The sequence below is a fragment of the Phalacrocorax aristotelis genome, chromosome 1 (assembly GCF_949628215.1).
Source record: "Phalacrocorax aristotelis chromosome 1, bGulAri2.1, whole genome shotgun sequence".
In the NCBI taxonomy this organism is placed as follows: Eukaryota; Metazoa; Chordata; class Aves; order Suliformes; family Phalacrocoracidae; genus Phalacrocorax; species Phalacrocorax aristotelis.
Genome location: NC_134276.1, coordinates 32,506,970 through 32,618,003, shown reverse-complemented (window position 1 = coordinate 32,618,003; position 111,034 = coordinate 32,506,970). Strand labels below are relative to the sequence as shown.

Sequence of the window (111,034 nt, the reverse complement as noted above, 5' to 3'; positions counted from 1 at the left end):
CAGAGCTTTGGATCCTATGTCCACATTTTCCTGCACTTGGACTTTTCTGTCTTCAAAATCTGGTTGAGGAAGATTTAGGAGATATTCATTGAGGATTTTCCAGCTCTCAGAGGTGGAACACATCTTCCTGAGTTAGCCAGCCGTGCCTCTTGAGACATGGGGTGAAGCAGGTCTGGGGCATCTCAGTTTAAAGAAGGTATCTAAAATGGGTTAGATGACTCACCACCTAAAAGTACCAAATCACCTCCACTGACCTGCAGCTCTCACAGATGTAGCACCACGCTCCTCCGTAACCAGGTGAGATAAATCCCAAGCCCAGCAAGCTGGGCATTGCCACACAAGCAGCATCTCCAGTACGTGGCATCCTGCAACCCCAGAGAAGCCCCTGCACATCCCACCTGGACAGTGGGTACCATGGCAGGGGCTGCTTCAGTGAGGACCTTCTTGCCACTGGCACTGCTTGGCCAGCACTGCAGGAAGGCCAGCCCTGGTTGTGACCGAGGGGAGTAGTCTCTGCAAGGGGTTCTGCTTGCTGTAGGGGTACGTGCACAGCCCACGCTGCTCTCCCCGGCCATGGCATCCCCCTGGCCTGGCCCTAGTGAAGGCTCCAGAGCCCAGGTGACCCCAAATTAGTCTGGGTACACACCATTGCAAGAGCCTCTGTGTCACCTCTGGTCCCCGATCCTGCTCTGGGCAGCGGAGCTCCACATTGCGAGGCATACCACTCACCAACACAGACATGGGCTGGTGATGGTTGGACAAGCACCAACTAGATCTAAATTTCAGACCCCTTTTCTAAATTTCTAAACCATTTTCATGAGAATTTCTGGGACAGAGCCCAGCAGTAGCCTCCCACATAGTCCTGGTGAGCCCAGGGGCCACACCATTATCTGAAGGTTTCACCAGCTCCTGCCATCTAAAGGCTTGCAGATCCCACTGATGACCACTTGCCAGGTGGGACACGTAGCCTTTTTGAATCTGTTTTTAGTCACTTGAAAAGCTTGGCTGCCAATGCCAGTGTTGCTGAGGGATTGCTGCGAAGTTCAATTAGCTAATGGCACAGAGATTCAGAAAGCAACGTGGATGGGAGGCAGTACTCAGTGCCAAGTCCTGTTAAAATTATTACCATGTCCCAGTGTATCACCAGAGGCATCCATCCCTCATGAGCTGCACCTGGTAACAGTTTGCCTGGACCATGTCCTTTCATGTCTGTGTGAGCACCAAAGGCATCCTAGCAGCCAGTGGCATTTTTCAACCCACAGGTAGCTAAGGTTGAGCTCACCTAGGTCAGAGATGGTGCAGGGACACCTCTGCCCAGAAAGTGTGCACAAAAAGGGATGTCCAACAACAAGAGCCTCACCTGGAGCATCAAATTCTCTTCCCGTGTTCACACATGGTTCTCCCATGACATTGGTGGCATCTGTAGACAGGTATCTGATGGCAGAATTTCACTCTTAGACCATTTATTACGCCTTCAGGATCTTCTCAGGAAGAAAAAACAGAGGTGGCTAGTCCTCCCTGAAATGAATTTTTGGGCTGTCCTTCAGCTTAGTTTACCCTTGCAATTATGCTGATGCCAGCAGAGATGAAGCAGACCGATGCCTGCCACCACCAGCTGGCCAGCGCAGTGAAGGCCACCCAGCTCCCTCGAGGCTAGGTCCTGCAGTGATGGACTAGTGTGTCATGAGCTAGAGATTGTCTATGATGTCCAGGACCCACATCACATCTGTCTTGCCTTGTCTAATATGGCAAATGGTGAGAAACACTGTGGAGGGCTGTCAAAGTATGGCCTCTCTTTACCTCCTCTTTGTATCACAGGTGGACAAGTGATGCTGTGTTGTGCTTCAGATGTGGTTGGAGTCATGGACAGGGCAGAGGATGTTGGTAGATCAGTGGAGAGGGGCTGAGGGAGAGAGAGAGGCAGGAGGTGAGAGCTAAAGGTCCAGAACATGTGCCTATAAATAATCCACCTTCTTTGTGTGGTAGAAGGATATATATCTGGAGTTATTAACCTTAGTTATAAACCCTTAATTCACTATTTCCCTGGAGCAAGATGGCACAACTCCCCTTCGTGCTGGCGGGCATGTCACCCCACTGGGTCCCTCTGGGCAGGTGGTTTCTCACCGGTACAGGTTTTCAACAGTGCTTGACATAAATTTAAAATATGCAGCACTGGAAATGACAATAACCAAATAAATACTTGCAGCCACATCGCACTCTTGGCTTCCCTGGGGTGAGCAGTTTTAATACTGCCAGTGTTGCCTCTGTTTTGGGGCACAGCCACAGGACAGACCTTATTGCTTTTCTTCCTGCCTTCGTAAATTTAACTAAATTAATTTGATTTATATAGCCAATAAACAGGCGCTTCTGCCCCCTGTTCTCAGAGACAATTGTCAAATGGACTGTTCTTGCAGCCACCTCTCTGCCAATAACAACAGCATCTTTTAGTTGAAAATAATCATTTAAAGGGGAAACTGTCCTAATTGGCTAATGTCTTAATTCTGGGTCTGTTTTCCAGAGAATAACTAATGTTTTTCATAACAAGATCAGTTATCGTCTCTGGGGATACAGCCACCTTCTTCCTGGAATGCTTTTCATGCCGGAGGATGCGTGTTGAAACCGAGAGCAATATTGTTGGCGAAAATCCCAGCTGACGCTACATGTTTCTGACTGTGATACAGCTAACTCCCGAGAGGCGAGTAGAGCCTGACCTCAGGGCAGCCAGTAGAGATCAAGGCTGCAAGCTTCCAGCCTGGGATTTAGCTCAGCCACTTTACACTGAAGGAAAAACTCCCAGAGCCTTCTCTCCAAGAAGATTTTCCCGGCAAAGCAACTGTTTTGAGTTAAGCGTCTCGATGTGAAAACATCCCTCTGCTGGCAGTAATAGCTGAGGGAGAGTTCCCAGTGCGACTTGTGCCTAATAGCACTGGGACTAAAACTGCATGCGTTGCTAATCACGGCACATCAAAGAGTCAGGCAGTAATTTAAGGCTTGATTTCTTTTTTTGGGGGAGACAGTGTTTCAATTTCTGTTTGGTATTCCTTAACAAAAAAAAATCTAACCCTTCAATAAAACTGAGCATCCAGATAGCTCAACAGAAAACCTAAGAAGAGGTTATCAAGACCATCCCGACTATATCTTGACCCATTACTAGAAAATAAACAACTCCTGCAGATCTTTTGCCAGCAATTAGCTAGCAGGCAGCAAACTGCTCCTCCCCAAGTCCTTCCACCACTGCCACCTACCCACCGAACTATTGTCTTCAATCAAGGAAAGCCCCACAGAGCAGATGAGCCTTGACCTCTGGCCTCGAGGCCATCGTGCTTCGGCTCAAGGCGGGGCGGGGGGTCTCAAGGGGCTTCCTTCCAGAACACACTCTGGTTTACATTTTAAATGGCAATTTATAAAACCATGATACAGCTAACACTGAAAACCTAACTTGTTTGAAAGCAATCCCTGCCACGCAGCATGACAACGGCATGCCTCGGGGTTTGCCTTGGTGTGTTTTTTTTTAATGTAAAGATATCAAATGATTAGCTCACTCTCCCGGTGTTATTTCACCTCTCTGTATGAAGCAAGACCATCAGAGACACTTTTCTTAATTACTCAGCAATCCCACTGGGATTCATTTATCTCCAGGGTTAAAATATGCCAGGCATTTAAAGTGCAAACCGAATGATTGTATTAAAAGTTTGCCAGAAGGACTATCAGCATTTTATGTGTGTAACATCCCTGGTTGAAAGATTCCAAAAGCTAGCTGTGATATATTCCACTTAATTATTTCTTTCGATGGTTTTATAAATGTGCTCTCTATGATCTACAAGCAGTGTACATCTCGATTATATATGACATGTTTGTTTTTAACTAAAAGCAAATCAATAAAGAGATTCCACTTTTTATTTAATGTTGCTATTGGATGGCTGCTCACAATAAAAAAACCCACAAATATTAGTTGAATCATAAGAATCCAAACAGGCTACTTAACAAAGCATAAAAAATAGATGTCAGCCTTTGTTTTGGAATTAGGTTATAAACCATGCCCCTGCATCTGAAATGCAAAGCAGCAGAGCTAGAGGATAAGGCACGAAGCAGCACCTTTGCCCCTCCGCCTGCCAATGCGGTGGCTTTTAATCGAAGCTGGAGAGAAGCCATCCTGCCTTGGAGAACACCTGCCACCTGCCCTGGCCCCACAGCCCATCGCAAGAAGGAGGAGCTCTGACAAATTGCAGTCCCAAAGTCCAGATCAGGATATTTTTTTGCATTTTTTTGGATCCAAACCTAATTCAGCCGCTGATCCAGTGTGCAGCCTGGGGGTTGCCACCTTGTCTGCATTTCTGCTGTGCCTGCTGAGGGTGAGATGCTCCAATGCACAAGCACAAGTTGGAAAAAGTCATCGTGGAGGACTTGACCCCTCTAGTGCTCTTGGGTGCTAAATCCATTTCCGTCTAGCAAATAAATAAATGCACATTTTGGTTCTTCTGAAACACCGCTGGAGGATCCTCGGCCACCCTGTGTCTCTTGCCCCTTTGATGCCTGAACCTGTATGGGCCTGGAGCCCCTCAGCAGGAGGGCAGAGGTGCCAGGCAGCATGCACGGCGGCAACCAGGACATGGGGCATGTCCCTTTAGCGAGAGTGGGTGCAGAGAGGGTCTGGGTGCTCCAGGGTGAGGCAGGGTGGGGAACATCCATGGCACCCCAGTCTCAGCTGTAGGGGCACTCACAGCCCCTTGGGGAGTCCAGTCTTTCCCAACCCATGTGTTTTCCTGACATGTTTTTTGCTCTCGCAGCCCCATTTACCTCCTGCCACCAGCCCTGGAGTGGTGATTTCTTGCCTCCCATGGAATGTCTGGAAGTGGCCACATTCATGGATGAGATGGCTTCTCTACCTCAAAGGTCAGGGCAAGAAGAGTGGTGGAGGAGGCAAACAGCACCCAGATGAACTCACACTTAGCAGTTATTGCTAGTATTAGTGGTTTTCATGATGAGAAAGGTGAGCAAAGAAAAGGATTTAAATGGTGTTTGCTTCTTGTACATCTGATTTTTCCATCATTTGCAGATCCCTTCAATTAATTCCTCCTGGAGAAGAGAAAGCCCTTCTAGATCGTTTTCCAAAGCTTTGTAATTAATGTAAGCAGAGCCCTGAGGGGCGTTCGATTTGTGTTAGAGTGTCAGTCTCATTTATGGTTAATTTGGGACGGATCCACTCCACTTTGCTTTGCTGGACTGTAGCACCCAGTCAGATCTGTTTATGAGATGCACTTTATTACCAGCAGAGGTACCCTCAGGGCACTACATCAATTTACAAGTACTTAGTCGCTGCTTTCTCTTAACCCTCTGACTGCCAGCTTATTTGCATTTTGTAAGTTAAATAAACAGCATTCAGTGGCTGACTGGGGCAAATAGCAACTCCTTTAGCTAGTGGATCCTAATTAACAAGATAGGAGTAAGGCAGCCACCCATATCCTAGTAATACTGTCATTGCACCATAATATTTCAGCTGAGGATCCCTGGGATCTTTACGTGACAATGCAGGGGACAAAAAGGGCATGGGAGTGAGTTGGTAGTGAGTATGAGAGCCTCCCTCTGCAGATGGACACGGGGGTTGAATGACATATCACTGCCTGCACAAAAAGTCTGGGCAATGCTTGGAAGAGAGCTTGAAAGAAAGACCATGTGTCCCAGATTTCAGAGCTCTGCTCCCCTTTCTGTCTCCAGCCTTCCCCTACTTTCTAGAGTCAGAAATAAATCAGGAACTGTTCAGGTGGTTTCACCCTGACACCGAAGAACCACGAGATCCTGCTGGTCTCTAGGACGTTTAAACGATGCTGTGAGCCTTCTGCGGGGGCCGAGCTGGGAAGTGCTGACCCTTCGACCACGGCACTGTCCCTGTCGGTGGCAGAGAGGGAGAGGGACTTTTGGGGGAAAGAAGGCAAAATAAACAGAAATAGAAACAGTGTAAAAAAGGAGCTCAGGCTCATGTGTGACTTGATCTGCTAGAGTGGAGAACAAAATTGTCCCTAATGTTTTCCATTGAAAAACAACCTTTCCATTCAATAAACATTTTCAAGAACATGCTACTTTCAATGACTTTTCATGATCGGAAAAGTTTTAATTGCCAAGCAACTCCCAAATGTTTCCATTTCTCAAACTCTGGGTTTCTCATGGAGAAACTTGAAAAAACACCAGCACAGACAACAGAAATCCCTAATTCCAGGGGGCAAAAAATCTCCATGAGCTCTGGCTGCAGTCTAGAAACAACCCTGCAGATAGTACCCAGAAACAATTTCTCGTCCTACTTGCTCACTTCACCGGCAAGGCAAACTTTCCCCTTGATTAGGACTGAAGAGCAGGCCTCCTCCTACATCACGAGAGGGAGTAACAGTTATGCCACAAAGCACGGGGCAGAGGTGATGACTCGCTGTCCTATGTCAAGGTCAGTCTTCTTCTAGACCACAGAAAATAAAATGAGAGGAAAGAAACGGACCCCCATTGTAGCAGCTTTTGAGCCATTTTTCTGCTCCAATCACACTTCAATGAAAGTTGGGCGGGAAAAGCCCAGAAGAGAGGGCCAGTAGAACAGGGATCTGTAAGAAATGATAACAGAGAGAGTGTGTCAAGAGGGTTTAAATGGACAGCTTACATCAGATGGAGGAGTAAATGCGGTTAACACAAAGCATTTTAAAGCCGATGGTAAGTGACAGCTACGTTCCTTTGCGCCTTATTATTAAATCGCATTGGATTAATCTGGCATTAAGTGGTATTTCTGTCTCTCTTCCCTGTCACACAGATGCATCACTCCTGTGAAGCGCTGGCTGTGGTATGTTTCACATGAGCTTCAACCAGCAGTGTGGGATCAGCCTCCGTTTGCAGAGGTTAGAAGTGGATTCCTCTTCCCTACTGCTCTCATAGACTGGTTTTCTAGATACTACATGGGAAAAACAAGTTTGCAAAACTGAGGCATTGACTGTTCAGATTCAGCTTGGCTGGTTCTGTCCTTCCTAACCAAAATCTGGCTATCTTGGGGAAATTTTCTCCTTGTGAAGTGTATTGTCACAGGACAAAACTGTGATGTTCCACCTTGGAGAAGACAGTAATGAAGAGGTGATCCTCCAGAACACATTTTCTCAGGTGCTCTGGGATGTCTTGGGAAATAAGGAGTGATGGGCCTCAGCTACACACAGAAACAAACAGATCCTTTACAAATGTCCGCTTTTATTACAGCCACGCTGAAGAGTGAAAGGAGCAGCCCTGAGAGCTGCGTTGCTCCTGTGAAAGTGGCTCTAGGCCTGTAAATGAAGTCATGGGTTCTCTGCAAGATCTTCCACCGATCTCTCAGGTCATTTGGACAACTTTCAATTATTATCTGCTGGACCTCAAAGCTCAACTAAAAAGAAAAAAAAACCACAAACCAAAAACAACAACAAAAAAAAGAAAGTTGAAGTAGCAGCGATTCCTGGCAATTCTCCTGAGCTTTCTGGTATGGTCCTAGTAACATGTGTCGGGAAGCAGAGAATGACTGCATAAAGCTTTTGGCATTGATTGAATATATAGATTGGTGATGTCTCAACTTCTGTTTTAATCTTTCCATTACCTGTGGTATTTTTTACAGGGAAAGCCTTATTATTTAGAAAACAATTTCTATCAGCCTTCAAATAGATGAGAAGCTGCAGCATCTTAATGGAAGGTAAATTACTGGTGCTTTCACAGCCAGAGCCTCTCCTTGGTCTGATGGAAAGGTTAACCATTTAGCACCTCCTCAGTCTGAACACGGTTTTCCATCTGAATGAGAATTTGGCAGAATTTGTCACAGCGTATTCGCATTTTCTGTGAGGGATAGCTACTCCGTGCCAAAGAGGGCTAAATTTTTAGCAGTGGGGAAATCCCCTATGGGGAGAGCATCTAGCAGGGGAACAACTTGCAGGGACAAGTGCATCGCCGATGCAGCACTGATGACCCCCGTCACTGGCCCTGGCTGCCAGATGGGGGCTTCTGGCCACCAGGGTAATTCAGGTGATCTGTCCCCACTTCCCTCCCCTGAAGCAAATGAGCAATTTCACTTGAGCACCAAAATCGGATTCCAGCCGAGGTGTCTAGGTGGGGAAGGCAATTGCTTTAATCCATTAAGCTACTTTAGCTCCCCATCTTTATCTGAAACTCACAGACGGAAAGTGTCACTGGGAACTTGATGGACTTAACTACTTAGTGCAATCAGCATTCCCCGGTGCAAATTGGGGTTTCTTGGTTACCTTGCTTAAAAGGGAAACAGACAAAAAGAAAAGGCTCTATTACAACCTCAGATGCCCCATTTTGGAACCAAATCCTCACCAGACAATCTGTGCCAGCCAAAAAGCATCTCGGAAGAGGATGGGGACAGGAGTGTTGTGGGGTGTTTGATCTGAAAATGGCTGCAAGCCTAAAAGCCTGTCTGTTTCAAAAAGCCAAGCAAATCTAACACAAATGCTAAAAAGCATGGAGCCGGTTAAATCAGTCAGACTGCCAGCAGACACTGGTGTGACATGTTGATTTTCCTGTCTCTCCCTGTTATTTGGTAAACCACAGAGGTTTCCTACACCTCCACACTGAATCCAGCTGTCACAGATCCATAATTTAAGGTGTGTACCAGCATCACAGCATTTGGATGACTGCGAGTGGCACGATGGATAATGAAAGTCATTTTTTGCATTGGGCTTTTAAAGCCCCCCCCCGGCTATTACTGTGCTTAAATTTTTGACAAGGGGGAACACTAAAACCCACATCCAGCTCTGCCAGTGGGTGGGCAGCAGACAAGAGGCTCAGGCAGCCCCCCTCGATCCCCCATCCCTGTACTGCCTCAGCTCCAAATTTCCACATGAAAGTCACAGAAGGACTAGGGAAAATTTGGGAAAAGAGGTGGAGCTGGCACCGAACATGGGGGCAGCTCCCCAGGCTCTCAGGTGAAACTGCTGCAGCAGCGGGACCCTGTCCCCAGGCCCAAGCCTTGGGATTCCTCATCCCCACCCCAGACCCGTTCTCAAAGGCATCTTGAAACCTTGACCAGGTGTCCCAAAGCCCTCATATCCCACGCCCACCACACCAGCCAGCTTGACACAAAACCTAAAATGCTTCATTACCCTTCACGAGGTTATTAAAGGCAATGAAGTGGGGGACTCTGGGAGGTGAAGACTACTTCCAGTGTCACTAAATCAGGGAGGGGTGTAGCAGCTGAATAACATCCCCTCTTAAAAGGCTTTGAAAGTCAAAGGCAGGGGCACAGGGAAGATTTATTGTTATATTGGCCTTTATAATCCGCTAAGGCATTTTCTTCCAAAAGGGGTCCCTTCCATGTTTTGCTCTGACGCCCTGACCAGATGGCAGGGTGCGCAGTGTGCCCCCTTCGTTCCCTGGATCAGGAGATGACTGACCTTCAGTAGCTTCACCCCGCCTGTGTTTACACCAGGGAACAACGTTCTGCCCCTCTGTCTGCCGAGTCCATCTCGCAGCAGTGGTCATTACCCAGAGTTTCCCTTCATCCACCCCTCCTGACTTCTTTTTCCTTGCACACTCCACCCTGGGTTGGTTGGTTGGTTGGTTTTTTCTTACTATTTTCGTCCCTCTCTTTCTTTTTCCCCTGCAAGTCACCAATTTCTGGACATTCTGGCCCTTCTCTCACCTTAGGGTCAGGGCTTTGTTCTTCCCCTGGGCGAAATCACCAGCCTAGGACTTAGCAGGCTGGCAGAAGAAACAGACCAGCATTGCCCCGGGGGAGAGATCAGAGCCTCTTGCAGAACAATTTCCTCCTCATTTATATAGCCCTGCGTCCAGCTCCAGGCCTGAGGACAGCACAGCTTTCCCTGTGTTTCTCTCATCACCCGCAAAGAAGGTCTCCAACCATTTCCTGACCCCATGGCTGTTACATTTGTCCCAGCAAAACTGAGAAGCACCATGATTTAGAGGGTTTTTATCCCACACCCCAGCCTCTGTTCCCCACACCCAGGCCAATGCTGGCTGATGGTTAATGGTAATAGCCACATGGATGAGAACCAGGAGTAAACTGAAGGCCCCCTTGAAAACGGGGGAAACAGATGTTCGGAAGGCTCACGCTCCTCATTGTTAAATTCAGAATGTAAATGCCTGCTAATTCCTCATTTTATTGCCCAGCCTCACGCTCAATGTCAGAGAGAACAATCCTGGAGGGATGCTCCATACAACAGCTCTGAAGGTCACAGCAGTGGTGGAAATGTACCTAAACAGGAGAGGGGAAAGGGGGCAGGGGCCGCTGTTGCAGCCCCTGGGCTGTGGTTGGGAAAAAAAGGGTCTCCTGAGCAACTGTGAGAAAATGAAATATCAGGGTCTGACAGCAGAGAGGGGAAGGGGGAGCCCTGTCCCGGACAAACAGGATTACTGGAGTTGAAGATTGTCCTTAGCTGGGTTCCTGACCACTTTTGGTGGTCAGATTTTTCTCACTAGAAAGCCACAACAATTTTTTGCTTGGGAAGAATCTTGTGAAAGACAATTCCCCGAAACCAACACGACTTTGCTGGGAGCTGGGTCTGTTCTGGAGAGCAAATGATTTTTCTTTGTATAGAGGGGAGATTTTTACGACCTGTTGAACAGAGATTTAACAATATCTGTTCTGCCATTTTCTCACTCTCTTGTTTCTTTTTTCAGACCTTTATTCATACTATTTCCCCCTGCCTTTCCATTTCAGCTTTCCTCCCCTCTCTTCCCAAGCACTGTCACTGTTCAGCACCAGATGACAGTGCTCAGGACCACAGATGTGGTGGTGAGCTGGGGGGGATGGGGTTTTGCAGTCTCTGACCTTGTCACTTAGACCTCTCTACTGAAGCTCACACTCCCTCGGGATCTAACTCCTTCTGTACAGAAAAGATCCTGCAAGAAGAGCATTCATAAGGAGGTTTTACTGAGGACAACACATGAACAAGTGAGTGGTGTTGCATCTAGGAGGTTTCTGCACTTACTGCAGCAGCTCAGCTGGCCTCCGCTGCAGCAAGAGTGACCTGGCATTGCTCATGGAAGAAGGCGTAATGGAAAGCAAGAGCCTAGAAGACACAGAACGTGCAATGGGTCCTCCAGCCCTCAGGATGGAGGAGTGGTTTACTGGACGTTGATGCACAGCAGGGAGGACTGCTGATAATATTAAAGCTGGATTTACAATGCAACGGCTTAACTAGTGAGCTGAATTTCCATGTAAATGGATTTTTATGAATGCATGTATGGAAAAACAGCAGCATGGATGAATGGAGTGGAGCTGAGGCAGGCAGGTGCATCCAGCATGAGCAATTTACTGTGTTAGCTGGGAGACCAGTGGAAACTCCCCTCATGTTCTCTTAACGTCTAGAGTTTCGCTTAATAAGCAGAGAAAACATACATATTCTAACCTCCAACTGTGCATATGAAGTATAGGTCAAATATGTATTTGAAGACAGCATGACCACAGTGGTATTCCACGGGCATCTGAGTAATAAAAAGGCACCTAAAAGTTTTCCACTTAGCAGGCCCCTGTGTATCATCACGGACACTTGTCTGCACTTGGAATGTGACAGTTTAATAACTACGAAGCAACTGGAAATAATAATAGAGAAGACGGTGGACTAGAGCAATATTAATTATCTGTAACAAATACATCAAGCCAACATGCTGTTGTACACGTAAGATTGACTTCAGCTAGTACATTAAAAGGTCAGCATGAAACGAGGGGTTGGAAAACATCTCTGATTTGTGGACATATGCTGTAGACAGTCAGGAGTGAGGGATTCTAGCCCTCATCCCAATGTTTATAAAAGCACAGGGGTATGTTATTCTAATCAATTCCTTCCCATTTATGAATTCCAACTCATACTTGCCAAACACAAATAGCATGCACATGTACAAAGACTATTTTTGATTAGCAGCTAAGACCTGTTCCTGAAAAGGCCACAGGCACAGAGGGACTCTGCAGCTGTGCCTACAACCACAATAGCATCTTGGCTGGGAACAAACCTCCATTATCCTTGAGGAATAAAAAATGCACAGTAATCAGGCAAGGGAGATATCCAAAGTACAGTTAATTTTGGTGAAGCATATTGATCATTTTGCAGCAGTAATGAAGTGAGGCAATATTTAGAGGTCTTCAAGGGTATGCTAATGAAGAAAGTTTTGCCTTGGTGCTTCAGTGTGATGCATTAGAGACAACATGGACAACACAGAGAAACCAGTCAACAGACCACTAAGCGATGATCTGTACTGTGACCACATCCCCTAAGTGCAAGACTCTCATCAATATTCAAGTGTGCGTAGCAAAAGACCATAAATTAAATCTGTAAGATGCCAAAGGCTAGTCACACAGGAGTCAGGCAAACAAGGACTTCACCTCATCTAAACGCACCAGGCTTTTGGTGAGAGGAGGGGTTGCATTATATTAATCCTGAAGCCAGCAAGAATTCAGACAAGATAAAACCCTAACATCAAAAATATGGGTATGCATGAATGCATTTTTGTCATATTGCTACTTTCATGTCATAAATGCTTTGCCTAGTCTTTTTGAGATTGTTTCATAAAAAATAAATGTAATCACACATTGAGTATAATATTTGGATCATGGGATGCAGGCATACACAGCGTCAGCACCTCCGAGTTGGGTGTAAGGATGGAAGTTGGTCTCATGAGGGACAGGGACTGGCGTGGAAGTGACTGTAGTGACAGACCAATATCCCTTCTGAATTACTAACACCAGACATTCAAGGACAAATTATTCCTTTCCAAACTTTCTTTTTACAGAATCTTTCTCTTCTCCCAAAAGACAAACCATGTATGTTACAAGGGAGTTGAAGACTGTAGGCAACTTCTCGTGCAGGGAATTATAATGCCTTTCAAAATGAAGCTTTAATATTAAGTATGGGCAGCTTTCTTCATGGGTAAGACTTGAGCGCTCACCACTAAAAATGCCATGAAGCACAAGGGCAATCTGGTCACTGCCTTTTACTGTTGCATCAAATCGTATCAAGCAGAAGGTTTATTCAGCTCATTAATATGAAGAGATTTTTGATCTTGTTTGTCTTTTTAGGATAAGCAGATGACATTAGACTTTGCTTCAGATTCTACCGTCTCAATCAGCGTAACCTGCATACTACAGATAAGTGTGACAAGTTTAATTTATACCGCAACAGAACAGTGATGAAAAACACTGAATCTAAATAAGATTCTTGATACAGCTTTCTTACCAGAAGAGGGGAGAGCACGGTAATTCATACACATGTGTACGCTCACTCATACACATACAGCCACTGAATCTTATGACATTATTAATGAAGATGTTTGGCTTTGTTATTTTTAATGCCTAAAATATCTTCTTTGTTGGATGGCTAACTTTAATGTCATATTGGTCTCAGATTTCCCCCTGAGGGAACTTGCAATCTGTATTAACAACCCAATTCAACAGAGAGGCCCATTTAACACTCTTATTAGCTCAGCACAAAGATTAATTAAGCAATAATCTCTTCCAAACAGCTCCTCATCAGTGGTTAATAACATGTTTGTTAGTTAACTTCCTAAGGCTAGATCTGTGATGGGGAATGTTCTAGTGAGCTGGTTAACTGTTTTAGCAATTGTTAAAGGCTTTATTGCCGATATAAATTGTACTTCATGATTTGTAACAGAAGCAGTGGTCATAAAGAGTTATCCACAAAAAAGCAGATCTAACAACGTAGATCGAAAGCCGGTCATTTAACCAGTGGGGGTCTAAGACTCAATTAGAAAGAAGGCCTGCTGAAGATAACTATATCTCTACAGTGGTCTTTGCGATATTCTTCACAATGTATTTTCAAATGCGCCTTAGACTTCTGTTGGCTTTTAGAATGTTTTTATTTACAACAGCTTTCTATTGCTGTCTCACAACCTTTCCACGATTCCTTTTCCAGCAAGGCATCGCAGAGCTGCCAGCCCATAAACAGCAGGAATTAATTTTTGTAAGGATGGAAAGAAACTTTCCCAGCTCTTGATCAGTAGCGTGTGATGAATCGCAAAGCTACCCAAGTCTTGCAGAAGGGAGAGGAAAAAAACCACAACGATTCAATTTAATTTAGGGTTACATTGATTTCTCCTCCATCCCTTTATGGGACAGTGACAGCATTTATCAAATTGAAGTATGTTACTATGTCTCCAGATAAAATATCTCTTTTGGACCTGCAGACCTTCTGCTTTCATGCCCCGACTAAAAACAATTACCTCATGTAAATCCTCCTAAAGATGCATATTTCAAAGGGTCAGGACACCTCTGCCCACGGGCTCTGCTTGAGGTGTGATCAGCCGCAGGGCAGTGGCCAACACGTTGATACTCCTCACCGGAGCCGCCGCTTCTCCCGCACACGGCCGGGAGCAGCAGGCTGCGCCCACGGACCCTTCCATGGCACCGAGGCCACCGTGGAGGCACCCAGCTGTGGACATGCTTCTGCATGACGGCAGAAACTCTGCTGCCTGTGTTAATGCAAGTCTAAGGCTGCTCACTCTTTTCCCTGTCCTGTGGCCAGACCAGACAAATTATCCCCTGGAAACTGTGGCAAAAACATATATATGTATTTCAGTAACAATCAGGGACAAAAGCCAAGGAAACTCCTGCTCTTCACCTAATATTCCTTTTTTGAAACACAAATCAATACAACAGTGATAAAGTACTTTTAGAGTAACACAAAATATTTCTAGAGAAAAAAGAACCAACCCACCTGATAAATCCTCCTCTGCTGTTCTCGGGTGAAGAGCTGAAAACCAATTTCTATGGTTCAGAAGTAAGCAGGGAAGGAAAACATCTTGCCAGATATTAGATTTATTGCTTTGGTAGTATATCAATTTAATAATGTCATTCCCTTCACATGTCACATTGGTTTATACAGGTGAAAATTAGAGTTGAATCTTCCATACATAAATGTGATCTTTCCTTTCTATCCAGATGTGCATGGCTGAGCTGAGACTGGAACTGATACGTGGCAGTTGCCAGAAAAAAAGCGCCTGACTCTCAAATTCCCTGTCCAGGTGCCTTATTTATTAACTGCCCAGTATATTTTATTATAGGTTCCAGCAATTTAATGCAAAATCAGGCCATTTTATGCTGTTATGGTATTTGAGCAGTATTAACTTGCTTTTCCTAAAACAGTGCTGAAGTGGGACCCTAATTTGAGCATTTGCTTATGAAAGAACCTTGTGGTTATGCAGCACTCCTGTGATGACATTTCCACGTAGATGGTGATGCTGTCATTCTTGCGTTCCAGGAAAGGCTCGTGCGCCCATCCAGACATGTACAATGAATGGAACAGCGCTGTTTTTCACAGGTTTAGAAGCGCTTTTAAAAGCGGTATTTATCAGTCTTGGTTTTTTTAAGCTTCAGATCTGCTAAGATTCCATGCTTCCACCTGGGTCAGAGGATGCCGTGATTTACACTAAGCTGCCATCAGACAGCACTCCCCATTTTTTATGTATAGTTATGGATGCGGCATTAGCTAGATCAAACAACAAGATAGCATCGTGCATCACACACCGCACACACTTCGGAGTCTACTGATGAATAGGCGAGGCCATCTTTATAATTTGTGCACCAAGAAAGAAAAAAAAAAAGTGGGTTAGATTATAGCAATAAAAATGGAAATTAGAGGGATGAATACAGCAAATAGATTATGCTATCATTCCAGAGCAGACAGCGGAGAAGTCACCGTTGCCCATTTATATTTTGACAGTTCATACATCAGATGAGATTTGCAAAGAGGGGTACCACCACTTAGAGGAAGTGGAGAACAGAATAGTTGCTGCTAAGTGTGAATTTAACAGTGCATTTATTATTTGGGCAACTTGCTTTTGGATAGGCTGGCAAGAAAGCCTTTTACATAAATAAAAATAAAATTCAGATTGTGCACAAAAAATGCAGCAGTCAGGCATGTTATCTGTCAATTTATCTCTCTCTTACAGTGGTCCTAACCAGACACCTCAAAGGAAAATCCAAAAGCCATCAGACAGGGTCTCCTAATTTCTGCCAGAGTTAGACAGAGGCTGATGTAGCCTTCTCAGCAGGTCTTAAAGTCTCCAAGAGGTGAGCAGTTTAAGCCCACACATGACACCCTGCAAGATTCAGACATACCTGGGATGGTTTGTAAGCATGGGAACGCAATTGTCCAACGCTGAATGATTGTGTGACCGAACCTGGCCTGTCCCTGCCTGAATTCTCCCCCTGCAAATCCCCTGTGTGATTTGGCAGCCGGTCAGAGGCTTTTCACAACTGGCAGCCATCCCATTTCAGGAGCTGGGACAGCTTGCTCACGCAGAAACTGCTGGTAGCAGGCGCTCGCAGTGCCCAAGAGCCTTCCCCATTGTGTATAAATTCATATAATATCAGCTGTTATAGATGCAGTCTTGGTTTACCTCCCAGGAACAACTGTATATACTCGCAGCATGCTTAATACTTCTGGAAATCGTGCTAAATTTTAGCTTCTGCAATGTTCTACAGCTTGACCTCTAAGCCTTATTAGGCACTCTGAGGAGAACAAGAATTTCTGTTTTGTTACTCAATTCTGCCACTCTTTAATTTTACTGAATTATGACTGAGCTCTGTCATAAGGAGCAGGAAATGTGTATCTTCCATCCTCCTTTTTTTGGACCACTGTTTCATATATTTTAATCATAACTACTATTATTCCTTTCCTTTCTAAGGACACGGACCCAAGAATTTTAATAACTTGGATATAAGATCTTCCATGCCTTCCCCAACTCCTCACCTGTTTTGCAATAAACTTTCTTGCATTAGGAGCCTACTCGTAGTGCAGTTCCTACCTTTGCATATGTAATCTTTTCCGGGTACACTTCTGGTTTTGGCTTTATGCACATATCTTTACATCAGATTGAAGTTTTCTGTGAACTTCTGGCATTGATATTGCTAACTTACGGCACTGTAAGGTATAGAAGTTGATTAAATTTTCTCCTTCAGTGATGTGTCAATTTGCACATCTTGATGCTGACTTGCAGAAGGACTTGAAATGAGCTAAATGAATGAGCCACATGGCAGCAAATGCATCTCCTTGGGTTTTTCTCCAGTTTTAACTGTGATTTGCAAATTTTCTCATCTTCCTTCTCAGTCAACGCCTTTCTAAATCACAAATGCACAGGGAGGTCACCCACCGCGAGCTGTTTGTGATGAGATGTGATTATTTAATCCTCTGTTTTACCTTCTGTGTCCCAGCTAATTTTTAATTCATGTCATTTCTTTATCCTTCACTTGCTACAGCTAAATTATTTCTAGTAACCTTGTGCGAGACATTTCAGAAGCCCTGTGAAACCTCTTGCTAACACGTTTTCTGTGAGCGTGTAAGACAGACACAGGAATGATGTCTAAGATAGAGGCAACTGCAGGTTCCACGCTGACACCAAGCACCGTTTGCAACTCAGAGAGAAGATAAATCTTGTGTACACCTGTTCAGGTCCTTAGATGGTTTCCAGTCTCCATCTTACAGGTACCTATGGGCATCTTAGGCTCACATGTTCTTCTGCTGACCTTCTTAAGCTTTTTCTAACTTTCCCAGTTTTTAGGAGACAGCAATCATGATCCATGCTTCTCCTCGCTTTCAGGACTCCCTGTGTCTGTAGGCTGAATCCAAATTCTGTGAGCATAGGGGAGCAGACTGGGAGGGACCAGGTGACAATTCACAGGTCCTAGAGAAAGTAGTAAAACCACTCCTTTCCCTGCTGGAAACACCCACCTGGAGCCACGTCAGGACTACACAGTCTGTTTATACAGTTCTTTCACCAGTGCGTCCTGTGCTCACTTAGCACACCTAGATATTTCAGTCTCCATCATTCTGACGAGTGAGCTCCTGGCTCATATACAAGTGAAGTCTCACTCCCAGGCTGACAACAACAACTTAGGCTACTCAATTCTGTCCCATTTCTACTACTCTCTTCCTCAAGTACTTTCCACACAGTGCCCCAAGCACCCCTCATACGCATAACAGAATCAAACAGCAAATTTAATCATGAAGTAGATGGAAAAGAACATTTTCCATTGCCCCCAAAGCTGCAAGCTTTCTTGAAAATCCCCACCCACTACCCGTTACTTCAACCATCCCCCGTTTAGGAACTGAACGTTTGCAACAAACACAACCCCTTCACACATGAACAAACACTTACAGCCTGGCAGTGCAGCGCTTTGTAACTCAGCAGTTTGTTCTAGCACACCTTCTGACACTTCTCTTTAAAGAAAATACCTCGACTTCATTACCAAGGAAAAAGCAAGCCTGTGGTAGGTGTATCCCTGACAGTGAAAGCTGGTGTCAAGAAATAAAACTTCCCCAGAATGCACTTATCTTCCCTCTTTCATCTATTGATCCCTACTGATAGGGCAGAGGCTATGAAACTGGCTGTTCTTCATAAAAGCCTGTCTTCTTTCAAAAAACTTCAGCTATTTGCCTTTGGAATGCTCTTTTAGCACTTCTCTCCTGCACATTTGGAATCCCTTTATTGATTTGGATGGGACAGATTTCCAAATTCTTAAGAGGTCAGTTAGGTTTAAGAAACCCCTTGCACCTTGATGCCTGGCCACTCTGCTTTACTTCCGAGTGTGGGGCTTAGTTCAGAGCTTTTCATTATTATTTCAGCAGTACATTTGCCATTCCCAAGCTGTCTCCTGACACTACATTTAAAAAAAAAATTTCCTCTCCCGCACTGCCCACAAAACCTTACCTACTATATAGCCTGTGTGCCAAGACCAAGCATTTGATAACATCTCCTTGGATTTCCCCTTTGCATTATGGTGAAGACCTGTACAGTAAAAACAACTGTTTGTACAAAGACCCTTTGAAAAGCAGACTTTGACCGTTACTACAGAACAAAGGAGATTCCTGAACTCTTTAAGCTGGTAGCAACCGTTTGAATCGCACATATATCACGTGCCCTGCCTCATATGGGCAGAGCGGCTCCAGCTAGCCCAGTCTCTGCTGAAGGACATCCCTAGAGCAGAAAAGGGAGAACTCAACTGCATCAAGGCAATTAATAAAATTTTACTAAATTAAGGCCTTTTTATCTGAACTCTAACACTGTCTTTTTCAGTACACTGTGCAGATGGCCCACTGTCAAAATCTGTACCTCACTCCACTAGCTGGAGCGGTAATAGCCTGGAAGTACTGTTTGAGATAATGAACGTGACAATATCCCAAGATACAGGTCATAGCCCCGTTTGTGTCTTGAGGCTCTAAAAATCTGCTCTGTCTGCGAATCTGTTACGGCTGCAAGAGCTGGGCATATCGTTTCACCTGGGTGAAAGCTTGCCTCATCCCACCCGCACAGGCGGCGGCAGCTTGTTCTGCGGCTCCGCGTTCCAAGGCCGCACCCGGGGGGGTGCTTAAACCTAATTTATCATCCAACTAGGCACAGCATGGGCTTAGCAGCAGAAAGGACTGACATCTCTAGTACAGGGACCTCTTTAAAGTTGCTGCCACAGATTAAAAGGAGAAACTGAGTAGCAATAGAGGCTTCTCCACATTTTCAGACTTGGAGCTCGAGCACACAAGGGCGTCTGAGGCACACATTCAGCTCTGGCCTCACACTGCTGCCTGAAACGTTACAGGCTCCTGCGCACCACTGCTGGAGCCTTGCAAGACGAGAACTGGACTAAAATTTTTCCATCTACTCTTTTTCCACACAAAAATCAAGCTAGGAGAGAAATGGGGAGAAAAGGAGAGATAGGTTAAAAGGGCTGGCAGACTGTATTAGAAAAGTGATTACCAACACAGGGAAGGGGGTGGAAGGTCCTAAAGCAAGTTCTCTGATTCAGACAAGTTTCACACCTTTTTTTTCCGAAATTGGTATGTGGGCAAATCTCTTTACAATAACTTTAGGAAAAAATTAGCTGGATACAGCTTTGTAGCTTACATTCCCTGTCAGAGGGAACGCCTGCAAACTAACACTATGTTATGTTAAACTGATGGAGACCAAACACACTCATACACGGGAACCTCACACTTGCTGGGCGCTGACTGCGCAGTGACTCCTGCCAGGTAGAGAAGAATTGCTTGAAAAATCTTAGTGCTTCCCACAGAAACAAGCATGTTTCCTGCCAGTACCATAATGTACTTCCGCACTCATAACCACTACAAAACAAATCAAACCAAAGGTGCATCAGAGACAGTTTCAGCACCTTTTTTTGTACATTTCCAACAAATGATGGTACAGGTCAGCACTGGCTTTGACCTTCAATGGGACAACAGCACTTCGAGATATTCATAGTAGCCCATCAAGCCTATTTTATTTTGCATTTTCTAGGGTAATGGTAAATATTCTTCTGCAAACTAAGTGCATATATATACCTTGACTGTTCTACAGGAAGAGTGTTTAAAGTAAGCACAGTGTAATTAAATGCCACACAGTGAATCTATTTTGTGTACTGCAGTCTTAGACAAGGCTGTTTCCAGCTATCAAACATTTTTATGTCTTTTAGAGACGCAGATTAAAATTGGCTTTAACATAATTGGAAGCAATGATCTAATACTTTCAGCCTAAAGACAGCATTATTGTAGCTATAAAATAGGTGAGAACGCATTTAAATGCTGAGCAGAATGGGTTTGTTAACTCTTGCTCAGGTTAAAGTACTAGTGTGTTTAAAAGACACACTATTTTTTTAATAGGCATATATAAAATCACCAATGACATTAAAAATAACAGTCACCAAGCCCCTTAAAAGTGTTCAACAACTGAAAAACTTAGGAAGATGAAGTTTTGCCTGGATCACATAGTTTAATAAGAACCAAACAAATGGTAGAAATTTCTCATGTCATTTATATTTGATACAAGTACATACACACTGGTGCGTGGGCACTTACAAAAATATAAATAAAACCCCCTCACATTTTCTTTTAACAACAATTCTTTAAACGTAGTATAAGAACATGTTACTGAATGCTTATGTACTAGGCGTTATAGGAAAGCATTATAGTAAGAAAGCTTTGTATTTGAACTGAATTGCTATTCATATTTAGGCCTTGAAGCCCAAAACAACTGTCGGTAATCCCATGAGATGTGAGACAGGCCTGCTGTTAAATGGCACAGTCAACATCCCACCACAGTGTGGTGGTTTCAAGCAGGGAAAAAGGATAAGAAACCAATATAAACCAACTCTCAAAAAATTTAGTGTTTTTAACTTGTTTTCAACTTGAATGAGAACAATGAAAACAAGCTGCTTTGCAGCAACCCAGCATCAAGGTTAAGCCATGGATTTCCCTCCCACTCTCTGTGAGCAGAATTCAAAGCCACAGTTCAGGTTTAAACCAAGGAAAAGTAGAGAGGTATATACAGAGACTTAGTCTGCAGTCTTGGAATTCTCAGTTTCACATGGCAGCCTCCACAAACTACCTAAACATACCTGACTGGTATAATCCAAAGATCCCACACAAGATATTAACTTCTCAAACTGAAAACAATTGAGTCCAGGCTTGACAAGTCCCTAATCACACCCCTGAAATCTGTAACACCCAGGAAAACATCACTGCTCCCTGCCTTTACTGCTAACATCTGGAATCCCCAGAAACTCATCAAGTGTTAAATACCCTCAGGTTGCTGCATGGGATTGATCTGCCCTGATAATTAACAGAATGTAAGATATATGCGCTAGTCCTCCTTTGGAAGCAGCAGGTATTTCCAGAATGCTGTTAGTCTCATAAATATAGGCATCTAAAACTGTCACAAATCACTTCCTGGAAGTTTTTTTTTTTTTTTAACTACTTTTCATCAACAAGAAGAGAAGCCTTAAGAGACTAGCCTAGATTTTTGCGTCCAGAAATTATCAAAGGAAACCTACGCTAAAGATGGAGAAAAGCTAAGAGTTTCATCCAAATCCAGATCCACACCAGAGGCTGCTGTGATAAGGAAGGGATTTGGAAAGTGGAGGTACACAGACTCCCAGGAAGCAAGTTATTTAAGAAATTCCAGACGTGCATTGAGGGACCAGGGTGGTAGTGGAAAACCCATTTATAATGAGGAAAAAGATACGCAGACAGTTTTCTTCAGTTTAATATCAGGTGGTGTTATAACCTGCTAAAACCAGACATCTACACATTATTACACTTGATGAACCATAGAACAGGTTTATGTTACAGTGTAAGATTCAATATTACAAAACTTGCAGAAAACTTCACATGGAAGTCTTTATTTTTTACCCCTTTTATTCACATCTAAACCCCGTAATTCTTATCTGTGTACAGATGGATTATTTTCTTCCATCTTCTAGAGCTGCCTGCCAACCAACCAGTTCTAAACATCAATACCAACACTGGCAGTGGGAAATCAACTAGAAAATGCCACCGTGCTCATTTGCTCAAGATACACACACTTCTTGCTGTACAGCCGGTTGTGGAATTTTACTATCCTCTGTCTTTTCCTGCCCAGGAACTTGGCACACAGTCTTTCGTTTGAATAACCGGAGGCTCAACCGTAACAAGTCACTGTCCATTGCTGCAGAATTTGTGTAAGTTTGTTTTGTTGCACCCTGTTGAAATTAAAAATTAAAAATAAAAAGAACTGATAACAGTGGCTTTTAACATGCAAGCTGAGAAATTAACCTCAAGTGCTCTCAGTAATTAGAGGTTTAATCATACATATTCACTACAAAAGACTTTGTGAATTAACGATTTTTCTATCAACATGCAAGATCAGAAAACCTACTGCAGTGGAAAAAATAGCTAAGATATTTTTTCTTGCAATTTTAACTTGGGAGAACAGAATCTTATAATTCTTATAAAAGTACATGGAATCAAGAAGGACAATTATTCAACAATTGTCTTTGAAATTGTATTTTAACCAATTATTTTTATTACGTATTCTCTAAATATAGAAAATGCATCTCCGGAATTTAAACTCCAAAAGAAGAAACAGCACCTACCTCTAGCCTCACTCTTGAATTAATCTCTCATCCTAAGTAAAAAATAAACGCGCTACAACCTCTTTCAATTAAAGTCTGTTCTCCGTTATTTAAAGGACTACGTCTACTCCTGAACAAACAGAAAAATTATCTCCCTTTGCATAGCGGAATCTGTATTTCCATATTTTGACCAAGCACTGTAAATGAACTACTTGCCTTTTCATTCTTCATTAGCTGCTTACGAATTGCAGAATCCCTTCGAAAGCATAGCGCTTTACAGCAAGGACCCAGATTACTGAGAAGACCCGCCCTCTCTTCTTTTCGTAGAAGCGCAGCCATGTTCAAGGCCCCCAGTTCATGTTCAAAAAGGTTTTCTGCATCTAGACAGAATTGATATTTGCAGAGATCAACATATACATGGTATTTTTGAACAGCAATAGACAGTAATATGTCATTCCTTAAAGTTCTGCTATTTGTATTTCTGCCTTCTAAACAATATCAAGGTTTGGAAAAAAAGGATATTGTCGTTTATAAAAAAGCCATGAATAAAACCTTCATCATTTAAAGGGAAGGGCAGGTACCCTTGTATGTAGCTTCAGCACTAGAAAGCAATATCGAGTCAGCAATCGGAGGCCTAAAAATCAAGTGACAGCTCTGGGACAGAAGAGGGGGTATCATTTATGGTCAGACATGTGTGTTGAAAGGTGTCTACTGCTAGCATCAGAAAGTGGTCTAAGTTGCACTTCTCTGCAAGACATCAGATAACTGTACCAGTGTCAACACAGGGTTTGTGTGGCTGTGCAGAAGTGAAATATGACTACATAGAATAATTCTTTTATCCGTGGTGGATGAACCTGGAGAACAAGTCAACAGATGCTAATGAACTATCCCCTCCTACCGGCTCATCTGAAGCATTTGTTAATAGTAGTTAAAGAAGCAGGACTAGTCCTTTAATACTTTTATCTGAAGAAAAAGTGTGCATCTAGAACAGGTTAACCACTTTAACGAAAGACGGGTCCTGAGGCAAGTCTTGTTCTGCAACAAGTCGATTTCTACAAAATGCAGACAAAGACAAAAAGAGTGCACATGGCTGGACTGCAGCTCGTTGATTTATAACCCTTACCAATAAATAGGAAGATGATGATATACTTGGGAAAAAAAAAAGAAAGGTATGTAGCTAAGTCCAGTCCAGCCACCTCTATATAGTAAAACATTTGGTGTTTAGCAGAGCATCTAACACCTAATGAGGGACACCTGGGGGAACCTGGGGAAAATTTAGCAGCTAAAAGTAGACTGCTACAGCAGTTTGGCAGAATGCACGCAGAAGAGAACAAAGATGCATTTTTAAACTACTGAGAGAATTTGGACAAAGCTGAGTAAGACTAGTTTTTAAACAAGGTGAAAAGAAACAAAAAAGTTACATGTAATCAAAGGCTTGTTAAAGAGAACTGCACTGAAATCATCAAGACAACCTCAACGGACAATCAACAACACAAATAAGTGATAAGATACAAAAAGGCCACTTCAGAGGTAACACTCACAGCTTGCAGACTCTGCCTACATGCCAGATGCTGAGTATATGTGGCAACTAAGCATGTCCATGTCCTTAGAGGAAACAATCGTAACAGAAGGTAAGTCAGCTACGATTTGAATTCCATCACATACTACAGATTTTTGTTTCCAAATGAATTAAAAAAAAAATCCCTGAAACAAACTATTGTTTCCTTTTTTCCTGCATTTCGGTGTATTACCAGAAACTTCTCACGTACAGTAAAAACAGAGAAGGGAAAACCGAACTCAGGAATAAATCAGGGAAACAAATTATACCACCATGAACAAGTCCAATGTGAAATCACCACATTTTCACTGTCACGCACACTGAATATCTAGCTCAAATTCATTCCCTTTTCAGGGCACCACATCTGAACCTCGGTTTAGAACGTGTGCGCTGTGGCTGTGTAGTCACTACACAAGGAACCTTCACATAGCAGATAACAGGGGAAATGCATGCACTTAAAAGCCTACTGACAGTTCCACATGTAGCGACTTCGATGTGTGAGAGACTGCACACACCAAAGCGTAACCAGTGGGGGCACTTCATTGCCCCTTCCGCTCCAGAGCAAAGTTCTGCTGAATCTGAGTACGCTTAAGACAGCCCAGAGGCCGTGCTGGAGAGCCTCCAGTTGTCACTATGGACTTTCTGTTTATTTCCAGAGAAGCATGCAAGGACTGCTGAGGTTATTTCAGGTATCATTTGAAACAGCCAGCTGGAATGGTTCTGCACTACAGTTCTTGCTGCAAGGAATCCCTGGTAAGAAGTATTGAAGTATACAGCAAAACTAAAGCTTACAGGGAGAGAGACATAGTTCACACCTTTACTATATCAGACAGTTTGCAGACCCAGGAAGACTCAATACTGTGTCAATTACATCGGTTATGCGAATTCTTAAGCATAGAGCTGAGATTTTCCTTCAAATTATACTATCTATGATGCATTAAAAATGTTTGCCTTTAACTTTAAAAAAAAAAGTAGAAGCAGTAGCAACAGCCCACAATTAATAGTTACAATTTAAATGACTCAAGCAAGCAGTGACATTCACGGAGATATGTCAGACAACTGCGTAAAGAATAATGTTACAAAGAATTAAGTAGTATTGTTTCAAATTAAGAACTAGAATTTACAGGGTTAAAAGGAAAAAAAAAATCAGAAAAGTCAGCTATTCCCTAAAACATGGCCCTCGCAGATACTATTATTTATAAGCCATAATTGTCTCACATTTAGATCCTGAAATAATTTCCACAGAGATCTTACAGAAAGCAAATGTTTCATAGCCCTAAAAAAAAAACCATCTACCATGCAAGTTGTAGCAAGCAGCTCAACTGGCTCCTGGGATACCAAAGAGAAAGATCAGTTTCTCTCTCATGCAAAACCCCTGCTTACACTACAGAATTGTAGTAAACAGCACTGATATAGTTTGTGCCCACCCCATCTACCATGCATGTCTTATGCCACACACTTTGTCCAAATGCCAGACCTGTGTATTATTTCTCACTTCTAGCAGAGACCTAATACACAAATTTCACTTAGCTCCTTCATTCTGACCCAAAAACTCCTATCTATGCAGTCTGGAGAGGATCCTCAGAAGAAAAATAAGAGGACATGCAGAGGACCTTCAGAGAAAACAGGAAATCTTATTTCTTTCTCATAACATTACTGCTAAGTCACTGAAGAAGATATTTAGGTCTCCAAAAAAAACTGCTGACACACTTTAGGCCAGGAAACCATGGATGGTCTCACAGAAAGAATATTCCACTAGGATGAAAAATTTTGTTTAGGCTATTATTCAAGACTTCCTCACCACTGCTGGAATTAACACACTAATTTCATTGACAGGCAGCTGTACTATATTCCTGTAATTTTCACATAATACTCATTATACACTTTCTATGGTCTTGAAACCTAAAACAATAAACTAATGCACATTTCATAAGGACTTTCACTAAGTACAGAAGACAGTTTAATCCCTGCAGAAACAATTACCTTTAGGTTTTTCTAACGTTCTCTGGCAAGTCTCTTTAATTTTGGTGAAGAGCTCTGGTCCTGCCAATCGCTTGGAAATGCCAACTCTCAGCATAACAGCACCTGGTGTGAATTTTAAGAGCGCAGCCCCAGGCTCCCGTGGTTCTTTTGGCTGCTTTGGCATAAGACTGGACCAATCTACATCTATAACATCCACAGGATCTGCAAAAACATTGACAGAGAATGAGTTATCACATCATCATCCCTCACCACAGTTGATTAATTTCACATGCTGTGTACATACCCATCTCCTAAAAGCAATATATATTAGATGAACATTGTTCTGCAGTTCTGCAACCCAGATCTTTGGATACTTCAGGTAAGAACGTCAGAACTGATTGGTTTTAAAAAGAAGCATACAAATATAAAGCTTCTTGGACTGAAAAACGCACCCCTAATACTCTGCTTCATTTTTATTGTAACCCCTCTGTGGAAGGCTGCTCAGACCCTGCTTAGCCGGCAGATTTGGACACATGCTTAGGCATTCATAAAAGTCACAGTACAACCAACATGCTATGAGAGATCCAAACTAAATGCTTAAGAAGTTGTATTTCAACTCTGGATGCCGGATTTTTTTTCCAAAGGAGATATACACTATTTATTGGATAACCATACAACTGTGTTTGTCTAGTATGTTTATCACAGAAAATATGAACACTGAACATAAAGCCCCCACGACCCAACCGAACTTATGACAAGCAGATTTCATGCTTCCTAACACATTTGGAAACATTTAAGCTAATAGGATGAATGAAAACTTGTTTATAAAAACAAAAAGCTTATCCTTCCAATTATACAAAGCAAGATAAATACTATTTCACAATACAGCTCCCGGTACTCTTTACTTACCTCTATACTTCTCAGGCTTACCTGGCTATTAAAGAACAAATGAGAAATATTGAAGAGCATACAAACTGCATTCCTAATTCAGAAACACTGTCAACATCACAGTAGCATTATACACAAACTGATCTAATCTTTATATTCAAATAATCATAAAGGGGTTTTGCTATACTTTTACCAGGCATCTTCTCATCCTCCTGTTGATCCTCCCGCTTTTCAGCATCACCTGCCAGAATTTCATCCAGTTCATCATCACTGATTGGCTCGTATTCTCCAGCACCAGACCCCAGTGACTGTACATCATCAATCTTTGCTTCATCTTCTCCTCCTACAGAGACAGATACATGCTGTAGCTTTAAAGCAATCATTCTTGTTTTCTAAACATGCTTTAAGCAGCCTGAAAACAAAGAGGTTCAGCAAACTAAACTCTTAGTTTTTGGGGATGAGTATATTCAACATGAAAACATGAAAACTCATGGAAACAGAGAAGTTATTTCACCTATACACAGTGTGACAGTTTGAATTTGCATATCTTGGTCAATTTTTCGATGCAGTATTAGTCAAACTGCACATAGAAGGCCATATTCAGAAGAAACATTTTGATTATCTGATATATAGTTAATAATACAAATCTAAGCTAGCACCACAAAGTCTTTCAGATGCTTGTGCACATGAATCCTTAAGACTCATAAACGCAGAACACTTAAACGCTTCATTTTGCAGTTCATTACAGGAGCACCTGAAGGTATTCTCTCACCTCCAGGACTGAAATATATCTCTCTCTATATATATATATGTATATTATTCAAGCATCCAAAAACCCTACTGCTCTAAACCCAGGCTTTCTTTGGGTTCTCCACCATAGCACTTGCAACGAGCCATGCCATACAAACTAGACAGGATTACAGGGGTCCTCCTCCAGGATTGACTACTTTAGAGTCTTCCAGCTCCCTTATCCAGAAGGGAAACTGCCTCCGATTTTTTTTTTTATGCTTGCCTTTCTAAAAGCTACAGAGAGGGAAGAAAAAAACCAATTACCTCAACTAACCCAGACGATCTAACTAACTAACCTAATCTAATCAAAATGACTAACAATCAGCACAGAAAAAGCAAGGAAAAGACATACTAGCAGACCACCTGACAGTGCTTTGGAGGAAGCATATAGAATTCTTGGGCATTATTTAAGCTCACTCCTAGAGCAAACCCATTAAGGTTCAAGATATTACAGTAACGTTGCAATTATAACCTCACAGATTTTGTTAGACAATATACGACAGTAATTTGTCCAAGCAAATACCAGACACCTCCTTAACATCATTGGATTTGGAAATTGTATTTAGTTATCTAAAGTTTTTCCTTCTTGAAAGGAAAATAAGGTGCTCTGTAGTAGATTTCAGTTTGTGTTTTAGGATTTTAAATATTAACTGCCTGTATGATCCATCTGCCTCCACACGGATCTACCAGATACAGTAGCTCACCACAACTACGTCCTTGGACAGCACAGGTGAACCATTAAAAAAATTACTGTATGAAGCAATTAAAAATAATAATGCACAGTTCTCAATACATGATTGAAAAAGTTTACTTTCTCAATTTTGAAATTCAAATCAAAGATTGATAATTTCTAGGTTATAATCCCATTACTACCTTTACTGGTTTTTTTTTTCAGAAATGTACTTTTGTATTTAATTCTGCACTGAAAACACAACTGACACTAGTCAGCTAAAAGGAGCAATGTAAAGAGGAATAATGAAGTAATGAACATGAAATACACTAAACCTTAGAAAATCATAAACATGCTATATATAGTATGCTTTAATAACACGAAATTCCATCTAATATTTTACAGAAGACATTTGTTTTTCTAAAAAATACTAAATATAGTATAACTTCCTACAGATGGTAATTTTCGTCGAATTCAGAACATAACCTTTGAAAAATACACAAAAGAATACCTATTAGAACACCTACAAGAAGCCTGCTGAAAGCCTAGACATAAGAACACATTTAACATCCACACCTGTTTAGTTACAGGTGCCCTAATGGACACAGATAACGTACCTAGGAGTAGCCTTCCACCAAGTCTTTTCTGAAGTTACCACATCGTGCTCTCAGATTTACTGCATCATTCCTTCCTGTAGCTTAAAAATCACTGAATTCTGTCCATCACAGCAATACAGAGCAGACTTTCCCATGCTCACTCCAAACACTATCTTTAAGAAATGCTTCCACTCCACAGGTAATCTCCTTAAATGGAATTTTCTCAATTGTACTAGACAAGCCTAATGACTACTTTGCAATTAATCAGGTTAGGAGATATAGTAAGTAATAAATATTCCTCATCACCCTCTCCAGACATTTGGTTTAACGGCCTAAATTAACCATGAACACTAGAGATAATTCTTAAGAATGCAAATATGGTCAGACAATGTCCTGTCATCTTGTGTAAAACTAGGAAAGCTTAAATGGTTCCCTCTTTCTGCTTCTGAAGACTATGGACTTCAAGCCTTACCATCCCAAACATCCCAAAATTCCAAATCCTACACCACCTTTTTCCTCTCAACAGACTTTAGAGCAGAAAACTCCTGCAATCACAAAAAAGAACCCCAACTTACTGAACATAACCATAACGTACACCAGTTACTCTGGATTTAGACTCTTGCTTCTTTTACGTTGTCGATATAGGTTATAAGGACTTCCCAGACTCCCTATCCATGCAAAGTTCAAGCTGTCTAATCCATGTGACAAACTTTTAAGGGTCACACTTTGTCAGTGTTTGCCCTTATTTATTTATTAATCCTAAGCAAGTTTTCCCCCATACCATTCAGGCCAGCTAACTGAAGCCACAGGTTACACCAGGAAAGCCATTTTTGTACTGTTGCGCCAAGCCATACATATGTTTCACCTGCTAATCAATCATTTCAATGATAATTGGGCTCTGCATAAAAAAAACCCCCAAAGTACAGTTCCAAGTCAACCCTCATTTTTCTCACTCGTTATCTGTCTCTTCCAAACTAAGAAACAGATCTTATAATGATATAACAAGGCAATCAAATGTTGGTGTTATTCCTTAGCAAACTACCTATTCAGAAACATAACAACTTGGCAAAATTATACTTCAGATCGTTTATGTTTCTTTGCCTCAGGACTTCTTTAGAAATTAACAAATAACACTAACATTAACACCAAGATGATGCTCATCAGAATTCTCTCTTATTGAGTCTGCTTCCACAACAGAGAAGCTGGAACCAATATGCCTTTCAGTAGAAAATTATTCTAATGTAGTTTGGTTCAGCACTATAGTAAAAGGGAAAGGATAAAATATTTGACAGTCTGGGTTCTTTCCCAGAATATCTCACCTTCTAAACTCTCTACTTTTTCAGTCTCATTTCCATCTTCAAAACCTTGTAAAGGTCCTAAATCTTTGTCTGTTTTTTCCTTCTCTGAAGCCACTGAATCCCGACAAACACCATCAAATTCCTTTTCATGATCTCTGTCCAGTTTCGTTTCACTGTGTTTTGTTGATTCCTTCTGAGAGGAGATGTCTAGAGTTCTGTCTCTTTCTCTTTCAGCAGTATCAGGTAGTTGTCTGTCTCTCTCTCTGTCCAGCTCCCGTCTTTTCTCCCTCTCCCTCTCTCGTTCTCTGAGTCTCTCTCGTTCCCTGCTCCTCGGCCAGTCTTTGTCAACATCTCGGTCCCAGTCCCTCTGTCTTCCCTCTCTCCTGTCTCTCTCTCGTTCTCGATCATGTTCATGTCGATCTCGCTCCTGAAGCCTCTCCCTGCTATCGAAGGATCCAGATCTGGAATGGACCTGACGATCCGATTCAGGAGAACTTCTTCTTGAACTGTGGCTTCTTGAATCTTGACGATCTGAATAAAATATTTTAAATGTACGCATGACTACAGCACATAACTGTAATACCACTTTAGTAAACCAAAGCTTTTTAAAGATTCAGGTATGAAAATGTACTTCTCAAAAGCATAATTTCCAAATTAGTAATGCCTTCAGACTGCTGATAGATTTAACCTTACTTAAAAAGATAAAGTATTTCTCCCACTCCCAAAAAAGATTCTTAGTGGCTCCTTTCTACTATGACAGAAGCCAAACTGAAGGTACATAATTTTAACTCAGGAATTTAGGCAAGGATGGGGGGACAATCATCTCAAAATTCAAAATTTTCAAAACATGCCTTCTAAAAGCTAGGAATGCCTTGGCTAACAAATGATAAATTCAGAAAAAAATAATTTCAGGCATGTAACCATGAGGAGAACAGAGAGCCGAAGTGCTTTAGGAGGAAGATATTTTCCTACTGATGCTGTTTAAATTTTAAAACATTTTACCCTTTTTTTAACAGGAGCTACACAAATAAAACAAGTCAATTGTGATTATTTGGATTTGCAACGAAGATGACTTCCATATGCGTTAAAAGTATGCCTAACAGGATCCATAACAGATTTACCTCAGTGAAAATAGCTCCTGAGATGATGATGGATCTCTCTCCCAGAGAGAAGAGACATTTTCATTTTGCATAGGTTTCAGAATTTCCATATCAAAATGAATGTTAATAATGAATCTAAGAACATTATTTAGATGATAAAATTACCTCAATGTTCTGTTAGCACAAGCAATCTCTCTTTCTACGAGTTTTTTTTTTTTTGTCATACAAATTACTTTATTCCCCAGGCAGCATGAACTGCATCTGACTGAATGTTTTGGTGTCAACAAAGTGGTAGTCCTGCCCACTGAGGATGAGCTTTTCAAATATGGTAACACTTGCAGGAATTGCTTAATTCACTCCAGTTTTGCAGAGGATGGCAAGGAGCACCTCACTCTCCCTTCACACTAATTACAAATGAAAAGAGTATACAGCCGTGCAAGAATGATCTGGGATTTGTACCTTCGCACTTTTATACAGCATGATAGGTCAGTCTCACTGAAATCTATGTTATTACCTGAAGACGTGCTTCGACTGGGTTCTCCTCGTTTCAACTGATCAATTCTGGACTTCCGTTCCCCAGTGATTTCTAAGCTTTTCTTCTCTCTGTCCCTGTCCCTATCCCTGTCTCTAGAGCTACTGTGCAGGATCCTCTTCCGTCCAGTCTGGTCATCTCCGCTGCGATGAGCGGACTCATTGGAAGGGGATCTAAGTCTGCTTGAAGCATGGCTCCGATTGCTACCAAGGCTGCTGCTGCGCTTCTGATCCACAGGTTTACGGTGGGGTCCATCGTCTATAGTAACATGAGGGGCTTCCACCTTTTCACCCCTTGTCCTGTGACTTTTTCTATGGGAGTCCTCAGTGCTTCTTTCTGGAACAACAATGTCACCACGTTCAGGAACATCTTCATCTGACCAGTCACTAAATGTTGTCTCTTCTCTTTTCTGGGGGACTTCTGCCACAGCTTTCTCAGGTGGTGCTTCAACCAATTCTTCTTTTGTTACAGGGGGGGTTCTTGGGCCTTTCTTCTTTTTATGATGTGGAACAATTTCTTCATCAGAAACTTCAGAATCACCCTTGGACCTCTTTCGCTTTTTCTCTACGTTTTTCTTTTTTTGACCTTTCTTGGGTGAAAAGACCTGGCTTTCCTCAGCTGTTGATTCATTAGCATACCTTTCCACCCCACTGTCATCATCTTTCTTCTTCTTTGTGGCCTTTTTCTGTACTTTAGACTTCTTCTTGCTGTCGTCATGCATTCTATCCGAAGCATCTCTTTCTTCAGAGGGACGGTGTCCAAGATTTTCCTGAACCCTGGACCGGGAACTTTCCGAAGCATCCGGTTGCTCTCTTTGCTTATCTGCTGAAGAAACCCTCTCTTTAAACTCTGGTTCTTCATAACGCCGGGAGCTTTCCTTTCTGTCTGATTTTCGCTCCTCATCTTTCCAGCGACTCTGCCGCTCTTCTGCAACATGAGAAGGGCTCAGTGACCGGGATTCCTGTGGCCGCACAACCTGGCTCAGAAGTCTGTGCTTTTCATCTACAAAATGGGAAAAAGGACGTAGGTGTATTGTTTAGGAAGGAGAACAGGTGAACACTTGGTATCTTGTGCATGCCCAAAAGTGTCAATCAAAACAAATAATCCATTATTTCAGCTACGATTCTTAGGTTTGTCTGCTGATGCAGCAGCAACAGACTATCTCCATTTTGGTGAACATGCGTTTTTAACAACAGAGGTGGAAGCCACTATCAGCTGGCAGATGTAACATATAGTGACAAAATGAAGACAAAGACATATATATTAACAAAAACAGTGTTGCTCATAAAAATAAGGGGAGGAGGACCCTTATAAAAGACTGCCCTATGTTTTTTCCATTTAAGATTGCAAGATATTTTCCATAGGCAGAGGGCAAGCTGGATCCTGCTACAGAGATAGCCAACTCCTACTTACTTTTATCATCTCCACTATTGTAAGCATCACTATCAGGAGAGTGCTCACGGCGACGTTTGGGTGACTGACGAGGACTTGGACTGCTTTCATTTCTGTGGCGCTTCCTGCAGAACAAACACATACAGTCAAATTTCTTCAGGATTCTTTCAAGAAACAATTGATAATTGAGTTTATCATCAATACAATCCCTGAAGGTTAAGCACTTCATAGAGAAGACAACACACCTAAGGATGCCAGGAAGTTTTGTAGTTTTCTTAAGTTGCTATTCCAAAACTTCAAGTACAGTCAGTTTTCTGATCATACTCTAAGAGACCTTAAACTAAAACTTTAACACTTAAAACAACTATCTTTTTAGCAAGAAGTTACAAAAGACTATTAAGATGAATTTTTTCCTGTGGCAATGATCCTCGCAGTGTGTTTACCCCAGCTGGCAACTAAGCCTCCATCTACATGCTTGCTCACTTTGCCCCCAGTGGGATGGGGAAGAACCCATACTAGATGATTTATAGGAATCCACAATTCTCTCACACAAAACCTATTAATCACTTCCAACTGAATCAGCCATTCAGGCAACATTGTTTTTGCTATTATTGATGGAACAATGAGAATTTTATCGTACTAAATGAAAAAAGAAAAAGAATCAGTGCTACACACTTAAAGGAAGTACCACACGCTTACTTGGGATATTGCCCACGCCTTCACTGGTAGCCTTCTGGTATTGAAAATTTAGTAGTGCAAAGTGTAATGGATGTTCCATAGAAATTTAATGAGCAAAGTCAAGAACCCTGACTTCATTAGCTGCTGTCTGACTTTCCAGGCTTCAAAATATATCACAGTCTGCTATTATGCTTCAAGAATGCCTGCATTATTAAAAGCAAGGCCACACAAGTATACTTAGAAAGGAAAATTATATGGTCTGACTTCACTGTTAGTTCCCAAGTAGTTCCACGATTCTGCACTAACAAAGCATCAGGTTAACTTCACTAGCACAGTACTGACTTTGGGGCCACCAGTATGTGCCACACAGATGCAGGGGAGACGAGGCTCAAGACCAGACCTCTGCATGAACAGGATATCTTCCTCCTTATGATACTCCCCTGCTTACTAACTTACTGAAATCAACAGTAAGAGACTGCCTTTTCTCCCTCTTTTTTTATTTTTTTAACTGAAGTAACATTCAGATCAACTCACTTAGATTTTCTTTCCTCGTGGACATCTCTTGAACTTCTTTCTTCTCGGATATCTTCTCTCTTATCCCTACGGTCTTCCCTTCCTTTTTCTTTGTCATCCCAGTCTCTCTGGCGGTCTCTCTCTTTATCCCTGTCCCGACCTCTCTCTCTTTCTCGTTCCCGCTCTCGCTCCCTTTCACGCTCTCGCTCCCTTTCTCTCTCCTCCCGCTCTCGCTCTCGCTCCTTCTCCCTCTCCCTCTCCCGTTCCCTTTCCCTGTCATGGTCCCTGTCTCGGTCACGGTCGCGGTCCCTGTCTTTGTCCCGCTCTCTCTCCCTCTCCCGTTCTCGAGCACGATCTCGTTCCAACTCTCTTTCCTTCTCCCTTTCTCTTTCCCGGTCTCGCTCTCTTTCCCTCTCTCGGTCCCTCTCCCTTTCTCGCTCTCTCTCCCGGGCCCTTTCATCTCTCCTATCATCAGACCGATCTACCCTTCGCTCTTCTCTTCTTTCATCCCGCTCAAGGTCATCACTTCGTCCTTGATGTCGTACTGGTGAGCTTGCTCTCTGATCTGTGAAGAAAGGCAGGTTTGATTACCAAGTGCTGAAGGGACAGACGCCGCTTCCACTACACAAAACTGAAGAGCTTTTGTTTTGATGATCTAGATATTGGTTTGCATTAAATGAAAAGAGACTCCCTGCAGAAACTTGGAAATTCTCTTTGGGGAGAGAAAAAGACAAAAAGCCGTACTAATTTTGAAAGAATTTTTCAATATTTAGGGAGTGGGCTTTCCTTTTTTTAGCAAAAGTTACTACAAAACCTCTATTTTTATCTGATTTTTCTGAACAGCTTCAAAAGATAATTACACACCTCATGGCTTAGCTATTACTATTGCATTACTCAGTGATTCAAAACGTGGTATAAGGTCTTGAAAAGCTCTGACATACATATGAAAACAAAATGTTAAGACTTCTGTATAAAATTTGACTTCCTAGAACTGCTGAAAGTCATGGGCTTTACAAGAACTTACAGTATTTGTAACACATAGTAAAAGTTACTGCAAAATACTAGGCTGAAGTCACAGAACAAGAGATCCCTGCACAGAAATACACAACCAAATCCATGGGAAAGGGAGGGGCAAAGTTGCAACACAGGAAGCAGAACTGCTGGAAGTTTCCATATATATTCACTACAGAGCCATACAGTTTTAGAAGCTGAGTTTTAAAATATTCAGATAGTGGATTAGAGTAATGTAGGAAACTAAATTTATGTAGAAAATGACTGATCCAGAAGGACAGTGAAACCTGATTTATCTAATAGTATTTACTCTTCATAGACTTAGCTGCATTTTGTTAGCTGTATTTTGGATGTTTAAGTATTTCTATAAATTTTGACCACTTTGTAACAATTTATATGCTGATGTTAGTAGTAGTTGAATCACAACAAATCAATAAAACTTTTTCCACAATATATATTGAAAGCACTATACAAAAGAGCAAAAAATGGCACAAACAGAGGTTGGTATTTTTCGGTTCATTACTCTGGGTCTGAGAGTGCACTTTGCTGTAAATTGAGACAATGTCCACCAGGGGTGAACAGGCAGAGTTTGAACAGGACTAAATCAATAAAACATGCATTTCCATCAGTTTAATCAATTTTCATCTCTGAGTGAATTAGCAATGGCTTAATGCTCCCCTGTTACCAGGTAAAATTAAAAGCAAACTTGAGTGACATTTCTGCCATGGATGTAACACTTTTTTTAAAAAGGTAAATCATCAGTCCGTGCAGTTTGTTCCATGAACAGGTTTCACATTCTTGTAACAGTGCCTATAACATTATAATATGATTTACAGTGCATACTAAGTATTAGATTTTACACAGAAGTTTGTTATGTCAGTTCTGGTGACAAAACATCTACGTGAAACTCTTACATGAATCAAGATACTGGAAGTGTATTAGACAATTAAATATGGATAGTCAGCACTTCTTACATGATTTCATTATTTGGAGTGTCATTCCAGTGGTTGTTTGGAACACCTATGTATTTGCCTTAGTTGAACAAAGACAGCCCGATTTGCAAGCTTACATTTCCAAGTCATACTAAAAAGTTTCCTTATATATCACAGAACTAAGTACCAACCAAAATCTATCTCCATTTTTCTCTGAATGACAAATGTTAAAAACTATGGTCTAATTATGGAAACTATGTCTTGATTTGCAACTCTGAGGAGGATTTACTATTAAGAAAAATTGATCCAAATTTCTAAGGAAGAAAACAACAAATCTTATCTCCATTCAAGCTCTACATTCTTCCTCCCAAAGGGAAACACAACCTATTCAAAGCAGCTTCCCTTCTAGAAATTTATTTTCTTGTGATGACATATTTTTAATTCTATGGGGTTTTTCCTTTTTTTTTTTCCTTAATGATTTCCTTATTAAATTAAGAACTCTGTGTTATATGAAAAGCACAAATTACATTACAATATAGCTAAGATTTACTGGGGGTAGGGAGGTGGAAGAAATGAAAGCCAGTCTGCAAAAGCAAACGCCCAGGACAGCTGACAAGAAAAAGGAAGCCTGGATATAAGGTTTGCTGAAATCCTGCCTTGAAGATCAGACAGAATCTAAAGCAGAACCTGTCGCAAGAACAAGCAATAATAGATACATTTCAATGGACCAAAAAGCACCTCACAAAGAAACATACAAAACACCTCTTGGAAAAACTGAATTTAAACAACGCTAGAATGCATCTGTCACTTCCAAATCAAAACTCAAGAGAGAACTCCCCACACTGTAATTTCATATTTGTTCTTCAGAGCTCCTCATTTAATTTCCATGCTGTTCTTATTTGCCTGGCTCCTGTTCTCTTAATCAGTGAGCAACACAAATATTTCCCAAGTGAAAGCTGGTACTAAGTTCCTTAGAGACAACACAGTACTCTTTCAGGTGCAGAAGTGTGACATCATGCATACTATGTCTAAAAGACCAGTCTTGCATACTCTTTCTAAGATCACTGGTATCTGTACCAACACTTACTAGCCAATTATTATTGACCACAACAAAGCATTCATCAATATTAAATTCCCCAGAAGATAAATTTTTGAAGTAAACAAATTTAAACTGTCACTTGTTTAAGTAGTAAGTTGTCACTAAGTCAGTCAGTCTAGTAGTCAGGCCTTCCCCAAAACACATGTAAATTACAGTGCAAAAGTACTACGTTTCTATACAGACAGAACCAGTAGTGAAATGCAGTGGAGGAGGCGGCGAAGAGGAGGAAAAAGTGTTTTACATCACAGTTGTACAATGAAATCTCTTGTAGAAGTTCAGTTTGTTTGAAGACTACTTGGATGAACAAAAACAGGAGGTGTCAAAATCTAGTCATAAGAAGGGAGTAAGGGCATAGCATTCATGCATACACTGCCAAAGAGAGATCTTATTACAGAAGTTAACTTACATCAAGGATACAATTAGTGTCAGCGTGCCATGTCAAATTAGTTATTTATGAATTGATGTTATGCGTTGGGAACAAGGGAGAAAAAGGAGGGAGATACATACACACACACATATATTTGACTACGTATGTATGAGCAAAAATTATACATTAAAATACCTCTTTCTCTGTTGTCACGCCTGTCCCGTTCACCATGTCTTCTTTCAAAGGAGGAATCCCTTGCTTGCTCTCGACTGTCATAGCGATCCCGATCAGGGTAGCTACTCCTTGATTCCCAGCTGTCATGGTAGTTTCCACTGCTGCTGTGACCATCAACCTGGGATCCTCTAGTCCCCCGACTTCCTAATTGAGATATATCAATATAAAAGATGAGTTTCCACATGTAAGGAAATCCAGTGAGATTCTATAAAGTTTTCATAAACTTGAATTAACTGCCCATGGAAATAGAAATTGTAGCAAACTCTACTTAACCAACAACTCTCAAATTTCACATTTTAATTGGAAAGTTATTATTTTCAAACTGCAAACTCAAGACTTTCTAAATCACCATCCCCTGGTCATAGCATGAGGTCTCCTGATTAGCAATGTAACAGTCCAAGCTTCGGTTCACATTTGTTCTGAGTTAATTCTGAGATATTTCCTGTAAAAATTGTATGGCATCTTCCCAATGAAAACATCACAATAAGCCTGAGAAAGCCAGAATATATTTACTAGGGATGATTAAAAGGCGGTAAGTGCATCAGGCTTTCAAAAACACTGCCAAGGGTTAAAATCCTGCTTTTTTTGGTCAGTCAAGAAGGGCAGGGTAGGGAGTTGATAGAGAGTTTTTGGGTACCTAAGACATGCAGTTGCTTTTGAGAGAAAACAAAAAAAAAATGCTGCTCAGTACTTTGAGACACATCACCTCCTATGGATCTTCCACTACACATCGGTGTCTTACCTGTTTCCCACAGGGAAACCTAGGGTTGTCATGTTACACAATAGAGTGGTGTAAAGGTTAGGGTTGGTTTTAAAACGGGATGGCAGAATACTATGTTTATGCCTCTTTAATGAATGAAGAGCCTAGAATATTTAAGCAACTGTTCTAATTTCACAATAATAGAATTGAACACAGCTTTAAAAGCATGAACTATCTGGCAGCACTTCTTTATCAAATATCAAAGAAGATTGTATGAATGTCAATATCCAATCTCCGATGATAGGGACACTTAGTAGTTTTTTAAATCACACAATACCTTTGTCAGATAATTCTGGACCTCTGCCTCGACTTCTGCCAGTTCTATCACTTCTGCTCTCATTTCTGGAGTCACTTCTGGAGTCATTCCTTGTTTCAGCACGAGAGCTCTCCTCTCTGCCATGGGATCTTCCATAGCTGCGTGAGTCCTCCTGATACTGGTCATCCTTTTTATGAGCATCGCGACTCTCTCTGTCTCTGTAGTCATGGGAATCTCGTGTGGAGCGCGAGTCTCTCTGATCACGACTATCTTTGGTATCTCTGCTATAATCCCTCGTATCTCTGGAGTCTCGGGTGTCTCTGGATTCCCTTGTCTCCCTCCGATCTCTGTTGTCTCTTGTCTCCCTCCGATCTCTTCCATCACGAGACTCTCTGTCATCTCTATGGTCCCTGGAGGTACTTTGCTCCTGATCATAATCACGATCATCTCTTGTTTCTCTTTCTTTTTCCCTTTTCCCTCTAGTTTCTGTAAAGTGTTTAAAAGAGTGTTAAATACCTCGCTTAATCAGAGTGAGCAAAAATTCTGCACACAAGTAACACTAAAATAATAAAGTCAAAATATACTTCTGACATATGCACAGAGAATCAAAATTAATAAGTAAGCAGGAAAAGATCACGTTGGCTAACTGCATACTCAGTAAGCTTTAAACATCTTTTTATTAATTTGAATTTGTACTTCAAAAATATTTACCTGTTCAAAAGGTAATAAGTGTAATAAATTTCAAACATATTAGAAAGCAAGCACACTGCAGTAATTTTAAGGTAGGATTATTTCTCCTTCAATTATAGATTCTTTTTTTTCCTCCACACATACACATTTTCAGGAAATTTGTGCTAGATGTAGACCACTTGCTTTTAAGATTCCAATACCCTGCTAAAGTTTGGTTTTTTTTAGTTACATATTTATAATGTTACTCCTACAGAAAGGTAAGTTTACAGCCAGTCAAAAAAAGCTGACATATGTACTCTTTGTAATCTGTCTCTTGAGAGAAGCAGCATGTTTGCCCATCACAAATTGCTCAACCAGCTTTACAGATTTCCAGAGGGAATGGCTGTTTCATTGCACACGCCTCAGTTAATGTCAATTAGAAAGACAATGCAGCAATCGGTGGGGACTGGGATAGCATTTGGGCACCTCACAGAAAAGGGTAATAGTTACAAGTATCCTGCCATCACTCAGCGCTAGTATATGCCTGATACCAAGAAAATATCACTCACCTACTGACACCACCTTTGCATTACACAAGAAACACCTAGACAGATGCCTACAGCATCTTTACTATTATCTGAGCCTACATAAGCAGCCCTATCAGGAATACTCCATTGCACAGTCCCTGAACACAGCACCACGAGCACAGGAATGATAATACAGCTAGTATTTTCTTCTCCCCCTAGCCATTGGGATTGATGCGGACAATGCATTTGAAATTTGAAAAATCAAGTTTCAAAATGCAATTTGCAAACAAATCAAAATTATTCTGAAGTGCTTTTTTTTTATTCATACCATCCCGCCTTTCGTGGCGCCTATCATGAGACTGCGAAGTCCGATCACGGTCATGTCTTCCCTTTTCTCTTGCAGGAGATCGGTGTCTCGAAGGGCTTCGCTTCCTCTGAGGAGAGGAGGAAGAGTGTGGAGGATAGGGAGAAGATGATCGCCTTGCAGGCGGGGAAGCTGTCCTTTGATAGGATGGAGAAGGAGTTCTTTTACGGTGTGGGGAAGGAGAATGTCTTTGAACAGAGGAGCCTGACTGCGATGAAGAGGAGTGATGTCTGGAGGATATGGGAGAATGATGCTGACCTGATGGGGAAGCAGACCTGCAAGGAGGAGTTAGAACAGGCACACATGTAATAACTTGATTTGAAAAGTTCTTACCATAACCTGCAAAACAGAGTGATTAAAATTGTGCATTCTCTACCCTCTGTCTACTGAAAGTAAGTGCTGCTTCTAAAAAACGTCAAACTAGTCTTCCCTCAAGGGTACCAAGGCTACCCTTTTGAAGTATGCTTATCTTTAAATGGTTATAGTTTATTTAATATCTAAGAACAAGTTGTCCAATCAAAATTATATTACACAGCTACCAGAATGCTTTCCTTGGGGAAGGGAGGGAGGAGTCAGAAAAGCATGATGATCTCCCCCACACCCAAACCAAGAACAATTGTTTTAATATAAAATGCTTTTCAGATTTCATGGTAAATTAGGCAGATAACTTTTACAGTGTTGCCTAAGGGGAATTTTTCTTCTTTTGTTTCCAACAGCATTCAGTTTTTTAGAAAGCAACAGTGTCTCCTTCTTGTGCACTTTTAACTTCTTTATTATAAGCATTGATCTTTAAACAATTGAGGCCTGGATCCTGAAAACCCATATGTGTATCTACTCAGAATTTTAGAAAACGTGAATGTTTACATAAACACTGAAAACTTATCTAATGGAATAAGAAAAAGTATACAAAGTGCCTCTCATCTTCGAAGCCTTTGAGCAAAATAGTGTTTTTTTTTTTTTCCTTATCAGCAAAGCAACTTCCAAGTATCTTTTATCATGACATATGCATTGCCCTTAACTCCCAACTCCCACTTCACAAAATTCCAGAGACTCCACAGAGAAGTGCAGGAGTCAGAAAAATCACACGTGGACAATACGTCTTCAAAAATCCCACTTAATTTTAAGTAATTCAGCTGCTGTTTTTGAATGTCCATACACAGTGTTGGTGACTTCAAATAAACATCCAGGTAACACAGACCAAGCTCTCAGTTTCAGGTGACTCATAAATGAGGGACTACTTTACAAAAGGCAATCGTACCTCCCTACAATCTTCTGCAATAGCCCAGCAGTTGGTAAAGATATACATGCAACACGGCTTTTGCTGAGTATCTTGCAAACTTCATAAGAAATTCTCAGTGAGGTAGCTGATGTCAGTTGGGCTCTGAGGAGAATGAGCTCTGGAATAATTCAGGTTAGCAGGCTTAGAATCTATCATGACATTATTCAAGAGCCAAATGGACAGTTGCCCAGCAGTGGATCTCCTGGCTAAGGCTTCTTAAAGACCTAGACTCTGCAGGTAAAAAGATTCTCCTCATGCCAAGAACGCAGAGCAATGACTCAACTTCAAAGGAGCAAAGCTTTGGGAACGGAATGCAGAGTGAAATCACTGGCAAACTTAGGTAGGAACTCAAGTCTGTAAGGAAGTCCTTTCTGCGTAAAAGACAGCATAGTGGAAATCTACTAATATCAGGACTTCATCCTTCCTTCTGGTCAATGTCAGTGACTCAAGAAAACTGCCTTCAGAGCCCCATGGAGTAGTATGCTGATTACCACAGAACCAATCTCACAAAGACGGTGGTTTTACAGCCAGATTCCATTAGAGAACGAGATATATTCACTAAGGGAAGCATCTTGACTTGATTGCTGAGGCACCTCAGACTTGTCAATCAAGGGAAACCAAACAATGTTTGCAGGACAGGCTGAAACAATACTTGAACTGAGCCACTAAGTATAAGCTTACAGACTCCTTCAGACCAATTAATTGGGTGGTAAAAGATATTTTATTCTAAGGCCCCTAGAACTAGCAGGATGGTATCTTCCCTGAGGCTTCCTGCAAGAAAGGTCTCTGCAATGGTCCTCATATTGTACTGTTTAGCCAATTGTGCTTGCTTTTCAGGAAAGATGTGTAGAGCCAGGATCTGTGTATCACCTTACCCATTTTAGAATGGAGAAACTCTGCTCCTTCCCCATCTCCAAGATGGACGACTTATATTTTTTTACTTTTTAAGAAGGGGGAAGGTGAGGAAGAAAAACGTTCCCAAAGGATCACAAACTGACTAGGTCTCATATCAGACTTCTGAAGTTCCACCTGACGTCAAAACATTTGAGAGGAACTGATGAACAGAAGCCTGCACCATGACCTGTGTTCTTGACATGACAGGTACTCTCAACGTAGTAACTTGGCAAAAAAAAGTCTCAGAGCTCAAGTGTGTGAAGCACACACATACCCACAACAGACACATACAAACAAGTAGTCAAACCAACGGAGGAAGTTTCTAAACTAGAACTATCCATGGAAATAAAACCCATGCAATTGACCTCCCACCTGCGAGAGGGTGAGAAGTTATGTTTGTGAGTGGTTGACTTGGCTGGAGCTCGGGAGGTTTGTCTTCGCCTTGCAGCAGGAGGTGAATACTCCCTGGAAGGGGAAGAATTACTGCCAGAGTGATCTGCAGGACTAGGAGAACGCTTCTGTCTATGGGAGCTTTCAGAGGGGTCCCTGGGAAACATACACAGCAGCTTGTTTAACAGGTATAATACGGCATTAGTACATTTCTAAGAAATTACAAACAACTCCAAGACAGAACCTGTGCTTACAAGATCAAGAACTATCTTACAGAATCATTTGTTCCATCTATAATTTCATATATGAAATTATCTTAAGTTAGCAAAATTCAAGAATGCAAGATATGCACTACATTTCTTACTAATCACTGGACTGTAAAATACAAAACTAGAATATGGTAAAACCGAAAACATATTCTTGTAATTTTACCTAATATTTCATGTGGTGGTGAAACAGAATTCCTATCAGTGGAGAATTATCTTGCTAGCCTATTTAAAAATTTCTGTAACATCAAAACTTTATTTAAGAAGCCCCAAGCTCAAAGACATTTTCAAACAGTAATCACAGCTGCAAATGAATTAAAGACATCTGTCTGAACCTGCCACTATTTCTCTTACTGTACATCATGAAGATTTGACATTATTTCTTAATTTTTATTATTTAGGAAAAAAAAGACAAAAATCCAACATTGAAGTAGTCTGTAAAAGGCTGTAGTCACCACAGCAACACCTCATTATAGCACAATGGTAAGCCACGTACTCCCTTGATCCTTTTAGCACTCCCTATATTGTTCTTTTCTACTGCCTATGACCTCCTTCCAGTAATGGAGGGTCCAAGCATGAGGGAAACAATATATTTTAAAGTAAGAATGATGTAATTTATTTAAGCAATTAAAAATACACAGTTCACTGGTCTTCCACTCCTTAATCTTGCTATGCCAGTTACAAAGTAAACACTTATGAACGTGTACCCTATTTTCATCAAGGGAATACAGGACTTAAAAATGCAGATGTATTTTTCAACTTAAATGGACACCTATGCTTCAGAAAATAACAGGAATAGTCATATTAGTGCACCATTTGAGGTATATGTAGAAGTGAAGTAATTCTAAAATTGCAGTGGTCTGTCTACTTCAGAAACACTTTTAACCTACTGAAAATCAAGGAGAGTTTAAATATGCCACTGCCAATTTAGAAAGATATTGGTCCTCTAAGATTTCAGAAGAGCAGGCAAGCGGACAAGTGAAGAACTTTGATGGAGATTTTGGCAAATTAATTGCTTCATTGGTGAAGGTCCAACTTCCTGAAAAGTAATGAATCTTTCAAAAGGGCATTTTACAAACTTACTAAATTATGTAATTAAAACCTACCAATCAGTTGGTTATAGTCTACCAATCCATCTATATAATGCACTTAAAATATTTAATAAGTACTGAAAAGGTTGTTGCCAAAGCAGGTATAAATCCCTTATTAATCAGTGTTCTATAAAAGAACTTTAAAAGCAAGGTTATTTTAATGTTAAAAGCTAATAATGCAACATAACTTACCTCTGCTTCTCTTTTTTCTCCTTGTGCCTTTCAAAGTCACGCCCTCTCTCTTTCACCTCCCTTGCCTTTTCTTCTGAACGTTCTTTTGCTTTATGTTTTTCTTTGTGTTTTTTCCCCAAGGGAGTTTCCTCTTGTACTGGAGGAGGAGGACTAGGGGTACGAGGACCTTTCTTTTTACTCTGGTTACTTTTAGAACTCCTGGAGATAAATTAACAGAGAGGGGTGTAAATGAAGGACTGGCAACTATTTCAAATAATGATTTCTCAGACGTTGGCATGGAAGTTATAATGTAAAGGGCCTGGAAGCTTTTAGGATAGGATTCACCACCCCATTAGCAAGCGGTATTCAATAACTGTACTGAACTGACAGGTGAATGCAGATGGTAAAAATTCAAACCAAGCCTTTCCATTTATAAGCTTTATTTCTAAAGCAAGTGAACAAAAATAGGAATTGCTCCTGTTCAAACATAACCTGTTTTCAAAGTTAAAATGCCCTTGCATGAACTGCACACATCAGAGGACCAGAATTCTGTAGAGTATCTTGTCTGTTTAGATTCCCATTTCTGCAATGAAATACCCCAATCGCATACACAAAATGACTTGAACAACTCACGTCTTCAATTCAATCCTAACTACCTGACACAGGATAAAGCATCCAAATATTTTTTAACCTGCACATCACAATATGAAATAGCAGATATTCTTCCATACAAACTCCCACCGACATAAACCCTATTAAACTAGGTATCACTGCCTACTGAATGTCAGTAGCATACTAGCCCATGCTGTGCGTTCTCATAGCAGAAACAACATTGTTTTGTCCCTTTTTTAATGGGGATTTTTGCTTGGCAAATACAGATGTGTCTGCTTACATTGCTGCAGTAACTTCTTTCCTATCTAACACCTGCAAACTGTGATTCACAAGGTCCTGCATCCAGCAAGAAGTTTAGACACCGGTTTTGGAGATTGACCTTCTGTGGCAAGGCACTCAGGTTGAACTTCCTGTGATTTTCACAATCCTTACTTTTCTCACTGTCCGCCACATCCCCCACTTCTTTTCCCCTCCTTAATTCTGAGAAATTCCCTGCCTTAAAAGTCAAACAATATTTCCTGAACAGCAATATGTAATACCAACAGAAAGTGCAGTTGGTGATATCATAAACATTTCACTTCAGCCTAGAGGAGTTATTTCACAGGCTGCAGCATCTCAAATAAAACTGCTTCCCACTTTTTAATGGTTTATATCTCATCACATCCCAGAGACTAGACATTCAAAGAGAAAAGACCTGCTTGTAAACCATGAAATTAATCCACCGACAACTACATGCATATAACAATTTTCTGCATAAGGTGATTCACAGTGCACAATTTACAGACCTTCCCTAAAGTTATAAAATCAAAAGTCCTGAAAGCAAGGAAAACTAAAAATATTAATTATGAAAACCCCAGTAATCAAACTCAGCGTAGTTCTCTGTTCTCACTTCCTCGCAAGATGCACCTACATACTGACCTTTGCTGATCCAATAGTGGGGAAGATACAGTAGATGCTTTCTTCTCTTTCTTACTAGCTGAAGAAGATGATTTGGGACTGGATCTTCGTTTTGGAGATTTGCTAGACTTTCTTGGTGATGGCGATGGTGATAATTTAGATCTAACCACCTCTGGAGAAATCTTGAGGAAAGAATATAGTAACCTATAAGCTATTGATCCTCAAAAGCTTACCTGTACACTGATATATGTGTCAAGTATGTAAATTCAGTAAGTCTACATCTGAGATCCTAACCATGTACACATCTACCTCAAATAAACTAGCCACATTGTTTTCAAAGGACACCATAAAGGGAAGACAATAAGAAAAGGGTGGAGGAAGAGAAGATTATATACACTCTGTAATACATTACAAAAACTAGAACTAAAAGTTTAAAATCAGTACGTTCCCAGTTAGCACTCAAGTTTGTCTGAAAAAGAAAGACCTCCTTTCAGGGTTGGTTTTGGTTTTGGTTGGTTGGTTTTTGTTTGTGGGTTTTTTGTGGTGTTTTTTTTTTTTAAAAAAAAGTCTTCCCCAAAATTTCAGGGTTTCTAACACTTACACCTCTGCCTCTGTCACCATACTCTGCCCTGTTACTACAAGACATGTTGGAAAAGGAGCTTGGCAAATGCCTGGTGTTTTCCTCTACATGTCTTCTCTGTTAAAGGTTTCATCAGTTTTACATCATTAAAATGCATTAAATCCTACTCATTTAACAGCTGACTTCCTAAAGCAGAAAAGTTGGTTATGGTGCTGGATGATTGACCAGATACTACAACTAATATCCAAGTCACATACTAAGTTATACAATAGTACATTTGTAGCCCAGGAAGCTCAAGTCTTCCAGTAAACAATTAGGAGCCTATAAAGTAGCTAATGACTTTTTTTTTTAATTTCACATTCATGTAATACAAACCTCTTTTTTAATGACTATTTCTTCTCGTTTCTCCATGTTTTCCTGTTCCAACTTCATGAGTTCTCTCTGAATCTTTTGGCGCTTCATTTCCAAAGACAGCTCATGATCATAATCATAATTAACATCTCCATTATCAGAGTCTTTATTAAAAAAAGTAAATAGATTAGTAAACAATTACATATGAAATAAATTATATTTATTACACTGGATGCCAAGCATAAATATTTCCGTGACTTTTAAGCACTGCATGAATGGATCAATGAATCTAAGCCAAGTTTCTTCTCCAATTATGTGTGTAAACCTGAAATAACACCAGTTAGTTCCATAAAATCTGCAGTTAAATTCTTAAACTTCATTTAAAAAAACACCTCAACTTCTTTCAGAGACTTGCATCAATTAGTAAGCTGAGGTAGCAAGAGAAACCCAGTAAACCATTTAAAAAAATTTAAAACTTTTCTGTCTTCACAAAGACCATAAATATGCAAACCACTACTTAATTGGGAAATCTGACAGGAAAACACATTTAAATAGAGATGAATGACACTACAGGATCTTGTTTAATAGAGTATAATTGATAAATAATTGAAGCAATTAAATAAGTGTAATTACATCTACAAATTAATTTTAAAACCAAAGAAGAGGTCTGTATGACCTCTTTCACTGCGATAAATGTTAACACAGTGATAAATGCATACTTCAGGAGTTTACTTCTCTTTTAAAGCATTATTACTGTTTGGTTTTCACATCAGAAAAGGTGCTATTTCTCTTTTTCATTAAGTCATGGCTGGTTAACATCATAAGCTTCAAGCCTCACAACTGAAATCTTACTGAAAATTAAAGCAGTTTTACTAACTCTGTTTACATTTCTTATTTTGTTTATGGCTTTTTAAGTCTAATGCTCAAAAAGCACTTTAGGAAAATAGCTGTCGGAGAAAAGATGATTTCATTAAGAAGTCATTAGCTTTCACTCCCCTTCCTACACACAGGAACTACACAAAAGGTTTTGCAGTAACTAAACTCAGTTGACAAATTCCCTTCATGTGTCATGAATGCATGGGAACAGTTTATGTAGAGGTGCAGCTCCTAACAGCATAGGTTCTTTCCCAGTCCATCTGTCTGCTTATATAGCACTCACCAGAACTTAACAGACAGTAATTTTACCTCATCCACAAAACTACGATCAACACTATTTTCAAGAAATCGTAATTCTCGAGCTGAAAGCCTCAGTGTCTAATACTTAAGACATTCGTACTATATATTTATATAGAACTTAAGGTTTTTATGTTCCAAACTTTTTGACACAGATTCTATTTCCATGCAAAAATGTCATAGGTCAACGTTGCTTAAATCACACTGAAAACAAAATTTAGAAAGGAGTGAAAATATATTATGGCTACTTTTCTATTCATGTATTGTGCTTAAGTCACAGCAAAACAATATTTGCAACACTTATAGTACATACCATAGAAAAGCTACCTACTTAATGAAATTTACAGAGGAGCTCCATCCCACAAACAACTTGTAGTACGCTTTATTGCAAACACATTCATTATATCTGAATTCACTCAGAATGGATCAGGACTGTGATCTTCTCTTGCAATACTGTAACTACTTCTGAAACACTGACACTTCCAAAACTATATAAACAACACAGTGAAATTATGGCAGCTTCTAGTGAACTGTCAGGTGAACTTGGTCTCTAACAAAAGTGAAACTCAGGAGAGAGAGGAAAAAACACAGACAGTCTTTTCCTCCACTGTCCACAGCTTAAACTATGAGTATTATCAACAAGGACAATGAAACCAGCTTTTAACCATTGGGAAAAAACAGAAAAAAACAAAAAACCCTCACCCAAACAAAAACAACTACAGAAGGTAATGTAAGACTCTTATCACTGTTCGAGTTTTTTAGAATATAAGTAGTTCACCAATTGCTACCTTCAGCTGTCGTTATACTCATCCTAATGGAACCGCTGTCAATAAGACAGTTCACACCTTACAAATTATGTAACAAAAACCTGCTGACTTTTAAACTGAAAGGAGTTATGTTCTCTCCTCAGCCTGACCAGTTTCAAAATTAATTTGGATGTAATTTGGATTCAACTAGTAGTCTAAACGTGAAGGTTCAGCAACGGAGTAGCCTATGACCAAATTCCTTGTTGTCTGAGGAATCAAAAAAGAAAAACAAAGTGAAAAAACTATGTGTCTTTAAAATAAGTTGGTTTTACCATTGTAGCAGTTGCTCTCCTCCTAAAAAAAGAAACATTAATGGCTACTGCACAGAAATACTCTGCTTAGGGACCAAATCTTTAAGCATTCTGTACTTTACGTACAGCCCAGTAATCTTGCAATTCTTCAAGCTGTAGGGAGACCATTAGTTTAATTATACTTACCTTCTCTATTTGTTTCCCAGCCCCCATTTTCCTCTTCACTTTCTGGTGTTCTCTCCTTTGTGATTTTGATATCCTCCTTTTCTCTGTGTCTTCCTCGTGAAGACTCTTTCTAGAAAGGGAAAAATGCTGCATTAGAGTAAACAACTTTATTTTAAAAGAAGCCTGAAGAAGCAGGTATAGTTTACATGGTATTTTGGCTGGTTTTTTTATAGTACAAAAAGCATATTCCCCTTTAGCCTCTTGAATAAATACCTTCTTAAAAAAGCAGAGACTCCACAGGCAACATGTTCTAATGCAATTTCATATAATCAGTATGCAAAGAGCAGATGGGGAAAAGAGAAGAAAGGATTCATAAAGTAAGAATGTTTAAAGGCAGGGCAAGAACTGAGCATGTGTCAGAGAATAAAGTTTAAAACAGGAACCGAAAGAACAGATCAGGTTCTTAAGACCAGAATTTTAATGAACATTTAAAGAGTATAAATGTTAACAGCTTGAGTAAGAGTTCTCAGCTGTAAATATAATATTTATATGCAAGGCGGATGAACCTCAGAAGCTGAACCATTTAACCCTCCAGAGGATAAAGAATGGGTGGGGGATAACAAAATAAAAAAAGAGACCCTTGGCCGGCAGAAGGAATGGGGAAAAACTCTAAAGCAACACATTGGAATCAAGTTTTGTTGATAGCTTTGTATTTGAACTTTCACTGGCCCTGAGTTTTTAGACAAGTCTAACTATTGCAATAACACTAATTTTGCATGTGGCAGATGGTCCTGTGGACACCTATGGAAGCCAGAGACTATTCTTACAGGAGAGAAGATAATTTCAAAAGGCAACTGAACCTGTGCTGCTCTTCTCCCCCTGCTAAATTCCAGTAGTAAAGCTGCATATATGCATCATTGCCTCTGTGGAATTAACATTCTCTAAACGATCTACCTGGGCTCAAGTGGAGTACAGGACAAAGTTTTTTCACTATTTGCGAAAAAAAAGGAACATTCAAGCTCAGAAGTATCTCAGGTTACTTTATTGAGTAGGAAACCAGAAAAAGCAAATAATGAAAGTCTGTCCCATGCCCCTTTTGTTCTCACCTCCCATATTGCCTTCTTTTGTCTTTTGAGGATTCTTCAATGTTGATATGTAGGAGCCTTTGGTTTTATGCCATGAAAGAGAGATGCCTGAAAATTTCACTAGCTATTCTTTACTGGGACTTAGATCTTGACCTAATTTAAATGCTTAACATCACCTTAAAAACACAGTACGGAAATAACATTGTGGACAGTCACTCCCAAGTGAGTAAAATTCAACTATCCCCTTTTATTCACTAACAATGTTAAAATCTTATCTCTAGTTTAATGACAAATTATGACAGAACAAGTACTGCATTCATTTTACGTACTGAACTGAAACAGGTGCTTCAATGCACAGTTATCTTCAAGCCTTTCATCTTAATGCATTCAGTATATCATATTCAAAGCCTTAGAAGGTTTCGAAAAAACACTGACCGGTCGCTACATAACATGAAGGAACTTCACATCAAAGAACTAACTTGTGTCATGTTTATTTTAAAGCAGCTTGTAGAATAAGAAAAAAAAAAGTTATTTTTCTCCATTTCATGACAGGATCTCTAAAATGATGCACAAGATTCCTACCTATCAAGTCATGTTGGCTGCTGACATCAACTGCAGACAAGTCTACATCAACTAAGCCATCATCACAACATGTACTAAAGGCATTTCAGTCTAAGAGCAAGAATTGTACTATGCTCCAAAGTTACTTTAAAAGAAAATTACTCTGAAAATCTGTAACTATCAACCTGCCTCTCCTGCAACCATTCTTTTTTTCCTTAGAGCATCTTAATTTTTCTAGACTGCTGTCCTCAAAGGCTGCATCTGTTCTATTCAACTGTGTACTTCTGCTATATATTGCAACTAATTCCTACAATATAAACCAACAATAAACATAATTTCTTAAATACAAATACTGATTTCTATTAACACAACACTACTTGTTACTAGCAAACTGAAATACACGTTAGGACATTCTCAATATACTGATTTCAAAAAACTTCTCAAAGCCAATTCCCCAAATCACTTGACAGCAGAGAATGTGCAGATAAGGCAGAATGCTTCAAGACCAATTTAATAACCCATGTTAAAAACACTACACAACCTGTATGTATCTCACCTACATCTCCAAACTTACAACCAAACACAAGCATCTTGAAACAGCCTGTATTTTCTCCTTTCAGTGGAGAGATTTGGTAGTGGCACAATCATACTTCTATAGAAGAACTGAGAACAAAAACATCTATGAAAGGATCTTTATTGAATTACTGAATATAGGGGAAGGGAATAGACAATTTTTATGCAAGCATGCTATTTTACAAATCAGGACAACTTGATCCGAGCCCATTCATACACTAAATTACTTCAGTTTAGTTGTCAGGAAAGAGAGGTTCTGGTAACATTGCATCTTGAAAAACAAATAGCTTAGAAATTGAGTATATTTTCCTGGGGCATGCAAATCAAGAATTTAAATTATGACAGTTTAGAGCACATAATTGAATTTTCTCATTTAAAAGTCTTCAACATATTCCTTTTATTGTACTCATTCCATTTACAACGCATTTAATTCCCTCCTACTATGGGGAGTAAATATTTCCTTCATATCCTTACAGACCTTCTTGTACTTTACACAGGCTTTTTTCATCTCTCCCTTGATAAGTCAAGAATAAAATAAGTCAAGTTCCTAAAAGCCAATAGCATGTCTTTGTACTGTACTTCTTGTACTTGAAGATGCTGTATCCACTTCAGCCACACTTGTAAACTATTTCTTTGCAGACTCTGGAAAAATGCCATATACTAGATGAGAAACAACAAAACTTTCATAATATAATTATTTACTGGAAAAAAAAAAGTTGAATGTCCTAAGAGTAAACAACTTAGCAGACTATCTATGCTATTTTCAGGTATGTGCTCACAGTTAAACTTCACATGTGCTGGGATAGATGATAACAGTTTAATGTTGACGTTACGGAGAAATGCTACTTATGAAAGAAAAAAAATACGGCATTATGGCTGAATTCTATGAGATTTTATTTAACTTAATGTCTACTTAAGTTGAAGTTCCACACCCCATAAGATATGATCAGCACCCTACAGCATAAGACTTGACGTCTACTTGAATTAATTTCCCCACTACAGCCAGAAGAGTTTGGGCAAGCACAAAAGGACTCAGCCTGCAAAACATGCTTCTAGCCAAGAAGCATTAACTTTGCCAGCACCGATGGAAAGAATATTTATAAGACTCTTACAACCTACAAATCCTACAAGGCAGAAGCTTCAGTTTCAGCCTTATCAGCACATGTACATGAAGCAGCAATATAAACTAATTCAAAAGCACAGACTCCTTTAAATCTAGAATAAGCTATCATGTATTGCAGCTAGGATCTTTTGGGCAAGCACAGTACTATTTTGCTCTAGGTGTAATACCTTTATAAAGTACTACCACACTACCCAAACACACAATAAAATAAAACTGAAGTTTCCCTGAAATGAACAGGTATTGTTTCCATTTCAGAGATGGAAGACAATGCTGACTTCCATTTCCAGTGAAGATATTCAAAAGCCATGGTGACAAAAAGCACAGATACGAAGCAAGTGACACACATTCCTTACAAAAACCTCTCCTAAATATACATTAAATTCTTCCCACTGTTTCTCCCAAATCACATACACCTCCCAGGTAATACTTTAGGTAATACTTCACGTACTCCAATGTAACTGTCTTCTCATAATACGGAGGAAAATGCAACATAAAAATTTCCAACTAAATACAGTAATGGCAGGAACCTTATCTAATTATTTGTATAATAATTAATACACTAACATACAGTGCTGACAATTCCAAGTACAAATCTGAGAAACACAGAAACAACTGAGTTCAATGTAGTTGACCACGTAACGCAGCATGTCTCTGAAAATAGTACACAGCATGATGAAATAATAAGGGATATAGTCTATAACCTGTCCATATAGAACGTTTCTTCCTAAATACATACAGATTGTACTAGTTATGTTATGTCTCCAAAGAAAAAAAAAATCTCTTCTAAAACCATTTTATACTAGTTATACTGGCTCAACCTTTTGTGAGACCTATTCAGGTTTTTTACTGTTTCTTCTGTCAATCAGGTAGAATTATCATATATAATGTAAAAGCATTTCCCCTTGTCATTTTCATATTCGCCACTCTTTCTACTGGGATAAAGTATGAATATGACGCATCTAATTTACATTCTCTCAACCACACATTATACGCATTCACCACATGTCCTTTCTTCTCTCCAGTCTCTTTCTCACCTCCTTGCCCACTTCACAAAGACCTCTGACTGTATTTTCTTGCATACAGGCATTCACAACCAAACAGCATTTCAAATAAATCTGGACCATTAATTTCTGCAGCATAATATTGATTATTTTCTATTCCATTTTTATATACCTGAGTTTGCTTCTGCAGCTGCGACTGCACTTTGAACAGATGGTTTCATTGAGCTGTCCACAATAACTTCTTTTTCTACTGGATGATTTCCATTTTAAAATATTCTTTCATTATTTTTTTGTTTTAAAAACTCTCTTCATTGTGCATGACCTTTCATTTACCAACACCAAGTTTCATCTGCCATTGTACTGCCAAAAACTATCTTTCTCCAACCCCTATGACGTTCCTCAAACTTCAGTAATCTTGCCTAGTATTTTCATATCTTCTGCGAAGTTTGACATTTTGGATGTCCAACGTTTTTCCCACAGTATTAAAAAGTTATAGCTCTTTAGATGAAGCACCACAGCATCCTCTGTAACCTCATAATTTGAAATTAACCTAAAAAATTTTCCCCTTAGCTGGCTTCTAAATCTGACAATATTATACCTGCTATTCTTGGACTATCTATATGCCTCAAAAGCCTTGCGTCAAAAGAAGCTATTTAAGATTTCATCTGCATCAGACAGTTCTCTCTTAACCACTGCTCTCTGGTAAAGTTTCAGTCTAGTAGACTGGTGAAGCACAAATTTTATCTGTAGGAACAGTGCTGCTCTTTTTATTTTTTTTTTTAAAACACAATTATGAAACTTTTTATGGAACAACCTACTTTTCGTTATTTCAGAACAAAGTTAAGGTTTCTTATCCAGCTCCTCTGTTATCCCAAAAGCTTTAATAAGAGATGGAAACGTCAGATATTAGATCTCCACCATAATAGTAGCTCTAATGATGGAGCAAGATTTTTGTTAGTAGTTCAGTCACTTCAGTCTTCTGTTCTTTTAGATGTTCTGGTTCTCTGCAACACAACTCTTGACACCTGTCCCTCTTCATCTATTTGTCCCAGAATATTTTCTTTGGATGCCTCATATTCTGAGTTGCCTCCACGTAACTAATACAAAAGCTCAGCAGGTTCCTCAGCCGTCTGTTTTATGAGATTGAAGCAGAGTCCTTTTTTCTCTGCAGTGTGCTCATCTTGTAAATAATTCTTTGATACTTTAACAGACCCACTAATTTTCTGATTCCTTTTGAATCCCGCTTCCAGTTCACCTTTACTCGGGGTTTAGTTTTTTAAGAGTATTTTATTATTACATTAATAGAACACTATAAAAAGTAAGGTTAACTAATCAAAAGTAAGAATTACATCAAAATTAGAGTTGTACCAGGAGAGAAGTTACAGTAAATTTTTAATAACGGTTGGAAAAAACACTTTTCCCACCAGCCATGTACTCAATAACTAAACAGTTTATTAAAACTATTAGAAAATAAACACATTTAAGTAGGAGAGTAAAAAGACTGAGAGTTTACACAAATTAACAGCAACTGCAAACATGATTGGAAGGTAAGCCACTCTTAATTTAATGATAGTAGCTGCTGTTCATTTCTTTACACCTGACAAAAATTCATTTTACACAGCAAGTAGGAACAGATCGAGAGGAAAAAGAATGCTGTTAATACCTGCAGAAGCAAAACTGATTTTTCACAAATAAGAACTTTTAATCATTATTCATATGAAGATGGTCTTAAAAAACATGACAAAGGAATACACTGGTGCTACTGTTACACAGGTAGAGGGTCACACTACTAACTCTGCCCCTATTTGTTTGTAACATTAGGAACAGATAATACAATATAAAAATACAGAACTTCTGAAAATATGAGGGGTAGAGGGTTGCAAAAAGATGATTAGAAAATGAGAACGATAATGAATATTTTTTTTTTTTTTTTTTTTTTGCAAAAAGTGAGCAGTTGGGATGGCTGATGAGTATGTGAGGATGGTGGCAAAATGAGCCAGCACAACAGTAACTGCACGGACTCATCAAAAGTAAATTTGGGATGAACAACTGGAGTCAGGATGCATGTAAACAATGGATATGAATAAGTGTTGGGGTAAAAAAGCAGATGATTGGAACAACTGTTAATACACTTTCTTGGTAATAATCAAAGAGTCTGCACTGTTATTAAATACCTGTTTATCAGTATAACATTTTAGTCTGCAGGATTTATAAAATCTTTGGTTCCCAAAAGACCAGGAAGTACTATAAAACCGCAAAATACAATTGGTAAGACACTTCATAATAAAATATGCCACATGCTACGTACAAGATGATTAGTTCATTAAAACATTTGAAATATTACAAGTCACCACGATCAGGTTTCTAGGACACACTGCCCAATTGCTACTGAGGGATTCTGGAGTTCTGCAAACTCCATTCTTACCCTAACAGGAGAGGACGATTCCTCTGTACTTCGCTTCTGTGGTTCTGCCTCAGCGTCTTGACGTTTGTTCTTCATTCTTTCCCGAAGATCTCCAGTAGGTCTTTCTGGTGACCTGTATAATACAGAAACATAATATAACCAGTTCTACAGGACTATTTTTAACAGAATACAATCTGTCTTTTAATTATTTTACTTCTTAGTATATACAGAAAGATCTAAACCTCCCACCCAGAAAAGAAGTGGATGAATAAAAATATACTCCGTTCTAATGGGCTTAAGCATTCTAAAACACCAACTCTTCCAGAACATCAAGGAAGACTTGACTCTAAGAAAAAAAAATTACTTGTACATATATATCGCATGACTCAGTTACTACTCTTGATCAGCTTCAGGTGATCCTATCCAGAACAAATCTTTTGCCGACCATCATGCAAATGTATTTCACAATCGCTCCTACCAAGTGTTTCAAGATATCTTCAGCCTTCTTCATATTCTAAACTGCACCAATTTTAATATATATATTTATAGATATATATATATATAAAAATACAATTAATGCAGAGTCAAACTACTGTAGACTAGCAACAATAAGTCACACAGAAGCACACGTCTGAATATAGATGAAGTCTGCAAGTGGAGATAATGTGACCTATGTGCCATCCTCCCAGGACCCTGGTGAGACTGCCACACAAAAGAACACTGTTGCAAGACCATGCGCCAGAAATTCACTCTTGGAGGCCTCCTCCATCCTCCATCTTGCAGTAACATAATTATTTCATTATTTAATTACAAAATATTGGATGAACTCTACTAGTCATGCAACTTTAAGGTATCTTATCTGTAAAATATTACTCTGATGTGGGAAGGGAGGGGGAACATCCTACACCACAAGACATCTATATAATTTTGTCACCTCTTAGTATGGATTCACAAGTTCATTTATCCCTTATGGGATAAAAGAGAACAATCCTTCCATTCAAACAAGCTCCTAAGCAAAGGGGATGTAGGAGCTGCTTCAAATGATCTTTCAATTCAAGAAAACAATTTTTTTTCTTCATATAAATCTGGCTTGATATTGAGTTTGGTACTTCCATGATCGCTTTAGCCATAACTACAGATTCTTCTGTGAAATGGTTGTATGGAAGTACTGGATCTGTACCTATCAGTTTACCCTAAAGAATCACAAAGAGGTACTGAAGCTGCCTTAGTTGATTAGAAGTTAAATATAACTCTTAATATAATAATTCTATAACCTATAATAATATTCAAATATTATATATAACATCTGACTAGTGAAATTTGAATTTGTTTTGTTTTTTCAGACTGAATTAGTGTTTTCATTTAGAAAGTGTTGTTTCTCCCACCCTTCCTCTGTCACATAATACACAAGGGGTAAACTGTCTTTCACCATTTATGCATACAAAAAATCTAAATTAATACGATTTCATTTTCAACCTGTGCATATTTGAAAAACAGCAACTGGCTTCCACTTCTTTTGTAATGCTATCTATATTTAATTCTTTAAATTGTGTCATAAGGTTAAGTGTCTTAGGATCCAAGAAGAAAAAGACCAGTGATTGCTCTCATTTTTAAAGGCATTTAATTATTCATGAAGTTGTAAATACAGGTGAATCTAGATCAGAGGAAAGGTACAAAACAGTAGTGTGCTGCTTCTTTCAGCACTAAGAAGGATCAAATAATATCCAGCATACAAATATAAACAAGTTACCTTCTTTGCATGCATGACTATATCATCTTGAAAGTGTCCGGATTTAGCAAATTTTATGATTCAAGGGGTTTTTTTTCCCTCCCCCCATCTTAAAAAGGTAATTCCTTTGCATTACCAAAACTCTCTGAAGCATTCTAACCATCAGCTACCTCAACAAATAAACAGCCTTTCAACATTAAAGCGGCAATTCAATGCCTTAATTTTTAACAATATTTCTGCTATGGCACAAAGAATTTGGATTTGTGAAACTGCCAACTAATTTAAAAGGCAAAAAGATTATAGATAATGTACTAGTAACATTATTCCCCAAGAGGAGTAATTTCAGGAAAAACTTTAGTAGCTGAAAGAGAAAGCAGGAGAACTTACACTGAATGCAGCTCATGTACTTTCTAGAGACACATGATATTTTAATACTTTTTTTTTAAGTTATATGCTGGAGTGAAGAAAACATCCAAATCGTTTCACCCTCAACACCTTTTTCAGTATGAGGGAAGAAAACACTTCCTTTGTTAAAACTTTATTCAGAGCTACTTAAGCATTACAAAATTTGTCAAGAAATCACAGACATTAAAAAAAGGTATAGCTTCAGGTCTGGGTTTTGGTGGTGTTTTTTTGGTTGGGGCGGGGGTGGGTGGGGTGTGTCAGGGGCCAGTTCAGCTTTAGGAAAACAATGGAGCAAAGTCATGGTAACCATCCTACCCCTCCTTCCCAAAAAACATTATAACCCCCTAAAACATCTAATAAATGAGATTGAAAATTTGTCTAAATTTGTCAAATTTGGCTTAATGCACAGAAAAATAAGCTGGTCTACTACTAGCTGATTTTTGTTTCAGATGTACCGCAATTTTAATTTTTACACAATGGCTGCTTTTCTACGTAACTTTCCCCCTGCTCCTCCCCCAAAAAGGATGTTTGGTTATTCCAGGTAATGCACACTGCTGAATTTCAACGGGTAACTACAATTTTATCTCTACAGTTTAAGACAATGTGCCTAGACTGCAACTGGTAGAACCTTTCACGCAAAGGCTCCACAGCATTATCTCTGTACACTCAAGAAAAAATTTCTCTTTAATGACTTAATATTTTGTGCAGGCCCATCTTTTAAATAAGGCCTAAAACGCTGAATGTCGTAATTTCAAATCTTAAGCAGTGCAGTTAAGTGATATTAAACAGCATTACTTCCTGCGACAGTTCAGTTCTCCTTATTCAGCAGCTTGGTTAGGAAATACACGTTCATAACAGCCCCTCCATTTGCTTCTGTACCTCTTACAGTGTCAGGGACAACTACCTAGCAACAGGCACACATTGCAACACATCTATCTGAGAATGTCCACGTGTATTGTGTGTGCAGGCACACGTGCATGTACAGGCAGATGACAATTATTAGTGTGTAATGCACATAACTGAACGCTCATGAAACATTGTCCTGTTTTTCAGTTTCCCATACAACAATATATGAACCTTGCAAAATCCATATGCTCTTACCTAATATTACTGCTGGTTTAGTTAGGTTTTTAAATCCTGTGTAATGATCCAAAACAAAGAGGATCAGACAGGCTAAGAAAGGGATGCTACAATGGCACAGATCCTGAAAATAGTTTAAGAGAAGCAGCAGGAAGCTTCCTACAATCTATGAATGGAGGAAGAGAGCAAAATTCCTTGTGGGATAGCATGTTTGCACACAGCTCTTTGACAGAGCACTTCTCCTTACTTCAGATGCCTGGAAGACCGGCAGGTCTATTACTGAATTCTTAATACCCTCATCAAGAAAACTTTATTTGTAAAAACATGCTAGGTTTTATTTTCATAACAGCAAAATTACAATACATGCTATGAGAGGCAGCATTAATGGTGAAATGGAGTTATAATGAAACTAGATTGAAGAATCTTTTCCACACTTTACAGTCAAGTTTTCCTACTGTCTGGTGATGTTCTGAACTATGGGAGGCATTATGGTCAGGTAAAACCATTAACAATGACATTTATTTCAGACAGGTGTGAAACTGAAGGGGCAAGACAGAAAGGTAGCAAGATGTGCTTTGTCCTACTAAACTGCTTGCAAAGCAGGCTAAAGACTTCACTAGCAGGCCTGGCTGAACACATGTAGACACGCTGCCATTACATTGTCCCAGATACTGTAACAAGAGTACTGCTTGAACTGAACTGATGTGGAAGCAGCATTAGCTTGGCTTGCAAGAAGCCAGTAAAACTGCATTCAAAATACTTGAATAACATTTGCAAAAATCTCTGTAATGTTAAATGGCACGAAAATGCCAACATTTTACTATGTACATAAAATAGCTTTTTCTGTGCCTGGCCAAGAGCTACCAGTGGAAACTTCTAAAGACATGCATGGTTTTTTCATTCATCTGTTTTGGTGTGCATGGGTTGGTGAGTAGGTAAGGGCTTCCTCCCCCTTTTTATTTTTAAGAACAGCTTTATTAAATGTTGAATGCATCAGGCAAATAAGCAGCAAGATTTGTTGTTTGCCTTTTTCATATAGTCCTAGTAAAAAAAGTTAGCAATAAAGAGAAGTAAATCAACATTATTCTTAAATGTCAGTGGTGACAGTGAAGCAGAAACACAGCTTTAGTCACTAAAAGAAATGTCACTTTTCTTCAAATGACCAAGCAGAACTACACACTGAGTGTTCCAAACATTGAAAACAATAAGAAAGTGACATACTAGCAGTTTTAAAATTTAATCTCTACCAGTATTTCACTCCTTTTTCCTATTTGGAACATTCAGTACAGAACAGAGTAAGGTTTTTTTTACACACTGAAAGAAACATTAAGCTCAGTGATATATTTTGTATCCCAGCTGCTACCTCCTTAGAAGCAATGGAAGATCAAACAAGCAAAGTCAAGATCATCCTGAGAGTATGACACAGAAATAGGAAAAAGAATCAGAAACAGAACCCTAACTTCATGCCAACCTTCCCGTTCTTGCTTTACTTTTTGATGTTTCAGTATGCCCATCCATAATCTAGAGGTAACATTGACATTACTGTAGCATTATGAAGCACAGTTGTCTAAAATGTGAAGCCTTCATACAAAGAGGCATTATGCTGAAACTATACTCTTCGTCCTTTATAGCAAGATTATTACAAACTTACTGCCACATTTAGCTTCAGTTAAGTAAGGCATTATACCACAAAATGGACAGTTGAAAAAAACAACATTTTAAAATTATGGTAACATGAGAAGATAGATAAAAAAATTATCTTCTGAAGAAGTAAATTTTGGGGTCTTCTCCTACGATACAGGATATTTGTTCTATATCTGACAGAAAAAACCCTATGTTTTGTAAAGAAGTGTTTTCTCAGAACAGGAGAGAAAGGATAGGCACCTTATTCATCAAACAATATAGCTAAGGCAGAAGGGCTGCCAGTATGTGAGTACTGCTGTAAGTAGTTCCAAACCAGCATTTTAGTAAAGGACAGAAAGCATATCAGAAGCTGCAGTGACACTATGCCAAAAAAAAAGTATTAAGGTACTTGAACTTCCCATTTCAAGTAATATAAGTAGTTAATCTGCATCCAACGGACTCCATTAATTTTAAGCTACATAGACACAAAAATCTTGGGAAAACCCACTGCAAGTTGCCAAATTAACCGTTTTGAGCAGCTTCACAATGCAGTTGGTTACTGATAAAACATACCATTAGGCACACCACAGTATTTCACTTAAAAAAAACCCAAAAAACAGAAGACAGTTGCAAAAGCTATTTTCCTACAGCATGTGAAGAATTCAAAGTGAGTTCTTGATTTACCTTCTATAACTGCTGCTATAGCCTTTACCTCGTGGTGAAGGGCCATGTACGAATCTACATGTGTTCCCATAGAGGCAGTTGCCAGTCTTCAGCCAGTTACGGCACTGTGTCTAAGAGACAGACATTACTGGGTGAATTTCACACTCATTGCTGGAAATACCATTGGTGTGAGTGTGGCAGAACAAACAAATGACTCCACATTAACTCCCACTTATCTGTAATTTCTGTCCACCAGTAATATAATTTGAAAAATCAACAACTAGCATCACATCTGGCAGAGAAAAATTTAGGTTGGTGGAAATACTATTAATATGTATAGTACTACTGCTCCTCTCCAGAAGCTGGGACAACACACATTATTTGAAAATTCTAGTATTAGTATGTTGAACATCCATGCGATAAGGAGTTCTTTTCACCTTTAACATCAGTGATATCTGAGTATTTGCTACTTGTGAGCTACTCTTTCCCACCACCTAGATCCTGGAAAAGAATATGCTGGGGTGGGGAGGAAAAGAAGAACACTTTTACAACTCACCTCTGCAGTACTTCCAGTGCTGGGTCCAAGCCTTTCAAACACACTGGGTCTTCGGGATGTGCTATCGGATATGGTCTTGGTATTTTCCACTGTGACCTTCCTTCTAATTTTTGACATTTTGTACTACTTCAACCAAAAAAAAAAGCAAAACTGTAAAATCCTTCAGTTTGGGGCTATTGACACTGAACTCGCACGAATAAAATAGTATTATATACGGTAAGAGTTGCTGCAGAGGTGATGAAGAAAGAAAAAGAAGTCATAAATGAGTGAAATGTATCTAATAACAAGGAATGTCTTTGATTTGAACTTGGCAGCTGAACACCAGTAATGATCATTTTTCATTTTATTTTATGACCTGCTTTGGACTCTTCAGTTTCCCTTTGGGAAAGATCATACGACATGTTATTCATTTAGGTAGCAAACACCACACAGAACAGATGCTTTCCTTCGTCATGTGCGTGAATTCAAGTGACTTCAAGTGAAAAGAACCTTTAACATTACTTCACCAACCTCTCGCAGAAAGGTTCTGACCACTAAAAATGGCTCCAATTTTCAGAAACAAATCTCCAAAAATGAGAGCTCCAGGTTTTTTCCCCACTTTGTTGTGTGTAACAACCTACTGAAAACCACCTTGATATCATCCACAGTCTGTGTTTGTTACTGGTTTGTATTCTACAACTATTTTGAACTGCCAGAGTTTAGAAAAAAAAACAAAAAACCCCACAACAGTGATATGCTTCTTAAGATTCTCAAGAAAACTTTTCATTAAGAAAAACAGATTTCAAAAGAAATACAGCATAAGTTTGACAAATAAGTCACAATTTATCTTACCTGAGAAAGGAAGGACTTACTGAATATAGAAAGAAAACCATATTTAAAAAAAGGAAGATATTTAATGCTAGAGACAGGTTGCAGAAAAAGGGCAAAGTGGGCTCCAAAATCTATGGTCCATTCTTTAAATGCTGCTTGATCTACACAGAAATAAAATCAGTTTGGGAAAATCTGCCAGTTGCTGGACGATTTATATACAGCTTAAACAACTACCTTTGTTGTACTGCAAAGCGCCATCGTTCTGGAGCTCATTAGTCAGTATAACACGATTAGCCAAACACTAATCTCCTACCCTTCTGCTCCTATGCACGTGCTGCTGCCTTTAGGACACACACAGTTAAGCTAATTTCTCATACACAAACAGGTTACGAATGACAAAGAGCTCATCCATACAGTCAGAATAATACAAATTTAAACTAACACCATCAGATTGGATTAATGCAACATTTCACTGATCTGATCAGCAGTATTTTCCATAGCATTCAGATTGTAAGGTTGCATTCTACAGCAAAAAAAAAATTGTAATGGACAAATGTGGACAAATGTACATAAAACGTAATACTGCTGTAACTTATATTTTACCCTTGATACTTTGATAACACCTGGTCTTCTCCCTTGCACCTTGATGAAACTTCATTATCTGAATCCTATGGTTACTTCAATGACAAGTCCTCCCTAGAAGTCTGACACCTGTGCACTTCCTACAAATAAAACTCTGTGCTGAAGCTTTTGCCAAGAACTTTAGCTCCTTTATAAACAACAGAAGAAAGCAAGCTTACACTATGTACTTGAGACACTTCCCAGCTCAGCTCTAGTGACTACTTCTCCAAGTCTTCGATTATCTGAAGAATTTTGTCTCGTAAGTAAGGTTCAGATAACCAAGACGTTAACGAAGTTGCTCAGAGAGGGTAGAAGTTAACCACGTGGTGTATACCAGACATTAAAAACAATGGTTAACATCCATTAGTGGAAGCAGACAGTGAAACAGTAGAATTTGCCAGTAGTAGGAAATTATTTGGGTTAGTAAAAACTGGAGTACAGAGATTTCCAGAAAGATCTAATTGAGTTAGAAAATTGAATAATACAACAGCAGATGAAATGTAAATAAATATAGTGTAATGCACACAAGGAGAATTATTTTATCCAAATACTCTATGAGTTCAAATTAGTCCAGTTGTCTGAGAAAAATAATTAGGAGTCATTGTGGACAGCTCAATGTGCAGCAGTAGTTATAAAGTCTGACAGGATAAATCATTAAAGTTAGAAAGCAAAACAATACCACACCTGACCTAGCTGAGCACCCTTCCATTTCAGGATTATTTCCCACTGTATTTCAGGAAAAAAAAACTCCACTGAATTTGTAAGATTTCATGCAGCTATATCCTTTAATAGAGGATACAAAAATCGACTGACATATGCAAAAGCATTTTAATAAGACGATCATATACCAAATACTGAATTTGGTTTAAGTATTTAGAGTAAAGAGATCCATGTCTGAAATAAAAAGGGTTAGAAGAACGGCACTGGCAATGGCATAGGGAGAGGGTTCAACACATGAAGGACAGATAAAATGAGTGCATCTAATACATAAGTACAGTACACACTGACATGATAGCAGTATACAAATACAGAAAATTTACATTCATTTTGCCTCCTAATTTGAGTGTCCTTTTATCTTCAAGGAAACAGAGGCAAAACATCTTTTTTAAAAGTTAATTTTTACCCAGCAAATAGTACCTTCTTGGAATTAACTTCTCTAGGAAGTTATGATGAATAGGTTTAAAAAGAGAGTTATAAACATGGACAGGATGAAGGGAGTAACATCATCATAACTGAAGAGATAATTTCATTCCAACTACCTACTTCCCTATATTTTTGCCAATGATTTCCTACAAGGAAATGAAGAGAACACCATCCACCCCTGAATCTTCTAAGGTTTGTAAAACCCCCTATTTTAAATAAAATGAGATCTTGGAACATGGAAAAAACCCGTACTATTTCAGGGAGCATTCTGCCAGTTCTATCCTTACATTCTGGCCCATATCCACCAGTTTGTCATTAAGAGCAGGTACTTTATTAACAGAAAACATATTTCATGAGAAATTATTCTAAGCAAACAAAAACTGCACAGCATATTACTTTCTGTATGCACATGCGAGGGTCTCACTCCTGCAACCAGAACCACATGAGATTTCACTGTTAAGTGAATATAGTTGTTACACAAGCTGCAGGGTTAGAGTCCAGACACATTTTTCAGAGGCAAACTGAGAAATTTCCACTCTGTCAAACACTACATTCGAAAGACTGTATCTGAAAATGCAGTCAGTCCCATTTTTGTTCTTCAAAGACCAAGCAGAGACTATTAAAACAATATTGCAGTTGAAACCTCAGATGCATAACGGCAGTTTTACATTACTGACAAGCTTCCTTGCTTATAAACAAGAACTGTGAGGGGAAAAAATTTAAGTGTTTCATTTCCAAATTTTTCAGAATGCATATTAATGGCTAGTTGAGAACAATTTAAGTGGAACATCCCATTAAAATTCCCATAACTTGCTCAATTCTCCCACATTTTCATCTTACATTGCTTTACCCTTGATGATCACAGTCCTGCTATCACTCCCACACTGACGGCCAGGGCAACGATCTTCCTTTCCATCAAATGCCTACGTCTCTGAATTACAACTCCTTATCAAACACTCACATGGATCAGACAGCACTGATTATCAGTGTGGCCTGAGCCTTGAGCGTTCATATTTCAACATTTAAATAATTACTATGTTTCTAAAAAAAGTTTCTAAGCAGAAAATTATGTACTTCTCTATTTTAGGTACATGACATAGCATTGCTAGATCTACTTAGGGGCACTGGAGTGTCTGCAACTTCTGAAACAGCTCACAACCACTATGTGAAATTAACTTTACACTCCTAAAATAAATTCTCTAGCTAAGGTTTTTAACTGTAAAGTATCACTTTTCCATACGTAAGATAGATTTGCAGGAATCTTTAATAATAAATTAGAAATATTTTAACACTACAATAACTTACAGATGCATCTACATTAAATGCAGTAACTTTTCTAGGGTGAGAGACAACCTGCTAATTACATTAATTATACTGCCATTTGAAGTAAAATACATCTCAGAGTGTTACTTCATGACTAAATCTAAAATGTAGACAGACTTAAGTGAGTATACCTAGTGAGCACTAACCAAGTAACTGAAATCAATGAAGCACGATATGATTGATACAATATTTAGTGAAGTCCTGTATTTTTATTCCCAGTACTCCTATGATTTGGTGTCAAGCATACTTAACATTTTTTCTTCAATAGAAGTATGATATTACATAAGCCACAATCAAGAGAAACACATCTGAAACACCCACTTTCCTGTTAGAAAAACCTGATCCAGTCATCTGCAAAAATTAATCCTGCTTCTATAGGAAAACTAGAAACTGAAATGTAACAAAACAAAAGCAAAGTTCGCAAAAAAACTGTAAGGAGATAAAATCTCTTTAAGAAGTCCAAGACATCACTAGTAAAGCATGTCAATGTCTGTGCATGCATACGTGCATACCACACACAGCCTAAGCCTTATGTCACTTAAGAAAATCCTACCTGTGAAGTGATAAATAACACACCTCTTAAAACAACAAACAAAATTTTAATCTTAAAATCCTACAGAAGTGCAGATGCAAACTGATTATAACACTCTAGGATAAATACTTTTTGACAACTAAATAACAGCTTAGAAAGAGGAAAGTGTCAGTGCTTCCCCTCACTTTTCCAAATGAACAGCTTTTACCTGAAAAGGGTTTGTCTCTCTGATTACAATGTTAACACTTCCATGTCACAATACTAATGGAATAGTAATATTTGAAGGAGCTCCGCAGGTTTACTACCTAAAAATAAGGCTAAAAACAGTAAAGTGTGTTGTTAACCAACTTTGGAAAAAATAGTCAAATACTGGCTGCGCATTTTGCGATATCAGTCTAGCACTCTTAATCTCACACAAAGAAGCCTGTTTGACAGAAAGCTTGAAATTATTCCAAGTTTACTTTAACAACTCCATGCTGTTAACCCATCACCATACTAATCTGAACCTAGCCCTATAATTTAACATATACTATTTCTCCATTAGTAGTGATAAGCAGCTGCTAATTATGTTTTTACAAGTATAAAATCATGGTTGGCTTTCTACACGTAAACAATTAAAACACCAGGCCCTAGTATGGCAAAAGAACAGGTACAGTATTCCATATCTTGTCTAACAAGGTCCTCAAACTCAAAGATGTTTCACCAGACTAAGGGACAGTCTATGCAGACCTGTGTGGACAGGTCCAAGCTCACTCAGCCGTCATACTGAGTTTGTCGGACACACGTTATCTCCAATCTGTAAATTGGATCACCACATTAGCATGTCGTCACAGGAGAGCAAACATGCCGACAAGCGGGGTGTATTCCCTCGGGCACGGCCACATAGAGCCAGACTTCTAGGGTTTTCAGATAACCTCAGTTCATGGGCTGAGTCTGTCCACTCCCGTCTGCACAGGGGCACGGTGAGTGTTTCACCCCCACAGCAAGATCCCTTAAGGTCCTGGTGGCTAACCCACTATCTGTCACAATCTGTTCTTCAAACAGGCTTGCAGAAAGTCGACAAGAAATCAATGGTAGAGTGAGAATCCAGCAGAGAAGTCAAAGGTGAGGACCTAAGCAGACCATCGGTAACACTAACCCAACACGCCCAGCCTACAAGTTCTGGAAGCGATGGGAGTTAGCCGTAAAAAATGGTAATGAGTAGATTTGTACGAGCGAAATTAGTGGTTCCTCTAAGCGCGTAAAGCAGAAACTATTTTACTGCCAGAAAGCGTGAGAAGAGCCCCATTTAAGTGGAAAAAAAAAAAAAAACCGCGAAGAGAGAAGATCAGAGTATCAGGGAGGCAGGCTCCAGCGCGGCCAGACTGATGGAGCTGCACCCCGAGCCAAGGGCGGCCCGCCCGCCGCCCCGAGGGCCCCGCCAGCCTCGCCCGGTGCCGGGCTGCCGGTACACGGCCTTTCCCCGCGCCGCAGCTCTCGAGGCCGAGCGCCCCCGGAGAGAGGCGGGGGGGTGAGGGTGGGTACGGGGCTTGGGGGCCCGGCCCACCTCCCCTTCCCTCCCGTCCCACCTCCTCTTCCCTCCCGTTCCGGCCCTCCCCTCCGCGCCCCCAGCCGCACTCACCTGCTCCTTGCGCTGCCGCGCCGCTCCCCGCCGCCTCCTCCGCCGCCGCCCGGGGCGGAGAGGGTGGGAGGGGGCGAGGGGGGAGTCCGTCCTCCCGGGCCTGAGCGCGGAGCGACACGGAGAGGAAGACGAGGAGCGCCACCCGCTCCCGCAGCCCAACAGCGCCCGCCGCTCCCGCCCTGCCCCCGCGCGCCAGGGCCGCTGGGTAACCACCACCACCGCCGCCGCCGCCGCCGCCGCCAGCGCCGCGCGCGCCCTTCCCGGCGGCCCGCGCGCCGCCCGCCGGTGATGACGCCAGTAGGGAGGAGGGCGGTGGCGGCGGGTCGGGCGGAAGCGGGGGCGCCGCCATGTTGGGGGAGGGCGGGGAAGGTGGGCGGGCTGTCGGACTCGCATTCGCCGGCGGCCCTCGGCGTACCGCGGGTGTTTACCGCGGGTGTGCAGGGCTGGGCATATCAGGACTGTGGGGTGATAAATGGTGTGGCTAAGGTGCAGAAAAGGGTCACGGGGTGGTTTGGGTTGGAAGGGACCTTTAGAGGTCATCTAGTCCAACCCCCCTGCAGCGAGCAGGGACATCTTCAACTAGATCAGGATGCTCAGAGCCCCATCCAGCCTGACCTTGATTGTTTCCAGAGATGGGGCATCTACCACCTCTCTGGGCAACCTGTTCCAGTGTTTCACCATCCTCATTTAAAGAAATTCCTTCCTTATATCTACTATGAACCTCCCCTCTTTTGGCTTAAAACTGTTGCCCCATTTTCTGTCACTACAGGCCTTGGTATAAAGTCTTCAGGCCTATGTTGCACTGCACAAATCCTTGGCCACAGGATAAACAACTCTTGCCAGCTAATTGTGGAGGAGGCTGTGGGCAGCTCTGACTCGGTACCAGTGATTGGCCACCTGCACGCCCTTGCCTTTATGTCAACGTGCAGCAGGAAGTCCTCATGTGAACCTCCTCTCTGTTTGACAGTGGAAATGATGAATAGGGCTGTTTTCTTGTAAGGAAATCCTCTAATAGCTGGAATGACTGACATGGGGGAGCCTCCGCTGTGGATGGGGTCTGTGCAGCATGCTGCATGTCAATCAGAGGCCCGTTGGATGCTACATCACCTGGAGTTCCCACCATCCAGAGGGACATAAGATGATTTATGCTATTTTCCCCTTATAGAGTGCACTATTGATAAAGGTCTGGAGACCAAAATTCTGATTATTGTAATGATGTTAGCAGAAACTGAAGCATTAGAGGACAAATTAGTTCTGAAATTATTTCAAGGCTTTGGGAAGCTTGATTATTGCTACCTGTATACCCCTACCACATTCAAGCAGAAATTAAATAGAATGGGGTATCTTGACCCTACAGGAAATGCCTGTGGTTAATGTCAGTAAAGGGCTAAGAAACATAATACTAGCCAAAGATTATGGAAGTCTCAGGTGAAATATTTGAAACTTCCAAAGGGGGGAATTGTTACCTTAAAGGTATATATATTATTCTTGGATGAAATGGAAATAATTTAGAGGTTGTTAGTAGTTAAGAAAGGATCACAGTTAGGAGTGGAAACTAACACCTGAGAATTTTAACGAAGTAGTAAATAACACTTAGGCCAGATAGAAGGGTATTAGCAATGAATGCCTCATTAACAAGAACCTCCTCAAAAGAATACAAATCAGTAAAACTTCAAGAACCTGCTACAAACAAGGTTGTGAAGATAAGGGAAGGCCACAAATCACTCAGCAGTGATAAAGGGAACAACAGCTTGGCCCAGAAGGTGCCGAAGCACGGTAACTGGGGGAAAGGTAATTCCAGCAGGGGTAGATTGTGACCACTGACTCAACTGAGGGATGAAAGGACTACCCCCATCACTCCTCTTCAGCATGCACAGTGAATTAAAATTACACTGTAGCTTTAAATTTAAGTGAAGAAGATACAGACCAATGAAGAAGAGGATGCTCAATCAGGTCAATGATTATGCATTAGGTAGGCTTGATGTGTTAACTTCCATGTATAAATGTCAAAAATGAACTCCAGTAGGTATGCGTGTTAGGTGGAAGGATCCCCTGTGCATCCAGCACTGCAATAAAGAGAATGCCTACTTGTTAATGCTACGTTGGTGTTAAGAGGTTTTATTCCCAATTTTGGTGACACTATATATCTATCTATCTCTCTGTAGTGCACTGAACTACTGTTGTAGGTATAGGTATATAAGTCTGGTTGGAAAAAACTTAAGTATTCTAAAATGAAGTATAGGGGAGCAGCCATCCTTCTTTTTTTTTTTTTGCCTGTATAGAAATAATTTTAATAAAGCAGCAAGCTTTTTTATTGTTATTTGAACTAACTAAGTACAATCATGCTGGAATAAATTATATTCAACGTCACAAATTTTGATGAACATGTTGAGCTATCTCTTTGACAGCAGAAAGTGCTTCTAAGCAAGTTGGTTTAATTTCTTGAGGAGGAAGCAAAAATCCATAGGTTCCTGTGTCCCGAAGCTCAATGGTAAAAGAATATTTAATGCCAAGATCGTAAGCCCAGTCATCTGAACCTCCAGGAGCTAAATCTATGTGAGGAAAGGAAAAATACATAAGTTACCTGAAACCAGAGTCATAGAATCATTAAGGTTGGAAAAGACCCTTAAGATCATCGAGTCCAACCACTAACCTATCACTGCCAAGTCCACCACTAAACCATGTCCTCAACACCACATCTACCCTTCTTTTAAATACCTCCAGGGATGGAGACTCCACCACCTCCCTGGGCAGCCTGTTCCAATGTTTGACAACCCTTTCGGTGAAGAAGTTTTTCCTAATATCCAACCTAAACTTCCCCTGGCACAGCTTGAGGCCATTTCCTCTCATCCTATCGCTTGATTACTAGGGAGAAGAGACCATCCCCCGCCTCGCTACAACCTCCTTTCAGGTAGTTGTAGAGAGTAATAAGGTCTCCTCTCAGCCTCCTCTTCTGCAGACTAAACAACCCCAGCTCCCTCAGCCGCTCCTTACTTCAGCTTTCTGTTCAAAAGCTGTTTTCTGATGCTTGCAAGGATATGCTGTCATGCCATGCCTATTGTTGTAGTAAAGTCATACTTACAAATTGTTTGTGCACCAGCACCAAGTCTGTAAGTTTTCCTTGTTGTTCTCTTTATAGCTTTAGCTGCTTTCTTTGCCAGACTTTCCTGAAATTAAACAAAACATTGTTAGCTTTATAGTCTTGTGATAATAGATAATATGTATGCAGTTAGGATTTACTTACACAGTACTCTGGATCTTTCTTTAGTTAAATACTCTTATAAAAGGCTCTAGAAAACCCACAGAACATGATTACAATTTTCAGCATATGCCCCTGCTATAGATAGCATTTCTGCTGTAGCTAGATAAAAAGCATAGATAGGACCTTACCACCACTTCAGGCAGCAAACTGTTGTGAAACCATTTGTTCCCTCCTATCTCGTATTTTTCCTTTTCCACCACAGTATTTAAGTCACTGTTGATTTATGTAGTATTGACAAAAACAGCAGAAAAATATTTTCATTGAGGGAATTCTACTCTCAAGCTATGAAGACTTAAATGCCTGGAATTAGTGCATCTTTTTCTGCTTTACAGGGCAGGAGTCACAAATGCATTATTACTGTCCACTCACAACTGCATTTTTTTTTCATTGCAGTATATAAACCAGTTTGTTTCAGGAAATTCAACAGTAACCAAGACAGCATAAGAGTATATGTTGTTCGGAGTTAGTTTGTTCTGTATTTACATTACTGGATTTTTTTTCATTTCTTCTTCTGAACATACTGGCACTAGTTACCGATGGAAATGCCATATTGGACTGTGTGGGCTTTGCCTAACAAAGTAGGATGCTTCCAGTGCATTAATCATGTAGTTTTTACAGTCCTCTTATCTATACAGCTTTTATTTTTGAAATAAAATATTTTTTAAAATATGGTTTTAAAAAATAAAATAAGTGGCATGGGAGATGCATGAGGTTGAAAAACAGCAAGAACGACAGCAGTGTGTGCAAATGTCAATCCTGTATCTTTATAAACTCTCCTACTTTCTGTCCTTATGTCATATAGCATACAAAATGACCTGTCTGCCTCAGACATGCGCTGTCTTCCCATATGGCAAATCCCAAAGCCTGCAAACCTGCTTTGTGGTCACCTTTACATGACTTCTGCTTCTCTTTTACAGCTAGGTAGGAGCCCTTGCTGCAAATAAAATAATTTTTTGCCTCAGCACTTGGAGCTTAGGAGACACCAGAAGTGGGCTAGAAAGTGCGGGAAAGGGAATTCCTTGCTTTAGGGAATTTGATGTCTTTGCATTAGAAGAATATGACTCAGCCGTCCACCTACTCTTATGGCTTGATTACTCTGTGTTAGCAAATCCCATTTTATCCTGGATATCCCTTCCAGATCCAGACAAACCCAGACTTTTATGGGAAAAAAGCAGCAGCTACTTTTTGTGTTCTGAACTATGTCTGTCTTCTACGAGAGTTTTTACCATGTGATTTGTTGGCTCAGGAACGTGCATAAGCAGTATATGTTTTCCATCCTACCAGTAGACTATTTTAAGTAAGTATCCCTAGCAAAAACATTAATAAAAATGGCAAGTGTCCACCAGAATACCTCATTGGTTACGTATGTGGGTGGTATTTTTCAGAGTTATACATCCAAGTAATTTCAGCATTTGTGTAAACCGTACAACATGATCAGGGATTTGCACAAATATCTTTTCAAGGTGTCCAAAAAACAGACTCTGCTCTTTTAGCAGCACCTTCAACATGTCAGGGGTTGTTGACGTGTTATCGGTCTGGAACAAATATTTTCATTTTTCCATAGTCTTCAGAAGAAGCTTGCTGACTTACACACTGCTAGACCAGCCCAGACTTCAAGTTCTTAAGAACATCAACAGATATCTCATTTCTTGATCCTCAGAGCACTGTGACTCCTGCATTACAAGCCTAAACAAGCAGGGTAAGATGTTCTGAAATAAATGTGAAACTTCAGGAGATGGGAAGACTTACCAGCTCATCATGGTCTTTGCTTTTGTCCATAGTGTAAGAATATGGAAACAATACCATCTGGGAGTAAGAGTGCATGGTTATGTAGGCTTTAATGATGTCTTTGTGATCTCTGACAAAGCGAGCCACTGCTTTCACTTCAGGCTCAGACTCTGGGTAGGGTCCACAGTATGTCTCCTGACATTCTAAGGGAGATGCTCCTTTCCCTGTAATAAAAAAGCACACAGTGTAACTCCTTAACTTCCCTTCCGCATTTCTGATCGTCTAATGAAAAAGCAGAGTATGATGCTAATACTCAAGAAATCGTGGACTCCACCATGCTATGGAAAGAACTCTTATGCTTGTAGAAACCGGCGTGAGCCCACTAGGATTTCTCACCTACTATACTCTTGAAAAAATTGGAGAAGGTGAAGAAAAAAAAAATTAATCAAAGAATGGATACAAAGTCTTAGAGGAGAGGATGACTATGTTCCATTTAAATTTATCAAGAACAAGATTGTGAGATCCCTTCTTAAAATCTGGAAGTACTGCAGGAAAAAAGCAGTTCTAAGTGATTATTTAATCTCAGAGGAAAGCAAACTGCCAACTGGAAGTTGAAGAAAAACTAATCAAAATGCAGGTTTTTAAGAATGAGGGAGACTAGGCACTGAAACAAGTCACCAATAAGACAACTAGGATTTACCATTTTTGCTATCTTCAGAATAAGACCAAATAACTTTCTGGATGCAGCCGGGATCTTCAGAGTTAAATGTTTTCATGTTTTAATAAATTTTGTAAATTTTTTTCCTCTGCTACTGTCTGTAGTTTAGGTGGACATTTTATCCTTGAATCTTATATAGAAATAAAGCTCACTGAATACTTCAACACCCACAAGACTTTCTTCATCACTGGGCATTGGGACACTTTAACAGATGTCCATCTTCCAGAAATCAATAATGCCAGTTACATCTGCAGAGTAGCAGTCCTGTACAGGCAATGCACGCTATTATCATATGATACAGGAGAGAAGGAAACATCTTCTGGTGCCAGTGGTATCTAGGGAAGATCTATAGCATGCCACAAAGCAGTGGGGACCATGTATAGACCCCCAAAACACTTTAAAAGTTTGGTGTATATATATGTTTTAGTTAATTAAAAGTTGCAAGGCTCCATACAGGTGTACTTGGGTGAAATGTAGTTGTGATAGACAGAAAGACTAGGTGATATGGTGGTACCTGGCTGTTGATATTAAGAATAAACCTGTATTTTCATGCATTCAACTGTTCCACAGATACTGCAAGCCACTTTAAAATATGAGTGGCTGAAAATAAATCCGCAGATGACCTATACCCTTGTATGACACAGCAGAACAAGCATAAATAATATAGTGAAGAGAGCAGGCTGTGGGAAGAAGTGGTGACAGAGACACTGAGTCTGGGAGATACAGACTGAGAGGTCAGAAACAAGGAGTGCTGAGACAGAGAGGGCTGTGATACCTTTATGTTCTGGGATATATGTATAAGCCTTAATGTTTCTGACTCAAGGGGGATTTTGCAGACAGTCCATGAAAATTCATACACATGAAAATACAAAAAATTCCTGGCATCTATATGCAACAATGCAAAAGTGACAAAATGAAAATTTTACACTGTTCTGTTTTGCACAGAAATGAGTACTGTCTAAGGAAAAAGGCAATGAGGAATCTGTTGGCTGGCAATCTTGGATGAATGTTCTGTGTGCTTTCCTAAATTCTTGATCATACTGAGAACAGCCAGCTAAGGAAATGATACGGAAAATGTGGAGAAAAATTGAAGTCTGCGTTCCAATCAGATTTAGTTCCACAGACCAAATTCCAAGTTAGTGCACTGCTTTTAGTGGAGTAGTTTTGCTTTTTATTAGTATAAAAGAAAAGCATAAGGTATCAATGCATTTAGTATATTTTGCTTTTCATAAAAACCATGAGGGCTTTGTTCATAAAGTTCATAAAGTTGTTATCCGAGCTGCTAAAGAGGAAAAACAGATAAACATGGCGTTACATTTCTAATTAAATGCATAGATCTAAAACCTGGAATTTTGCGGTGGCACACAGTGTATTTGCAAGCAAATCTAAAGCCAGTGGAAGCCTGAACATTTGGCACCCCTGACAAGAACTCTTCTCTGGTTAAAAGTATGTGAATAAAGATAAAATTGCAGGTTCCCATGAATTTGTGGTCATTTTGCATGAACACAGTTGTGTTATTGTATTCAACTGACAGAGCTAATAAGAATTACAACAATATTATAAAGTGATAAAACTCCAGCTTGGTTCTTCTGAGGATCCTGTTGAACTCCTGGTGTTTCACACAGCTACAGCAATAATGGAGATTCTGCAGTTAATATATTCTGGATCAAATCTGTTCAACCATTGCTATCAGTTCCTGATGTATCTGAATCAGTATATACAATATTTTTATGCTAACTACAAAAAATAGGATTTTGTTTTTCAGCATTTTACTGACTATGACTACAAAAAGTAGAAACCTAGAGACATCCTTACAATCATCTGTTTAAGTTATTGTAAGCACCTGACTTCGGTGCTTAGATTCATCTGTACAGTTTTTTCTCTCCAATGACCCTGCAAGGTGCTGAGGCTTCTTTCTTCTGTGTTTTCAACCATGTCTAAGAGAGGAGCGTGGCGTGGCTGAAAACACTATGAATACTTCCCTTGTTACTCAAGTAAGATCTGATTTTGCCCCGTAAGGTGGTGTACATCACGTAGAGAGGAAGCACCTTCTAAACTATCTGTATTCTTCTGCTCTTTGTAAAGTACAATCATTCCTCCACTTCAGAAGTTGTTTAACACCAAAAGTGCTTGACAGGTTGAATGCACTACATTATGTTACGTGCACTACATTATCTGTATCACATAGGTTTTTTTTGCTGTTATTCCTTCAGAGTTCTCCAAGTCCTGTTTTTTAGGACATATTCATATTGAATATTTTTTTAAATCTATGTATTTGGTCCCCATCTTCATAGTGTTGTGCCTTACTTTTTTTTTTAAAAAGTATGTTTTTCTCTGTATAATAGCCATGGATGGTAAACAAACATTTTTATTCTCAGTTTAGCAGTGGACTAAAACGACTGAAAGTTGTACAGGATGTTAGTGTCAGTTCTGAGTGAAGCCAGATCTGATCTCTAGGGTAACATTTTAAGATAGATATTCTGCAGACTATTAAAAACCTGTCAAGTGCTGAAGTACCTGTAGGTAAGTAAATGTGGTATAGCCTTGAGAACAAACACTGAGAGCCAAAACGTCTTCATCAGCTAGGGAAGGGCCACCTCTTCCCTCTTTCCCCCTTCCCACCAGCAGCCTGCACCAGGTGTGTCACAGTGACCCTCTCTCTTGTCATTGTACTAGGAAGAGGTTAGTCCCCAGTGTGGCATCTGGGGAGGAAATATCCTGAGTCCAGCAATAAGTGTCCCAAGCTGGGGAAGTGCTCACTGGTTCGTGGCAGATATTCAGCTGCATTTGTCTTTATATCAACTTTGTGAAATGGTAAATGAAAATGTCTTAAAAATAAAGAATTTTAAAGGCTAAAAGTGAGGCAGGGGTACAATAGGAAGGAAATGATGTCATACCACACCACTGTGCATCAAAATTCCTGTTCATGTCAGTACCGATGCACTTGCTGTTACCATGCGATGAGCGGCTCTTTCTCCACAGACGATTCTATGGAAAGAGGCACACAAGCCATGTTCAGGGAAAAAGCTGAGGAAAGCAATCTCACTGGTTAGTTAAATGCGACTTCCCACTTGCGCCTCTACAGGTCATGGGCAAATGAAGAAGCAAAAAACCAAGGAAGATTATAAAACCGCAATCTGATTGCCAGTGAGGCTGGAAAGGAAATATTGGGTAGGATAAGTGGACACATCTCGTCTGATTTCAATGGATTTGGACTGTGGAAGAAGGGGAGAAGACACACAGTTTGGCCAGATGTGTGAGTTCAGCAGTCCAAGCCCAACCTTTCCATACGCATTACTGACAGCATGGGGAAAGTTGGAAATTTGGTGTGCAGCGGTTGAGGTGTATATGCATAGTTATCAAAATATGAGCCAAGCTGGGTTGGAGATTGAGCGAGTAAAAAAGTGGAGGAGATTATTTTTTTTTAAACTTGAGTGAAGGATCTAAAACTCAAAGAACCATCTCAACAGCTTGGAATTTCCAACCAATAAATAAAATCCTGGACAAAAGACACCTGTTGTATCTTCATTTATCTGAAACAAAAAGTACTCAGAGAACGGGGCTACCTTGCAGGAGGAGAGAGTGAGTAATCGGCTGTGCTCTATGTGATGCAGCATGCTATTCAGCTTGTGCTGGACTGTGCCAGTATTTGTAACCTTGCTGCTGAAGGCTGACACAGGCGTTCCATGACATCTGGAAGTACTGAAAGCCCAGGATGAGATTCTGTCATTTATAAATGCATTTCCAGAAGCTTGGAAGACACAAAGGTACTGTGGGTCAAATGCCAATTAATTAGCTGCAGTACTGTGGTTTAAATAGGGCAGAGATGCAGAAATTCCAAGCACAGATAAAGAGTTTGGGGCGTGTGATTCCAGGAAGGAAATGATGCCCTAAGCATGCACACTGATAGATCCAACAAATAGCACATCAGTACATGTCACAGCCTGTCAAAAAAAGCTCTACATACAGAGGGATGGCTCCACGTGTACTCATAGCCATCCACATTCACCACAGGCATGACGTAGAAATCAAAGTGCTCCAGAAGTGTTGTCATGGTCTGATCTCTCTCACGCACATGGATTGCCTATAAAGCACAGGGGAAACTTATTAAAGGCATTCATAATTGTGGTTTTCTTACCTTCCTAGAAAGGCACCTGATGGCACGTGTAAAATAATTGTGCAATTATCAGACCACTCTACCTCCTGGTAGAGGCACATCACATCACAGAAATTGCTATATAGCAAAGTAGCTCTTTGGTTAGAAGTGCCAGGGAGAGGGTAGGAATCGAATGGATACAGTCAATCAGATACAGTGCAGTCCTTTAATATTAATAGGTGGTTATGAGATAGAGTTGATGCCTATTAAAAGGAAAGCTTGAGATTTTGTTGCTTGTATAAGTGATAGGAACCCCCCCTCCCACCCAGCGTACCACAAAAGTAGCATAAAATAAAGCAAGCACAAAAATAACAAGTAACATTTCAAATGGCAGCTGTACATAACATTATTTCTTCTGGTTGCATTGTGAGTTCAATACACTTGTATGCCAAGAGCCAGTAAGATCTACATTGCTAATTTTGCCTCACAGCCTATTTTCAAGGCTTTAGTGATGCCTAACCTGGTTGTTGGTCCACGACACAGGGATAAATTTTAACCTAGATAAGTGGTTTTGTTACTATTAGAATAAACTAAGTCCTCAATAATATCTTTTTTCCTTTATGCCTTACTTAAACCTCCTTCTTTCATTTTAAATCCTTCCTCGTTTTCCTCAGGCAATGTACTTTCTGTGACTAAATGAGAAATGTCAATCTTTCTACAATCTTAATGATAAAATTAAATGGCAAAGAGTGGACCCATTGTAAAGAATGCCTAGGATTTGCTAGAGAGAGCTAGTGATATTAATGTGTGTGTGCAGCTGTGTATTAATGTCAGGTTTTAAAATGTTACTTCATGAAGTGATACAGAAATAAAATTTGAATTTAAAACACGTAAATTAGATCAAGGGGATGGAGAACCTAAATGTTCAGCTTGTTGCTTCTGAAAAACGCTGCAGGGACATGTACTGGCAAAGTGACAGCACAGCTGGTAATTATTTGGAGCAGCATGAAAAGGGCAAATGCATTTCTCTCCAAGGGAATCTCGAAGGCTGGGATTATCAGTGGGTCACAGGGTATGTTCAGCTGTATCTGTCCCTAACGCCTGCAATCTCCTTTCAAATGTTATAGTCACTGAGGTTTTATAGTTGTGACTGAGGACAGAAATAAACACATTTTTGATGATGATGATGATGATTATTATTATCATCATCATCATTATTTAGTTCCATCATGGCCAAACCATAATTCATGTTTCCAGGACTCATCTATGTTGTTTCTCTGGGTGCAGTACTGGTGATTGTGATTGTGATTGTGAAGTCTCAATCCCATCTAATTTATTTTACTGTGAAATTTGCTTTTGTGAAAGAAGGACAATAAATAATATCTCAGGACAGTAACTGAGCAAGCTGGGCACCCTTGTCTGGGCTAGAAAGGTCGTAGGAGCCTTTTCCTGGTCCATACTAGGAACTGGGCTAGCAGCTCAGCATAATGAGTTGAACAGAGATGCCCTAAATTAAAAAAGACCAAGGCAACATATGTTAAGATCCAGGTGTAAACCGTGGATGTTGTATCCTTTAGTGTACCTTTGTTCACTATCCTGACCAGTGTAGATATTAAAAATATTAAAGATCAGATGTGACCATTGGTCTGCAGCTGCACATCAAGGCTGGTTGGACAAAGCCCATGCTACAGTCTCATCCCATCATTAGTTTATTATTTTCCATGAAATGTGTCGTGGTTCAGCCCCAGCTGGCAAGTAAACACCACACAGCCACTTGCTCACTCCCCCCCACCCCTGGGGTTGGGGAAGAGAATCGGAAGAGCAAAAGAACTTGTGGGTTAAGCACAGTTTAATAATTACAATAAAATAATAATTATAATAATGATTATTATAATAATGACAACAACGTTAATATAAAATGGAAGCGGAAGGAAAAAAAAGGGAAAAAAACCCACAGAAACACAAACGATACAGCCGCTCACCACCCGCCGACCGACGCTGCCCGTCCCTGAGCCGCGATTGCTGCCTCCCTCCCCTGGCCAGCTCCTCCCCGTTACCATACTGGGCATGACATTACATGATATGGAATATCCCTTTGGTCAGTTTGAATCCGCTCTCTTAGCTGTGCCCCCTCCCCTCCCGGCTTCTTGTGCACCCAGCAGAGCATGGGAAGCTAGACATGTCCTTGACTAGTACAAGCGCTACCCAGCAACAGCCAACACATCTGTGTGTTATCTCAACATTTTTTTCATGCTATGTTCCAAGCACAGCACTATGCCAGCTAGAGTGAAGAAAATTAACTCTATCCCAGCTAAAACCATGACAGTATCCACCCCTTATTCCATATCATTTACATCATGCTCAGGTCCCATACTATCCAATACAATTTCAATAATCCCTACCCGCCTTCTCATCCTCTAACAGGATATACAGATTTCATTTATCATTCCCCTAGTCTATGGACCACCCCTGTAAAATATCTGTGAAGTGTCCATTGAGTTCATTTAGTCCATGACTTTGGGTTTCATCTATTGTTAGAGTCTTTCAGAGAGGTGCTGTTTGTGGTGTTGGATTGTTGCATGCTGAAGTCAGTCCTCGTTCCATCACTGCTGCACTGTTAGTTCTTGTTCTGTCCGTGGTCATGCAGGTAAAACCATAGGGTGCCCTGTCGTGTGTATCACTTCTCTTGAGCCAAAGGACGCTTACTCCTAATGGCTGAGATACTGGTCTGTACTGGTGGGGAGTAGGACCTATCTTCTTTGAGTTGCTGGACCTCTTGGGATAGTTTCTCAACAGCAGAGACGAGCGAGGAAGAGAGATTTGCTTCATACTCCCGGAGTCTATCAGTCACCTCCGCCACCGTTCGTGTCCTGTCACCTTTCCAGGACATCACTGCCAATGAGTTTGCATATGAGGATGGTGCGCTCCGTACAAACTTCCGCCACATGGGTCGTGTGCACTCGGCTTCATCTGGATCTTTGGATGACCATTGATCGTCCAGGTCACCATAAATCACCTCAAGCACAGCTAATTCCCTTAGATACTGGATGCCTTTCTCCATGGTCATCCATTTTCCTAGGCGAAATACAATATCTTCTTTGAAGGGGTACCTTTCTCTCACTCCGGACAGGAGTCGCCTCCAGAGGCTGAGGGCTTGTGTTCCTTTTCCAATTGTTTTATCAACGCCCCCTTCCCTAGAGAGGGATCCCAGTTGTTTGCCTTCCTTCCCCTCTAATTCCAGGCTACTGGCCCCATTATCCCAGCATCGGAGCAGCCAGGTGATCACATGCTCACCTGAATGACGCCCAAAATCTTTCCGTATATCCTGCAACTCGCTCAAGGATAGGGATCGGGTAGTTTCCATTTCTTGTACACATTCTTCCTCTTCCTCCTGCTCTTCTTGTGATGGCCCTGGTTCCTCATAATCTCTTTCTAAATTAGTTGACTTTCTCTTCAAAGATTTCTTCTCGACTGTAGGGGTGACTGATACTGGCACAGGTTGGTCCTCTGGTTTAGCTGCAGCGCTTGGCACTGGGGTTGGAGTAGCTGCAGTGTCTGTCATGGGGGTTTGAGTGGCCACAGTGCTTGTTGCTTTCCTTGTCTTTGTCTTTTTAGATCCAGAGACCTTCTCTTCCCCTTGGGGGTACTGAATAGTGTTAAATAGGGCTCGATAGGCATGAGCCAGGCCCCAGCACATGGCAGTGATTTGTATCTCTCTGGAATTGCCAGGGTGACAACATACTTCCTCCAAATATTCTACTAACTTTTCAGGATTCTGCACTTGTTCAGGGTGAAGTCCCACATCACAGGGGGTGCCCACCGTCTTAGGCATTTGCCCATACTGTCCCACATACCCTGCCACGCATAGCTATCAAGCCTTGGGGCAGATCTCTGCATTATATTCTTAACTTGCTTATTAACCTTAGACAGAACTGACACCACCTGCCAAAGCAATACCAACAGATGTATCTTGACTACCCAAGGATGTTCAACATACTGAAAAGTTTTTGTAATGAAGGAGAAGACATTATATAAGATGGTAGCTAAGGTGCCATTCTGTATTGCCTCCATAAAAAACCTCTCATAGGAGGAGGTATAATTGCTAATTGTCTCCATGAGGTGGTAGCTGAAATACAGTAACGGCTTCCATGCAAGACCTAAATAACCGATAACGGTCAAGGCCAGTGTTTTAATAACAAATCTCCTAGGCAAAATATCTCTAATCACTGCAGAGCACAGCAAACTGCAAAAACCAACAGCAATTTTTAACATGTACTTTACAATCGGCTTGGTAAAGACTGGACAAACTAATATTGAGAGCAGATGAATCAATGCTGTGACCTGCAACTGTTATTATCTCAAACCCTTCGTGCCCCACATTGGGTGCCAAAACTGACTGTCGTGGTTCAGCCTCAGCTGGCAAGTAAACACCACGCAGCCGCTCGCTCACTCCCCCCCACCCCTGGGGTTGGGGAAGAGAATCGGAAGAGCAAAAGAACTTGTGGGTTGAGATAAGAACAGTTTAATAATTACAATAAAATAATAATTATAATAATGATTATTATAATAATGACAACAACGTTAATATAATAAAATGGAAGCGGAAGGAAAAAAAAAGGTAAAAAAACCCACAGAAACACAAATGATACAGCCGCTCACCACCCGCCGACCGACACTGCCCGTCCCTGAGCCACGATTGCTGCCTCCCTCCCCCGGCCAGCTCCTCCCCGTTACCATACTGGGCATGACGTTACATGTTATGGAATATCCCTTTGGTCAGTTTGAATCCGCTCTCTTAGCTGTGCCCCCTCCCCTCCCGGCTTCTTGTGCACCCAGCAGAGCATGGGAGGCTGGAAATGTCCTTGACTAGTACAAGCGCTACCCAGCAACAGCCAAAACATCTGTGTGTTATCTCAACATTTTTTTCATGCTATGTTCCAAGCACAGCACTATGCCAGCTAGAGTGAAGAAAATTAACTCTATCCCAGCTAAAACCATGACAACTGGTACTATGTCTGTGGATGGCAATTGTTGGCCATGTTCTAGAGGTCTGAAATGAGAGTGTGTCTAGCATGGATGGTACCTTCAGAAGAAGGTGGCTTGGGTGGCCTCATTCAAAGAATGAGGCAGGTCCAGTAAAAAGCAGGAGCACAAATAGAAAATGCAGAGGCAGGAGGCAGAGAAGCAGTGGCAGCAGACACAGCAGCAGGTGACACGTCACAGCAAGTGCTAAGAAGAGATTGCTGGTATGCATGCTGGTGTGGAGCCATGCCATGCCTGGAGCACACAAGCGTGGGGTATCTGTTGCTTTAGGAAGGCATGTAGGGAAAAGCCAAGTGTTGTAGGAGAGCTTGAGCTTGTTCTGGGTGTCCTCTGATCTACTCCAGGCAGTACTAGCTGGAATAATATGGCGTGAGGCACCGTGTATGGCATGACCCAGAGCCAAGATAATTCCTTGTGGCAGTATAGACTTCGCCCTAGTAGATAACCAAATACTTGCTTTTCCTGGCATGCCCTCTCCATCCCCAACTGTTCATAACGGTAAATGTCTGTTGAATTTGCTGCACATACTTTGAAGTTTCTTTCATACTTGAGAATACATCTGAGCTCTTTTGCATTTGATCCATATGACCTTCTCTCTCTCTCACACACCCCTCTGTCTACTGACACACATACATGCACACACACTCACTGCTACATATGCAGCTTAGACGCAAATCTCGTGTTGGTGTTGTGGAAGTAAATGGGTTAAGACTTGATGGACCTTAGGGTACATAGGAGAAGGTAAATGGCATAAAGATTTTTTGAAAATGGTAATAAGATGTGATTATCACTCACATGGCCTATGAACCATAGGCAAAAAGCAGGAGAAATCCATTCTCTGGCGTGGATACCACAGTCAATCCATATGGCATTTTTGGATTTCTGCTGGCTTTTAGAAAGCTGACAAAAGAGAAATTGTATTAAAATGTCACCGTTGTAAAGTGTACCACATAAAAGTAGAAGTGAAAAGGGTAGCCAAGACAGAAGAAGAAGCATCTGTCTTGTAGGGAGAGCTTAGACTGATCCCGGGCCAGGATACTTCTGTCAGTTATGTTCGCATGCAGTCAGAGAGCCACATTCAGACTGCTTGCAGCAAGCTCCTAACATAGACACCAAGACTATACAGCAAGACCTGAGGTCAAGTGGGTAGATCACCAACTATTCAGGGAAACAAACTAGATTGGCTTCATAGTCAACAGAGGAGGGTAACCACCCTGCTGGTATTTCTTGGCCTAGATGTGGTAACTTCTGTGACCCAGCAAGGAACCTAATGTGGTCAAATGCCTTTGCAAAGGTAATGCACCTTTCTAGAAGAACTTAGGAAGCTTCTAAAGAACACAAAAATATGCGTATAAGTATATCTAAAAGAAAGTGTTCTGGCCAAACCCCATCACTTGCTTACATTGGTACTTGGAAAGTTTTTGCAGTAAGTCACAGATGTACCTTCAGAACATAAAGTGGTCGTTTTTCATATGATGATCCAATATATATTTTCTGGAGGAGGTCAGAATGGACTCTCACTACTTCTTCCATCCAACGATATATCTGCAAGAATGGAGTTAGTAAATACTTCTTCCCCCTATTGTTTTCTTTCATCTCTGAAAGTGGTCTAGACTTAAATTCACTCTTCCTCCCAAAACCCTGCCTCTTTTGCTGATGGGAAAGAAAAACTAGCAATTCAGCCCACTTGCCTGACTTTAATTTCTCTTAAAACAAACAGCAAGATACAGTCACAATACAGTCTGAGTATATTACTGAAATTCCTCTTTAGTTCTATTTCGTTAAATTATTATTCATTTCATGTTCTAAATATTTATATGTTGTTTTGTGACTTCATTTTTCTTCTGTATTGACTGCATTTAGATGGCAGATTGAGGCAATACATGAGATTTTTTCTGGTGCTTCTTTCTTTCTCTATGAAGGCATTACAGTAAACACCACTCTCAGTGGTTGAGCAATACAATGGTAATTATTTACCTGTTGATTTCTTTCCCTATCTCCATTCTCAGCCATGAGACAAATTTCCCCCCTTGAATCTACAAAGGATTACAACAAAGAAATCTTACTTCTTTCATCGAATGGTAGTTTTCGTAATATGATGAAGATCTGCGTGGGTTGACTGTATCATTGATAGTCTGTTTTTCAATAAGTCCTTGAACATCTTCCATTAAGACTCTGAATAACAAAAAAAGAGCACAACCTCCTGTTAAATAAATGACAAACAACTTTAAACAACATTCATGACAACAAATAAAAAATACATACCTATGTTGGATGGTCAGTTGCCTTAACTGAGCTTTTATGCTACTTATGCTGGATGCCCTGGCATAGAAATGGACTTCCCTGTCCTTCTTGATGTTTTGAACCTCAACAGGTTGCCAGAGAATGACCTGAAAAGTTTCCAAAATCATTTTTTAATGAGGAAAGAAATATATTCTTTCTAACATTTAATAAGTATTTTGAAAATAATCAAAGCATATGTTTTCAACTTAAGAGACCACTTGTAACAAGCAGTTTAATGTTCCCTGTGTCGTATCATAGCATTCTGCTACTGCTGGAAATGAAACCTGTGTATTTAAGAAATGTTTAGAATGACTTCTGCACATAAATTTGTAAATCAAGAACAGAGACAGGAAAATAACCTTTTCTGAGATAGTATTTCTAGTATAATAGGTATGTTTAGCTGGTTATTATGTTACATGTTTTCAAGTCTGCTGAGAGTTGTTTTCCCTGAGGGTATTTGGAAAATTAATGAAGATCAGACCAGTCTTTGTAGTGATTGTATTCGTTGATGACTTTAGTCAGGGAGGAAATAAATGCCAGAAGGGGTTTGAATATAAGTCAATTTGAAGCAGCAATACAGAGATTAGGAATGGGAGGAAAATAAGAAAATGAGATTCTTCTTGGTAAAATTAAATCTTTTACAATAATAAAATCAGAAGCCAACATATTCCATAAAAGACTGAAACTTTAGAACCAATAATACCAAAAGATCTAGGGGTGAGAGTAAGCAGAAAACTAGGCATGAATTTACAATGTGAAAAAGGTCAACATGGATTGGATGCATTTTTGAAGACATACAGCATGGAGTTGCCAGACAATAGGGTTCGGTTTTTTTCTTTCTGGTGCAGCTGCACTAGGAATGTTATATTCAACTTAGGGAACCATGTTTCCAGGCATGTATCAGCTGCCAGCTGTTTACCTTGCTCATTTCTCAGAGAGAACATGTCTGCAAAATCATACAGAAAACTCACCCATTCTTTTAATTAAGACATTAGAACAATAAATGGTAAAGCATTTGGCCCCTGGATATATTACTGCAATGAGCTATACAAATGGCTGAGCTAGTCCCAGTGTAGCCATCTCAGACACTATTGGCAGGGTAGCAACAGCATCGCATGGCTCAGCATTGTTTGGAAAACCCATCCAAGAAGCAAACTGGATGCTTAGCTCCCCTGCACCAATTTGCCTGCTGCCCTGGCTAGCCTGCTGTCTGCACTTTTGTGCATCAATTCGGATTTAATTCCAATTTGGTGTAGACATTTGTTGAATTGAGAGTAAGGAAAACTAAGGAACTGGATTGACACAGCTGAGGTGTCAGAGGAGCAATGAATGGGGGTAAATGGGAAACTCTGATAATGCACATGATTAGCAAGTTCGCTGACAATACCAAGCTGGGAGGAGTGGCTGATACGCCAGAAGGCTGTGCTGCCATCCAGTGAGACCTGGACAGGCTGGAGAGCTGGGCTGAGGGGAACCTGATGAAGTTTAACAAGAGCAAGTGCAAGGTCCTGCACCTGGGGAGGAACAACCCTATGCACCAGTACAGGTTGGGGGTTGACCTGCTGGAAAGCAGCTCTGCTGAGAAGGATCTGGGAGTGCTGGTGGACAGCAAGCTGACCCTGAGCCAGCAATGTGCCCTTGTGGCCAAGAAGGCCAAGGGTATCCTGGGATGCATTAAAAGGAGTGTGACCGGCAGGTCGAGGGAGTTTATCCTCCCCCTCTACTCTGCCCTGGTGAGACCACATCTGGAGTACTGTGTCCAGTTCTGGACCCCCCAGTTCAAGAAGGATGCAGAACTGCTTGAGCAAGTTCAGCAGAGAGCTACCAAGATGATCAGGGGGCTGGAGCATCTCCCTTATGAGGAAAGGCTGAGAGACTTGGGTTTGTTCAGCCTGGAGAAGAGAAGACTGACTTATAAATATCTGAAGGGTGGGTGTCAAGAGGATGGGGCTGGACTCTTTTCAGTGGTGCCCAACAAGAGGACAAGGGGCAATGGGCACAAGCTGGAACACGGGAATTTCCACCTCAATATGAAGAAAAACTTCTTTCCTGTGAGGGTGCCAGAGCAGTGGAACAGGCTGCCCAGAGAGGTTGTGGAAATGTTCAAAACTCACCTGGATGCGGTCCTGTGCCCCCTGCCCTAGGTGTTCTTGCTCAAGTAGGGGGGTTGGACAAGATGATCTCCAGAGGTCCCTTCCAAACCCTACCATTCTGTGATTCTTGGTCTTTTTACCCATCATCAGCAATGGTCAATACTGCCCCAGGGGCAGCTACAAAAGACTCTGTTGTAGGTGCTCCCGAGTCTGGGACTTCTGATGGATGCTACATGCAATGAGTGTGCTGTAAGGACAAAGCATTTCCTTTGGTTTAGGTTTTTGCTTTCCAACTTTTGCAGGAGTAGCACCTGTAATTAGTTTGATAATTCTTCTTATGAGATGCTAATTTTCAATTGCTTCTTTTTTGCTAGATTGTAACCTTTAAAATTTGTTGGGAGGTACTGTTTGTGTCTTCCCTTTCCCTTTCCCTTTCCCTTTCCCTTTCCCTTTTCCTTTCCTTTCATTCTCACATCATCTTTACATTTTCTTCATATATCTTGCCCAATTTATAGCCATGGAAAAAAAGTGGCCAGTTTGTAGCCCCTGAAAAATTTTCAGTTTGCATGTTCACATGAGTGACTTGGTAGAAACCACCACATGCTCTCTCTGCACTGAATGTACTTCAGTTGTTCTTCATGATTTCTTGGGGCTCCTGTGTACAAGAAAGTGAAGAATGACAGTGGTGAGGAAATGATGGAGGAGGGAGATTTATTTTGGTACAGCAAAGGAGATGGATGTGTGAGTTGACTTGTGGAGGTGGAAAAGAGCAAGGAAGGTAATCAAGGTTTGTGAGAACTGAAGGAAAGGATCAGAAGATGCTAGTAGAGACAGCAGAAGACTAATAAAATTTTGGGGTGGGCATAAAATGAATAGGAGCCAAGAACAACAGAGAAAGACCAGGCATAGGCACCATTAAAAATTTTCAGTCATCTGAGACACATCCTCAATCATCCTGTAAATTATATTGGCCAAGGGAATGCTGGCACCTTTGCTGCAGTGTTGGTTTCAAACTGGGAGGGTATGATTGGGGAAATGCTTTTGAAGAGGAAGAGATGCCTCATTTTAATTACATACTCTGTTCTTTAATGTGCTGGTTTTGGCTGAGAAGGGGTTAATTCTCCTCACTGTGGGGGTCGGCTACCTTTCCAGCTTCCCGCGCTCTGCCGCGTGGCGTGGCAGGGGGGGCTGGGAGGGGCAGGGCCATGGTGGGGGCGGCTGACCCCGACTGGCCAATGGCAGGTTCATTCCATACCATGTGACACCATGGCCGGTATATTGGGGGGGGGCAGTGGCAGCGCGGAGGCGGCGCGGCGTCGGGTCGGCGGGTGGCGCGTGGCGCGTGGCTGCGGCGCGTGCGGTTTGTTTCGGCGGTTCGTTCCCCCTCTCCCCTCCCTTCCCCCCTCCCCCGGGGCTTTGCGCCTCTCGTTGTTCTCCTTTACATTGCATTTCTGTTGTTTTCTTTTAATTTTAATTATTAAACTGTTCTTATCCCAACCCACGAGTGTTACCCTTCTGATTCTCTCCCCCATCTACCAGTGGGGAGCGAGCGAGCGACTGTGTGGGGCTGAGCTGCCGCTAAACCACGACAGTCTTTTTGGCGCCCAACGTGGGGCTCAAGGGTTGGAGATAACAACAGCTGCTGGTCACAGCACCATGTTGTCCTTTTTGCAGTTGGTGTTAAAGATCGGTGTTGGTTTGTTTACTCTGTTGTGTTCTGCTGTGATTAGTAATGTTTTGCCTACAAGATTTGTTATACAAACACTCGTTTTCAGCTTTATCTGGTATTTGGGGTTTTTGCTGAAACCGTTACTGTACTTCGGATACCACCTTGTTGAGGCAATTAGCAATTATACCTCCTCCTCTGAGAGATTTTATATGGAGGAAATACAGAATAATACTGTTGCAACTTTGTTCTATGATGTCTGTGCCTTTGTTACAACAACTTTTTGTATCTTGAACATCCTTGGGTGGTTAAGGTGCACTTATTGTTAGTTTTTGGGCATGTTGTTTTGGTTTTGACTGGGCAACTTAAGAATATCACCCAGAAATCTGCCCCGAGGCTTGATAGTTACGAGTGGCAGGGCATGTGGGATAGCATGGGCAAATCCCTAGGGCAGTGGGCACCCCCGGTGTTTTGGAGTTTCACCCCCGAACAAGTGCAGAATCCTAAAAAACTAGTAGAATATTTGGAGAAAGTATGTTGTTACGCTGGGAACTCCAGAGAGACACAGATAACTGCAACATGCTGGGGCCTGGCCCATGCATACGGAGCCCTGCTCAACAGTATTCAGTGCCCCCAGGGGGAAGAGAATGTCTCTGGATTGAAATGCAAAGTGACTGGCACTGTAGACAATCCAGCCCTGAGGACAGGCACTGCAGCCACTCAAACCCCCACAACAAGTACTGGAGCGGGCTCAGAAAATAAACCCGTACCAGTATCAGTTGCCCCCATACACAAGATGAAATATTGGAAGCGGACATCAACTCGTTTAGAATGAGATGATGAAAGAGCAGGGCCATCACGGGGAAAGGAGGAAGAAGTCATAAATGAAATAGAGACCACCCGATCCCTGTCCTTAAGCGAGTTGCGAGATATGTGAAAAGATTATAGCCGTCGTTCAGGTGAGCACATTGCCACCTGGCTGCTCCATTGCTGGGATAATGGGGCCAGTAGCCTGGAACTAGAGGGGAAGGAAGCCAAACAATTGGGATCCCTCTCTAGGGAAGGGGGCATTGATAAAACAATTGGAAAAGGAACACAAGCCCTCAGCCTCTGGAGGCGACTCCTGTCCGGAGTGAGAGAAAGGTACCCCTTCAAAGAAGATATTGTATTTCACCTAGGAAAATGGATGACCATGGAGAAAGGCATCCAGTATCTAAGGGAATTAGCTGTGCTTGAGGTGATTTATGGTGACCTGGATGATCAATGGTCATCCAAAGATCCAGATGAAGCCGAGTGCACACGACCCATGTGGCGGAAGTTTGTACGGAGCGCACCATCCTCGTATGCAAACTCATTGGCAGTGATGTCCTGGAAAGATGACGAGACACCAGTGCTGGTGGAGGTGATTGATAGACTCCAGGATTATGAAACAAATATCTCCTCCTTGCTCGTCTCTGCTGTTGAGAAACTATCGCAAGAGGTCCAGCAACTCAAAGAAGATCTGTCCTACTCCCCACCTCGACAGAGCAGTGTCTCAGCTGTTAGGAATAAGCGTCCTTTGGCTCAAAGAAGGGGATACACATCACGGGCCGCCCTATGGTTCTACCTGTGTGACCATGGAGAGGACATGATGAGGTGGGATGGCAAGCCTATCTCAACCCTACAGGCACGAGTGCATGAACTGCAAGGAAGAACAGTCACTCAGGGAAGCTCTTCCAGGAAAGCTGCTGTCCCAGTTTCCAGTGAGCAAGTCCCCAGACAGAGGAGTAGAAGTGCTGATTTTATTTCTAAGTGTAATAGAGGGACTCCTGATTCACATTTACAGGAAGTGAGTTGTGACTGCCATGATCAGGACTAGAGGGGCCCTGCCTCCAGCCGGGTGGAGGAAAGGGATAACCGGGCTTACTGGACTGTGTGGATCCGATGGCCTGGCACGTCCGACCCACAGGAGTATAAAGCTTTAGTGGACACCGGCGCACAGTGCACCTTAATGCCATCAAACTATATAGGGGCAGAACCCATCAGCATTGCTGGAGTGACAGGGGGATCCCAAGAGCTAACTGTATTGGAGGCCGAAGTGAGCCTAACTGGCAATGAGTGGCAGAAGCACCCCATTGTGACTGGCCCAGAGGCTCCGTGCATCCTTGGCATAGACTACCTCAGGAGAGGGTATTTCAAGGACCCAAAAGGGTACAAGTGGGCTTTTGGTGTAGCTGCCTTGGAGACGGAGGAAACTAAACAGCTGTCTACCTTGCCCGGTCTCTCGAAGGACCCTTCTGTGGTGGGGTTGCTGAAGGTCGAAGAACAACAGGTGCCAATTGCTACCACAACAGTGCACCGGCGGCAATATCGCACCAACAGAGACTCTCTGATTCCCATCCATAAACTCATTCACCAACTGAGGAGCCAAGGAGTCATCAGTAAGACCCACTCACCCTTTAACAGTCCCATATGGCCAGTCCGGAAGTCTAATGGAGAGTGGAGACTAACAGTAGACTACCGTGGCCTGAATGAAGTCACGCCACTGTTGAGTGCTGCTGTGCCAGACATGCTAGAACTTCAATACGAACTGGAGTCAAAGGCAGCCAAGTGGTATGTCACAGTTGATATTGCTAATGCATTCTTCTCAATCCCTCTGGCAGCAGAGTGCAGGCCACAGTTTGCTTTCACATGGAGGGGCGTCCAGTACACCTGGAATCGACTGCCCCAGGGGTGGAAACACAGTCCTACCATTTGCCATGGACTGATTCAGACTGTACTGGAACAGGGAGAAGCTCCAGAACACCTTCAATACATTGATGACATCATTGTGTGGGGCAACACAGCGGAAGAAGTTTTTGAGAAAGGAGAGAAGATAGTCCAAATCCTTCTGAAAGCTGGTTTTGCCATAAAACAAAGTAAGGTGAAGGGACCCGCACGAGAAATCCAGTTCTTAGGAATCAAATGGCAAGATGGCCGTTGTCAGACTCCAATGGATGTGATCAACAAAATAGCAGCCATGCCTCCACCAACTAGCAAAAAGGAAACACAAGCTTTCTTGGGCGTTGTGGGTTTTTGGAGAATGCATATTCTAAATTACAGTCTGATCGTAAGCCCTCTCTATCAAGTGACCCGGAAAAAGAATGATTTCAAATGGGGCCCTGAGCAATGACAAGCCTTTGAACAGATTAAACGAGAAATAGTCCATGCAGTAGCTCTTGGGCCAGTCCCGCCAGGACAAGATGTAAAAAACGTGCTCTACACTGCAGCCGGGGAGAATGGCTCTACCTGGAGCCTCTGGCAGAAAGCACATGGGGACACCCGAGGTTGACCCCTAGGGTTTTGGAGTCAGGGATACAGAGGGTCCGAAGCCTGCTATACTCCAACTGAAAAAGATATATTGGCAGCATATGAAGGGGTTCGAGGTGCTTCAGAAGTGGTTGGTACTGAGGCACAGTTGCTCCTGGCACCCCGACTGCCAGTGCTGGGCTGGATGTTCAAAGGAAACATCCCCTCTACACACCATGCAACTGATGCTACGTGGAGTAAATGGGTCGCACTGATCACCCAGCGGGCTCGAGTAGGAAACCCCAGTCGCCCAGGAATCTTGGAAGTGATTATGGACTGGCCAGAAGGCAAAGATTTTGGATTATTACCAGAGGAGGAGGTGACACGTGCTGAAGAAGCCCCACTGTATAACAAACTGCCAGAAGATGAGAAGCAATATGCCCTGTTCACTGATGGGTCCTGTCGCCTTGTGGGGAAGCACCGGAGATGGAAGACTGCTGTATGGAGTCCTACACGACAAGTAGCAGAAACTGCTGAAGGAGGAGGTGAATCGAGCCAGTTTGCAGAAGTAAAGGCCATCCAGCTGGCCTTAGACATCGCTGAACGGGAAAAGTGGCCAGTGCTCTATCTTTATACTGACTCCTGGATGGTGGCAAATGCCTTGTGGGGCTGGCTGCAGCAGTGGAAGCAAAGCAACTGGCAGCGCAGAGGCAAACCCATCTGGGCCGTCACTTTGTGGCAAGATATTGCTGCCTGGGTAGAGAAACTGGTTGTAAAGGTACGTCTTGTGGATGCTCACATCCCCAAGAGTCGGGCCACTGAAGAACATTGGAACAACCAGCAGGTAGATCAGGCTGCCAAGATTGAAGTGGCTGAGGTGGATCTGGACTGGCAACATAAGGGTGAACTACTTCTAGCTCGGTGGGCCCATGACACCTCAGACCATCAAGGGAGAGATGCAACATACAGGTGGGCTCGTGATCGAGGGGTGGACTTGACTGACCATGGATATTATTGCACAGGTTATCCATGAATATGAAACATGCACTGCAATCAAGCAAGCGAAGCGGGTAAAGCCTCTCTGGTATGGGATATGGTGACTGAAATATAAATATGGGGAGGCCTGGCAAATTGACTATATCACACTCCCACAAACCCGCCAAGGCAAGCGCCATGTGCTTACAATGGTAGAAACAATGACTGGCTGGCTGGAAACATATCCTGTCCCCCACGCCACTGCCCGGAACACTACCCTGGGTCTCGAAAAACAAGTCCTGTGGCGACATGGCACCCCAGAGAAAATTGAGTCAGACAATGGGACTCATTTCCGAAATAGCCTCATAGACACCTGGGCCAAAGAGCACGGCATTGAGTGGGTGTATCACATCCCCTGTCACGCACCAGCCTCTGGGAAAATTGAACGGTACAATGGACTGTTAAAAACTACACTGAGAGCAATGCGGGGTGGGACATTCAAGCACTGGGATACACATTTAGCAAAAGCCACGTGGTTAGTCAACACGAGGGGATCTGCCAACCGAGCTGGCCCTGCCCAGTCAGAAATCCTACATACTGTGGAAGGGGACAGAGTCCCTGTAGTGCACACAAAAAGTATGCTGGGCAAAACAGTCTGGGTTCTTCCTGCCTCAGGCAAAGGCAAACCCATTCGTGGGATTGCTTTTGCTCGAGGACCGGGGTGCACTTGGTGGGTGATGCGGGAGGATGGAGAAATCCGATGTGTGCCTCAAGGGGATTTGATTTTGGGCGAAAACAGTCAAGGAACTGAATGGCACAATGTGAACTGCTTTATAATATTGTGTGTCACCTCTGTGTTGTATCAATGATATCAGAGTACGAGCCTCCCAACCCATGGAAGATCAACTGTGAAACAAGCCGTGCAGCAGTGATGGAACGATGACTGACTCGGTATGCAGCAACCCAACGCCACACACCATCTCTCCCACCCTGAAAGACTGATACAACAGATGGAGCCCAGAGTCATGACCTGGGTGAACTCAGTGGACATTTTAATGGACATTTTACAGGGAAGGTCCATGAACTAAGGGAATGATGTCTGTGTATTATGTTAAAGGATGGGAAGGGGAGGGGTGGTGGTTGGTATGGTTGTATTGCATCATATGGGACCTGGGCATGGTGTAAATGGTATGGAATAAGGGGTGGAGAATGTGCTGGTTTTGGCTGAGAAGGGGTTAATTCTCCTCACTGTGGGGGTCGGCTACCTTTCCAGCTTCCCGCGCTCTGCCGCGTGGCGGGGGGGGCTGGGAGGGGCAGGGCCATGGTGGGGGCGGCTGACCCCAACTGGCCAATGGCAGGTTCATTCCATACCATGTGACACCATGACCAATATATTGAGGGGGGGCAGTGGCAGCGCGGAGGCGGCGCGGCGTCGGGTCGGCGGGCGGCGAGCGGCTGCGGTGTGTGCGGTTTGTTTCGGCGGTTCGTTCCCCCTCTCCCCTCCCTTCCCCCCTCCCCCGGGGCTTTGCGCCTCTCGTTGTTCTCCTTTACATTGCATTTCTGTTGTTTTCTTTTAATTTTAATTATTAAACTGTTCTTATCCCAACCCACGAGTGTTACCCTTCTGATTCTCTCCCCCATCTACCGGTGGGGGAGTGAGTGAGCGACTGTGTGGGGCTGAGCTGCCGGCTAAACCACGACATTTAAGGAAAGATAGAAATTATAAAAAAATATTGCTTAAGAGATTTTTATCTTCTAAATGCTTTAAGAAAAAATACCACAAAAATCCAGTCCTGAACTTCAAAGCTGTGCAAATCATGTAGGTCAAGATTGCATTGGTCTAAAGTGCTGAGGTTCCCTAGCAAATGTATTTTTACTTACTGTGTGTTGGTGCTTTGCCAATTTTGCAGTGTCTTGCATGAAATCAATTGCAGAAGCCTGAGCTCTGATATAATGCACTACTATACCATTATGAAGGAGAGGGTCTTCTCATGTAAATCAGAAGGTAGCTGAGCAATGAAATCCAAGCATTTTCTGAGTTGCTGTGTTAAGATGAATGAAAGTGGGCTAAATCTTTCTCCGGGGCAGGGGGGAACAGTATTAGTGCACTTTGGGGAAGAATTTGGCCTAGAGACCAGAGAGACAGAGGGATCTGTTTACCTCAGTGGTGTTCAGTAAATCCTGAAGGGCTTCAACCTGTTCATCTGTTTGTGGGAGAGCCCACAAAACTTCATCCCTGAAAAAAAAAGGGTTTTAGGTAAAGCACAGGTACTTGGAACTACTCGAGGTCACACAAAAGTAGAGAAGCAGGCTCGGCCTTTCTTGTCTTCCCTGGCTTGGCCACCATGAACTCAGTAAAGATTCAATAGTGAAGATGCCAAGTCCTGTTCCAGCCTCTGCTTCTGCCAATCAGTAAAATCCCTGAAAGAGGTGGTGCAGGGCTTTGGTAGCCTGGACTCTGAGATCGCTCCTGGGAGATGGCACCAGCACAACAGCAACCAGCTCCAGCTCATCTGGAGTGCAGCAGGACCAGTGGAAAACTAGCCTAGACCAGGATGACAGCTCTTCTGTTCACCCCTGAGTTTCTCAGTCTCAGTCACTGTTCAGCAGAGACGTCAGCCCTCCCAGCTTGGCAAAAGCCAAACATGATGTTTTGTAGATGTACAGAGGCTACTGCCGTCATCATTCCTACTTCAGTCCAGTTTTTCTGAACTCCTTATTTCTGTCCCTCAGCCAGGTATGGTTTTAGTTGGTCTTTATCACTGTCCTCCCCCTCTTTGCCTGGTAACTTATATTCCTCTTCTGCTTGAAACCCACGGTCTGGACACACTGTACATGAGATGGCATTTCCCAGCTACTCCATGCATGACCGCACTATTGGTGACAGAAGTGAAATTCACTTTCTGGAAAGAAAAAATACCACTTTGCATTGTAAATCCAGCCCGGGTCTTCAGTGCCCCGCACACCATGTAGTTCAAAATTGCATTGGAGAGATAATTAAAATAATACGTGTGTGTAGAAGGAGGAGACGCAGGGAAATGGTAGACCCCTATTTCTATTTTCTGGGCTGGTGTGGCTCTTGGCCCTCTAATCGTGTGGAGCTGGTGGCAGCGCATAAACCAGGCACTGGAAGTCCCTGCCAGCCCTGTCTGCAAAGACTGTTCTGAAAAGAAAAGAGGCAGGGCTCTCAAAACTAATGTTTTCAAGCTGCATAACTTGATTGTCCCAACTTGTTTTTGTGACTGATTTCAAGCAGAGACCTGACAGCATCTGCCAACCAGGTGATTCATCTTTTCTACTTTTAGCCAGGCTCCAAGCAATCGCTGTTGTTTCTCATGCAGAACCAACAATATGCCAGCCCTATTTTTGCCTCCACCATCATTTGACAGAGCATCAAAAAGCAGTCAGGGATAGGCAGGGTGGGCAGTTCACTTATTTCTTTAGGCAAGTGCACTCCAAAAGCGTGTGTTTGGGGCTACTTTAAAAGTGAATTTGTCTTCTCATATCTGGGGAAGTCTTTTCACAGGGGAGACCAGAAAAGGGCTGCTGCATCTGGTTTCATCCTATGATTTCCACAGCCTGAGAGTACCATAATGAGGAAGCTGGTATGTACTTGTACCCCAGATATTTCAGCTGAGTGTGGTAAATACTGGACAGGTGGTAGCTAGCAGTGATTCCTCTAGGACCTGAATACCCTGAACAAGCTGATTCAGGTTCTGCCCTTGCTCTTGCAGTCATGTTTAACATGGAGAGTATTAACAGCTGAAACTGTAGTCATTGGGTTTCTCAGTTCATCTGCTTTGATCTGGCATTATACCCTTTCATCTGTCTTCTGCCCCACTCCTCTTAGAAAACACCCAGACAAAATCTCTCGCTGTTTTACACCAGTTTTAGAAACTACCCTCCACCCCCAGCTTCCTTGCCCTGTCTGCTGCCCTCGTGTGGCTGGACATGTTCATCTTGAACATACCTCTTTCACTTTCTGTCCTCATGCCCTGCTTTCCTGGTTGCTCTTTGAGTTTGTCCTTAAGAGGATCCCTCTCATTCCCTCCTCCAACTTTCTGCCAGGGTCCCACTGGACTCTATCACTGTACACCATTTCTTTTTCCTCTCCCTTTTACTTCTGGGTAAAGAGAAGTCCAGCTGCCATCCCCACACTACAATGCTCAGGTCTTATCCTGTAGCTATGACAGAGTGAGTGGGATGCATTACAGTTCATTTTAGACAGTTTTGATATCTTCATCTGAGCTTGTCACTCTCTTAGTAAAGAAATAGGCACTTTCAGGGTCCAGTTAACCTGAGCTACTTTAGATGTGTGTGCTAAACTGGAATGAATTGTAACCTAAATATGCATAATTTTCTCTACTAGCTGTACAGAAAGGTGAAGGGACTAGTTCCCATGCAGATCTGTGTAGAAATCCCATATAGTCAGATGAATCCCATCCAGGGGCCCTGGCCACTATTTCACAGAGCAACATAAATCAGTGCTGGCTCTCTGCAGGCATCTCAGCCTCTTCATCCCTCCTCTCCATTGCATTTCTCAGCCACTAGGAAAGCCATCAGCATTGCATACCACACAGGCCCACAAAAACAAGGCATCAGCATGGATGTGTTTCTTTGTCCTCGTAGCCTGGCTTCATTTAAACCTTGTGTGTTCTTTCTGACTAATATCTCCAGAAGAGAGGCCTCCCTACTTGTCTCTAGCTGAATATCTTACCCTGGCTCTAGCAGGTAGTGTCGCTAGAGGAGTGCTGCCAGCATCTTCTGTTCTCCTGGACCATGTAAGCTGTTCTTCTGCCTGGAGCACAGATGGCTGCCTGTGGGCTCTCTTTTCTCCCACCTTGCTGGTTCTCAAACAGCCATCAGCATCAAACAGCCATCAATATCAAACAGCCTTGTCTTTTCCCTACAAGTGAGCTAAGCGTCTTTCCAGTGTTATCAGCTCTTTCACAAGTCTCGCAATATTCGGTATTTTTCTTAGAAGTACAGATGCAGTAATCACACTACAACCTTGCAAAGGAAAGCTTTAATACATGACCGTTAAATCCTCCAATGCTAGCACTCAAATAAAAGTAAAAAGTCAGATATAATATATCACCTTTAAAATCTCATTATTTTAGCCATTTTCATAACCGGGGCTGGGAGATTTAGACTCATGCTTTCCAGTGGGAAATGCCGTATTCTTCTGTAAGGGTCAGATATTCAGTGTTTTATTTAAACATGAAATAAATGAACCTTCAAGTAGCGCAGAGCAATATTGCTCTACTGAATTCACCTAAAAATGTGTTTAACTGTCCCCCTACTTCAACCCTCATGCCTCTGTAACTATCCACAACAAAATATGATTGCAGTACAAACGGTGATGAAAGATCCTCTTTTTAAGGCATGAACTCAGGAGGTGTTCACCTGTCACAGGTCTGCCCACTGGCTTGTGGTGCAGAGTCGCAGAAGGCTGTGAGACATAATTCACTATTATTTGTGTAGGTATTTCAGTCCTGGGAGCAGGCTGTGTTTAGTCGTGATTCCTATAGGTTATTAATCTTGCTTAATGTCACCACATGAGGGGCTTATCCTTTTAGTTCTACCTATTAAAACATTTCAAGTTTTTAAACCAGCTGTACATGTAGAAAATAAAAGCACTTTGGCTGTCTTCATCTCTGACATATGTTCTCATGTTTTAACAAAGCATTTGGTTTCAGGGCTTTTCTGAAGTTTATCGATAGGTAACAATAAAGCTGCTTCTGAAACATTGTACAAATACCAAATGGTTATTCAAAAATGATTTATGACTGGAAAAAAAGTCATAAAAGTTGCTTTAGAAAGAAAACAGATTGTTAGCACTTTCTGAAATGGTTTCTCTCTCTACCTCAAGAAGTAATTCATTTAAGGTCTTGTTTTAAGGCAAATGAAGCAAATTATTTTTTCCCATTAAGTTTCACAATGCCCTTTATTGGCATTCAAAAGCACTGAATGAACAGAATAGATTTGCACTTAGACCAAAAAGAATAGTTTTAATATGATTAAAAACATAGGATTTATGGATGCAGAGAAGACTTAGAATAATTTCATTTCCTCCACCATCTATATGTTAAATTGAACCACATATCCAATTACAAGAGCAATAAAAAATGTCAACCTTTGCCAAATGTTTTCTTATGTAACTTGGAGTTATTTTGCTTCAATACTTTCCCTGTCCCACTCACCATGCGCTAAGAGCCCCGTAGCACCATCAGATATTTACCTTGGAAGAGTGAAGACATGCTTCTTTTGAATCCAGATAAATAGGGTAAAAAACAGCAGGTAAAACTTCATCTTCACAGCGTCCACAATGAAACCAAATGCAATTGGAAAGCCAAGGGTTCAGGACCCACATTATTGATTTCAAAAATGTTATTTAAAGAGTGGTTAAAATTTAATACTCTCTCTCACCTCAACCCCAGGCTCCTGGTGGCTAAGTCAATATGACAGAGCTCCCTGGGGAGGTCCTGCTCATATTGATGTTGTCCTTCCATGAAAGGATAAGGTACATTTTGGACATTTTCACATTGACAAGTCACTTTGTCATCTCAGCCTTTGTGTCATTTCATTGCAGCTATGAACCACAGACATAAGAAAGAACACCAAAGACAAAATTTTTGTGATCCTCTGAGTTTTAGAGAGGTCCAGCAGTGTGCTCTGCATTCAGCACTCCTATAGCACATCATGGCCAAGCATGAAGCTGGATTAGAGGAAAGGGAGTGAGATTATTAAGTCCAAATAGAAAAATCCTGTGCAGGAAAGCTTCTTTTGCTGGCATTTGCTAGCAGAGAAAACAAGGAGCAAGTGGGATGTGATACTCTTGGTATTGAGGGCCATTTCTCCAGTTCAGAATGGAGCACATCGACTAGGTCTCCATCTTCCACAGCTGGGCTCTACCTCTTTGGTTAACACTCAACCCATCCAAGGATTTCAGACTGCTTCTGTTGCTCCATGCCCTCTTTTCGGTGACCATTCTGACATCCATGTATTTTCCACGTGTCACACTGGGTTAGCTTTTCAAGAAAAAGTACCATGACTCTTCATCTCATTATTATTAATTTTTGCATGCCCCAAGATTTGCCTCCCATATTTCTATCCACAGTTGTCCAGACAGGACATGCTGAAAATCTGAATGAATTTGACGTGTCCAGAATAGATGATCTCCTCATATGTTCTGTGCTTGAACAGTAAATCCAACTTGGCTAGGGTATGGCAGGCTTAGTACATGGTCCAAGTCCTCTTCTTCCACACACCAACATAGCAATTCAAGGCACAGCATTGGTTGGAGAACACCCCAATGGCAGCGTTATGTGGAGGAGAACTTTTCATTTACATCTCCAGCGTGAGACCCACCCTAATGTTAGCTCTTGGCTGAGCATGTCATATAGGCAGAATGAGAAAACCAAACCTGGGGTAGTTTCATCCATACTGTCTCAAATAGAAGGTTTTTCAGGTGACTGGTCCCCAGAAACACAACACAGTTTTGTTCCAGGGGGAAATCATTCCAGAGGAGGACCGAGGAGTGAATCAACATACCTACAATGGGGACTCCAGGGACCAAGACCTGGAAGTGAATAGAGGAACTAAATTATTTGATGCTGTAGGTGTAGCTTAGGGTTATAACTATACAACTAGGTGAAAAATGCCTGGGAGCAAGCCCTGGAGCTAATGTTAGGTAACAGGGACTCAGTTGCATCCACCAACCTCCTCTGAAACAGCTCTGGGGGCATCCGGATCAAAGCCAGTGCTCCAGTTCAGCAGGCAGTTGGGGCTTCAGAGCTCAAATTCAGTCCTGGCTGGTTTTTATTCAGGAGGGCAGACCTACCCTAAGAAGCCAAACAACTAAGTTTTAAGTGGCTGAAGTCAGCAGAGGTGAACCACGCTACCAAGTGAGTACCCCGCTGTTAACGTCTCTGTGAAAATACAGAAACACTGAAAATCCCCAAACTCGAGTTGAGCACAAACTGAACAACAAATGGAAATAAAAAAAAAAAGGCTCATGGGAAGCTACCCACTGACACCTTACCTAGATTTTGTAGTTCCTATTTTATCTTTTCTAGATGCTGTTCAAACAAATGGGAAGTTCTGGTAATGTACAGAGGCAGTTCCTGGCAAGGGCCCTGGGCAGTGCTCTGCCACAGGGGTTGATTTTTAAACTGATGGTTCAGATGCCCATCCCTGACGTAGGCAAAAGGAAGCTGCTAACAGAGGTTAAAATACAGAAGACAAAAAACTTGGTCATCCAGGCACGATTTTGTCTGGAAATGTCTGATGCACAGATATGAATTTAAAGAAAAATTGGACCTACCTAGATAGGTGTGACACAGGAGATTGAAAAGCCAACGGAGTGTGGTTGCTGGTAACAAAGGAAAGAAAAGGATCATATTTCTCTATGTCTTAAAGTGTTAATTAAGTGGGAAAAGGGAACACTTTCTGCTATGTACCTGAGAAAAAAGTTTTGGAGAAATGGTAGGTGTCAAACATTTTTGTATGTTGGTTGCTTTATTATGGGTTATCTGGCTCATCTGGAAAGAGATGGTTCACACACTGTTTGAAAGCTGCTGTTTTCATATTTGCTTTTTGGTTTCTGGTATGCACTGGAAATGTTTCACCAAAAAAAAAAAAGAAAAAAGAAAAAAATGGGTGTTAGGGGAAACTAAAGGCACTAGAGGAAATTCTGAGGGAAAGACAAACAAGAGTCTTGTGGTGGTTAAGGCATCACACAGGTTAAAACACAATAAGCAGAAAAGTAAATGTAGGATGACAGATCAAAAAATAAACAAAAAATAAAATGGAAGATGTGGCTGACCAGGAGGCAGAGATGTATATGCCCATGCCTCTTGCTTTTCTGAAAGCGTCAGAGGTCTCATGGCTCAAGGTAGGACACAAACCCATTGCCTTTCAAGCATGTGCTGGACATTGCTTATTTGGATCAATTGCCTTTCTGCTTTTTTGTCTTCTGTTAATATCTAAACAACACAGACTCCATCCTCCTCCACTTACACAGCCTGTCTTAGCAACAAGGTCACACACAGTGTTCAAAACCAGTGCTACTGGTCATTGTCCTTAGGTGACTGAATGGCACCTGCACACCACTACAGCCCCTAGCTCCATCCCAGCACCGCCACCTCGCCAGCCACAGCCAAGCTGTTCGGATCCGGGTGGCTAAAATGAGGTTCCTGGTCAGTAAGCACCTCCAGGATGTGGGCTGATTTTCAAAAGCGTGGAGCCTCCCATCACAAAGGTATTTGTACCGGGTAACACATATTTCACACACGAAGACAACTTCTGTGACAGTTCAGTCTCCAGGTGGGTCATATTTCCTTTCCTGATATGATCTATTTATACTGCATTGCTGTAGTTTGCTCTTATAAGCAGTCAGCTCTACTTTGATTACCCCCAAAGCCTTGTGAGCTGTTGAGGAGCACTCTAGCCCTGTCCAGGCAGAACATCAGTAAAAAAACCTACTGACATAATAGAAAGGGATAGCAACGTATTTAGGCACCAGACCTAAGCATTAACTTCCATGCTTCCACCCAGCTGTTAGGGGTTATCATTTCTCCTTTGTTTCTTGTTTACATTCCCCGTCTGTTTGCCTCATCTGCTTAGGAAGAGAGAATCATCTCCTCTAACGTTAGCCCTTCCCAGTGCAGAGTGCTATACCTGAGGGAGCCATCTCGTGCTGCTTGCATAGGCACTGCAGAGAAATGGGCACTCTTTGGGAGCAATTCATCTGTGACCTCCTGTAGACATTTCAGAGGGTAATGAAGTGCCTGGTCCTATTCATGGCCACGGGAGCTGGGATGACTTGCTCAGAGGTAGGAGGATGTGTTTGTTCCAGTGAATTCTGTGGATTCTGTCTACCTCCCTCAGCTTAGACACTTCAGATGCTTGCTATGGTCAGAAGCAATTTGCTGTGTTCTGGGCTACAAAAGTAATAAAGTAAGATATACTTGCCCTACCTATGACAGCAAATTGTTTCTTAACCTTCAAGAATTTATGACAACCTGGGAAGTATTTCCCAGCTAAGCTGGGAAGAAAAATGCAGTCTTAAAAACATGGTGAAGGACAACTATAAAAACAATTGGGTTAATCAAAATATTTCATTTTTATAATTTCAGTTGGTTTTGATTTTTCCTCAATTTAAAATCTTTTTCTTAACTTTATTGAAAATTAACTCACATTCCTATGCATTTTTTTAAAGACCTGGAGGAAATAAGATTGAATTTAGGAACTGTTGCAAGTCAAGTTTTCAGCTGTTTGAAAGCTTCCTTTCTTAAACAAATATATTTTTCTCTAATTGGGAAATTCATCAAAACTGAGCCTTTCCAGCAACCCTCTTTGCTTCTCATGAATCATCATTCCCTGATGAAGAGCTCCTTGGTTGAAAATTCTGGCTGAGTTCAAATGTTTTGCTGCACGTGGATTAATTATTACTTCTACACTGGGTAGACCATGGGCTATGCTGAACTGGTGCCTGCAAGCATTACCATAGCAGATGTGACAAGGAGCCATGCAGTAATGGGGCACAGTTTGATCCATGTTGGTTTCTATGAACTTTTAGAGTAGCTTTGGGACATGCATGGGCTTTTAGTTAAAAAGGGATGATCAGGTCCTAGTTTTCAGAGAAGATAATTAACAAAGCAGTGTCTTGATTTCTTTGTTGAAAACTACGCATGTGGGAATTAGTACTGGCAGTATATAAAGCCTCCTGGTGCAATTACTATATTGCTTTTTAAAGTACAATCACACTTTAAAGGCAATTCTAAAGAGATATTACCACTCCTTTGGCTGAAACTGCTGTCCCTCCCCTCCCTCTCCACACTGACATGTAGTAACAACGACAACCTCCTGATGTTACATAGGTGGTGTACCTCACCCAGACCAGGCTCTGGCACATCTTTGTATGGTGGTTTAAGACGTCAGTGCCCAAAAAGGTAGCGGCAGGAGATGCCAGGCACCCTTGTCCCAGCTAAGTCAGAGTATCCTTCCTCAAGCACCCTCTGCGCCAACATATGCTGGGATGCCCAGCTGTGCCCAGCCATCATTTTGGGCTCTTGCAGCTGCTTTTGCTGGTGGAGGAGACCCAGACCCCAAAAGTGACCAGATAAAAAATTTCAAAAGAGGAACTGCTTAAACTGCCGCAGCCAGATGGTCTTGGGCAGTTGCAGCAGTGCCACTGAGTAATCTCCAGTGACTCTCGTTACTGGCACCCTTGGCTTTCAGCAACCAAGTGTCACAGGATTTGCTCTAAGCTCACCCAGGGTAAGTGTGGCTGTCCTCTTTGATCCCAGGGCTTGCACAATATCCAGCAGCAAGATTTTAAATAACAAGCCTCATTCTACATTGAGATTCTCAGATCTGAGTGTATTTCAGCATTTGCCAGAGCCCATGCTAGGTTGGTACTGTTCGTTGGTAACAGTAAACCTGTTAGCAAGCACACAGAAGGGGCAGGAGGAGGGGACGTTAGCTGTTATCAGCAGCCACATCCCTCAGATCCTTTTTCCTGTTTGGGATTAGCATATTCTGCTATTGTTTTGAACCTCCAAAATCCTCTTGTTTCTGGTTAATCAGCAACAAGTCACTCTGGGGATGGGTGATCACTCTGATGAATCCATATGACTGAGCAGAACACAAAAGCCACGTGAGTCTGTGCTGTCCTTCTTGGTTCTTTAAATTCAGATTCAAATGCAAAATTAATGTCCTGAAAAATATTTACAGGCTCTTGCCCTGTGCGTTATCATTACTGATGAGGCCAAAGGTAACTGGTTAGCATACTTCCTACATGAGGCAAAGGACAGCTAAAATCTAACTAAACTCTGATCTCTGTTGCTCGCTGTGCAATGCAGCTGAGTGCCGTTGCTCATGAACCACACAAGGATGCAATTAGTTTAACATCTCTTTATTATGAATGCGGCAGAACAGAATTAGAACTCAATTTACAAGTCTCCCTTTCAAACCCATTCAGCCGTTAAGGCCTTATCATCTTTCAGTTTTCCAAGGCATATAATTGATAAATGATTTCTCCCTGCACACCTCAGCTCCTCATCTTTATTCATGAACCAATTAATCTCCGTAGGACACTGTGATCATTTACATACATGGCCAATGTCACCAACCTCTGTCATTTCATTCTGGAAACAGTTTTGCAGCCCATGAAAACACCAGGAGGGGAAAATCTGGACTATATCTAAATGTCTGTGCTTCTGGCATTCCTCCCTCATGTCTGATATAAAAATCAGATGCTACCTGTGCTAGAAAATGATGGGTTAACCTGGGAGGAGACAGACCTCTCATCCCTGGGTGACTGCTGTACAGGCAGTATGTTTCAATCGTGGCTGATAGGTATGAGCAGAGGCTCAAAATATACGTTCACTTTGCGTTTTTGAGTACTCAGTTATGCCGACCTGCTTTATTCATTTTTTTATTCTACTCTCCTTGCTGTTTATCTTTCCAGGGTCAGCAGAGAGAAAGATGCTGTAGTGTGTGTGCTGTTTTGGGGAGGTGAGGAGGTGTCTATGCTGGTTAAACACTTTCCTCATGAACTCTGTTTCCTGAAGGTCTATTATCAACTCCCACCCGAACATCATGTTGTCCAAGTGTTTTCTTATTGCTGGTAGATATTGATTTATTTGCCAGTATCTTAACAAGGAGCACTTGCAAAAGAAGATTAACTTTGTTAAACAAAGGATATCAAAGGGAGCCGCAGGAGCACTCCAGACAGAGCTTCTGAGCACTTGAGAATTGTCCCCCAAGTACCATCTACAGAGAGCACACTTTGGCTAAGGTGCAAGCGAATGGATGCACACCTGTCTCCCTCTCTACATACAGAGATATGTATGTACATATCAGGAATGTAATTATCCCTGGAGTAGTGATGTGTTCTGCCTGTCTCTGAGTGTACCAACAGTATTTGCTGCTCTTTGCACTGCTTCCACTTGCTCACATTGCTTGCATGGCATCTGGCAGAGGTTAGAATAGTGGGCCCTTCCTTTGGGCTTTTGGAGGATGCTGGGATCTCTTTGAGGATGCTGGTGAAGAGAAGGTTCATGGAGCAAAGCTCCTGCCCCCTTTCATTCTCCCTTCTCGCCTGTGTGGTACCCACCTCAGAGAGGCACATTTCACTCTCAGCCCATGCTGTCCATCAGTCTGTGCAAGCAGATCCACACTGCAGAGAGACTCATCACTGTCCCAGCGGAACAGCTATTGTACAAATGCATCCAAATAGGCACTTGGCATTTCTTCTATCCGTCCAGGGGTGGGGAAGGGGAGAGGTGAGCCCTCCTACAGTGTGCTCAGTGTTGCAGTTCAGACCCGCAGGAAAGCAGTGACACCGCTGAATGGCTGCTGCAGCCCACCATGGTGTGACTGCTCTGGCAGCTGAGGGCATCTGTGCTGAAAGCTTCTGCAATCTGCATCCAAGGACCATGCTCTGAGAGCCACATGATTCCTGTTTGGGGTGTCAAGGGAGGTTATCCTCCCCCTCTACTCTGCCCTAGTGAGACCACATTTGGAGTACTGTGTCCAATTCTGGGCCCCCCAGTTCAAGAAGGATGCAGAACTGCTTGAGCAAGTGCAGCGGAGAGCTACCAAGATGATCAGGGGACTGGAGCATCTCCCTTATGAGGAAAGGCTGAGAGACTTGGGTTTATTCAGCCTGGAGAAGAGAAGACTGAGGGGGGATCTCATCAATACCTAAAAATATCTAAACGGCAGGTGTCGAGAGGATGGGTCTGGACTCTTTTCAATAGTGCCCAACAAGAGGACAAGGGGCAGTGGGCACAAGTTGGAACACAGGAAGTTCCACCTAAACATGAGAAAAAACTTCTTTTCCTGTGAGGGTGCCAGAGCAGTGGAACAGGCTGCCCAGGGAGGGTTGTGGAGTCTCCTTCCCTGGAGACATCCAAAACCCACCTGGATATGTTCCTGTACCCTCTGATCTAGGTGTGCCTGCTCAGTCAGGGGGGTTGGACAAGATGATCTCCAGAGGTCCCTTCCAACCCCTGCCATTCTGTGATTCTGTAACTGTGTGATTCTGTGTCATTTCCAAGCCTTTAGGAGACCACTGTAGGCTAGAGAGGGATTTCTGTCACAGTGGGTATCCCCCTGCTCAGAGCTTGTATGAGAAATGCAGAGTGAAGCGAAACAGTGAAATGTAATTTGACAGTGAAGCAAGCAGAGGAGGTAGGGCTGGTGATGAAGGCATTCATCCCTCCACAGAGATCTCTATTGCTTTCCACTGATGTGGCTGATTGAGCCTTTTACTGGCATGTTACTTAACCACAGGACTGTTTCGCTAGCACCCAAACAGATGCAGGTCTTGAGGAGAAGGCATGGAGAGGTTGATGCGCCTAAGGCTTATCTACCACCTCTCAAACGTGCAGGGTGTTCTGCTCCAGGGCTGAAAAATTAAGGGAGGACATCTTACTGAGGGGCTGGTCAGAAGACATCTCCCCATCACACTGACAAACCAATGCATGCTGTGAGGTGTCTCGTTTGCTTAACTGCATTGAAGACCCAGGATAACTTCATAGCCTGCCTGGCCATGGGACATTGCTTTTCTGCCTGTATGAATCAAAGCAGCACTGTGCATGTCACTCACCTGCTAGAAGGTTTCCAGGGTGGATGTGTGAGGTTCCTCTTCATGTTTTGTGTGTTCACAGATATTCATTGCTGTATTCCTTTAGATTCTTAACACGTGCACTAAATGAGTGCCTGCCCTGAGGAAGTTCAGTGCTTATATGCATGATCGGTTGTGTAGCTTTCTGCCCATCTCACAAATTTCAGACATATCATTACCTGTGAGCACATGGCCTGTGGGAATGCTGGCTCTTCTCAGCTTTGGACAGTTTATTGTGGATCTGTAATTGCAATAGTGGCTTGCACCCTGGGAGCAAGTTGGGTTTTCTGTAAGATACTGTTGCTTTTAAAAAGTGATCAGGGCACAAAAAGTAAATAAGGTGAGATGAAAAACAACACTTTAAAAAATGGCAGTTTTACTTCAGAGCTGTGTGTTACTTCCTGAGCAGCAAACAAACCAACATGAGAACAACACGGTTTTCCTGGTGACGGAAGAGAACTGCAACAAAGCACTGATATACCTAAAAATATAAACAAAATGAGAATGTTACTAAGTTATTTTGGTCCTAAGTCAGAGTTAAAGTTAATTTTCCTCCTGTTAGCTGGTATAGGGCTGTGTTCTGGATTTAGGATGAGAATAATGTTGATAACACACTGATGTGTTAGTTGTTGCTAAGGAGTGCTTACACTAGTCAAGGACTTTTTCAGCTTCCCATGCTCTGCCGGGTGCACAAGAAGCTGGGAGGGGACATAGCTGGCACAGCTGACACAAACTGGCCAAAGGGATATTCCGTACTGTATGACATCGTGCTCAGTATATAAACTGTGGGGAGTTGGCTGGGGCGAGGCAGCAGTTGCTGCCTGGGTACTGGTTGGGCATTAGTCAGCAGGTGGTGAGCAAAGGTATCATGCGTCACTTGCTTTGTATACTATTATTATTATTATTATTATTACTATTTTACTTCATTTTATTTCAAATATTAAACTGTTCTTATCTCAATCCACGAGTTTTCCAACTTCTACTCTTCTGATTCTCTCCCCCATCCCACCATGGGGCAGAGTGAGCGAGTGCCTGTGTGGGGCTGAGTTGCTGGCTGGGGTTAAACCACGATGTGGATTTAAAGTGGCTGAGCAGCTTGGAGGAAAACACTCCCAAATTCTTGACAAGTCCATTCTTCAGATGGTGGAGGAGACTGCCAGAAGCAGCAGAAGATGGGGAGCTGGACAGTCTCAGTAGCAACTCAACGCATGGGTTTGCAAGATCAGAGGCACCAGGATCCATTTCTCCTTTAAACTAAAGGCAGCGGTAGCTGACTACTTGCTGTAGGACCAGTGCTGCTCATGTGTTTTTTGCAGCCATCTACCAGAGACAGGGTCCTGTTTTCCAAGCAGGAGCCAAACCAAAACTGCTGCGTGGTCAGACAGCAATGGACACCAAGACGTGAAGTGTAGGATCAGGCTCACAGCAGAAGCAAGCTGCCCTTGAAAGGAGGAGTGATGTCAGGTTGGGTTTTTGGTTCAATTCCATCTCTGGAGGAAGTAGAAACCTGACTTTATCTGTACAAGAGCACAGCAGCCAGCCTTACTGCTTGCTGTCACCTCTCTAAAGCCAGGATATATGATTTCTAGCCAGGATAGATGATTTACAAGAAGGTGTAAAATCCTTATCATGCACCTAATTATGCTCTACTACACTATGGGGGCATATTTCCTTCTGAGTCCATCTGGTGATCAGATCCCTGAAGCATGTGAATTGATTGTCCTCATGGTTTTTTCTCTTAGTTAGCCTAACGGCTGATGCTTCATTTTTATTCATATGAACGTCTAAGCCTTTTTGAAGCCTTGAAAATTATGATTAATTGTGCAATGAAAATCAATAATGGAAGTGCTTACAAAGCCAGCATGATTTGGGAGTGAATCCCAAAGACAGCTGCTTTCTCTAAGAGTGATGGAGAGAGTTGGAGAAAAGCAACAGCAAAAAATTCCAGATCCTTTTTTTTTTTTTTTGGTGATGTTTGTCATGCGTTTAACTCCTTCAGCAATGGCTGGGAGCATTATTACAGGTTACTATTACCAGTTCATGAAAGCAAAACCTCAAGTCCATCAAAAAACCAAGAAAACCCAATTAAAGAGAGGCACATTGAAAAGTGAAATTGTTTATACTCCTGTACCAGAATGTGGCTATTCCCACACCTTCAGGTTCATGACAGCTTTATTTTTCATGGGAGATTATAGAGATAGGGATTAAGATCTGCTAAGGCATTTACTGTAGTATCACCACCTATTCCCTTTTGCACACTGACAGGTGCTAGCATTTTGCCTAGGGTTAAATATCCCAATTTTATTCCATTTCCCAGAGGAGAGCATTTTTGGAGCCTCATGCATGTCAGTCTCTAAAACTCCAGATAGAGTGACTGCCATCTCGTGGTTAGCTCTCCCTGCTGCAATGGTGCCAGGGCGGGTGCCAGGGCTC

At 41.5% G+C, this 111,034-nt stretch overlaps 2 protein-coding genes across 10 annotated transcripts; both read right to left on the bottom strand.

Moving 5' to 3' along the window:
* Positions 1-20,763: 20,763 nt before the first annotated feature.
* ZC3H13 (zinc finger CCCH-type containing 13) lies at positions 20,764-69,106 on the bottom strand. 9 transcript variants are annotated; one of them, XM_075087184.1, is made up of 20 exons: positions 68,833-69,106; positions 62,783-62,905; positions 62,248-62,357; positions 56,748-56,859; positions 50,001-50,109; positions 47,609-47,748; positions 46,675-46,835; positions 45,166-45,363; positions 43,599-43,772; positions 41,018-41,328; positions 39,515-39,979; positions 38,439-38,621; positions 34,856-35,399; positions 33,665-33,768; positions 32,234-33,253; positions 30,641-31,150; positions 27,454-27,609; positions 26,400-26,600; positions 23,075-23,238; positions 20,764-22,486 (listed from the first exon to the last, which is right to left on the bottom strand). In XM_075087184.1, the coding sequence occupies exons 2-20, from the start codon at positions 62,897-62,899 to the stop codon at positions 22,316-22,318; spliced, it is 4,950 nt and encodes a 1,649-aa protein (XP_074943285.1). In that variant the 5' UTR covers positions 62,900-62,905; positions 68,833-69,106; the 3' UTR covers positions 20,764-22,315. The 9 variants fall into 9 exon arrangements, with proteins under 9 accessions (XP_074943285.1, XP_074943264.1, XP_074943269.1 ...); XM_075087163.1 differs by having other exon boundaries at positions 62,783-62,908; positions 68,833-69,013; XM_075087168.1 differs by having other exon boundaries at positions 27,460-27,609; positions 62,783-62,908; positions 68,833-69,013.
* Positions 69,107-71,120: 2,014 nt separating this feature from the next.
* Positions 71,121-100,314, bottom strand: CPB2 (carboxypeptidase B2). The gene is made up of 11 exons (XM_075087243.1): positions 100,205-100,314; positions 96,124-96,199; positions 85,945-86,069; positions 85,746-85,854; positions 85,123-85,224; positions 84,475-84,579; positions 78,508-78,624; positions 77,438-77,528; positions 73,844-74,046; positions 71,915-71,999; positions 71,121-71,384 (listed from the first exon to the last, which is right to left on the bottom strand). Exons 1-11 carry the CDS (start codon positions 100,273-100,275, stop codon positions 71,200-71,202), a joined length of 1,269 nt encoding a protein of 422 aa, XP_074943344.1. The 5' UTR covers positions 100,276-100,314; the 3' UTR covers positions 71,121-71,199.
* Positions 100,315-111,034: the final 10,720 nt, after the last annotated feature.

Bases quoted from the DNA above. Each gene is read 5' to 3' on its own strand.
- ZC3H13 (XM_075087184.1), bottom strand. From the start codon at position 62,899: ATGTCAAAAATTAGAAGGAAGGTCACAGTGGAAAATACCAAGACCATA. The intron at 46,836-47,608 runs GTTTGTATTACA...TCTTTCCTCAAG, and splicing joins AAATAGTCATTAAAAAAGAG to ATTTCTCCAGAGGTGGTTAG. The intron at 23,239-26,399 runs GTAATTGTTTCT...AATTCTGTCTAG, and splicing joins AACGTTAGAAAAACCTAAAG to ATGCAGAAAACCTTTTTGAA.
- CPB2 (XM_075087243.1), bottom strand. From the start codon at position 100,275: ATGAAGTTTTACCTGCTGTTTTTTACCCTATTTATCTGGATTCAAAAG. The intron at 86,070-96,123 runs GTAAACAGATCC...GAAACTTTTCAG, and splicing joins ATTTACTGAACACCACTGAG to GTCATTCTCTGGCAACCTGT. The intron at 72,000-73,843 runs GTAAGTCTTCCC...GTTTAATTTCAG, and splicing joins GCAAAGACCATGATGAGCTG to GAAAGTCTGGCAAAGAAAGC.